Source organism: Eulemur rufifrons, chromosome 6 (genome assembly GCF_041146395.1).
Source record: "Eulemur rufifrons isolate Redbay chromosome 6, OSU_ERuf_1, whole genome shotgun sequence".
NCBI classification, from domain to species: Eukaryota; Metazoa; Chordata; class Mammalia; order Primates; family Lemuridae; genus Eulemur; species Eulemur rufifrons.
Genome location: NC_090988.1, coordinates 23,184,434 through 23,328,612, shown reverse-complemented (window position 1 = coordinate 23,328,612; position 144,179 = coordinate 23,184,434). Strand labels below are relative to the sequence as shown.

Sequence of the window (144,179 nt, the reverse complement as noted above, 5' to 3'; positions counted from 1 at the left end):
TGCACTTAGCATCTGAGCACGGCTATCCGTGATGCAGTGGACAGCCAGTTCCACGGCAGCGTAGCCACGGCTGTCCCTACTCTGCCCACACGGTACTGTCTTCTCATTTCATGTGCTGGCATCTTCACAAGGCAGAGCCTCTGGATGGTTCTCTTCTTACAAGACCTACTAAGAGCTATGTTAAGCTTCCTCTTGAAACTTAACAATGTATGTTAGTGGTAGTAAAAAATGCAAACCAACCGTTTCAATTTACCAAAATCATACATTAATTATTACAGTTCTCCAGAAATATCAATAGAAAGATATAAATACAGAATCAGAGTTACTTAGAGGCAAAGACTTTGTCAAATCATGATAAAGTATGTATTTAGAAAATATTTAGAGGCAAAATCTATTCATTCAATGTCTAGGCTGTAAATTTTGTTTAATCCCTTGATGAGACACATGCAATCTCCTGTGCGTCTCTGAATCACTGTGACAACCGTCTCTCCCCCACTGGACAATAAGCTCCCTGAGGACAGGGTCTCAGTCTTATTTACCTCTGGCTTGGGTAGAGATGTAGTCTCATAAGTCACACTCAAAAACTGTTACTGAATGAATGAGGACTGAATCCTCATCTCAAAAAGTCTATAAAATTGTACTAGGGCAGGAAGGTGACACATGGTATTAATATAATGTCTATAATACAAAGTAGAAAGTTATAAATTTTATTACTATAAAGGAAGTTTAAAACAAAGTCCAGTCAATTCTCACTATTAGCAGCAGCAGTTGTATTCTATAAAGTTGTGGCAAACACTGAATTAGTAAACACTAAACTGTTGCTCCCAGGGGAAATACAGGATTAGGTTCCTAGTAGCCTCTGGTCACACCATTTTTATCAACCAAACTGCCATTATATAGGTTTGTTTGCGTACTTCCTTGTCAAACAAGCCAGTCTCATCAGCATTGAAAACCTGCTCGCTCTTCCACATAACCCTCGTCCTGTATAATATTAGCAAGTATCTTTTAAGTTCTTCTGCAGCCTTCTGTTCTGCAGAATCTGCCTCACCTGAAAGTCTAACATCTTTCACACCTTATCATCTTTTGGAATGTGTGAACCAGCCAAGCCAATGCTAGCCAAGAAGAGTGTCTTGTTATCCTGACCCCGGGTAATGTGACCATAAATTTCTTCGGCTTTCAGGCTCACAACCATACTGTCCATTACAAGTTTTTTTTATCAGTTATCATCTCAGGAATCCACAAATTTAGCTGCTTTTCCATCTTTTCCATAGCTGCGTCATACACTACAGATGTCACTCTAGCACTTTCCAGAGTGGCCTCAGAAACAGATCAGTGAATTCCCCCTTCCTTTTTCTAGATGTACTGTCCTGTTGCTTCATTAACATTGAACCCATCACCAACAAGTACTGTACTTATGCCAGAGCAAAGTTCATCTAACACATGTATTTTCTCCTAAGGCACCTCAAAGCCTTCTTGCTCTTAGGAACACCAGGAAGCACTTCAACACTACACTTGGGGAATATTTTAAACAACAAAATTATATAACAAAAGGCACAAAGATGTGAAAAATGCAGCACAAATAGACTGCGCAAAGGTCACTTAATTAGCGTGACAGCTGAAACACGAAGGCAGAGAATCCCCTTGTTTGACTTCAGCTGGGAATATGCACATGCGGGCGACTTAAATATTTCACCACTCTTTGCGTGTTCGCAAGTGACCACAAAAGTGCCACGAGTATTGATTTTGGATTTATAAGTAAATTAGTGAGCAGGTGAAATAGCAAATACAGAACCCAAGAATAACGAGGAGCTACTGTGCTATGGAAATGAGGTTCAGAGGAGAGACAGTTCTCTCATGGGATTGTTTTGAGGTTCAAATGAGATCACACAAATAAAGGGGTCCACACCATGCCTAACATAGAGTTGGTAGTCAGTGGGTTCCCATTCTCTCCCTGATCAAATGAGACCACACTTTAGAGAAAAGTAACTTTGAGCTGGCCCCTGACAGATAGGTAAGACGTGGACTTACATGGATGAGAAGAAAAGTATTCCAGGTAGAAAGACAGTATAAACCAAGGAAAAGAGGCAGTATATTAAAGACTGTGTACAGGGGAAATCAAATGGCTACACCTGGCTGCATCCTACAGTGTATAAAGGAACTTGGTAAGAAAGAATTTGAAAAGGCAGGTTGGGGCAATTAAATCAAATTCCAGGCCAGGGAATCTGGACACAATTCAACAGGCAACAGAGAGCCTTGCTGTTTTTTGAAGAGGAAAATAGTGATCTAAGCTGAGTTTCTAGAAGAATGAGCCGGTGAAGTTGTGTGAAATGAATGGTGAGTGTGGGTCTGCAACTCAGGAAACTGCTAGGAAAGGCAATAGTCATGTGGTAATTGTGTGACTTTAGGATAATTTAATAAGGGTTAAAGGGAAGAAAGAGGAGGGGTTTCAATGAAATACATTCCCAAACCTTTTGATGAGGAGAATTACTTGAGTTCTCATTAGTAATGTGAACTCCTGGGCCCCAACCCACACCCGTGGGATCAGAATCCCCGGACAGTGGTCTGGGGAGCCAGCTGTTTACCAGACCCCTCAGCTTATTCTTTCCAGCAGGGAGGTTTGGGAGACACTGAATCTGAGCTGTAGGAACTGAGAAGGGCTGCTCTACTTTAGGTATTAGAGCTGTGGACAACAGCAGCACCTCCCCTGCAATCCTAGACCCCATGTCCACAGGCTCCAGGCTTCACCACTGTTGGCTTGTTTTGTAAGCAAGTCTCTACTCTCCTAAAGAAGCAACCATACTATAAATAACTATCATGGAACCCACCACCCTGAGTCTAGTAGTGAGGAAGTGCAATTGGCTTCATGAATAAATCAATCTTAGAGAGGAATTTTATTAAAAAGCAGAGACAACTGACTATATTAATGTGAAATAAATGTTGTACTTTCTAATTCATTCACTTGTGATTCTTTTTTAAGTCTGAATTGCATAATTGTGTGAACTGTAACTGCTAATATAGAGCAAGAATACATAGTATTTTCTATATTTACACTTAAGTAAACAGGTATGAAGCAAGTGAAAATCTGTTAAAAATTGATTTAGAGTCTACTAATGAACTGTGAAGATCTATTTTATTATCTGTGACATAATCAATTATATGGAACACTGAAAGAACAAGAAGGAAGAATTAAAATTTTCTGCAAGTAGATATTACAAATGGTTAAGAAGTCGCTAGTATCCAGAGTATTTTTACCAATGCTATTGATAGGTTGAGTAGGTTACGCTATATTGAAGAAGACTGTAGAAAATAAACAATGGGCATAAAGCTACATTGAGGATTGGATTTGAATTTTTTTAATTTCCCAGATGTAATTTATATAATATTTATTTCCAAACAAACATCAGAAGTCATATAATATTGGTACCTCAAAAATTTAAAGATGATTACATAGTTAATCACAGAGTCAAAACTTCTTAGCCTACTGCACCACCTTGCCTACAGCCAGAGGAAGGAAATCCCTGAAAATCACTTGATGTGGTCCCATTTGTGTTTTAAGATAGAATAAGGAGTTCAGGTAAATAGTATCATGTATTTATTAATAACATTCTTCATTGTGACAGAAAGCATGATAAACAACAATGAAAGTGTGTTTTAAAAAAATTAAATGCCATGGATACCTGATGAAAACCTTGTTTTGTAAGCAACATTACAATTCAATGCATTCTATTAGTATACAGTATGAGCCATGGAAAATTAGAATGCAATATTTACCAATGTTCTTATGAAATCTGTGGAAATTGGTATTTCTTGGTTTTCTGGGGAGGCTGCATGGTGTCATAGAGAGTACCTGATTACTTAGAGGCCACAGGCCTAGATGTGAATCCTGGTGCCTTGACTTAGCAGTTGTGTAGCCTTGTGCACCTTTCTTCAACCCCTCTCAGCTTCCATTTCTCATCTGGAACATGGGAGTTGTAACTACTATACAGAACGGTTTTGAAAATGAAATAAGAAAATATGTCAAGAGCCCAACTCAGGGCATTGGAATGTAGTAGATAGTCTGTGAGTGTTAGTTTCCTTATTCCCTCACCTTTCTGGTTTAGGTTATATCCATCATTTCCCAGATGCCAGAGTCAATCTGGGTGTCTGGCTCTCAAATTTTTGGTGATCTATAAGCTTTTACCTCTAATAAAGGTTATGAATCATTTCCCTTAATAAGTTCATGTACATATAGCATTTTGCAGACAATCTCTCATAGACCTCCTGGTACTCACTTATGGACCCCCTTGGGGTCCACAAATCCAGGTTAAGAATGCTGAACCTGAAGAATCTTGGAATACCTTAAACCACCAGTAAAAGACTTTTGGTGTGGGAAAGATCTGTGCAAAAACTGTAGAAAAGCTAGAGGTCCTATTCGTCTCCAAGACAATATCTGGGAAGTTATGCATATCTGGTGTCTCAATTGACATGTACAAGTCCATCTTGTGGAGTCAGTATACACACACACATACACACACACACACACACACACACTCCAAGTATCCATCTGCAATCACTAGTTTATAAGGAAACTAGGAGCATCATGGGGATAAAAGCTTGAACAATGTCCAATAATGGGATTTTGACATCTCTGCTATTCATGATGGAGTAGGAGTTGAAAATGCAATGGAAACCACTGAAGAAACAAACCAAAAAGAAAATTCACCAGGTGGAGCAGATCAGCAATAAGGCATGGCAGCTCACAAAGAGGGAGAGTATCAGATGGTGACCTATTCTTGAAGACTTCCAAATCCAGTTGTCTTGGCAGTATGTGTGACCCTGAGGAGAAAGGAGCCTATGTAAGAATGGAAAGAGTTGTTACACCAAACTCCGCAATGCATCAGAGCATTACACTGGAGCCCATCCTGCCCTAATTAAGTGTAACACAGGACAGAAAGCATTTCCCTGCCCTCACCATGAAGGGGCTAATGGCATTGGTAGCAGGATGAGCCAGCAGGGATCTAGGTCTAACTGGGGATAGAGATCCATGCAAATCAGGCAAAACCAGCCTAAGCCAGAGCAGCACTAATCGGTTTTTGCAGAGAACAAAATAAGAGTGACCTCAGAACTTGAAGCCTTTTGAAATAACCAAATATAATAAAAAAAAAAAAATAAGGGAAAAAGAATAAAAAGGAATAAAAAAGATTTCAAGATGTTTGGGACTACATAAAGCAACTGAATTTATGAATTATTTGTATTCTTGAAAGGGAAGAGAGATTAAAAGTTTAGAAAACCTACTTAAGAAAATAATTAGTGAAAAATTCCCAAGTCTAGCAAGAGAGTTAGATATCCAGATACAGGAGACCTATACATTGCAAATACATTGCAAAGAGGACTTTATCATATTATAATATTATAATCAGAATGTCTAAAGTCAAAGTGAAAGAAAGAATTTTAAAATCACCAAGATAAAAGTGTCTGGTCACATATAAAGGAAACCCCATTAGACTAACAGTGGACTTTTCAGCAAAAACCTTACAGGCCAGAAGAAAATGGAATAGCATTTTCAAAGTGCTGAAAGAAAAAAACTGTCGGTCAAGAGTTTTATATCCTGCCAGAATAAGCTTCATAAATAAATGAGAAATAAAGACTTTCCCAGACTAGCAAACACCACTAGACTTCATCACCACTAAATTAACCCTACATGAAATACTCAAAGGGATCTTAAACATGAAAATGAAATGTTGATATTCACCATCATGAAGACACATGAAAGTATAAAAGTCTCAGGTCTCATAAAACAATCACATAAGGGAAGAACAGCAAGGAATCAAATGGCAACATGACAGAATTTCATCAAACCACAAAGACAAAAAGACAGAGGAAAAAAAGAAAGAATTTATGAAACAACTAGGAAATAATTAACAATATAACATAAACAAAGCCTCACATATCAGTATTAACCTTGAACATAAATGGATTGAATGCCCTGCTTAATAGATAAAAATTGGTAGAATGGATTAAAAAACATGACCCACTCTATGCTGCTTACAAGAAACTGGCCTCATCTGTAAAGACACATATAGACTAAAAGTAAAGGGATGAAAAAGATATTCTATGCAAATGGAAACCAAAAGTGAGAAGGAGTAGCTATATTTATAACAGATAATACAGACTTTAAATCAAAAACAGTAAAAATAAAAAGAAGATCATTTTATAGTAATAAAGGGATCAATTCAGCAAGAGGATATAACAATCTTAAATATATATACACCCAACATTGGAGCACCCAGATTCATAAAACAAAGAAAGAAATACACAGCAATACAATAACATTGGGTAACCTCAACACCCCACTCACAACACTAGAATCATCGTCAAGACATAAAATCAACAAAGAAACATAGAACTTAAATTGTATTTTAGACCTAATGGACCTAAGAGACATTTACATAACATTGTGCCCAACAACTACAGAATACACATTCTTTTCATCAGCACATGGAACATTCTCCAAGATAGACCATATGTTAGGCCACAAAACAAGTCCTAACAAAGTTTTAAAAATCAAAATCAAATCAAGTATCTTCTGAGACCATGGTAGAATAAAGCTTTCCTTAATACAAAGAGGAATTTCAGAAACTACATAAATACATAGAAATTAAACAACATTAACAACTGGATCACCATATACAGAAATTAACTCAAAATGGATTAAAGACTTGAATGTAAGACCTGAAACTATAAAAATACTGAAAGAAAACCTAAGGAAAACTCTTCTGGACATTAGTCTAGGCAAAGTGTTCATGACTAAGACTTCAAAAGACCTCAAAAGCACAGGCAACAAAAACAAAAATAGACATATGGAACATAATTAAACTACAAAGCTTCTGCACAGCAAAAGAAGTAATCAACAGACAACCTGAAGAATGGGAGACAGTATTTGCAAGTTACATCTGACATCTTTATAAATAAATCCAGAAATTACAAAGAACTCAAACACCTCAACACACACGCACACACACACACACACGCCTATTAAAAAGTGGGCTAAAGACATGAGTAGACATTTTCCAAAAGAATACAAACAAATGGCCAAGCATATGAAAAAATATTCATCACTAGTCATCAGAGAAATGCAAATTAAAACCACAGTGATATATCTTCTTACACCAACTAGAATGGCTATTACTAAAATGAAAAAATAACAGATTTTGCAAGGATGCAGATAAAAGGGAACTTTTATACACTGTTGGTGGAAATGTAAATTAGTACAACTTCTATGGAAAACAATATACTCAAAGAACTAAAAATAGAGCTACAATAAGATCCAGCAATCCCACTACTAGGTATCTACCCAAAGGAGAAGAAATCATTATATCAAAAAAATGCCTGTACTCACATGTTTATTGCAGCCCTATTCACAATAACAAGGATGTGGAATCAACCTAAGTGTCCATCAATGGAGGACTGGATAAAGAAAATGTGGTACATAAACACAATGGATTATTATTTAGTCATAAAGAAGAATTAAGTCATGTCTTTTGCAGCAACATGGATGGAACTGGAGGCCATTATCTTAAGTGAAAAAAATCAGACACAGAAAGAGAAATACCACATATTCTCACTTATAAGTGGGAGCTAAATAATATGCACACATGGAAGTAGAATGTGGAATGATGGACAATGGAGACTCAGAAAGGTAGAGGGTGGAGAAGAGGGTGAATGATGAGAAATTACTTAATGGGTACAATGTATGTCATTCCAGTGATGGATACACTAAAAGCCCTGACTTTACCACAATGCAATATAATGCAACAAAATTACACTTGTACCCAATAAATTTACATAAATAAAAAAATTTTGAATTAAGAGAAAAAGAGTAACTTTCACCCATGGGCACTAGTAAGACACCCCTTAAGGATGCCCAGAATACTTGAGGAAAGGGTTTTAACACCACAAAGGCTCAGATTAAGTGTGTGTGTTTGTGTGTGTGCACATATACAAGAGCATGTACATATATGTGTAAGCATGTGTACATGTGTGCAGCAAGTTATAGGTGAGTGGCCAAGTCTTAGTCCATTTTGTGTTGCTATAACAGAATATCACAGATTCAGTAATTTATAAAGAACAGGGATTTATTTCTTATAGTTCTGTAGGCTGGAAGTCCAAGCTCAAGGGACCTGTACCTGGTGAGGGCCTTGCAGCTGCATCATTCCATGGCAGAAGGCAGCAAGATAAGAGAGTGCAAAAGAGCAATAGATGGTAAGAAAGGATCAAACTCACTTTTATAACAAATCTGCTCTTGCAACAAGCCCACTCCTGAGATAATGATATTAATCCATTTATAAGGGCAGAGCCCTCATGACCTAATCACCTCTTAAAGCTCCCACCTCCCGACACTGTCGCATTGGAGATTAGGTTTGCAGCACAAAAAACTTTGGGGGACACATTCAAACCAGAGCAGGTCACAAATCCTCCCTGCTTCATAGCCTTCTTCTCTGAACCAAACTCTTCTTCCTGGTTTTATTCTTGCCTATACCACTGGTCCAAGATGCTTAATAGGACAGGCTCTAGGGCCAGAGTGCTGGGTTCTAATCTTATCTCCACCACATAGCGCTGTGACTTTACGCAATTGTTTTAACTTTTCTGTCCTTCAATATTCATACCTGTATACTAATATACAGGTATTAATGTTTGTATGACCCCATTCACACCAACCTGCTCTTAAGATTTGGGGGCATTCAAGTGACATATGCAAGGAAAAGTGGTCACTGCTGTATTATAGGTGCCCAAATCATTTTCTTCACTAATTAATCACTCCCATCCCCTACTCTTTCCACGTACCCTTTCTCAGAGAGTCTGCTCCAAGAATCCCTACTGAGTGGGCAGTAAGCAGGGCAGTTGCACCCAGCTGCTTAGCCACAGCTAATTGAACCAAGAGTGGACACCTAACCCAAGCACCAGAAGTCTCTTCCACAATTCCGAATTGAGATTGAGAGAGTTGGGTTAGACTTTGACATGCACCTGAAGTGATAAAAAGCTATAGTCAGGTCAAGCATATGCAGGTCAGGTCAAGTATATTCAGGCCAGGTGCAGTGGCTCATGCCTGTAATCCGAGCACTCTGGGAGGCTGAGGCAGGAGGATGGCTTGAGCTCAGGAGTTCAAGACCAGCCTGAGCAAGAGTGAGACCCCTGTCCCTACAAAATATAGAAAAATTAGCTGAGCATAATGGCATGAGCCTATAGTTCCAGCCACTCAAGAGACTGAGTCAGGAAAATCGCTTGAGCCCAGGAGTGTGAGGTTGAAGAGAGCTACGATGATGCCACTGCACTCTAGCCAGGGCAACGGAGTGAGACTCTGTCTAAAAAGAAAAAGAAAAGGGAAAGTATGTGCAAAGAAGAAAGAGCCATTATGCAAAAAATAGACAAGGATGTAGTCAGAGACAAAAGCAAAGATGTGGGACCACACAGCCCATGAAGAGGGAGAGGGAAAGGAAGGCTAGCTGCATTTCTTACCCTTGGCTCAGTGAGGAACTTCTGTGTCCTTCCAATAGCGTCCCTCCCCTCAGGTGCTCATGTGTGGTGGAGTGGCTTTCTGACCCCTGGCGCCAAACAATCCTAACAGGACTGCTCCCCACAGGCATTTAGCTAGGTCAGGTGCCTCTCCAAGTGTCCTTCTTGCACAAGGTGTGGCCACAGACAAGACCGGAAGCCAAAACATCCCTATTTCTACACAACAGTTGCTACTGAAACAGCACAAGGTGTGGAGTTCCTCATTGCCTCAGAAGGCAGGAGGCAAAAATAACAGTTTTCTCCCATTCAGGCTGAAAATATTGAGTTTTCTTTGATGCGACTCTACATCATCAGCCCAAATTATCTAAATTACTAAATTCTCCTGTTAGATTAGTATTTTAAAGGTATCTTTTAATTATCTGTTTGAAAGTGCTTAAAAATAGCTATGAAAAAATTACCACATTTCAGAATTCTCATTCTTTACCTATATTTAGCTTTAAGCTAAAAAAAATTATCTATAAATGAGAAGAAATATAAAAGCAGTTGGAATGACACATTGTTCTTATTTTGGCTTGTTCAGGTAACATTCAGAACTGTCATTAGAGATGACGAGAGGATTTCTTCAAAGGCCAAGCCCAGGTGTTCTGTTTGTCATCTCTACATGTGTGGGGGGAGAGAGGTACATGTGTGCATGTATGTACTGTGTGTGTGGGTGTATACATGAGTGTGCATGTGTCTGAGTGTATATATGTATGAGTATTACATGTGTGTGAATGTGTGTACATGTGTGCAAGTTCAGTGAGCAATCACCTCCTCCTTGCTTCATAGATTCTTTCTCTGGCCCAAACTCTCCTCTCAGCTTCATTCCTGCCTGTATCCTAGTGCAAGACATTTAAGAGAACAGGCCCTGGAGCCAGAATGCTGGATTCTAATACTGGCTCTACCACACAGCACTATGACCTTAGGGAATTGTTTTAACCTTTCCATGCCTCAATTTCCTTATCTGTAAAAAGGAGGTAATAACAGTACCTATATCATAATTTTGTAAACATTAAATAAGTAGATATAAAACTATTAGAACTATGCTTAATATTGAATAAATACTTAAAAATGCTAAGTGTTATTAGGCTTAGTCTCATCCCTTAGAAAAATAATTTCTTCTTTGACTGAATTCCAGATCCACTCAATTTCAGGTTGAAACTGGCAAAGCCCTGAAACTTGGCAAAGCCCTGACTCAGTAACCCTAGAGTGGAACCTAGGATTTTCTAGTACTAAGCTCTGCTGTAAAGATCTGTTTGCCCCTAGGGAGGCATCACTTCAGGGCTATCTCATTTTTAAGATTTATAACCTGACCCCCACCTCCCATAGGCCCCAGAATTGCAGATTACATCCCATTTCCTCAAGAGTTCCATCTTCTCTACTCCTAACTCCCACACAAACACAAGCTTCTTCGCATCTGCACCATTCTAGAGACCCTCTCTTCATCTGGAGAAGACTCTGCCTGCTTCTACCAGGAGTAAGTAAGCACTTTAAAATCCTTGTCCAAATTACACAACCCTCTCAAGTACATCCTCCCTCTTCCTAATCCTGGTAGACACAGAAGGTCCTATTTCTACTGGAAACCTACTCTCTTGTGTTATACTTCAATCCACGCAGTTTTTAAGGAAATCTGAAGAAGCAGCATTATGCACAAGAAGGGATTGTTCAGGAAGCAGTAACAATTCCAGTGTGACCAGGACCAGCGTGTGTGGGAGGGATGACAGAGGAAAGCTGAAGATGCTGAAAGGTCTTGGTGGTGAGGTCAAGGAGTTTAACCTCTATCTCCTTGTCAGTAAGGAAACACTGGACAATTTTAGCAGGATAGAGTTATCATCAAACCAGCATCTGAGAAATAGCACTCTGATTGTAGCAGAAGTAAGGATTGGGGGGAAAGAGAGTGCGTATATGGAGGAGAGGTTAAAGACAATTTTTAAAACTACCATTGACAATAAGAAGTGGCTTCTAAGACGGAAAACAGGGGCCAGTTTGAGAATTCAGATACATTCAACGAGACCTGAATTTTGAGATTTTGAAGGTGGTGAGAGGGAGGCATGAATTTAAGATGACTCTGAAGCTTCTGGCTGGAACAACCAGAATAAATATGTCATTTCTTTAACTAAAGTAGGCAATACAGGAGAAAGACAAATGATGCAGAAACAAGTTCAGTTTGGGACACTTAACCCCAGTGAGAATGGCCTTTATCAAAAAAACCCAAAGAAACACATGTTGGCGTGGGTGTGGAGAGACAGGAACACTCATACACTGCTGGTGGGACTGCAAACTAGTGCAACCCCTGTGGAAAGCATTATGGAGGTATCTTAAACAGATTCAAGTAGACCTGCCATTCGATCCAGCAATCCCATTATTGGGCATATACCCAAAGGAAAAAAAGTCATTCTGTAACAAAGACACATGTACCTGAATGTTTATAGCAGCACAATTCACAATAGCAAAGATGTGGAAACAACCCAAATGCCCATCAATACATGATTGGATTAGTAAGCTGTGGTATATGTATACCATGGAATATTACTCAGCTATAAGAAATAATGAAGATATGACATCTCTATGGTTCTGCTGGAGAGAGTTGGAACCCATTATATTAAGTGAAGTATCCCCAGAATGGAAAAACAAGCATCACATGTACTCACCAGAAAATTGGTTTCCCTGATCATCACCTAAATACACATCTGGGTAGGACACCAATTGGATATCAGACTGAGGTGGGGGGTGGGGGAGGGGATGGGTGTATGCCTACCAATGAGTGCATTGCGCACCCTTTGGGGAATGGTAACGCTTGAAGGTGCTGACTCGGGAAGGGGGGGTGGGGAAGGGAGGGATATATACCTACATGATGGGTGCAACACGCACTATCTGGGGAACAAACACGCCTGGAGCTCTGACTTGGGGGGAAAGACGGTACATGGGCAACGTATGTAACCTGCAATTCTGTATCCCCCATAACAATAAGATGAAATAAAAAAAAAATGTTCATTTTAGGTGCTTGAAGGCTTCTAAGTAAACATGTCTACTAGGCACTTTGAAGTTCACATCTGGCACTCGAGAAAGATCTGGAAATAAAGATTGGTGTAATATACCAATATAGATATTGGTATAAAGATGGAAATTTGAAACCTAGTGATGACGAAGTCAACCAAATAAATGAAGCAAGTAGAGTAAATGGGACAAAAAAAGAGAGAGAGCCCAAGATGGAACCCTAAGAAACACCAGCATTTAAGGAATGGGCAAAGGAAGACGGATAGTGAAAGGGAATAACAGAATGGCTGGAAAACAACCAGGAGAGAGTAATGTTTCAGATACCAAGAGAGGACTGAGTTCAGGAAGGAAGTGGTTGGAAGTGTGAAATGCCACCTGTAGGTCAAGTTAAATAAGGACTGAAAAAAAAAAATGCCCCCTGGATTTGGAAATTTGGTGAGGAAATTAAAAACTTTCACTTAATAATTCTCAACAAAGTGATCTTTCTCTCACATGGGGTGGAGGGCAGCGTGGAGTGTGTGTTACTGAAGATTAAGAACAACCACCTTAGCAAAGCAGGTTCCATGGAGCACTAAGAGTAGAAGCCAGATTGCAGGACACTGATGAAGGAATTTTGGAAGAGAGGAAGAAGTAAAAGAAAAAAGAAAAGCAGACGGCTGTGCATTCTGCTCAGTAGTTGACTAGGAGCTTTGCTTTTATGAATAGGAGTCTGGGGAAAGAAGTTGGAGGAAAGGTGATACGAAAGGCACAAGGCAAAAAAAGGGATAACTGAGTACCCTGTGAATTAGGAGTTGGAGGAAAATGGGATTAAGAGAAGAAACTGAGCAGGAAAAATAAGGTGAAATTTCAAACATGAAGAGAGCATTCTTTGCACATTTCTACTTTATTTTTTCATAGTAGCAGTAACTTTGTGACCTTTTTTAAAACTATAAGTTCTTCAGAAAAAAATAAAAAACATAGGAAGTGGTAGAGCCCAGAGGATAAAAAAGAGATTTCATACCTGTTGAGACACTGAACCCACACTAGGCTAGGCATTTTCATACATTATCTAATTTAACCCACCTAGCAACCCTAAGAATTATTATTATGCCAATTTGACATAGGTGGAAACTGGGGTGTAGAGAGAAAAAACGAAATGAAACACACACACAAAAATGATGGAACCAGAATCCATCACTAGCAAGAGACAGAAGAAGAGATGGAAGGAGAGAGAGAAAGACAGAGAGAGAGAGAAAGAGAGAGAGAGATGGATCTTAATCTACATTAAAAAGCTGGGGGAACTGATTCAACTCCTTCAATTTGTAGTTATTGAGTACCTACACATAGGCATGTGATAATTACTGGTGTGGGAGGAAGATTCAAGGGAGTGTAGTTTCATGGTTACAACCCTAGAAGAACTTATCAAATGCAATTGATTATGAGAAGTAAGACACACACACAACAGCAACAATTGATGTCACTAGTGACAAAACACAATAAGTCAAGAGATGGAAGAAGGCAGTATATGATGAGGAACTAAAAGAGTGGTAGAGATAGTAATTGCTGGAGGAGTGGAAACAAAAGCCAAAAGCCATTATAAGAAAATTTTAATGGGCAAGATGACCCTCGAACAGGACCTAAAAGAATGGGTTAAATTTGTATATAACAATGGGGTTTAGAAGAGGGCATGCTAAGAGAAAGGGAAGGTGAGATTAAACAGGCAGACGTGCTCAATGAAGCATGATAAAGAAAGAGAAAGAGAGTCAGTCAGTCATAATAGAGTGACAGTGATATGCCACTAATGTGAAAGACCTCTAATGGTCTCATAAGCTTATCTGATTCCCCTCGAGGACTGTGAAGTGAAAATCACCTGTATAAATATATACATATTTATATATATTCATCCATTCAGCAGAATTGAGCCTTAGGAGGAGCCAAATACTGCAGGGAAGACTTGAGTTCTGTGAGGGCACAAAGCACATCTGTGCATCCCAAGGACAATGCCCTACCTTAATCCCATACACAGTTTCCTATACGTAATCCTTGACTTCAAGAAGCTAAAGATTTGACCAAAAGGAAAGGATGTGTGAATATAAAGAGAGAGGTAGAAGGAAGTCTAATTGTTGGCTCAAATTTCAATTTGACAGATAAAGAATTGGACAATACATTAAAAGAGAGAACATCAATTAAAACACCTTGTGCTGTACCTTGAACATACTAAACACTCAATAAACAATTGCTATTCCTGGTATCATAGTATGTAGTGTGTTCAGTTTAGGTACTCCTCCAAAAATAGGGACCTTGGCAGATCCTAAAGCTTTCAGATAGATTTGTAACCAGGCACAAATCTGGCTTCCAGTATAGTTTCAACCTTCCTAATAAAGCATAATGTTTTTAATTTTTCATCTAACCACAATCCTGACATTTAGGGTAATAAAGCATAATTTACTCTCTTCATACAAGCAGAGTGTTTTTAAGACAGATGGTTTAGATTGGTTGTTTTATTATTCAAAAGTCTTCCCCTCAACAGGAATTCACAGCAGTTTAGCCTGAAGATGAGTAGTCATTTTCAGTCAGAGTCATCCCATATTGAAAAATTCCTCTTCCCCTCTGTTTTGGTTACACTTGCCTTTGATGGACAAACAGCTCCAGCTGTTTCAACCCTTGAAGTACCTCCAGGCTTCCTGGGCAGGCTTCATAGCCCACTCTTCCTACAAAGTCAAGGACATCTGCATTCAGCTCCTGAGGAGTAGAGTAGGGAGCACCCATGTCTTCCTTCTGATCTTAGGCTAATTGTTTTTAATAAATATAAATACAGCCCCTTAGACATCTCTGTGGATCTCATCTACCCAGCAAAAGGAAATGCCCAGTATTTGGGTACTAGGTACAATTTTAAAAAGAAAAAAACATAGAAAATGATCACACTAGTAACTGGATATAAAAATGTTGTTGGATAAACAGAAGAAAGTCTATCGATTGAACTGGGACTCTTTTCAAATTCATACTGACAAACCTTCTGTGGTATTACCAAAACATTATTACCAATTTTATTTGATTTGCTTTTATATACAGAGGAGTTTTTTTAAGGTCTAGTTTCACTTATTTTTCTTAACCTTCTGGCCTTGGTTTATTCAAGATCACAGCCAGTTAGTTAGTTTATAAACCAACCAGGTGATAATTGACTCTCTCCTCAGTCAAAGACAGCGTGTTAATAAAGACCGATCTGATGTCACAAATATCAAGGCAAAATTTCCTTAAAATGAAAGGCCAATTGCTGCATTTCTCCTTCTATCAAATGTGATAGCTTACATTCTGTCGTTAGATCATTATATTTTATTGACCCATTTTATATCGAAAATTGAAAGATTTAAGATTGAAAAATCTACTGTCAACTAGACTTGAACCTGATGGATAGACCTCAGTTCATTTTATTCAAGTGGGACCTTATGTGCAGCCTCAGAAGACATCCAACAGCAGTATTAAGCATGTCAGTGACATCCCTAGAGAAAAGATCATTTTTCTTGCCAACAGTAATTCTACTGGGAGTGGTTTTCTAGCTTAGGTAAAAAGAGCTATTTTCATCAGTCATCATACTTCTTATTCAGCTTTTATATATGCACCATTTCTACAAAGGGAAAGAATTTGGGGAGAGCTTTAAATGTTATCAAATGCATAGGCTGCATCTATATTGAAGTATTGTTTACAATAGAAATTATAAAGATGCAAAAATGAGTTAAAACTCTTCCCACATCAGAAAGACTGATTGATAATTACATATGCTTCCTCTCATTGATAAGGCAGCCCTTAGTAGAAGAAAACAACTCTCACAGGCACAACAAAATATATGAATCCAAGCTTATCACCACATTGTGATCTAGATCGTAAGCACAGAGGTATTACTTTTAGGGGAAGTAGATCTATTGAAACAAAGTACTTTGAGTTATGATAGCCAAAGAGAGTAAAAATAAAAGTGAAAAGTCTAAGACATGGTCGCTCAAGGATTACACCCATCAACACAGAAAGAGGATGTTTCTCTTTCATACATTCTATAAATTAAATGTCTTTTTTTTTTTCCTTTTCCAAGCAATGCTTTCATCAGGGGCTTATTCTACAAACCTCAAGAGATATAAGAATGTATATCATTTAGAAAGCAGATATACCTTATAATCTTTCCTGCCTCCCAAATCTTAACTTTTTAAAAATATCCTAGGGATTTTCTACATACTATAATAATGGTGACTCACACATTTCTAAGCACTGAATTCCTTTACTACTTAGTTCATCTGTCAGTCTCTAGGAGAGAAAAAAATTAGGCAGAACCAAATGATCAAACTAGTTGTGTATTTAACAGAAATCTCTTATTCTACCCTCAATTCATTGTAGGCCTGACATTAAAATCATGGAATTTCAGAGCTGGAAAGGACCTCAGAACAATGAGGTCCTAAAGGTTTAAGAACCCTTAAGTTCTGAGAAGCACTGTGTGATTCCCACATGCAGCCACGTGCTTCTCAAATGTTGATGAGCAAACAAGTCACTTGAGAATCTTGTTCAAGTGCAGATTCTGATTCAGTAGATGGGCTGGGCCTGAGATTCTGCATTTCTATTAAGCTCCCGGGTGAGGCTGATATGGCTGTGTGCTGCTGACCCTCTGGGTAGCAAGGTCTCAGAGATCAGCTAGCCCAGGTGTCAACCAACCGCGTTCTCAGAACTCCCGGATTCAGGGGGGAGTGCTGGACAGCTGCTCTGTCAATCCTAGATTTAAATTTGCTGGCAATGAGGCTTCTCTGAGCCTCGCCTGTCATGCTCCACCACCACCTCTCCAGATCTCAATTTGTCTATTGATTGAAACAGAATTCCTTCTCCTCGGTGACTGACTTTACGATACGTAAATGTTGTAAATGTGAACTGAAAACTACTAGAACTGTTTTACATATAAGATTTGTTTGACATGAGTACACATTGCTACAAAAAACACTTCTCTCTTTCCTTCCATTTTATGGATGGGGAAATGGAGGCCCAGAGAAGATAATTGACTTTCTGGAAGTCATATCACACTTAGTTATGGGCTGGTACAATTCCCGTTCACAATGTCCAGTTTTCTTTTCTCACTCAAAAGGAACCAACCCAACTGAGGTCAAAGTCATGGCAATGTAATCAATTTGAGGTGCCAATCTGCTCGTTTATATGCCACCATTTGAACTAGGGACGCAAGGAGACTTACAAATGCCGCAAAACTCTTGGGCATGCTGGGTACCGCCACGCTGGTTTGGAGGTTGGTCCTGACCAGGAAGAACTATGTGGAAAATGAAAGGAACACCATTTTTAAAAGCTGCAAGAAAAAAAGAAGAAAAGAAATTATGATTTGAAGAGAAAATCTTGAGCTCTGGAGGAATAGAAGTCAGAAAACCCAAAATTAAAATAGAAGAAAGTAGTGAGACAGAAAGAGAGGACCGTATAGGAAGAAACAAGAAAGCTCTTGGAGTTGTGTGGGCACCAAGGTAATAGCTACTAATTCAACAGGAACCCTGTGGCCAGGAAGGAATTCCTGGAAGCAGCAGTCTGAATGCTCAAAGAGCTGTGGAAACCACAGCTCTGATTTGGGACCAGAGGTAGACTTGGAGCAAGGCTTTGATTCCCTGGGGATGAAAACAGAGAGGAACACAGCTCTGATTTTCAGCTGGTGAACATAATAAATGTGGACCAGATAGGAAACCACAGACGCGGATAATGATCTCATTGCTGTACTCACTGTGTCGGTTTTCCCATAAGCACACTGTACCTTCATATTCTTTTATCCTGGGATTTTCTTACAGTTCATTTTTGCATTCTAAGTGGCTCAGTGCGAGGAACCTATAGCAAGAATACCCCTGTGGAAAGCACACAGCCAGGGACGTGAAAAGCAAAGGCACAGACCAAGAAAGAGAATTCTAGATTTTTCCATGTTATTTTGGGTGATGGCAAAAAGAATAAGGTGGGAAACCTTCTATTTTGGAGCCCCTCAGAGATTTGGGGTGTTGTTACAATGTTAATCATTAAACCTAATAAGACACTTTAAGGTCAAAGAATATACACACACATACCTATTTGTGTATATATGTATATATAGTAAATACATATTATATATTGTATATACGAGGGCTATCCAGAAAATATCTAGCCATATAACCATTCTTGTTATATTAACAATGGCTGGATACTTTCCAGACAGCCCTCGTATGCCTATAGGTCTGCCTACATATGTAGGCACACCTGCATATATTATATACTCATTTTATTGTGCTTCACTTTATTGCACTTACAGATATTGCAAAGAATGTGCTTAAGATGGAATCTGCTCCTGGTGAAGATGCTGTGAACATTGTTGAAATGACAACAGAGGATTTAGACTATTCCATAAACTTAGTTGATAAAGCAGCAGCAGAATCTGAGAGGACTGACTCCAGTTTTGAAAGAAGTTCCACTGTGGGTTAAATGCTATCAAACAGCATCACATGCTACCGAGATATCTTTAGTGAAAGGAAGAGTCATTGATGCAGCAAACCTCATTGTTGTCCTATTTTAAGAAATTGCTACAGTCACCCCAACCTTCAGCAACCAGCCTCCTGATCAGTCAGCAGCCATCAACATTGAGACAAGATCCCCACTAGCGAAAAGATTATGACTCACTGAAGGCCCAGATGATTGTTACCATTTTATAACAACAAAGTATTTTTAATTAAGGTATGTATACTACATGGAGGCTTTTTAGACATAATGTTCTTGCATGCTTAACAGACTACAGTATAATGTAAACATAACTTTGATATGCACTGGGTGACCAAAAAATTTGTGTGACTTCATTTATTATAATATTCGCATTACTGTGGTTGGAATAACACCCTCATCAGGTTCCTCCGACCTCTTTCTGGTGCCTCTATTGGCTGAACCTAAGTAGATACCAAAGGTCAAGGGAGCCTGGTTGATTCAGTCCAGAGAGGTCAACATCCTGGGATGCAGAGCAGCAGGGCACAGTGAATCCGGACGGGGGGAAGAGCAGACTGCACTGGGGGACCTTCCTGTGACCTCCTGATGTCCTGCAATCAAGGAGGGCTCTTCACTCTTCCTGCATACACCGCCTCCCGGCTTGTCTCCATGCTGTGTCCCCTTCCTGTAGTACTCCCGGCTGAGGCCACCTCTTGTGCTTGCCTACATCCTACGCAACCTTGAAGGCTCTCGCTACACAAGTGGTTGGCACAAGAAACCTCCCATCTCGGGTACAACCATTTTGTCCTCTCAAATGGACAGTTAAGTTCTTTAAAGTCAGGAGCCACGATTGTCTCTAGCAAAGAGAAGACAATCTGTTTCCAGCAGCCTGCTCAGCAGAAGCCATTGGGTGGTTCTCACAGCCCAGGCCTTAGCCTCTGCAGCCTAACAGTTTTCCATATAACCTAGGAGAGCAGCGGTGCATGCCAACAGGAACCCTGAGCTGGCTGGTACATTGTTGTCCTGCATGCCTGTCGCCTATACTCTGCCCCCCCTAGCCACATGACCCCTGACCATCCATGGTACAAATCCAGCCTGTGTTGGGGTTTACAGTCTATATAGTTCATCAACACTTGTAAATTAGCTGTCATCATTCAAAATTCCAGAGATGCCACATAATCTGAGTGTACTGTTTATTTTTGGAAACTGTGGCAACCCTGAGTCCATTCTCTTGTGACAACAACCAGCTGGAGCTGAGCAGTGGCTGCTTTCAGGTTGAGCACATGCTGCTTTGCTCATGGACATTAACCGGCTTTTGCCCGTGACGTTCAACTTGAGATCCCTGCGTTGTGGGAGTCAATGCTGCAACTCTTCCTTCCCAGCTTCTGCCTTCCATCCGGTCATCTCCCACTGACCTCCTGTCTAATCCTTGCTGTTGAATTCTATGGAGTCCTCACTCCATTACAAGCAAACTCATCGCTTCCCTCAGGCTCATTACACAATGTCTCTCTTCTATTCCTTTCAGTTGTGGGTTGAATTTCGTCCCCCCAAAAGATATGCTGACATCCTAACCCCCAGTATATGTGAATGTGACTGTATTTTGGAAATAGGTCCTTTATAGATGTACTCAAGTTAAGATGAGGTCATGCTAGATGGGAGTGGCCCTAAATCCAATGGCTGGTGTCCTTACAAGGGGAGAGATTTGAAGGCACGGATGAAGCACAGGGAAGAGAATGGAAGCAGAGATTGGAGGGATGCATCTGCAAGCCAAGGAATGCCAAGGATTGCCAACAAGCACCAGAAGCTAGGAAGAGGCAAGGAAGGATTCTCCCACAGAGCCTTCAGGGGGAGCACGGCCCTGCTCACACCTTGAGTTCAGACTTCCAGCCTCCAGAACTGGGAGAGAATAAATTTCTCTTGTTTTAAGCCACTGAGTTTGTGGTCATTTGTTATAGCAGCCCTAACAAACTAATGCACTTTCCTTTAAATGAAACTGGGATTGTAAGAGAAGGATGCTCAAGGATTTACCTTTTCTTGGGGCAGGCACCTCATATCCATCCAGCAGTTTGGATGGGCTCAAAAGCCCTGTTCTTCTTTGAGTCTTGTGACATTCAGTGTTTCCTACCCTTGCTCCATCATTACCTCTTGGTCGTCATAGAGGATTTAGGTCTCGTTTTTCCATTCAAATTCTTGCCATTACTTTAGGTACTTTCAACATGTGAGTAATTGGGTCAGCTGACTCTGACTCCCTGGATCCTGGGCACTTGGATTTCTCCCCTCCATGACCTTCCATCCTCTTCACTTCACCACCTGCTCCCACAACCATACCCAGAGATAGCTGCTCTGTCTACAAAATGTATAGCCCATTCCTTAATTATAAGCCCCTATTTCCCCCATAATCTTCCTCCAACTAAGCCTGCCCGTCACCTCCATTGAGGCCTCACAGTCAGAGGGACTTCTAACCCTGAGTCCTCGATCCCCGACCTGGATGTCAGGGGGTCTGTGGATATCCTAAAAGCATATGCAGATTATTTTCCCAAGCTGCAGTTCACTGCGAGATGAAAACCATACAGCCATGCAAATCAGAGCCACCACAACCGTGTGGGGACCGCAGTGCTGGCCAGCAGTCCTCTGGTTTCTTCTGAGCCAGTTCTCTCTTGCGCCTCTCTGAGCCCGTGCACAAGCCTGACCTCCCTGCTGAAGCCCACCAGGTCACCACTCTCCTCTCTCGCCCCAACAACCTGGTCTCCTGCATCACTACACCTCCTGAAATGTACGCATTACTGTGCCCACCTGTCCCTCCTCAGCTTGTATTCAAAGGAAAAAATGTGCCTGCTGGTTGCAGGAAGAGAATAAAAGAGCCCTGGTGGTGGTGGTCATATCCTAGACGTCCTGCTCACAGACCCACTGTTGTGATTGCCCGACAGAGGAGTATAAACTGCCCCCACTCACACAAAATTTGATTCAAATGTTGAAGCTGAAGTTACCGTCCATGCACCAGGAGTGTATGGAAAGGTTTATCACTCACATAACAAGGCTTTCTGGGCAGAGCGAGACAAGCTTCCAAGAAAGTCCAAAACTGGCTTGACAGAGTATGGAATGGAGACTGACCTGGCTGTTACTGTGATTAGGGCTTGGGGTGAGGCTCTCCTGCATTGGCTGGGGCCTGTGTGGCTTGAACATCCCACAAGCACCAAAGAAGGGAGCACCAGGACTTTCCTATGAGTTTGCCCTGATGGGGGGAAGAGGGGAGGGAGGGGTGGTGGGGCTTCAAAGCTGTCAGCAGACATCCCACATAGAGTCACACTCTTTATTACACTCTCCAAGAAGAGCTGGGTTTGAATCCTAGGTCTGTTACTGAGTGATCCTGAAAAACCATTTAACCATTCTGAGCCTAACTTGTATACCAATTACATGAAGCTAATAGTATCTCTGCACTGCGTCACTGTGAGAATTAAATGAGACAATGTGCACTCAGTGCCTTGCAGATGTTAGATACTCAGTTAATATCTCTCTTGCCTACTCTGAACGTCTACTTGAGCACCTAATGTTATGGATTCCAGCTCAGAAATGTCTTCCAACTCTTATCTCTCTAAATCCATTACCATTGCCTTGTCCAATTGCTCATTATCTCTCAGATTCCTTATTGGGCACTGTCACAAGTTTCTCAAGACTTCAGTTTAGCTTCCTCAACTACTCTGTTTAAAAAGCTCTGCTGCTTTTTTAATTATATAAAAAACTGCTTGCACTATACCAAAAAGTGAAAAAAGTACAAAAGGCTTATAAAACAGGAGAAAACTGGAAGAAAATAAACTAAAATGTTAACATTGATCCTCTCTGCATGGTAAGATTATGGGTATTTTTTTTCTTTGCACTTTTGTGTACTTTCCAAATTTTCTACAATGCGCATATATTACTTTCATAAATGTTATTTCAAATAACAAACTCCACTGGCGACCTCATGATTGTTTTTTAAAATCCAAACTCCTGAGCTTTAACACACAGGCACTTCACAACATGCTCCTGTGGTAGCCAGTATCCATGATGACCCCCAGAGGATTCTTGCCTTCTGGGATTCCTATGTGAAACAGGGCTGACCTGGGTAACCAACAGAGTATTGTAGCCATGGACGTGTGTGGCTTCCAAGGCCAAGTCATAAAGACTTACACTGTCTTGGATCACTTGCTCTGGGAGAAGCCAGCTGCCGTGTCATGAAGACACCCAAGCAGCCCTCTGGTATGGTACATGAGATGAGAAACTGAAGTCATCTGTAAAAAAAAAAAAAAAAAAAAACTACAACAACCAAAAAAAAAAAAAAACGAGCACTAAATAAACTTGCCAAGCATGTGAGCAAACCATCTTAGAAACAAGTCATCCATCCCCGTGACACCTTCAGATGACTGCAAGGTCATAAGAGACCCCAAGCCAGAAACATCCCGCTAAGCTGGTCCCAAATTCCTGACCCACAAGACCTGTGAAATAATTTATTGTTTTTAAGCCACTAAGTATTGAGATCATTCGTTACACAGCAATGGACTAATACAGTCCTCAAAATATCTTCCTAATTTCAGCTCCCAAAACTCCCCCTCGTACATTAGACTCCTACCATGCTGAATTTATAACCACTTCCTAGATAACTTTAAGAAATTCATTTCTTTGTCTTTGTTAATTCCACTGCTTAATCCTCCTTCTTCATCGTCCTTCAAAACATAGCTCACAACTCACCTCCCGGATGAAGCAGAATTAATTCCTCCCTCCTCTGCATAGACCTGACCCTTTCTTTTTCACTCTACAATAGTGTTTACCCTACTCTGCTGTAATAAATCTATAAGCATATTCACATCTCCCGCTAGACTGTTAGGTACTCAAGACCAAGGCTGAAACTTTATTAATCTTTGTGTCTCCTGCAGCTAACAGTGCCTGATACACAGAAGAAAAAAAATAAATAGTGTATGCATGAATAGATACCTAAATGACTGACTGACTGAAAAATTATAATACCAAGACTGTCCTGGCCAGAGTAGGACCCTCATGCAAAATCTCTCCGTGTTAGCTCATACAAGATGTTCAAAAATATCTATCAAAGTTATGACCCATAAACCAGGTTAACAATCCACAAACCACTAATTAATCAGATCGATATTACTTGAGCTGTGGAGTTAGCTAGTAAGAAAATGTCAAAGCATGAAATAGAGCAATTAGGAAAAATCTAAATTCTAAAGAAAACAGTAATTTTTTGTATATTTGTTATACCACAATAAACTTTTTTTAGCAAAAAAGAAAATAAGAGAACGTTGAACACAGGATTCAGAATAATGACTACTTTGAGATGAAGGAGTCAGGAGGTAATGGATAGGGGAAACACACCATTAGATTTAGCTATTTTACCAAAGTCCTAACTTTTGTTCGGCATAGTGGTTTCATGATTCTTATTACATTATTAAAATTAAATACACAACCAGACTATGCATACACTAATGATGTCTCTAGTTCTGTGAACTTAGAGTCCAAAGGATTGGTGGGGAGTCCTACTTGACTGGTGCAATGGTGATGCAGCATTGGTAACTTCCAGTTGTGGGAGACAGCTGAATGCTCCTTTTCTTTCCTTCCTGAAATGCTCTCTGGATTCCCCAAAGATTCCTCTTCTGAGAACCTATATCTGCATTTTCCTAGTGTGAGCAACCCTTCTCAAGGGGCCATTCAGGAGCCAAATCCTTGGCTTCTGTGTCCTATATAGAAAATCTTCCTGCTATAGTCACCCCATTTCTCCAGGCAAAACCCTTTCCCAGATTCTTTCCAGCACAGGATCCACATCTGGCCCACAAGAACATTCACATTTACCCCCACTCAGTGGAAATATAGCTTCCCCTACTAAAGCCATCAATCCTCACTCTGCCTTAGGGCATCGAGCCAGTGTCCTGCCATTGTATGTTTCCAAGCATAAGTCAGATACCAATTCCTCCATCTTCTAAATCACAAAAGATCTGGAAAAACTAGCTGAGTGGTTATATATTTAATCCCCCCAAGCCTAGCTCCTCTACAACCCTCTCAATCTAGAACTCCTCCCTATCCATGTTCAAGCCTCCCCTTCCATACTCTGAAGGCAAGCCAAAACTCACCTTCACAAGTTCCACTTGTTCTTCATAAGTACTCTGACACATGATGTTCTCAGCCTTTGGGGCTCCTGTCAAAATTCCAAGACAAACTTCTGTTCATGTCTTTTGCCCACTTTGATTGTTTTTTTCTTGCTGACTTGTTTGAGTTCTTTGCAGATTCTGGATATTAGCCCTTTCTTGAATGTATATTATAGTTTGTGAATATTTTCTCCTATTTACTCTATTGATTATTTCCTTTGCTGTGCAGAAGCTTTTTAATTTAGTCAAAGCCTATTTTTTATTTATTTTTGTTGTTGCTGTAATTGCATTTGTGGTCTTAGTCATAAATTCTTTGCCTAGGCTGATGTCTGGAAGAGCTTTTCCTACATTTTCTTCTAGAATTTTTATGGTTTCATGCCTTTATATTTAAATCTTTTACCCATCTTGAATTTAAGATAGACAAATGGCCAAAAAACTTATGTAAGAAATACTCAACATCACTAATCATCAGGGAAATGCAAATTAAAACCACAATGAGATATCCCCTTACCTCTGTCAGAAAAGGCCATTATTAAAAGGTCAAAAAACAATAGATGCTGGCATGGATGCAGAGAGAAAGGGATGCTTATATACTGTTGTTCTACCAACAGTATATAAGCATCCCTTTCTCTCTGCATCCATGCCAGCATCTACTGTAAATTAGTACAAACCATGTGTAAAACAGTATGGAGATTCCTCAAAGAAATAAATGTAGACCTATCATTCAACCAACAATCCCACTACTGGGTATCTACCCAAAGGAAAATAAGTCATTTTATCAAAAGGCACCGCCACGCAAGTGTTTATTACAACGCAATTCACAATTGCAAAGAGGTAGAATCAACCTAAATACCCATTAATTCATGAGTGGATTAAGAATATGTGGTGTGTATGTATATACATACATATATATGTGTGTGTATATATGTATATATACACACATATATAAACATACATATATATACACACACAGAACATAGATACACACACACTATATACTATACACACACACACACACACACGGATATATAAATACACACACACACACACCATGGAATATTACTCAGCCATAAAAAGAATGAAGTAATGTCTTTTGCACAACTTGGATGGAACTAGAGACCATTATCCTAAGTGAAGTAGACCATTATCCTAAGTGAAGTATCTCAGGAATGGAAAATCAAACACCACATGTACTCTCTAATAACTGTTTGCTAATCGATGAGCACACACAGGCACAGAGAGATATAAAGGACATTGGAAATCAAGAAGTGGGGAGGGGGCAGAACTGAATATAAACTGTAGTGAGACCTGTTCTTGAATGATGGTTCTCTAATTTCTACTTATAATAGTTTTTTTGAATAAGCCAAAATTTGAATTTTTAAATACCCCTTTAAGTGTTTCAATAGATGCAGTTACCGGAAGTGTATTATCTCAGTCTGGGCAAAGGCAGCAAGCACTCAATGAAGACAAGAGGCCACGTGGTCACAGGCAAAGCCCAGGAGCAGGGTATATCTTTGCATTATCTGATGAGACTTGGGCCACTGGGCCAAATAAGTTTCAGCCTTAATTCCTTTGTCTTAACTCTTTGGTAAATCCGTGAAATCTTCACTTATTTCTAAAAAATCATGAATACTATAATGATTTAGATAAATTATGATTTTAGTATTTTTTAAAGTTGCAGTTGCTTTGCCATTACATATTTGATGCTACACAACAGAAGAAAACTTGTTTTTTCATAAGCACCAAATTTTAGTAAAATGTTATAAACATCAAACTCTTCGTAACAAATATTTCCAAAATATATCAGTTTAATTGTAGATAAATCTGCATAAAGTAGACACACTTTATGCAGCACATGAAGGTGAACAATCCACAGCTCACTCAGAACTGATATTTGCGTAGAATATAATCCCAGTGGAAAACCATGTTTAAATAAAAATATTTTCCCATGAAGTTTTTGATAATGCCTAAGCCAAAAAGAATATAACTTATAGTTATGCAGCTAAAACTGAGATCTTTTAAAAATACTTTTTAGAGTGACTCCTTGGTGAATTTTAGCCCTAAATTCTGAATTTCTTTTGTAAACCCTACTCTGAAAACAGGGATTATCGAGTTGAGTGCTCCTGGCTCTAGCTTCTGGTGTTGCAGACAGCTGGGCCTCCTAGAGGACTGGAAACAGAGAAAACTGTTAACTCAGATGAAGGTATCATATTAGGTTCTGGGCACCCCAAATTGAGTAAGAGCAACAAGCCTAATCCCTTTCCCTGGGAGCCATCATACCTCAAGGGAGGATCATCCCCCTACAGCAGTTTTCCAGCCCGCTCTGAAAGATGTCAGGGCCCATCCCATCAGGACTCACATCCCTTTTCCTTCAAACTCTCAGGTCCACACTGCTCCCTTTATGCCTAATTATGACCTATTCCCCTCCCCCACAAATCCTTCAAACGTCCCAATCTGCAACTTACAAACTCTTCTGTGTCTTCAACTTGTTCTCGTGCTTAAATTAAAACCCGGCTCTCTCCTGTGGACACACTCTGGCCCTCTGCCCTCTCAGCCTTCTGGAAGCAGCGCCACCTACTCCTGGTAGGGGCCTTCTGGGTCCCAGTGGCACTTCAAAACCATCCTTCACGTGTTCTTGATCCTGAGAGGTTCTTGTCACCTTCTCCCTCTGCTCATTGCTGACAGTTTTTCAACCTGAAATCATGTCCCTCATTTTTTTGAAGAACTGGACCCTGACCACGGAAACCTTTGGCGCTTCAACTCATTTTCATGCTCTGTGACTTCAACAACCACGTGAAGGAAGCAAAACTATATGGCAAGAAGTTCAATGTGACTATAATCAAATAAATGCAAATTAAAACAAAACCCCATCTGTTTCGGTGCTCATCAGATTGGCAAACTTGTTAAAATTATAAGCCTGACAATATCAAGTTTATTATAGATGTGGAGACAGAATAATTCTCACACACTAATGGAACGGTACCTTGGTACAGCCACAGTGGAGAGCAATTTTGCAGTAATAGCCAGGTTAAAGATAAACCCCATGTGCAAGGAAACAAACATCGCACAGTTGATTTCAGAATTGTATATTCATGCAAAACAACCCAAATGTTCATCAACAGATGAATGGAGAATTAATTGTGGCTTATTCATACACTAAAATAGTACATACAATTAAAATATATATAAAAGCAAATAAAAATATGAGGTTGGATAATGGTTATCTCTAGAGTAAGAAAGTGGGTAGTGGAGCTGAGATGGGTACAAATGGGGCTTCATCTGTATCTATCACATTTTATTTATTATATTAAAAGGAGAGAGAGAAATCTGAAACAAATAAGGTAAAAGAGTTGAACCTGAGTAACAGGTAAATTTTTTTTAAAAGAAAAAAATGTTCAGCCAATTCTTCTTGGCAACAAGATTGGAAATCCGGGATAACTTAAGAATGTCAAATATCTCCTAGCAATATAAAAGTTGTCTACCTAGGAGAAAGGAAGGATGTTTGGCAATTATTCAGTTAATTTCATTGGTATTAGACATCTAAGATTAAAATCTGCATGAAATTAATTCATGGGAAGAATAAATTATTCTTGAGTATTTAATATTGACCACAATTACCAAATAATAGTTGAATCCCCACTACACTTTGTACTGTATGGAAACAATCTTAATACAAGTAGAAATCTCTAAAACTTTCTGCAAAAAAAAAAAAAAAGTAATTTGTTTCTACACCTGGCCTTACTTAAGGAAAGTAATGTTTTATTTATTCAACATCATTGTGAAATGAAGTGTTTCAAATAATTTTACGCCTTTAAGTGCCAAGACTTCTTTTTTTCTTATAATTATAGCCACTTGGATTGGAATCATTTTGGAAAGCTATTACACGTTTGGATGTTTTTCTCTTTCTTAAGGCAGCAGACAGAATATGATTAAAGTTTTTGTGTTGACCTGGGGTCAAGACCAATTAGGCTCCCAATCACATTTTGTCTTAAAATTCCAAAGGCCCCTTGACCACCTTGGTCTCCAGGAAATATGTGTAGTATTCATTCCCTTCATACTTTGGGGCTGCTAAACACTTGCTGGGTGTTTCTCTAGAAAATTGCTCTCTTTAATATCTAAGCCATTACTTCAGTCAATTTCACTGAGCTTGAGTAACATCTATTCCCAGACACATATACACCAATATCCCTTTATTTCCATGATGATTCTGATTGATCTAGTCCATACTTCACAATTATCTTCACCAAAATCAATAGCAGTAATCTGTACATAAGGTCTGTTTATCCCAGCAGTAAATAACCACAGCGTTGGGGGTTTTGAATTGTTGTGTCTGTTTTAAGTCCACGTCCTCCTTCACTCTCAGGCTGTCAGTTTCCAGCAGAAGTTTTCCTATTCTTCCTTTCTTATTTGCTGTTTCAGAACCATCCTGGGCTAGAATATTTTGTAATTTATTCTGAATTAAAAATAAATACACTGTGACTGAATGGCTAGAGTCTTTCCTACGAGGGAAGTGGGTAAGCCTTGGGTGCAGGAACCATTTTTAAACTCTGCATGTGTATCTATTTCTTGCTACTCTGCAATGCCACAGAATAATCCAGTTGTTTGAGGCTCCCCGTGGGATAGGGAGCCATGGCTAAGCTTGGAGCCACTGTCTGCAAGTCAGATGTAAATCAATTCTAGTGGCTCATTTGTGCCATTATAGAAGCTTCCCTTCTTGTGATTTCTCTTCTGGATATATAAGATGGCATTTGACACCAGTGCTTTCTTATTCTTAAACATTTTTAGATCAAATTGTGGTACTTGAGAAATTGTATTAAAGGACCCCTGACAGGGAGACTGATATCAAAATATCCATTGTAAATACTACTCCATGCTTGATTTTATAAGTGTTCTACTAATATTTATTTCATTCCACTTATTGCCAAACTAAGAAAAAGTTCAAAGGAGACATTCTAATTCCTAAGCCAGTCATCAGCAAACTACAGCCTGCAGGTCAAATGCTGGCAGTTTTTGCAAATATAGTTTTTTCATAACTCAACTCAATAGTTTATACAGCATCTAGGGTTGCTTTCACGCTACAATGGCAGAGTTGAGTGATTGTGACAGAGATTGTATGGCCTGCAAAGCCTAAAATGTTTATAGAAAAAGTTAGCTGCCCCCTGATCTACGCTAACTAGTCACTTCACCTATATAGGTTTACTTCCACAATGAGGCAAATTCCAACAATATCTTTTTTTTCCTAAATGGTAACATGGAAAACATACAAAATAATCAGCCAGACTACTGGGCAAATGCTAAATACTGAGCTACTTTAATGTGACTAGTAAGTTCTTAATGGCTGATATTTTTCCTATTTGACAAGGGAAGTTATAGGCAACTGGAGTTTACATAAGTACCTCACAAGAGTGCAAATAATGGAACCTTCTAGCTACAACAAAAGTGCATAGGAAAGTGCATATTATAATTTTGTCTGAGGTATAAAATTATATAAGAGAGTGAAAACTCCTTAAATAATAATTGTGCTATAAAACACAAAGCATAATTGATGTAGTATTAGATCCGCAGTTTGGAAAAATTACAGACACTGAGAAATAAGTGGTAATTGATAGACTGTAATATTATTAAGGCAATCTAAAGTTTATACTTTTTAAGAAAATAAAACCAAAACATTATTTGGAACTACTTACATTTCCTCTGGGTTATCGCTACAATATTAAAAAAGGAAATATAATATTCCTTTCTAAATTTGGTTACCAGAAAACAGAACCAACCTCTATAATTTAACTGTTATATTTTATAGTACATACCAAAGCTTGCTTGTTGGATATAGTTATAATGTTTGAGGGGACATGATTGGACCCATGTTAACCCAATTATATGAAATAGCTGTTTAAATCTTTATATGAGTTCCAACATATTTATGTATGTAACACATGCTTAACAAGCCCATTGGGTAGGATTTCATTAAAATTCAACTTTGTTTTTGTCTTTTAATGCCCTTTGAAACTCTTCAATGAATAAAGCTTTACCCCTGCACTAGACGAAAACTCAGTAGGTCTCATGAGTTTTATATTCATTTTAAAGTAATAGACACTTCCACAGTCACTTAACAGAATGCAGTCTCATTTCAAAAATTAAAAGCCCAGCCCAAGACATTAACAAACACCACTTAAATCTCCACTCAACTAATAATACCTTACACTCAGGTAGTCTTTACAAGGTACTGTTTTGTGTATCTTCCCTGAAAAACAAAATAAAAAGCTATAATAGCCAAGGGCAGTAATGCACACCTGTAGTCCCAGCTACTCAGGAGGCTGAGGCAGGAAGATCACTTGAGCTCAGGAGTTGGAGACCAGCCTGGGCAACATAGTGAGACAAAGCAAGTGTTACAAAAATAATATTTTTTTAAAAAGTGACAATAATCAAAACAGCATGATACTGGTGAAAGAATAGAAACAGGAATCAGAACAGATCAGAACAGAATAGAGAGCCCAGAAACAGACTCACACAAATGTAGTCAACTGATCTTTGATATAGAAGCAAAGGCAATGCCATGAAGAAAAGACAGTCTTTTCAACAAATGGTGCTGTAACAATTAGGTGTCCAATTCCCCCCTCCCACAAAAAATCAACCTAGGTAACAGATCTTACACCTTTTATAAAAATTAACTCTAAAGGGATCACATACCAAAATGTAAAATGCAAAATTATAGAACTTCTAGAATAAAACACAGAAGAAAGTTTAGGTGACCTTAGGTCTGACAATGAGCTTTTTAGATTCATCAAAAGAAAAATCCATAAAGAAAAAATAGATAAGTTGGACTTTAATAAAATTAAAAATTTCTGCTCTGCAAAAGACATTGTTAGAGAATGAAAACACAGCCATAGACTTGGTGAAAATCTTTACAAAATACATGTCTAATAAAGAACTTGCTGCCAGGCATGGTGGCTCACACCTGTAATCCCAGCAACTTGGGAGGCTGAGGCAGGAGGATCACTTGAAGCCAGGAGTTTGAGGCTAGCCTAGACAACACAACAAGACTCAGTCTCTAAAAAAGAAAAATTTTTTAAATTAGCTAGGTGTGGTGACATGTGCCTATAGTGCCAGCTACTCAGGAGGCTGAAACAAGAGGATTGCTTGAGCTCAGGTGTTCAAGGCTGCAGTGTGCTATGGTTGTGCCACTGCACTCTAGCCTGGGTGACAGAGCAAAATCCCATCTCAAAAAGAAACAAACAAAAAACAAAAAACTTGTATCCAAAAAGCTCTTAAAATTCAGCAATAAGAAAACAACCTAATTTACAAATAGGAAAATGATCTAAAATACCTCACCAAAGAAGATATACTACGGATGGCAAATAAGCATATAAAAAGATGTTCTACATCATTTGTCATTAGGGAACTGCAAATACATTACACACCTATTACAATGGCTAAAGTCCAAAAAACTCACAATATCAATTGCTGGTGAGAACATGGAACAATAAAAACTCTCATTCATTGTTGATGGAAATGCAAAATGATACAGCCACGATGGAAGACAGTTTGGCAGTTTCCTACAAAGCCAAATATAATCATGTATGGTCCTAAGTACTTACCTGAGCTGAAAACATGTTCACACAAAAACCTAAACACAAATGTTTATAGGAGCTCTATTTATAATTGTCAAAAACTGGAAGCGGCCAAGATGTCCTTGAACAGGAGAATGAATAAACAAAGTATGAAACATCCATACAGTGGAATAGTATTCAATAATAAAAAGAATGGAGGTATCAAGACAAAAAATAGGACATGGGTGAATTTTAAACGCACATTGCTAAGCGAGAGAATCCAGTATGAAAAGGCTACCTACTATGATTCCAATTATATGACATAAGGCAAAAATAATATAGCAATGATAAAAATATCAGTAGTTGCAAAGGGTTTAGGGAATGTTTGCAGGGTTAAATAGTTGAAGCACAGGAAAATCTTTTAGGGCAGTGAAAGTATTCTGTTGAATGCTGTAATTGCAGATACATGTTATGTGTTTATCAAAATCCATAGAACTTTACAGCACAAAGAATAAACCTTAATGTGTGCAAATGTAAAAAAAATTAGAAACTCAAAGGAATCCCAAAATTAAATGCAAAATATAACATAACAATCCAACAATATGTATGAAACAGCCTTATTGAAAAAGGTAAAGAAAAACAGTACTGGCCAACTTTGGAAATGACTGGTGTCTGTAGGACAAAGGCAAAGGGATCTGTGCTCTAGTTGATAAAGTTGTTTCCCAGAGGTTAACAATGCAGAAACCACTATATATGTATACTGGATGTGAACAATTCTGTAAGTGGATGGCAAGAGCCACTGTTGGCATGGAAGTTTATAGATAATCAAGGGGAAGAGGCTAGAGTGATCCATCCATGTGGTAATGTATTAGAATTGGAGACATCAGTATAACCTCATGTTTAGTTTAATATAGATACAAATGGCTATGTATATCATACATATATATACACACACAAACACACACACAGGATACACAAAATATTTGCTTGCTCTGTCAGCCAAAAGAGCCTAGAAGCAATGATATCCCAGTAGCAACAAGCACACCTACCACTAAAATCTTGGGTTCTAACATTATCCTTCAGTAAATGGAACATTTCCATGAAAGGATCCCTGGATAAATGGCTGATTCTAAGACTGGGACAGGAAATTATATAAGATGAGCCTGGAACATTTTGTAGTGACTGAAAGCAAGGAAGTGCTCAAGGAACATGCACACACACACACACACACACACGCTAATGGGGGTAGGTTAAAAAGACAAACAATTCAACTGAAAAATCCCCCAGTGACCAAAGCTAGGAAAATTTGAGTAACAAATTAAAGTAATATTGAATTATAATCCAAAATATTAAATATCCATTAGTCCATAATGATAGAAATAAATGATTAAATAAATAAATGGCAGCAAAGAGACAAATCTCCAGTGCAGAAGAATTCCAAATAATTTATGTGGATACTCTATTCAAAAAAGTGGAGCATAATGCCCCCTTCTTTAAGGGTGGACTGCACATAGTGACTTCCTTCCAAAGACTATAGCGTGGAAAGAGAGGGAAAAGGTAGCTTCACAGTGGAGAAATCTCAAAAGCAATACCTTATCTAGGTGATCAAGATTAACAGCAGTGATAAGCCACATTGATCTTGATATGATGTGATGAAAATGGCACTTTACCTCTCTGATTTTTCTCCCCAAAAAACTATAACCCCAGTCCCAAGATGAGAAACAATCAGATAAATCCCACTTGAGAGATATTCTACAAGATACCTGACTAGTAGTCCTCAAGACTATCAAGGTCATCAAAAACAAGAAAAGTCTAACAAACCACCACAGCAAAAAGAGCCTAAGAAGTGTGGTATTTCGGATAAGATCCTGGAACAGAAAATGAATGTTAGGCAAATATGAAGGAAATCTGAATTAAGTATGGATTTTGATTAATAATAATGAATATTAATATAATCAATATTAGTTCATTAATTGTAACAAATGTACCATATTAATATCAGATGTTAAAATAAAGAAATTTGCATGGGCTATGTGGGAATTCTCTGTACTATTCACAATTTTTCTGTTAATTCTAATACTTATAAAAAATTTTACTAAAAAAAAAAAAAACCTGATGGTGTGCATACTATTACCACTTTCACTTTAAAAGAGAGGGAACTGAATCATGGATAAAATAAGAACTTCCCTACAGCTGCAAGAGCTGGGATTTGAACAAGACAAGTCTGATTGCTCAATCTGTGTTCTGACCCATTGTACTCCACCGCCTCACAAAGGAACTTGTTCCTTTCCCCATTCTTATAGATGGCTGTAATGACTTCAGGGTAAGAGATATAGTGAGTGCTGTCTCTTTCTCTGCCGACCTCCTCCCCACCCACTGTCCATTTTGGACCAGGAGAGTTGAAGCAGGAAGAAAGGGGAGCCAGAAGTTTACAGAACCGGAAGTCCTTGGCTGGTAACGGAACTGCTGCAAGCTGGAATCAAGCTCTTTGGGTCTGACATATTTAAAGCTCAGGAGTGTTTACATGAGCTCTCTGGAGGCCACCTGTGGGGCACCTCCGACCCAAGGTCCCAAAACATGGGCATTTCTCTCCATATCCTTTCTGCCCTGGCTCTTAGCAGTCCTGTAGGCATCCTCTCACCCACCAGGGTGTGCCCTTAGGCAGCGCCTAAAGGACTTTATGTTAGCAGCCAACAGCTGAAAGGTCCACAGAAACACAGTCCTTGACTCTCCCCTGTCACAGCTACCTGGGTTTCTGAGGTGTTCCCTACCCTCAAGGAACTCACAGAAGGCAATTTGAAGAATCAATGGAAGCCACTGTCTTCCCCCCAAACACTCCTCTCCAATTAGGATACAAGTGAAGAAGCAGGTGCATGTGTGCACGTGCAGGCATACACACACACACACACACACACACACACTTACCCTGGGGTCAAAGTGTGAAAGTCTCATGCTTTCACCCCACTTGATCTCACTAGGTGATCCAAGAATCATGGAACCATTCCCAACCATTGCTTTTTTTAAATCTTATATATTTTTTCTCATCTCTCATTTTGGTAAACAATATCTATTGCCTCTGCCTCTGTTGAAACTTCACTATTAATGCCCCCTTATATATGAATATAAGCACATATTCAGGGACCAACAAATATTTGTGAGCTAGCTTAGCCATTAGACAATGCTTAACATAAAACTACTAACTTTATATATTACCTCCCTAACTAGATTATAAACTACTCAAGTGTTATAATCACATCTTCTACATCTTTGTAATGTATACACACATACAAACACAGAAACATAAGTTCCTTTCTTTTTTTAAGACAGGGTCTTGCTCTGTCCCCCAGGCTGAAGTACAGTGTCATCCTCATAGCTCACTGGAACCTCAAACTTCTAGGCTCAAGCAATCCTACTGCCTCCCAAGTAGTTGGGACTACAGGCATGCGCCATCATGCCCAGCTAATTTTTCTATTTTCTTTAGTGATGGGGTCTTGCTTAGGCTCAGGTTGGTCTCAAACTCCTGGCCTCAAGCAATCCTCCTGCCTTGGCCTCCCGAAGTGCTAGGATTACAGGTGTGAGTCACTGCACCCAGCCAAGAAACATAATTTCTACTCTAAAATCGAATCAAGAAATGCTAGTAGCCAACTTGATAATGTATTTGGGTATACAAAAAGCAATAAAGCATGAATCTGAGGCTAGAAACATATACTTTGGAACCAGAACTTAGACTGCTTGGTTTCTAGCTAAGTCACTAGTAGCCACCTGCAAAGCTGGCATTGGTTAGTACAACTCTCACCAGCCACAGAAAGATTCAGATCCGTCAACCCTGAAGGTCAATGGAATGATAAATGTTGCATCTGGGGCAAACCGAACACCCAAATATTCTATCATAATATATTATTCAGGTAAAATACTATTTTGTACCTTGTAATTCATTTGAATTTCTAAAAATAACATTATCAATTGGAAGATTGATCTCTCTAGAATTGGCAGACACAGAACTTAAAATTTAGGCGAAATGTGCCTTTCTCACCCACAAGGTAGCAAACCAGCTCTGTTCAAGTATGTAACAGTGGAGGTATGCCCAAGACTTCCCTGGTCCAAAGAGAAATCTTTTGTTTCTGAACAGTTCTGAACAGTTCTTCCTTGGCTAGGGATGCAGTTTTCCTTTTATAGCCCCTTTCTCACACAAGGTGTCCCAGGTTCCTCACCCTCTGTTCAGGGACTTACAGGAGCCAGGACTGTCGGACAACAGGCTGTACAAGGACGATAGATGGATTGTTGTGTGCTGAGGACCAACCACTCGCTCCATCACCATCCTCACTAAGTCTGGGTTCCTTCCCCTCCCTGCTTCAAACACTCCAGTCTGAGTTGTCCTCCACCTCCCCTTCCCTTGCCCCTTCCTCACCTTTGGGGATGGAAAACTCTAGCTAAATACAAACATCAGAGCCTTCCCTTCTCCGGTGAGGCCAGCGGCCCCTGAGTAGGTTTCTGCTTCTCTGCAGGCTGGGGAGGAAAAGATAGCTCCCAGGGTACCTGTGGGAGAGCAAACGGAGAAAGATACACCGAACAGACAAAACACAGAGATTAATACTTCCAGGGATAGCCGCACCATAAATACTTTCCAACCAGTGTCCTCTCCCCTGTGCAAAAACTGCTGCCCTTTTTACACTGCCCATGTCATGTTCTTTAAAAGCAAAATGGCATTAAAACAAAAAGCGACACAATTTGAAAATGTTTAACCAAAGATAGACAGCAGGGACTAATAGGCAGAGCAGAGATCATGGTCAAACGAGAGAATTTAATAAGTTAGGCCAAGTTAGAGTCATGGTCCCTTCAAGAGAAGGGAATCTTAGACAGAGTTAAGGTCCCAGTTGGTGGCCAGTGACCAGGCAAGGAAAGTAATCATCAGGCCAGGAGAAACCACGCATAGTGTCCAGACGAGAGTGGAAACCCACACCAGGGACTTACATTTCTCCTCATTGAGGGAGGGAAGGTACCAAAGCTCTGCCGGGATCCCTAAGTCCTAAAAAAGTGAATTGGAGCTCTTGGAGGTTGAGTATTTGAATTGAATCAGTCAAGGTGGGTGAGGATTCTAGAATATCTCCAAAGGTGTTCGGATACCTTCGTACACTCTGACAAATTTTCAGTTGACATGATTTTTGGAATTCTCAGTGGATTTTGAGTCTACTCTAAGAAGGCAAGCAAGGCCAATAATCCCACATCTTCATCCACAACTCTCACCTCAACATGCTTGAAAATCTAGCAAGACCCAACACCAAGTGACTCTTTATGATTTGCTTTTGGTTAAGATATGGGTGCTATTAGGAAAAATCTGTGTTTTCATCCATAAACTTTTATAACTTCTTGCTGATAAAAGTATCTTCAATTTATACTATAAGCTTTTCTTTTAAAAATGCCAGTGTCCCTTTTGGAACAAATCACGTTCAGAAGGCTTGTAACCAGGATATCGCTCTGTCCCAACTCAGCGATGTGTGAACACGAAGCAGTTTTATTTTTCTCCAACTTAATCACTGCCTTTCCCGCAGCTCAGTCAAATTTGCCCTTTGCATCCCTTAATGACATCCTAGGCAGATTTTTTTTTCAAAACTTTGCCCTTTATTTTCCGTTATTAAAATCAGTCCAATTGAAACTTTAATCTCAAACTTGATTTACACACCCCAGCCCCTCCTCCTATTAGCATGGCATTTTAAGCCAAGACCCTGGCGGCTGAGAAAGGATGGGAGGCTCTGAGCTGCTTCCCTAGCCCCTCTTCAAGGCCTGGTTTCCTCAGAATGCTGGCAGGGAGGAGGCAGAGGGCTGGGGAGAGATGTCTCCTGCTCAACTGATCGCTGTGGTGCCTCTCGCTGCTGGGTGCTCTGCTCCTCAGGGTAGCATCGACTGGCTATAGACGCCTCCGTGCAGTTGGTGTCCCAATCCCTGCTCTTTCAAGGAGCCGATGTGAGGCCTCCTTCTCTGCAGCCAATCATGGGGAGAATATTCAGGTTGATGTCTAGGATTTTCAGAAAGAAAAGAGTACATCCCTTCCAGGTTGCTCCAAAATTCCTGCTTTAACCCCACTGTCAGAGCAATCCTTTTTTGGTGAGCTACGGATAGGGTTGAGGCACCACCTAGTGGCTTAAACTGAAAATACTACCAAAGGAACGTCTCCGGTGAACAGAGGCAAGGAGAGAAATAGTGATCTGTCAATGCAAGAAAAGGGAACCGAAACCAAAAACTACCCGTGATCAAAGCCCTCTTCCTGTAGTCCCCTGTAGCCTACAGCTGTGCATCATTAAAAGATGTCTTTTTATGCCAGCCTGTTCAAGGACTCTAAATTTCCCAGTGTATCAAGAACAAAGCAGGAGCTAGGACCCAGGAGACCTAACCCCAGCCCCAATCATTGACTAACCAACAGACTAAAAAATTATATTCCTAAAATCTCCCCTCAGGACTTAGAACCATTCTGGATATCTGTGGCCCTACTCAAAATCTGGGGGAGACTCCATGTAGAGGTTGGTGGCAAAGGAGCCAGGAAAGAAAGGGAAAAAATGGAAAAGAGAAGGTTCTTTCTTCTTAAAGAACAGATTCTGCTGGCCTTATGCAAAAAACTCGGAGTAACAGAAGGAAGGGCTGCAAAATGGCACTATCGCTGTGCCCCTCCTTCCTTGCTGTTTAAGGAGTTGTTAGTGGGTGTCCAGCTCTTGTCTCCCACTTGGAACGTTTAAGCATCGGCCCAAGGGGACCAGACCAAGCAAGAGCGAGGTAGTTACCTGAGACTGGTGTCAAGCACTGTTATGACAGAGAGGTTGGCAGGTCAGGCAATGGATCCCAAGGCCCCCAGGAGAAATGTAGTGTAGATCTACACGTGAAGAAGGAAGTTATAGGAAATGAGGACTGGACCGCCAGAAGGTGCAGTCTGAGGGGACAGGATTAAATACAGCTTCTAGAACTCTCAGCAATGTCCGTGCTTTGGTGTCAGGTGCAGATGAGGCTGTTAAGTGGTGAAGTCAATTCAAGGTCGTTGGTGAGAAGAATTTGTACCAGGGCCCAGCCCTGGAGCTGATTGGGCCCCCCCACTCCACCTGTAGAAACCTGGGGAGATGGAGAAATTCCAAGCATTCAAAGCATCAGACAGGAGAGGTCTAAACAGATAAAATTCAGTTCAGGAAGTGGACAAATCTAGTGTCAAATAGTGCCAGGTTGAACGTCGGTCGATCTGTACAGACTTGGTCTCCCGAGTCAGTTCAGGTTTAGCAGCGTGCAAGGTCTGGTAGAACCCCACCCTGCAGGAACTGGTATTCTGGTATGTTTTCAAGTAATGAGCCTTCTGTGTTCCTTCCTAGCCCTAAGTTTTATTACATCTACTCTGCAGGCACCTCAGCCCCTGCAAGCCCCCAGTATTCAGACCAAGGCAGAGAATGGCATTTCTCTTATTTGGCCTTCAGGAATTCTTGCCCTCCAGGCATATCTGGACCAACAATGCAGTTCACTCCTTCCCCTTCCTATTAACCTCTATACTCGTGTCCCTTAAGCTCCAGGCTCCCCTGCCCCTCTTTCGTCTGTTTTGGTTCACCTTTATTTTTACTTTTCAAGGTCAGTTCTACCCTTGGCTTCTTCACCTGTTGTTCTAAGCTGAGCTCAGTGCTCAGTCTCAACAGTGGTCATATGGACTTACTGGTCAGAGTCACATCAGAAGACTCTCTGCTTTATGTCAGATCCCTGCCACAGCTGCAGACTGTTGTCACTCCCTATTGCAAAGGCTCAGGCCATTGAAGAGCTCCCTAAACTTATTTAGGCTAAAGGTCTTCATTTATTTATCACACGGAGCTGATTAGCATCCCCAGAGATCAATGCATGAGTGAGCCTTCCTCCGTCTATGTTAATGGTATATTTATGTCATAACATGCTTAACATATTTATTTATGTCCCCTATTATATTTACTTAAAAGGCTAAACTGCTGTAACAAAGAGGCCCTGAATTACCATGTCTTGAAAGTAAAGCTTATTACTCTCTCATGTTACAATTCAGAAAAGTAGCAAGCTGTTTTGCTGGGTACAGTCATTTAGGGACTCTTACATTTTATTCCTTCACCGCCTTTTAGAGAATTCTCCACTATTCAATAAATATTTGAGCACTTGCTAATTAAAAGATTCTGGGTCACATTGCATAGGAGATAGGTAGTCTCAGCCTTCTGAGAATTAATGATCTGCAAGTAAATGAATAAGTATGGTTCAGAGAAGAAAAGTGAGTACACTAGGGAGATCTAGTGGAATCAAATGAGAAAAAAGATGTTGAGCATTTTTTTCATATATTTGTTGGCCATTAGTCTATCTTGTTTTGAGAAGTTTCTGTTCATGTCTTTTGCCCACTTTTTAATGGGATTGTTTGATTTTTTTCTTGCTAATTTGCTTGAGTTCTTTATAGATTCTTGTTATCAGCCCTTTATCAGATGTATAGCATGCAAATATCTTCTCCCATTCTGTAGGTTGTCTATTCACCCTAATAATTGTTTCCTTGGCTGTGCAGAAGCTTCTTAATTTGATCAGGTCAGATTTACTTATTTTTGTTGTTGTTGTGTTTGCTTTTGGAGTCTTCTTCATAAGTTCTTTGCATAGGCCAATGAACTAAAAGTAGAACTACCACTTGATCCAGCAATCCCACTACTGGAAAGAGTAGGAAAGGAAAGAAAGGAAAAAAAGACATTCTATAAAAAAGATGCCTATACTCGAATGTTTGTAGCAGCACAATTCACAATTGCAAAGATGTGGAAACAACCAAGTGCCTATCAGTACATCAGTGGATTAATAAAATGTGGTATATGTATACCATGGAGTACTACTCAGCCATAAAAAAAATGGTGAACTACCTATTGTATTATCCTGGATGGAGCTGGAGCCCATTCTTCTAAGTGAAGTATCACAAGAATGAAAAAATAAACACCACATGTACCCACCATTAAATTGGAACTAATTGATCAACACTTATGTGCACATATGGAAATAACATTCACCGGAAATCAAGCAAGTGGGAGGCGGGAGGAAAGGATGGGTAAAATCACACCTAACAGGTACAATGCACACTATCTGGGTGATGGGCAGAGTGCAAAAGCAATTTCTATAACTAAATAGTTTGCACCCTGGTAATATTCTGAAATAAAAAAATTTTTAAATAAAAATTTTTTTTTAAATGAGGAAAGAATCACCTTCAATTCAGGAGCAACAGGAAAGTCTTCACAGAGGAAGTTATATATGGAATAGGATTTGAAGGATAAATAAAATTTCAGTAGGTAAAGAAGAGAAGAAAATGTTACCAGTGGAGGAAACAATATAAATCAAAGCTTGAAGATTAAATATATATATACATATATATATATGCAATCTAGAAAGCACATGAAGATAATAGTGTAGGGTATTAGCAGAATCCAGCTCCAAGGGAGGACAGAGCCTCGTTATAGAGGACTTGGATGACAGGTGAGGAATCTGTCTTTAATTTGTGGGCTGTGGGAAGTCATTTGGCATTTCCAGTTGGGGAGGGAATTGTAAGAGCTCTGAGGTTGACTGGACTCAAATGGAAACTTTGAGGATAAGGAAACTAGTAGAAAACCACCACAACTCAGGGAGGAGGCAGCGCAGGCTGGAATCAGGGCAGAGGTACAGAGAAGGAGCCTGAAGGGAAGCCCACGATGAAAACAAGACTGATGAGACTTTACAGCTGTGGAATGTTGGAAGTGTTAAGCTTAACTCAGAGTGTTCAAGATTTAGCCACTCACAAAATGGTGATGCCACTCACTGAGATATGGAAGTCAGAGTGTGAGCTAAGGTTGGGTGTGAGTGGGAGGGTGAAGAGTTACAGTTCAAATACTAAGGTTAAATTCCTGGCAGACCTAGATAGAGCTTTCTAGAAGCAGTTAAAAATGTAAATCTGAAGCTGAGAAGGTAAAGTTGCTTCTAGTATGAAATATGGATTTAAAAGTAGTCTGTAGGGAAAGATACCTGGAGGGGTGAGGGAACATAGGATTGCCAAGGACGAGGACGACATAAAGCAAGCAGCTGGCAGAACTTCAGAAAACCCATACTCAACTGTGGAAGGAAGAACCTTGAGGAAAAGAATAAAAAAGGAGGCTTACCTGAAAAGATGAAAACAGAAGTGTGCAGTGTTGTGGGAGAAAAAAGAAAGAATTCTCAACAAGGGTCAACCATGTCAAAAACTGAACTCTGGGATGGTGCAGATGGAGAAAAAGACATTGACTTTGATAATGAGTTTGTAAGTCATAACTTTCAGGATAGCAGTTTGAGTAAAATGGGTAAAGATAAAGACAAATGTGTTAAGCAGTGAGTTGGGTAAGTTAGAAAAAGAACATAGAAAGTTAGGAAAGGAACAACAAAAGAAGCCAAAAGAAAGAAGCTTCCTAATGAATTAATAAATCATAAATTAATTATTAGAATATAGAGCTAATAAATAAATATAAAAACTGTGTCTTTAAAAAAATAAACTGCTGATCATCACCTAAATACACATCTGGGAACGACACCAATCGGATATCACACTGAGGTGGGGGGTGGGGGAGGGGATGGGTGTATGCCTACACAATGAGTGCATTGCGCACCTTTTGGGGAATGCTTGAAGGTGCTGACTCGGGAAGGGGGGGGGTGGGGAAGGGAGGGATATATACCTACATGATGGGTGCAACTCGCACTACCTGGGGAACAGACACGCCTGGAGCTCTGACTTGGGGGGAAAGGCGGTACATGGGCAACGTATGTAACCTGCAATTCTGTATCCCCCATAACAATAAGATGAAATAAAAAAAAAAAAAAAGAAAAAAAAATAAACTGCTAGGAAACCAAGTTTAAAAAAATAAAACACCAATATACATCAAAAGAAACGTGAGAAGCCATCACACATAGAGAAGAAATTAAAAGAATCATAATAGTCTACTCTGTTCAACTCTACATAAACAAATCTGAAATCAAGATTAAAAGGATAATTTCCTAAGGATATGTAATTTACCTAAAATATCCTCAGATGATACAATTGTATATTTTAAAAAATGCAATATAAATTATGGTAAAATTACTACAAACAATAAAATAATCAGTAACATAAAGGAATGCCAAATTAATATATAGAAATTGATAGCTTTCATATACACAATGAGTTAGAGTACAATGGAAGAAAAGACTCCATTTTCAATATCAACATAATAGATAAAATAACCAGAATAAACTTAATAGGAAATGGGTAAAACATATAAATAAAATTTAAAAACAATAGAAAGATGCAAAATAAGACTTGAACAAATTTTAAAAATCACTAATTTGTAAATGTAACATGAACTCAATAAACATAACAAAAGGATTTCTCTCCTTTTTCTTTTTCCTTTTTCTCTTTTTTTTTTTTTCCTTTTTGACTAGACAGTCTAATTGTAAAGTTTATATAAATGATAAATTAGAATAGCTAGAAAAACTCTGGGAAAGAAGAGCAAAGAGGAGTGACTCGCCTTACCAGATATTAAAATGTGAAGTCTCAGTAATTCAAATGGTGTTGCTTTGGTACATAAATAGACTAATGGAACAGTATAGAAAAATCAAAAAATATACTGAACTATGTATGTGAATTTAGATTATGTTAAAAGTGTCCTCTCAAATCAGTTCAGGAAAGATAAACTATTCAAAAAATAGTTTTGTCATCTGGACTCAAATTGGATATAAGAGTTAAATATTTTGCCGGGCGCGGTGGCTCACGCCTGTAATCCTAGCACTCTGGGAGGCCGAGGTGGGCGGATCGTTTGAGCTCAGGAGTTCGAGACCAGCCTGAGCAAGAGCGAGACCCCATCTCTACTAAAAAATAGAAAGAAATTATATGGACAGCTAAAAATATATATAGAAAAAATTAGCCGGGCATGGTGGCGCATGCCTGTAGTCCCAGCTACTCGGGAGGCTGAGGCAGGAGGATCCCTTGAGCTCAGGAGTCTGAGGTTGCTGTGAGCTAGGCTGACGCCACGGCACTCACTCTAGCCTGGGCAACAGAGTGAGACTCTGTCTCAAAAAAAAAAAAAAAAAAAGGAGTTAAATATTTTAAAAAAGAAATAATAAAAGTACTGAAAGAAAACATGGGAGAATTCCTTTATAATCTTTCATGAAATAGGCCTTTCTCACTCTAACTCAAAAACTAAAAGCCATCAAGAAAAGATTAATAAATTCAGCTAAATAAAATTAAAAATTTCTGTACCAAAAAACCCCAATAAATATTAAAGTGATAAATGACAAACTGGGGGGAATTATTTGCAATTCATATTACAGAAAGAGCTGATCTCCTTAATTTATAAAGTACTCCTAGAATTTGATAAGACAAAAAACAATCAATTCAGTATATTTAGGTCATTAAATACGAAATATCCAATTTTGAATCAAAAGTTTAGGTTATTATATCTCAAACAAGAAGCAATACAATTAACCAAAGTATGTACCTACACTTTTTACACAGTTTTGCCATCTTAACAGTAGCTTGTTTATGCCAGCAGTGAATAAGCCTGGAGAGCAAGTGGCGATGAAATCATGAAGGCATTTTCCACAGCTTATTGAGAATTGAATATTTGTCCTTGCAAGAAGTGGCCCAAAGACTGGAAGAAGTGGTAGTCAGTTGAGGCAAGGTCTGATGAATACAGTGGATGACAGACAATTTCGAAGTCCAGCCCCTGTACTTTGAGCAGTGTTGCTTGTGTGATATGTGGTCAAGCATTGTCTTGCAAGAGGAATGGTCTGTCTCTGTTGGCCAGTTTCGGCTGCTTAATCTCAAGCATCTTCATCATTTCATCCAAATGGTTGAAGTAGACATCTGCTGTAATCGATTGACCAGGTTTCATGAAGCCGTAGTGGATAATACCAGCGCTGGACCACCAAACAGACACCATTAGTTTTTTTGACAAATATTCAGTTTTGGACTGTGTTTCAGCACTTCATCTTTATCCAACCATTGTGCAGGATGCTTGTGATTGTCAAAAAGAATCCAGTTTTTTTTTATTTCAGAATATTACAGGGGCACAGCCCTGCTCACACCTCGATTTTTGCCCAGTGAGACTCATGTTGGGCTCCAACCTACAAAACTGTAAGGTAATATTTGTGTTGTTTAAGTCTTTAAGTTTATGTTCATTTGCTGCAACAGCAATAGAAAACTAATATTTATATTAGTAAAGGCTCCAGGACAGAATCTGTGTCCTTTCTTCCATAGTCACATCTTCCTCTGATTGACTCTTTTGCCTCCTTCCACTTTTAAGGACCCTGTGATTACATTGGGCTCACTTGGAAAATCCAGAAAAATGTCCCTATCTTAAGGTCAGCTGATACCAACTTCCTCTTTGCCTTGATACCTAACATAGCCACAGGTTCCAGGGATTAGGGCTTGTATGTCTTTGAGAGGCCATTACTCTCCCTACCACACACACCATCAGTGAGGGTGTGGAAAACAGGTTCTCTCATCATTACTAGTAGGATGGAAAATTGGCATGAGGACTGTGTAGGGTACTTTGGCAATATCTATCAAGATTTAAAATGCACATAACCTCTGATCCAACATTCTACTTTGAGAATCTCTTCTACAGATATACTTGCACATACTGGATGAAATGAGGAATGTCCAAGATTATTTACTGTAGTAATGTTTGTAATAGCAGAAGATCAGAAATAACTTGAATATTTATTAGTAGAAAACTGATTGAACTAATGATAGTACATCCATACAAAAGAATACTACACAGAATTTAGCAGAGTACTCCCCAAGGTAATAAGTTGGGAAGAATAAAAGGAAGAATAGTGTGTAGTGTGCTAACTTTTTTGAGGAAGCTGGGAACCAGATAAGAATTTATATTTGTATTTACTAGTAAATGCATAAAGAAACCATGGAAAAATACACACAAAACAAATAATAATGATTACCTATAGAGTATGAGGAGATGGGTAGGTAGGAGACTTTTAATTAAATTCCAAAACACATGGGCATGCACAGGCATACACACACACACACACACACACATGCGCACACACACGCACATATTGCAAGACTCAGCTCAAATGCCAACTCCTCTAAGGGCCTTTCCTGCCTTCTGAACCCATTTTCTAGGCCATTCATAGCTCCTTAGACATTCATACCTTATTAGAGTTCCTGTGCTCTTTGAATTACCTTAATTCGGCAGAACTCTTTTTTCCACTAAACCAGTGATTTGCAGAAGAAGAACAAAGAGGAAGAGGAGGAAGATAAGGAGAAGAAAAAATAAGACGGCACTTTCCAAATCTTTAGGAGTAGGGGATTTTAAATGGTTGTCAAAAGAGAAACATGAATTTTAAAATGGCTAAGAAACACTGCACTGAACTATAAACACTTGGGAGGCAGGGACAATAATCTCCAAATGGCACTTCTCACGCTGCGTTCTAATCATTCATTTGTTTCTGTCTTCCCCACTAAAGCACCAGCCCCTTAAGGGAATGGATTCTGCAGTTTCCTCACACACAGTAGGTGATCCGTTTGAAGGACTGAACGAGAACTAACTTCTATTCCTTACTAGAGGCAAGGGTTGGCAGCTTGAGAAAAGGAACACTCAGACACATAAATCTTATAAAAGTTGTTCCTTATAATATGGATGCTAAGATACTTGTGCTTTTACGTCTCAGCATCTCTGAAATGGAGTCATGCTCACAATCACTGTCGTCCAAGCAATGATTATGGCATAGTTGTCACTGCCTGCGTCACTGCAACTTAGTCGTAGCTGTTCATGCTGTCACCTCCATTGAGATATGTGGAGGATGACTACATAATTTTATACTCCAGACACTTTAGAGAATGAAAGGGGACACAAACCAGATGGGTGCGATGACAAGAGTAAACCCGAACTGCTGCAGGCAAACATGGACAGAGGATCACCCTTGTCCTTGTGTGCCTTGTTAGTGCCACGTATGTTGGATTTAAATGTCATTCAAAATGTATTCAAAAACAGTACACTATAATAAGCACTGAAATTTAAAATTACCATGTCCACAAAAAACACAGAAGTAACTGTGGATATAAATTTAGTATTAGAAAGACAAATATCCATTTTGGCAAGAATAGCCACAATTCCATGTTTTCTTACAAACCAAAAACCTAATGTTCATGGGACCTAAGAAAAGTAGATACCTACAAGTATATGAAGATGTGTTACATAATTTTGGTGGGAAATATGCAAAAGGATTGCCTTTTAAATGCCAAACAGTGCAACTGAAGGCAGGAAAAATTGTCAAATCCCTCAAAATTGATTTTACAAAGAAACCACCTCTGAAGTAAGGAGAGGTTCTGTGACCAGTTCATGCATCAGGACTATTGATAGGCATTTTGTGATAGCCTCAGGCAGCTTCTCCTTTCCTTCTCATTGACACATGAAGTCATGGTGTGTCTAACCATCGATGATGGTACCATAGCTTCAATAAAGTACGGTACTTTGCCTGGGTCAGTGAGAAGGGGACCTTGTCATCAATGCACACCCAGCTGTATGAAAGAGGCTATTTGTGAAGGCAGTTTATCAAGTCCCTTTAGTTCTTCCTGGAGGTGTGCTCAGGCCACGCTTCAAGCCGAGCACCTGCCAGAAAGCAATAATCCCTGAGCGGGCTTACCTGCTTCTTTTACCCAGATATGTCTGCTAAAACTCAAGCAGAACTATAAGATTGTAAAAACTGTCTTTAGAAATCCATAACATCTGAATCTAACATCTTGGCCTGGGTACTATTTCATATTATACCACCAGTGCCATTGCCCACAGTTGCATAATAATGACACTACAAAGCCCAGTTACTTTGCAATTGTGCAGTGCTGACCAGTCTGTGGACATAAGCAGTCAGCTATTTACAATGTCACAATGCCAGAAAGCCGGTGAGCATATGTCTGGCCAGGGCCTCCTACACTACGCCCAGCTTGTTATCTTACACCTAATAAATGTGAAATAAATTCCCTATTTAAATAAAACTATTTGAGTCTACTTCTTGACTTACATAGTCAAAATCTCCACTTCACTCTCACATTCAGGATGCTTATATGTATATATATATGAGAACCTTGTAATTCCAAAATCCAGGCATTTTTGGTAACCCCGCACTATCTCATAGTTGGGAAGAGGGATTTATTTTCATTCCTGCCATCTCTGCTTCTTCCCCTCACTACACCACAGTTAAAGGACCCAGAGGCCAGCTTTTCACCAGAGGAAAAAGTATTAGAGTCGGGGGTGGGATGACCAGGCAGGCATTCCTTTTCCTTCGGTGCCACCATTCCAGCTCGCTCAGCTTTTTCACCAATCCCTAAAACCCCTTCTCTCCTGGATTCTGGAAATGGGCTCTGGGAATTGACTGGTTTCTTGGAGTGTGAGGCTCAGGGTCTAAGACCTTCTTCAGGCTCAGCAAACAAACCCATCCATCTCCCCTGCCCCAGAGAGATACTTTCAGCACTCTTGTTGCTTCCTAGAGGGGACAGTGGTGTCACAAGATGGCGTAGCCTGAGAAATAAAATACCTACATCCCCAATGGCTCCTCTAGCCCCTCTGCTCTGTCCTCTCCCAGGGCTACAGGTCAACCTCCCCTGAAGCATGTCCTAACACCAAAGCCATACCCCTCAAGTGGTACAACCCCATATGTCTGTATTTCTAATGTTACAAAAAAAAAAAAATGCCAGGATCAATTTTAACATTTTTCCAATGGTGTGATTTACTCTGGTCCAGCAGATGTCGGACTGGGTTTTCTCCCATGCCAACCAAGGAATATAGGCTCTCCAATCTCCAATGTCCTTTCCGGTGGAAACAGGCTTCCATCCACATGTTTATTCTCCAGCTGAGCTTCCCTATGTCCAAATGTCACAGTATTTGCAAACCAGCTGTTTTCAGATTCAAGGGAAAGCTTGTGGCCATGAAACTGGCCACACGTAGAAAGATCAGATGATAAGTGCCCACGTCTTCCCACGCCAAATTCCCAGCTAAGGTCCCTCTAAGTAACAGTTCAGCTGGCTTGGAGTAGCCACTCTGGCATCTTCTCTGCCCTTTGCTGTGCTCGGGCTCAGCCACTAGCTCTGTCCTCAAGCCATCTTCACCCTTACATGCAAACTATGGTGGCCCCTTCTCTCTGCTCATGTTTCATCAGAGGTCACTGCATACCCTTCAAAGAAGTATGAAGCCAACAGAGCAGACCTAGAAAGTTGGGTCTGTGCCACAGGAGCAGACATAGCTACTCCCTCAGTGGCGCCCAAGTCAAACAGCTCTGCACACCTGCCCCAGCATAGGGAGGAAAGAAACCTGCACCAGTATGCGGGAGTGCCATCGGGCCCACTGGGCTTGTGCCCATTCCATTCTCCATTTGGGGGTATCTCCTGTGTCACTAGCACATCTCTCCTCTGCCTCCACATGGATCCTGTTCCTTATGCTTCTGCACACTGTAGTGTTTCCTGCCCTGCGCAAATGGAACATAACATCACCCAAACCCCTGAGCGGCCCTACCTCTCCCTTCCACTGCCCTCATACATAGGCCTGGTGAGAGGAAAGCCCTAGAACAAAGGCAGGATGTGGGAAACAGAAGGTGCCTTGGTTCCCACCCTGGCGCACCTGCTCCAGGGTCCCTTATACCTGCCCTCCACACCTTTACCCCCACCGTGTCTGCCCCACAGCAAACCCGTCAATGAAGCCCCTGCCAAGTCGTCAGGAGCTGCCCAACCCCAGAGCAGGTGCCCAGCTCTGGAATGAATAAGGAGGCTGTTACAGAAACATTGTGGCTGGGAGTATCTGAGGGGTGTTCCCAATACAAGATAAAGTAGACTAACACTAATCGTGCTCTGTGGATTGGTGTTTATTCTACCCAAACTTACCCTTGTTTTCCTTCCTTCTCAACAGGGTTCCCCAGGCCGTCATGAGACCTTACTGTGGCCCAGCAACCTGCCCGATAGAGCACGTACCAGGGTTCTGAACCCCCCAGCAACTGAACCAAACACAGCCAAGCCACCTCTGTCCAGCAATAACCACCACCCCAATTCTATAGAAGACCTGTTGCCTTGGTATAAGAAAACAATCTTTTCTGGGATTTTTTTAAAAATATATTTAATTCTGTGTGAGCGATTCTAGAGTTCCAAACAAATGCAGTACACGTACTAGAGGGTATTTTAAAGAACAAGCAAGTATGTATTGCAAATCAGTTTCTCAGTTTCAATGCATTTCAGCTCTTCTGATGATGTCTAATGGCTGAAATGCTTCTGCAGTGTATGGACATTGCTGTATTACACTTCCTCTAGGAAATCTTTATGTCTCTGAGTTTCAGACACAGGACCATCCTACAGGGAGATAGCTACAAACTCTTCAGTGTTGTGTTTGGTTTGTGGAAAGAGAAAAATTATACAGTAGTCCCGCCTTACCCCCAGTTTCATTTAGCCACAGTCAACGGTGGTCCAAAAATAGTAAGATATTTTAAAAGATAGAGACAGACCACATGCACATAATTTTTGTTATAATATATTGTTATATTTGTTCTAATTTATTGTTATTGCTGTTAATCTCTTAAATGCACCTAATTTATAAATTAAGCTTCATCATAGGTATATATGTATAGGAAAAAACATAGTATATATAGGGTTTGGTACTATCTGTGGTTTTAGACATCCACTGGGGGTCTTGGAATGTATCCCCCAGGATAAGGGGGCAACACTGTACTCATAGTCATGTTTCTTTACCATGAAAAATAATGGGCTCTCCTTTGCTATGCTTTATCTTTTACATATTGCTGCTTGTACCTAGAAACCATCATCTCTGATGCATTCCAGCATGGCGGCACTCACTGGGGATGTACTGTGTGTACAGCAAAGTGCTATGAAACTACAGAGAAGGAGGAAGAGAGGCAATCCGGATGGAGTTGGGGGGTGGGTGTGCAAACCACTGGCAAGAGTGAAAAGCAGCAGGAAATCAGTGCTGTTACAGAGGTTCCAGCAAGGAGCACCCTGAAATGGGCCATTAAATCAATCTTTTTGAATATATAAGCAAACTACAAACCATGTGGAGAAGGTAGCATTTGTGCTGAATTTCAAAAGATTTGTGGTTCTTTTATCAATGCAAAGCGAGGCAGGGGTGCTTTCGTTGGAGAGAATACTATAAACAAAGTCAGAGAGGTGTGAAAGCCCATGACTTATTTATAAAACACTGAGTAATCAATTGTAGCTATAGTAGGGTTCCTTAACCTTTAGTATTTATTAAGAATCTCATAGGGGCAGGGGGTGGCTTGCTTAAAATACAGATTATCTGGCATGATCATCAGATATTCTGATTCCACCAGTCTGGGATAGAATGAATTTTATAAGCATCACAGATGATTCTGAGGCAAGTGGTCCAAGACCACACTAAGAGAAACCCTGCGCTGGGGCACAGGCCACCTGGAAGGAAACAGTGACAGACAAGGCATAAAGATAGGATGGGGCTGGGTTATGCAGAGCCTTGGATGCCATGCTAGGGGGGTTGGTCTTTATTCTATCAGCACTAGGTAGTCATACCTGTGTTTTTAAATGGTTTCATTCTTCTTGAAAGATTTAAAATGTTCCAGCCTCTTTTAAAAGTACACTGTTTAGAAGAATCTATATGCTTGGGGATTTACTACAGAAATAGTAACTAGAAATTATTGACCAATAGTAACTTAATAATTTTATATTTTATTTGAATATAGAGCTATTGATTGGAAGAGTAAACAAGAATGAATTGGGATGGCTCCAGGGCACCCCTGCTTGGAAAAGGATACAAATCACAGTGGCTATAGGGTCAATGTGGCCATACTCGTTTCCCTTTCTTCTCAGTTGCTTAAAGGAGTAAAGGAAACAGGTGCAGAAACTGGGAAATTGAGACAAAGTTTGTCCTTTTGGTTTTTTTTTTAGAACTGCAGAAACCATAAGAGGTATATTCTATTATTAAGAGAGGTACAGACACAAAGTTCTCAAATTTCTGCATTAGAACATCCTAGAAGTTCATTTAAACTATAGATGTTTTTTCTAGAGGAGTAGTTCTCAAACTTTCTGGTTTCAGGACCCCTTTACTCTCCTAGAAATTATTGAGAACTCCAAGGGCTTTTTAAAATATAAGTTATATCCACATTATTTATTGTATTAAAATTAAATCTAAGAATTTTAAAACTATTTATTTGTTCATTTAAAAATAATAATAAACCATTACATATTAACATAAATAAACTTTTAGAAATAAAAAACCGTGTATTTTCCAAACCAAAAAAAATTTAATAAGGAGAGAAGAACTGTTTTACATTTCTGTAAATTTTCTTAATGTCTAGCTTCATAGAAGAAAACAGCTGGATTCTTCTATCTGCTTCTCCATTCAATCTGTTATCATATCATTTGTGATGTAGCCTCTAGAAAACTCCTCTGTACATTCATGAGAAAATAAGAGACGAAAAGACAAATAACTTATTTGTTTTATTGTGAAGATAGTTTGGACTTTGCAGAACCCCTGATGCAGTCTCCAAGACCCCTGGGGATCTCTAGAACACATTTTGATTCCAGATTCCATTGGTCTGAAACGGGATATGGGCGCCTGAGGCACAGCCAGGCTTGAGAACCAGTAGATGATACCCATTTGAAGTCCTGAAATGCCAAGTGTTGTACAAATCTAGAATGACCAGGAACTCTAACTCTGTTTAGGACCAAAAGACAGAACCCAAATTCAGTTAAGCAGCAATTATGAGTAGTTAAGGATGAATGAGAGAAATGCCAGGAAAGTACCTAAAAATTACTTTCTCTAAATTTTTCTCTAGAGGAGTTCATAACACTGGATTTGCATCAAAAAGACCTTTTTTAAAAAAGATGAGAAACTTTGTTTTAAATTAGAACTATTCAGACCCTACTTCAAAAGGTTCTGAGTTCCACTGGGCAGGGGGTTGCTGAACAAAAGTATTTTTAAACAGCTTCACAAATGATTCTGCTGTACTATCAGGATTAGGAACATCTGCTGTAGACCACATATTTATGTTTTATATATAATAAAAAGGTATCCAATTGTATTAAAGTGACATTAAATTTTATTTGTGCACAGTAGTGAAATGAATGAAAACTTCTTCTTAGAATTTTGATCTATGCTGAAAGATGTCCAGCTTTTAAAAATCATGTGCCCATAATGTAAGTATTACAGGCAAAGTACCTACTGGGAAATAAGGGCTTTTTCATACACACATACTATTTTTTAAAGTCTAACTATAAATTAAAGGCATGGAAAATGCTACTGCTATTCATAAAACAAATAATGGATTCCCTGTTTCCATAATAAACATTTAAGAGAGTTTGTTCCTAATGGAAACTCATTGTTGCTGTAAAGATCTTGGGGAAGAAAAAAGTACCTTCATATATAATCTACATTGGGGATGCAAATTGTAGAGAAACACACACCAAAGGATTTGCATTTAATCAAATCCAGAGCAGGTCATTTCAGAAGCATCACTACCGTGTACAGAACGCTTTCCCACAGGATCAGGCTGAGCTTTCTAGGAGACCAGGGTCCCTGACCAGGGAGTGAACGCCATTCGCCAGAAATCCCACACTGCAGTTAAGAAGGAAATCCAACAGAACCATCCAGAATGGAAAGTGGTAAGTCAATGCTGATTGTCACAATAAAAAAAAAACTGTAATAATCCTAATTTTTATTTTTGACATTACAAAGTCATAACATAAAACAAAGTTAAAAAAAAAAAAGAAATATCACTAACTCTGGCTAGAACATACAAAAATATAAAAAACACACACCAGAGAACAACTATTTAAAACTCTTGGTAACATTCTCATAATTCTAGTTACATTTAATTACTAATTGTTAGATTTTGTTTTGCTTCATAGAGTAGACATTTATTCTGAAAGACCGACTCAAGTACACATTATTTTCATAAAATGAGAACTCAAATATCAGAGCATTCTTTTCCAGTATAGTGAAATTTTATGTTAAATGTAACAACTTTCTGTAAGCCCTCAATTATAAAGTGCAGAAAAAGAATCCAATTTGTATAGAACTTGAAATATCTTTTATACATGCACTTTACTTTAGGATCGTAAGGGTAAGGATGAAGAGATTCTAATTGTATATGAAGTAAGAACCTGAGCTGTTATTTCATGAACTCAAACTATGTAGAGATTTTTCCCAGTTTGTTCATCCTGAGGATACAAATGTCATGTTAGTGTCAATGTAGAATAAAACCAACCGGTTCAAGAACAAATTTAAGATTGAAAAAGTTAGCATTTTAAATGTTAATAAATGATGACAGAAGGAATATTTCAAAAATGGCTTGTAAATTACCATGAAAGAACACTTTAATTTTTTAAAATGCCACAGCTCTTCAAAGTCTAATCCTAAATCTAACAAGACGGTGAGAGCCAGAAGAGCATCTATCTTCTGCAATATGCAATTGGTTATTGGCAGCAGTGCCATTTTGGGTTTTTTAAGCTACATTTAATTGTGTATATTTCAGGTTTACAACATGATGTTATGGAATACATATACTATACACTGTAGTAAAATGGTTACTATAGTGAAGTAGATTAACATATTTATCATCTCATGTAGTTACTTTTTTGTGATAAGAGCAGCTAAAATCTACTTAACAAAAATCCCTAATACAATATGATTTTATTAACTGTAGTCCTCACATTTACATTATTTCTCTAAACTTGTGTATCCTACATATCTGCTACTTTGGACCTAACTCTCATTTCCTCCTCCACCCCATCCCCACCTATGGTAACCACATTTTTTTTTTTTTTTTTTTTTTTTTTTGAGACAGAGTCTGGCTCTGTTGCCCGGGCTAGAGTGCCATGGTGTCAGCCTAGCTCATAGCAACCTCAAACTCCTGGGCTCAAGCAATCCTTCTGCCTCAGCCTCCCGAGTAGCTGGGACTACAGGCATGCACCACCATGTCCAGCTAATTTTTTCTATATATTTTTAGTTGTCCGGCTAATTTCTTTCCATTTTTCAGTAAAGACAGGGTCCTGCTCTTGCTCAGGCTGGTCTCGAACTCCTGACCTCGAGCAAACCTCCCACCTCGGCTTCCCAGAGTGCTAGGATTACAGGCGTGCCACCGTGCCCGGCCCTGGTAACATTTTTATTCTTTATCTCTATATATTTGACCTTTTTAAAAAAGGATTCCACATATCAGTTAGATCATGCAATATTTTTCTTTCTGTATCTGGCTTATTTCACTTAGCATAATGTCCTCCAGGTCCATCCAAGTTATGGAAGTAATGGCAGGGTCTCCTTCTTTTGAAGACTGAATTATATCCATACACACACATACACCCACACACACACAAACAAGGGTTGTCTGGAAAGTATCTAGCCATTGTGGATATAATGAGAATGGTTACATGGCTGGGTACTTTCTGGACAAACCTGTATATACGTATACAGACACATACATACCACATTTCCTTTATCCACTCATCCGTTGACAGCTGGTTGCTTAGGTTGTTTCCATATCTTGATTATTATGAATAATGTTGCAATGAACATGGGAGTGCAGATATCTTTACAAGGTCCTAATTACATCTTTGGATATTGAGTCCAGCTATGAGGCTTAAAGGTGGGAAGAAATGGTAGATTGGGAGGGGGTTGTGGATATCTATGGTGTGGACAAACCAAACTTCAACAAAATCCTAATATGTTAACTGATTTGATCTTGCACCTTTAAAAGTTTTAATCTTTGTTTCAAATATAAGATTTTATAAATAGTATTATTATTTTCTGCTCCATAACTAATATTTTGAACATTTCAAGATTAGTTGATGAACTTGGAGACTGTATGTTGTCTTTTGTTGTATTCTCCTGGAGAATTCTCACCATAAAACTAACAAGAGATCATCTCCCCAGATCAGAAGTAGAACCATTAGCGCTGAGCTTCTAGTGGGTGTAGGGCTAATGCTATTTGTTCCTGGGTGGTCATCTGCCTTCTTCTCTGTGAGGGGACTGTGATCCTCAGGGAGACAGGCTGGACTGGGACAGTGGGGCGAGGAGGGAGGACCCACAGCACCAGGGCTAGCACTGGCGCCAGACGGCGGCCCAACACACTGTGTGCCACTAGACTGTCTGGGGCCTGACTCTTGGCACTTTCCTGACAGGCAGAGAATGGAACAAACATGGATGCCGTCCACCAATGACTCATCATTCGGAATTTTTATTCTGCTCTCTAGCATGACAGTGTGCCTACACGCCAGTGTTATGAGGGACTATGATTCAGAGAGACATCACCTACTATCTAAATTGTGCCGTTGTCTAGTCACATAACTCAGAATATAATTTTGTCTTTTCTAAAGTTACGGGATAGTTTTGGGTTTTACTTTTCTTGTTTTCTTTTCTTTTTTGTTTTGTTTTGAACTCTCTCCTTATTCCCTAAAGTCACAAGCACCTGCTTAGAAACTCTAAAGAATTTAAAAGCAAGAAAAGGTATTTCAGAGGATATCATCAAAAATAGTAAAATAAGAAGGTGCTTCAAGTGCCATAAGTGTATTTGATATTTAATTTGATATTTAAAAACAGTGTAGTCACTTATGTGCACATAAGGAAGTAAAACTCAAGGGAAATCAAGGAGGTGGGAGGGGGGAGGAGGGGATGGGTAAATTCATACCTAAGGGGTACAGTGCACACCAACTGGGTGAAGGGCACACTTATAACTTTGACTCCAACTATACAAAAGCAAATTATGTAACCAAAATGTGCGTACCCCCCCGTAAAATTCTCAAATTAAAAAAAAAAGAAAATCGGATTGTAATTGATGAGATACCATTGAAATGCTATACCATTGGGGGAATATCTTCTGTCTCCCAGCTGGTGATCAGCGCATGCCCTGAAGCACAAAGATTGAGAGCCCCGTAATTTTGTCACTCCTAGGGTGACTGCAGATGTTCTCATTTGTGTAAAGTGCTTGATTATCCACTGAAATTTACTATTCACCCAAATGATGCTCATTAGCAATGAGTTGAGCAAATTTAAAATGCAATAGCAGCTTTTCTATTTTTTAAAAAAACATAAAATATTTCTCACTGAAAAAATATAATAAAAAATAAAAACAGTTTAGGAATCACCCGTGTTCTAAATATAAAATCAATTTCGAATATATGAGTTTGATTTGATGGAGAAAATGTTTAATTTTGAAAAACAATTTTAAAGCAACAGCACCATTAAATCTACCATGGACCAAATTCTTCATCAAAGTGAAGGGGAATAAGGAGGTGACGTGACTGAGATAATTTGTTGCTTATAGATAATCACAATCCTAGGGTGCAAAAAAAAGATTTCCGAATAGTAAAGGATAAATGGAAGCCTATGATAAACCTGTGTGTGCTTTCTCTGCGGAAGCACATGTCTTTGTTTTCTCAACAACTGATCTGAATGCAAGTTTGTATCTAGAGTATTTGAATAAAAGCTCTTAAGCTCTCCTGGGTTTTGCAGGTGTGGATTCTTCAACTAGACACAAATAGACACAATGCACAGGGAAAAAAATATTTTAGGGTAGGAATACTGGTAACATTATTAAACCCTAAATATCACTCCTCTCCCCAAAAAAGGAGGGTGCAGAAAATTAAGAAGCATTCAGAATTCCCAAAATATGAAGAAATACTAGGCAAAATTTCAAGTTATTTGTAGCAGGTTTCATTACTTCGTTAAAATTTATTTTAATTCCCCTTTTATGCTGTTGCAAAATGTCAGTATTCATTTTGTCTGTACCCTGCTTGAGAGCGTGGCTAGTAACATTACACTGGTTTCTTACCACCCAGGCTCCCCCCAGGAAGCCCTAGAGAAAGCCTTTCGCCCTCACCTCTTAGGAAACTGCTTTTTCCCATTTTCTAAAGATCTTCACCTTCCCAAACCTTGTGGTCTTTCTCACCTTCACTTTCCTCAACTTCTCTAAGGCATTTTATTTACTCCACAAGTATTTATTGAGCCCCTACTAGATGCCAGAAACTTGACACCACTGATTATTCCTTTTTCTTTACACTCTCTCTTTCTTTCATTCTCTGATGCTACTATTATGGTACATTCCTACATTTCTGGCCTCACTTCCCTTCACCCCTCCCACATGAGGTCCTTCCCCAGCCCCTTCCTTCCCCTGGGCATCAGAACTATAGCACTTCCCAAGGCTCAATGCTTGAATTTTATTCTTCTCTTGCTACAAAGTCTTCCTTGGAGAACAGTATTTCCATAGCTTTAATTACCATAATTTTAAAGATGTTTCCTGGATATACAGTTCTTACCCAGGTCCAGGTTGTTATCCTATCTATAGGATATTTTTATTTTTATTTTTATTTTATTATGGCACCACCTCTAAGTCACATATTCAAAACCAACTCTTCTTTCCCCATCAAAACCAATTCTTTTCCATGCCTTCTTGATTTCTCTTATTAAGTAAGGTATTTTTTTAGTGTATGTATGTGTATGTGCATGTATGTGTGTGTTTTCCCTTGAAAGATCTCTTAAATCTGTCCTTTTCTTGTCATTTTCACTATTTCTAGATAGCCTCTGTTTACCATTTCCCACCCTCTCTGCTTCTTCATCCACAAACCCATTCTGGAATCTACCTTCAGATTAATTTTCCCAAAAAATATGATAAAAATGGTAATACTCTTCTGTTCAAAAAATTTAGTGGTTTCCATCATCTACAATGTAAAGTATAAATTTTTACAGCCAGGTTTTTAAGACCTTCAAGACTTCCATTATTCGCAACCAAAAAAAAAAAAATAAATGCTTTCAACAAATATTTACTGGGAGCCTACTATGTGCCAGGCATTGGCACTTGGGAAGTAGCAGTGAATAAAAACATGTAAAGACCTCAGCACTTACGGAGTGTACATTCTAGCAAGGAGCAGACAGATAGACAATAAACAATAAACCTACTCAATTGGAAAATTATACAGGACTTTATAAAATAACAATTGCTACATAGAAAAAGTAGAACAGAGTAAGGGGATCAGGAATGTTTTATAGGAAGGATGCAACTTCAAATTATGTTCTCATTGAGGAGATGACATTTGAACCAAGACTTGAAGGAGACAAAACCATTTAGCTGTGTGGATAATTGAGGTGATACAGAAAGGTGACTCACAATGCTGGGAGCCACTTGAAATTCAAGTGGGTCCTTGGCCTTGTGCAAGAAAGAATTCAGGAGCAAGCCAGCAGTTTAAAGGGAAAGCCAGTGTTACTCAGAAAGTACACAAAATCTATTCCACAAGAGTAGAGGCTAGTTCTCCCTGCAGAGGAGAACTGGTCCCGTGGTTCCTTTAGCCCCTTTATTTAAGCAACAGCTTAACTATAGGCTAAACAAGGGGAGGAATATTCATGTTATTTCTTGGAAAGGGGTGATGTTTTCCTAGAACTAGGGTAATGCCCTCCTTTTGACTAAATATGGTCAAACAGGAAGTGTCATGGCATCAGGTTCATGAGGGGAGTGGGAGATTTCCTTAGAGACTTTTATGGTATTGAAGTGTATAAAGAAGCTGTAAGGTCAAGAGGTGGTCAATTTCTCCAAGATGTTGGTTCTAACAGGCTGGAATTTGTCCTGCCTCCATCTTGTTTTGATCAGGGTAGTTTAAAACTTTGTTTTGAGACTTCCTGACTCAGCTAAACAATGTTTGCAAAATTAAGCAATGCCCAAAGCAGTGCCTGTCTCAGAGGGAAGAATATTCCAGATAATAAAGATAGCCAATGCAAAAATTCTAAGGCAGAAGTGCACCTCAGAAACTGGAGTGCAGTGAGCAAGAAGGTGAGTCTCAGGAAATGAGAACAGAGCTATCAGGGAACAGGTCATGGAGAGCCATCGTAAAGACTGGCTCTTACTCTGAGTGAAATGGGGAACCATTATAGGGTTTAGAGCACAGCAATGGCACAATTGAACTTTATTTTTAAAGGATTACTCTGGCTGCTGTGAGATTAAACTGGGGTAGAGGTGAAGAGCAGAAGCCATTAGACCAGTTAGAAGGCTTCCTTCTAATAGACATGAGAGAGGACAATGGATTGAACCTGGATATTAGCAGTGGAGGTGAAGAAAAAACAGCAGACTCTGGATATATTTTGTAGGCCGCACCATCAGGAATGCTTATAGGATGGGTTGTGAGGGGTGAGAGAGAGAGGAGTCCATAGCTTTGGAACTCAGTTGCTATCAACTGAGATAAGGAAGGTTTCAGGTAAAGCAAATACGGAAAGGAAGAATGGAATTCAGATTTGGCCACGTGAAGTTGAGATGTCTACTGCACATCCAAGTGTAGACGGACATCCAAGTCTGAAGTCCAGGTCTTCACTAGGGGATATCCATTTGAAATTTATCCACAGAGAGATGGCATTTAAATCTAGTCACTCCAATTACACAGGTTCCTTACCCCTTGCACACGCGCATTGCTCCTTCCTGCCTCTTGGATTTTGCTCATGCCTGATGTCTGCAAGGGCGTTCTCCCTCCTCCTAACCTACCCACATGCTGCTAAGTCCAGCCTAAGTCCCCACCCTACCCATAAAACTTTCATCAACAACCCAAAGTGTACTCTTTCCCCTCCCCTACTCTTTCACACGAGAATGTCTTATTTGTCTCACTAAAATAGGATCTCTTTGAGGACATCTGCTGAATGTTCTAAACTTATTTTGCATCCCCTGTAGCATATAGCCCCATGCTTTGCACTAAGTCAGTGCCAACTAGTACATAAGCCTGCTTGTTTTATGACAAAACTTCAGAAGTTTTGATCCGGGTATTTGCTATCTCATGAACTTTATTCTGTATTAATCACCATGTGGTTATTTGTTAAACTTATTTAGAATAGGTATATTTCCCCTAGGCTTCTTGGCAGACACATAAAGCATAAATTGCTAATTCAGATTACAATCACCAATTAAAAAGCCCTTCAAAAAGAAGTGAAGCCAAGACTGTCTGCAAACACACAAAGGATCCATCCTGGACCTCTTCAACTCCCACCGCCTCTGCCTTCACAGAGCTGTCCCAGTCCACACCCACCATCAATCAGTCAGATGCTCCCCTCTTGCCCAGCCAGGACTGCATAGATGACAGCTGTCAGCCCCCCTCCATAGGCACCTTATACAGGCCTTCCTCATACTCAAACTTCAGAGAACATCAGCATCACTTGGAGGGCCAGCCCCCCCGCCCAGGGTTTCTGATTCCGTACCTTTGGAGCACAGCCTGAGAATCTGCATTCCTAACAAGTTCCTAGACTATCTGGCTTTGACCCCTGCCTGGTCCTGACGTTAGTGTCTGAGTTACTCTCCCACTCCAGGCTGCTCGATGTGTGCTAGAGCTACCTACGTTACTGGCCATACCACCTCACCCCACACCCACCCCCACCTTTCTTTGTTCCAGTCTCAGAGTCTGAGGGTCAATTTGTACCTTTGACCCCAATTTCTTTCTTCCTCTTCAAGACCTCCTTCCATCATTCTCTCCCTCTTTCTACACCTTTAGTCCTTCACTGTGTCCTGTTCAAACATCCTCAACTCCTTCCCACTCATAAATACATAGATAGATATAAAAACATAAGCAAACCTCTCCTTGACACTATAATTCTCTCCAATTATCATCTAATCTCTTGCTTCCCTTTCTAATTCAAAATTCAAGAAGAAATAGTCTTACTTCCCTGTCTCCACCTCCTCCCTTGACATTATTATCTGGCTTCTAGCCACACACCACCACCCCCACTTCCAAATTGCTCTTGCTAGAGTCAACACCAACCACTGAATTGAAAGGAATGAATGTTTTTCTGTCCTTATCTTCCTGGACTATTCAGCTGCATCTGACATTTTTTCTTGCTTTCTTGAAATCTCTTTTCCTAAATTTTACGATGCCTTATTCCCCTGGTTTTTCCTGGTTCCTCTCCAACCAATCTTCCCATGTCTTCTTCGTAGGGTTCTCCCCTCCTCATCTGACAACCCTTCACGTGTAAATGTTCCCCAGGCTTCTGTCTTTAATCACGTGGTCCCGAGCTTCCCGATCAGTGTGTCAGCACTCGCTGTGACAGGCATTCCAAAGATGTTGACCCTCTCAGGCCTCGGCGACTGCCTGGCCTGTGTATCCCAGTGTGCCAGACACATTTAATGTTTTCTGTGCACCGTCATGTGACTCTGTTCTCCAAAGCACTCCCAAGGGAGCTCATCCTCTGTCCTGCTTTCATTGTCATCAATGTCATGATGGCGCTGAAACTTACGAGCCCAGAGCAATCCATTGTGGAAACTTGGGAATTACCCTCAAGTCTTCCCTCTCCTTTACTTCCCACATCTAAGTCATTTCCAAATCTGTCTGATCCTTGCCTGCCCTCCTACCACTATGCAGACCCCACTACTTCGTGCCTGATGCAGCTTTGTGATTCTCAAATCCACCCTCCACACAGCTGCCAGAAAAGTTTGTCTCAAATGCAAATCTAACCACACCACTCCCCTGCTTAAAAGGCTCTAATGCCTCATTGCGGACAGGATGAAATCCAAACTCCTTTCTATACCAGAAGCATCAGGACTGACCCCTACTCATTTCCCAGCCTCACATTCTACCCCTTCCTCCTTCTGTTCTTGCCAACAGGCCTTTGCCCATGCTGTCTGTCCTCCACACCTGGAATGTTCCAGCCCATTTTGCCATCGTCACACACCCACTACCTCCTCTTTTAAGCCCCAGCTCAGGTATTGCCTGATTCCTTCCCCTGCCCCTCAAGGAAGTGGTCCATTCTGGGTTTCTCTGAATATCCTAGGAATATTTCTGTTATTGTACTTAGCACATTTGCATTATAATTATTTTACAGGATTTCTCTCCCCACTAGATAGCATGTTCTTTTATATCCCCAGCTCTGACACATAGAAAATACTCAATAAATAATGGATGAATAAATGTAGCCTTAGGCTTTTCCAAAAAAATAGTGCATCACACACAGTTCTAGAAGCAACATTTAGATTCCTTTGGAATAAACATAAGGTCAGTAAGCTTTAAATTTGAGGCTGATTTGAGAAAAGCACTTCAAACTTCTTTAATTAAAAGATAGACAAAACTCTGTCAAAATTAGACTCAAAGGAACATTCAAATAACTTTCTTTTGCTAAAATCAGGTCGAATGTGGCTTTACTTGAATTAAATAATACATTGTCTTGGAACCTAGACTTTTTTCCTTCTTTATGTTGTACAGGTGTTTTGTATGAAACTTGCTAGTTTTCAAAGCTTTGTCATGCACATATCTTATTTTTTCCCTATAAACCTCTGAAGACAGCTAAGAAAAAATGATTGTGCCATTTTATACATGAAGAAAATGGAGCTGAGAGATTGTGACTTTCCCAAGTCAGTGACTAATGCATGGCTCTATAGGCACTGACGCTTAGGCTAGCAAACTATTTTATTGAATGCATCTGCCTCTGGCTGTAGATTTAGTGTCTTTCTTTCTTCCTCCCTTTCATCCTTTTTGCAATGGAATTGGATTCATAAATCACATGTATCCTAGACTATCAAAAAAATTCAGCCAGATTAGAGAATATTTTTGGTTACATGCCTCATACATATATATGTTAGTGTATTCTGCCATACACAGTGATGCCAAATTTTGTACCAGCTGAATTTTCTGGTAAGCCAGCAATGCCTCAATTAAAATGGATTGAAGCCATCCAATCTACTACCGAACAACAAACTCAGAGTTAGGAAACATCTTAAAATCTCTCCAGTTGAACCACTAACTCAGTGCTTAAATACTTTCTAGAATAGTCCAAACAAAAGCTTCTCCTGTCATTGCTTCACCATCAGCACAAGGAGTTCACTGTTCTAGAAGCAATGTTGCCAATTTTAGAACCTTGGAGGAATGTTTTTCTCTATAGTCTGTTATCTCTCTGTAATTTCCTCCTGGTGAAACCAGCAAATTTTTCTGTTTGTTAGTGTTACAAACTGACCTAAGTCTGGATCCCAGCTCTCTTGGTTATTAGCAGATATGAGACCTTGGCAAATAACAGCCGTGGACCTCAGTGTCCTCATTGGTAAAATGGATCAAATGAAACAATGCATGTAAATTGCCAAGGACGACAATATCTTCAGTAAGTCATTGTAGTAAGTGTTCAATAAATATTTGTTAAATAAATGAATGACCCTTCCTATATCCTTGACCTTGTCTCAAAGCAGCAACTCCTCATGTTGAATTTCTGTTTTTGCAGGAAAAAAAAAACACACTTATCTGGTGCAATAAACAGATAACAAATGACTTTCTTGTTAGGAACATAATCCTCTTAAAACAGTCCCATTAGCCTGTAAATGGTACAAATGTCACGGGGTGGGAATAGTGTCACTCCATAACTTGAATCATGCAAATCTAACTTTGCCCTCATGGAGTAAGAAGCACTATTTCAAGTTACATCCAATTCTTTATCTTGTGATTAAAGCATAAATCGTAAATCTTGCTGGAGTAAATCTTGACAAGTGAGAGTACAAAAACTAGGGCACTTTGAAGAGCTGTTGTGTAGAAGATGGAGCGTTTCCTTCACTTACGCAGAGCTTGGATGAGTCTCTATCGAGGACCAGGACAGACAAGGCTCTATTGAAGCCACTCATTAAAGCCACTTCAAATTCAAGAGTTCTACCATTCTAACAAGGAGAAAACAGCATCACCATTATTGGCCCTTGAGTATGCCCTTCAAGAAGTTAACCTAATGACTCTATCCACAACATCTGTTGTGACTATTCCATTTGCTTAAGTCCCAGGAGACTACAGCAAACGTGTGTACCAAGGCGTGAGAGTGAAGCACACAGTCAAAGATCTACTGGCAGAAAAACGATCCAGGCAGACAAGTAACTCAAGATTTAATGTAAGTCCCAATTTAATACCTTTCTGAAGTACTCGGGGGTTCAAGCTCTCTGTTCAGGTTAGTTCTCTCTCCCTTTATCCCCACAAGAATCCCGCACTCCTGGGTCTCATATTCTCGAGAGCAAAGCCCTCCTTTAACTGGCACGTGCTTTAGAATTACTTTCATTTTTCATTTTTCCCCATGATGGACCATCTTCCTCTGCAGAGCACACCCACTTGATATCTCCTGTCTCTCACTCAGTGGTGCCAACATTCACACTATAACCTAAACTTCCCTTTTGTTCTCCTCATCCTAGTCTATTTTACACCGGTTTTCATGTCCTTTTTGAAAGAGTTTTTAGATCCTTATTCATCTGCTATTGATTTTGTGCCCTTGGAAACAGGATTCGCATTCCCTCATCACTGTATGTCACTTAAATCACAATCAATAAATGCTGGCTCTCTTCCTGACTGAGGATCCTGGTGGAGCAGAGGAATATGGGTGGAGAGGAAGCCCTGGCCCTGCCAGGAACCAGCCGTGTGGCCCTGGGAAAGTCACTGTACTTCTCTGGGCTCAACATGATATGAGTCATTCAAAATGACCTCCAGGGTCCCTTCCAGATGTAAAAATCTCAGACTATTATTAACCTCATGGTATGTTTGATAGCTGCCAGCAAGTGTTCCAAGAGCTCTGTGATCATATTGTCTGGCTACTACAGCTAGTGTCAATAAAAAGATGACATATCTTTTCATTTCCCCCAGCCATGAATTAACAAGGGCTCAGCTGGCGGGAATAATGCTGACCTTCATCTACATGTTACTCTAAACCCAACAGATAGAGCTTAGGGAAAAAATCCTCTCTGTAAGATGCAAAATCAAAATTTAAATATCCTAGTAGGAGATATTTTGAGTCTAAAACCTTTATCTGCCATCCGTGTCTTCACAAATAGCTCCACTCTGTGCCTAAGATGTTTAAGTGGTTGCACACAGATCTCCAAAAATAATTCTAGAATGGCAATAGCATTTGGCTATCAAGATCAGTATATAACCACCTATTCTATTAGGTAAAATATACTGACATGAATGTCAGGCATCTGTTGGCATCTTCCAGGTGCAGGGCATAAGAGCAGATGACCAGGGATAAATGAGGCAGTCACATGCAGTACTAGTGCAGGGGCTGACACACAACAGTTACTGATTCTACTCCAGCTTATCTGCTGAGCACGTTGGCACCACATTCAACGCTGCTCCAAAATCAAACTCCTGGGACATGTTCCAAGTGAACCAACTCCAGATTCAATTTCCTCCCATCCAAGAACACCTTTGGTTGCACATTTTATACTACCCTTTCTTTGAAACCACCTCCTCTCTTCTGGTTCAACAAATGGAGCTAAGCTAATTCAGAGAGATCTGAATAATTGGCTCCTTATCTGCTCCTAAGTCAGTGTTTCTCACAGTGCCTGCTCTGAATCATCTGGGGTGTGTGTTAAAAATATCAACACAAACCTAGTCTCTTGAGAGAGAGAGAGAGAGAGGAGAGAGAGAGAAAGCAGAGTCTACTTGCAATGAGCCACAGCTTCAAGTGGAAATAATGCGGATTGCTTGGCCACAGCCACAGCTACAACTACAGATGAGAGAGCAACTGAATTTTGAAACTTGATGAAAGTTCCGGGCAAACTGTCAACTGGAAAGACAAGAGTCACACATAAGGATAATTTATACCCATAGTAAACGAGCAGACATTGTATCTGCCTAGTGTGAAAGGGCTATAATTCACACCTTGGTATCATCATCAGTGCCTATATTCAAATAAGTCACTATCCCAGAGTTATATAAAAGGACAAGTTACATAAAAGGCATATATCCCACGGGTGGACGTATGTTTTTCTTTAAAATTTACCTAATAGTGACTTCTTGCTCAAGATCTGTGCCTATCAAGCCACAGATTCTGTTTTTTCTCCTTATGTTTTGATGTTTTTACTTTTTAAAAGACAAAACAATGTAAATATAATTAATAATATTCCATCTGATTTGATTTCATTTTAAAATGCAGATCCCTGGGCCTTTCCCAAGTCCGACATAAAGTTATTGGGCTGGAGGGAGGAAATGGTCATTTTGTTATTTTTTTAAAAGCTCCTTTAGTGATTCCTTTGCACGTTACTGTTGGAGAACTTTGCCAGGGAGCAAAGAGCAAGTGTCCAAGCCTCACACTCCGCAGCCAAGGTTCTTATCTCTCCCAGATAAGAACTTGCTGAGTTATTACTATTGGCGCAGTGACACTGTGTTATAGAGAAAGTGGATACAAGAAACATGTAATGCCTAGTGTGAGCCGTTAAACACCAAATAACCCGGTAGAAAGGAAAAATTCTTACACATTTAAAAAATACAAGAGCATATAACCAAGCACTGGACTAAGTGCTAAGAACAAAAGACCAGGTAGCATAGCCATGTGATAGGAACACTAATAATATTTATGTAAGGACAATTTAAAGTGCACTCCCTTGTGTATTATATCATTGGATAGATACGCTAATCCTGTAAGATCAATTTCACAGTTTCCTACTTTAGAGAGGAATAAGTTGAGAACAATAAAAGGGAAGTAATTGTTTCTAAGTTGCACAGTTAGCAAGTAGCAGGACTCCCAACTCCTAATTCCATATTCCATATTTAAAGGGGAAAGTCATTGTGGACTAAAAGTAGAATAATCTCTGAGACATGCAAACAGAGGAAATGTTTTAAAAGAAAATGCAACATGTAGAAAGAATTTCTAGGACAAGAAAGGGACAAACCAGTTCTAACCATGGTATTTATTCTTAGGCATCCGTGCATGGGTGATACAAACTCACCCTTAACTGTGCGTTCCCATCACATTACCCGACATCTCAACGCTAGTATCTTACTTGAATACTCGGTTCAATGACCTTTTAAATTCAGGTAATTAAATGCATAAAGTCCCAAAATGTGGTTATTTGGGCTTTAGGCATTTCCAGGAGTTCATTTTACTGTCCACAGGCTCATGTTTCATCCTCTCAGATACTCTAAAATATCTTTAATCACAAGAAGGATATTGTATTCATTAATCATCCACTCTCGAGGGCCTGTTTCTGTCCCTGTTGCGAATACAACCCAATGAGCAGGAATAACGGAGCATCGTGCTACTGGCAGACCCTGTGGGGCTCTAATTCTTTGGCTAGTAGGGAGACTACCTCCTCTTTTTCACACCAGTGCACTATGAGACAATGAATCTAGTATCTCAGGTAAGTTCGGATAGGGAAGCCATCCATTAGACATGTTCAAAATGTGCAGCTGACAGCATGAGCAATGACCAGTCAGGGACTCCACCACGTGGTTTTACCATAAGCATATTGTACTAGACCAAAAAAAATGGACCCCCGCCCCAAAGATTCCACTTCAAGTCCCTGGCACCTGTGAATGCTGCCTTATGTAGCAAATATGCAATTGAATTAAGGATCTTGAGAGGAGGCGCTTACCCTGCGTTACCTGGGTGGGCACTCAGTGCACCGTAGGCTTGTAAGAGAGAGAAACACACACACACAGGGGTGGACACACTCAGAGGAGGGAGCCGTGCCACCACTTACACAGAGGTTGCAGTGACGAGGCCACGAGTCAAAGAACACCAGCAGCCACCAAAAGCTGCAAGAGGCAAAATAGATTCTTCCCTCTCATCCCATGGAGGGCACGACCTTGCTGGCACCTTGATTTTGGACTTCGGGCCTGCAGAACTATAAGAAAATAAACCTGGATGGTTTTAGATCACCCTGTTTGTGATCATTTGTTACAGCAGTCCTAGAAAATTAATACACATATATTATGAAAACGCCGTCCCCCTGGGTAAGCATACTGTGAGAAGTATCTAGCTGATACTCAAATCTCTGCCCTTTCATTTGTGACAAGACTCTGACAAATTTACACAAGACTATGTTGATCCATCTTTACCACAATTTCCCTCGCAAACATCCGTTTTTGATACCATGAAATGTCTTTCACATCTTTGCAGTAGGAATAAAAAGAAAATTCCTTGCACCGAAAGAGACTTTCACCAAAGACTGGAAATTAAAACCACTTCTATACATTTTTGCCATCATTCTGTGGCTTCACAACTATTATTATGTATCTCTATTTTTTAAAAATGGCTTTTCTTTTTTTCTTCTCAAATTTTTCTGTGGCATTCTTCACTATTAGATCTTCTACCATAAAATATAAATATGAGTCATGGACCAACATCTAGTACCAAAAAATATGTAATTAAACTTCTGATTACTGCATTTTTTTCAAGTACACTCTTTCAGTTGAGTTCCATGAAAGCAAATCACTGAATTTTTTTTAAATAACATCACAAAATTCAATAAACTGTCCATTATCTATTTAAAAAAAAAAGCCATAAATCTAATAGCCACAATGTTTCAGTTTTGTTTTAAAATTCAGTGAATAATTTGCAGACTATTGAGATTTTTTATCAAGTTTTTCTTAAGCTGTCATATATATTCATTTAAAATCGTTGAATATACAACAGCTGACATGGAAGGGAATTGTAAAGTTTGCTGAGTAGGAAATGGAAATCAGTTTGGAATGGAAACTGTGGGAGAACGGGGGAGTGCTGTGCTGAACAGAGAAGAATCACGATGGGCCTAGATATCAGGGCCTGATGTTCAATTTCTTTTTTTGATTTGTGGACAGAGTAACAGCCCTCTCGCTCTGCTCATTCATCAAAGTGCTGTATCAGGAACAATAAGGAAATCGATATGAAAGTTCCTTTAGGTTAATCCTGCATAAACGTGAGGAAAAATAAGTGAAGATGTCTGGTTCTGCTTTCGGAAGGTCTGCACTGAGGAACATGTTGAGGAGAAATATCCCAAATGGGAGATATATTTGGATTACATCAGCCTTGATTTACACATACAGTACAGATACAGACCGAAATTTCACTCTTGCCACGTGGCCTGGTTCGCTTTTCAAATCATAATTGCTTACAGTTATTTTCTTTTTTTACATTTTCCTAAATTTGTACATTTAAATTAGCTGCTACATATCTTTACATCAAGGACACGCAGGCTGAGGCCATATTGTCAGCTGGATTTCTTGGTTAATAATCTTTCCTAATTATTTTTGGAAGGAAAATATAAGCAAGGGAAAGAAGTATGACGATAGCAGATATTTCATGGGAAAATGCAGAGGAACAGAAGGGGAATAGGTGCCGTTTGGTATCTTTATGGCATGGAGTAATTGAAATGTTTGTTGAGAGGTTGGCAAAGTCTAACCGTAGAACAGATGTACATCGTCTGCCTCGGGTCCTAAAACCTGTCTGTCCGTCCTCCGGGACTGCTAGTTGGACGTTTGTTTAGTTACCCATCCAGCTGCCGCTTTGCTGCACTAGTCACGTGCACAGCTCAGTTACCACTGAGCGTGAATGTCGTGATGTCCAGATCTGCAATTTGCATTTGGATTTCTTGGGAAGTACTGGGGGGAAAGTACACAATTGGAAGCTGTAAATTATATCACCTCAAAGTTTCTTCAATTTCCCTGGAACTTTGGAAAACACATCTGAGACATCTCTCCTACAGCAAGACAAGCTGCTCCTTCCTTAATATGTTTGAACCCCTCCTTCTGGCTACGAGTGGTCTCGGACATTCCCTTCTGCTCTCTGGGCCTCAGTGTCCTTGCTGATAGAAGCAGAGAGCTGGGCCAAGTCTCTAAGATTCCTCTCATTTCAGGATTCATTTTTTTAAATAAATTTTATTGTGCAGTATATACCTGAGGTTTACAACATGATGTTATGGGATACACATATGTATGTGTGTATGTGTGTATATATCTATAGATAGTAAAACAGTTACTATAACATAGCAAATTAACATGACCATCATCTCACATAGTTACTTTTTTGTGGCGAGAGCAGCTAAAATCTACTTATTTAACAAAAATCCCTAACACAATTCAATTCGATTAACTTTAGTCCTCATGTTGTACATAGCTCTCTAGACTAGTTCATCCTACATATCTGCTACTTTATATCCTTTGATCTACATCTCAGTATTCATTTTTAAGACTCAAACTTTATAAAGTTTATCCCATTCCTTTATCATCTTCATTTTTTTATTCATATTTCAAATGTTCCCATCTCACTGTTTAGGATTTAAAGTAGAACAGAATCTCTGAGGATGAGCTCAAACCCAATTTGAAGCATTTGGAGGCTAATGTTTTAGATCATTCTGTCATCTGGGAACCTATAGCACTTAAGTTTCCTGATGTTAATCTTCTAAGACACAGGAAGCTTAGCATGGTGAGGAGTTTGGGCTCTGGATCCAGATGACCCGAATTCAAATCCCAGCTCTGTTATTTGCCCACTGTGTGATGATGGTAAAGTTACCGAACCTTTCTGTTTAAAGGAGGATAATATCTGCCTTGCGAGGTTATCATAAGGGTTATATTTCATATTTGCCAAGGGCTTGGCACATGGTAGGTGCTCAATCAATGCTATTGCTATTAAATACCTACTACATGCAAGAAACAATGGAGGTTAGAATTCAAAGCAATGCAAGAAAGCCGTTGCCCTGAAGAAATGTATAGTTCAGTTGTGGGGGAAGGATTTATATGCTATTAAAAATTTAAAAATGGCTTTGCTCCAAGTGCCGAAAGAGTGATTGTGACCATCTGTGCACATTACAGAGGTTCAGAGGAGGGTGAACACAGCATGGGGAGGGTGGGTGGAAGAAGACTTCTCGGACGAAGGTGCACCTTGAGCCAGCTTTGAAGGAAGAAGATGACTCAGTTGCCCAGGAAGCAGGTGTAGAGTACAAGCAGAACACACGGAGGGGCACCGACCTGGGGGAAGGAGGCATTTTGTCTGCAGGGTTGAGAAATGAAAGAGAAGTTTGGGAGGCCAGCCTGGTACATAAACCTTGAAAATTCAGTTCTAGTCTTGCCTGTTAAGACCTCGCAGACACTCCCCTCTCCTCCCAGAGCTTCTAGCGTATTTTTCTGCTAAATTACGTATCATATTGCACTATACCTGCTTGTTTTCTTAAATCTCTCCCCCCATTGGCTATGGTCTTGCTATTTCTGTTTGTTTCTTCTGGACCCTCCAGCCCAGGAAGAATGGCAGTGTGGTAGAATGGTCAAGGGCCTGCATCTCAGAGGCAGACAGACCAAGGCTCTGACTCTGGCGTGTGAAAGTGTTCTCCTTTCTCTGGGTCTTAGTTTCCTCCTATGTAATGGGAATAGTGATACCCACCATACAAGGTGTTAGGAGGGTGAAAATAATGCCCTTAAAGCACATGGCATGTTGCAAGTGCTCAGCTAATGGTAGATTTTATGGTTTTTATAGTATCTGGCACATGGTGGCACTTGACAAATGTCACTGCAAACGTGCATTGCACTGAGGTAGATAGGCACTAGATTAAGGGGCACTCTGGATAGCAGCCTTGAGTTAGATACTCTGAATTATTACAAAGTCTAATATAATACAAATAAGTCAAACCATTAGAAAAGCCACTGGGTAATGTTTGTGGGTTTGAAAACTTCATTCACTATGAATAAATGAAACAACAAAACAGTAGGAACAACACTTAGCTGCCCTAATTTTACTCAGCAATGCCATTCCCTGCATTCTGCAGGTCAGGGTGGCTAGAGTTGAATCTCCAACCTGGTGGAGTTTATTAAGATCATTTCAATCACTCCCATTCTGCAGTCCTGAATGTCCAAAAACTTAACCAGTCTTGGATAACAAACCAAGAATTACATTTATTCATCATGGACTACTATTTCCTGAAACACCCCACTTCCAATGACAGGACAAAGAAATAAAAGTCCTAATATTTGGATCAGGCTTTGCTACCAATGCACTGACCTACAAGTGACATGACTTTCTTAAGCCTACATTTCCTCAATTTCAAACGATCTTCTGTGTGGTGCAGAAGGGAGGGGGTCAGTCTTCAGTGTTCTCAGTGTGTTCCCCCCGCTGAGTGCAGCTGTTTCTCTTCTTGACTCAGTAGATTTTCCCAGACCTCAGAACATATCCCACCCACCGGCTCCCCTCCCCCCAAACTCCCAGGCCAAGATGAGCCCCCTCTTTATTCTGAGAAAGATAAATCCTCTTTTCTCTAGTTCTACTAGAATTTTGCAAATTGAGTTTGCCATGAAAACAGGGAACAGAAAAAGCACATAAAACATAGGGACAATTATGTGGCCTACAAATGTTCTGACACCAGGGTTAATATTATATCTAGATGGACACAGTGGCACAGCAGAGGTGACCTAAAAGTCTACCACTTCAGCTCTCTCTTGGATATACAAGAATTAATAATAATAATAGCTATCATTTACTGCTGGGCTCTGAAATAAGGACTTTACAAATATTTTCATTTGTCTACTTTAAAATATGTTTCATTTATCAACACAAGCACAACAGCTTTAAGAGGGTGGCACTCATATCTGTTTTTTTCAGATGGGGAAAATAAGAATCAGGTAGGAAGCAGTAGAGCTTAGATCTGGACCCAGGTTTGTGGGACTCCAAAGTTTCTGTTTAACCTGGAATTCTGCCTTCCTAAGTTTATGTTTCCAGCCCAAGGAAGGCTGAGCTTTGGAGTAGCCACTTTGCTTCAGGTCCTGCTGCCCAGTCCTCACATCACCCTGCAGATTTCATACATGATGTTGGGCCCCAGTTAAGACTTTTATTCCCTCTGGGCCATGTAAGTTTGTCTCCCCACCCATCCCTGCAGTGTAGACTGTTCAAGGGATGCCACCCCCAGCCAAACCAAACCCAGGACCTTCCTTTTCTATGGTACTCAGACATCTTAGAAGAAACTAGACCCAAGAAGCTTTTCATTTCCTTCTAGAACGTATCTTAGTTTTGTCCCAGAACCTGCTTCTAGAATATAGTCCCACCTTGGCATTCCTCACTACCCTCTGGTCTCCTGGAACTCTCCAGGGCAGCTGGGCCTCTCTGTATAAAAGGAAAACACTTCCTGAACCAGAGTCAAAGCATGCCACACTGACCTTGCAGAAGCCTCTTTTCTGCTCTCCTAGAGATCTCTCAGGCCTACCTCACACAACCCATTTCTCTCCAACCTTCAGCTGACTCCCCTGCTATGCCTTCTGCTGCAGTGGGATTTATTTTCTGAATATTGCCAAGCTGATCTGAGAGGCTGGCATCCCATAGCTCACTCCTGGGAATGGACGCAGAATGCCACTCCTCCCACTTGAGAAGGAAGAGACCATATCAATTCCCTTCTGAGGGCTGGAAGAGATTCCTGAGCCTGATGAAACATCGAGTTTACAGCTCAGTTAATCTGCTGCCTCTGGTGACCCACTCCTTCCGTGCTCTCTTAACCCCCATGGGGTCTGGGATTCTCTCACCGTTGTACACACTAAAGTACCTTACACATATTCTTAATAAACATACTGGCCACTAAGGAAGGGATGGGGATTTCCTTATGCCCTTACTTTCTTATGAAAGTGTGGGAAAAGATGGGCAAAGGGAGACCACCAATGCTCTCATTTCCTAGGTTTTAGTCCTCTGTGCTAAGGCCAGATGGCACTCTTTACTCATGTAGGAATCCAATTTTAATCAAGACGTGCACCCCAAAACTTGCTGAAACTACGACAATTTGTATATTGTGCTACTTCTCTTTGGCATTCTGTTGGAGGTGCTAATCAACAATGAGAAGGCCGAGAGAAGACGCAGCAGACTGTAAATAAGTCCACAAACCAATAGCCATACCCTAAAATTAGGGCACTGGCTGTACGTAAATTCAAGGAACAAATCGCAAGTGCTGCAGCCATCAGCACATTGTCACATCTAAGAACCTGGCACATGTATGGTGTATTGAATCCACGGTTGGAAGAAGAGTAAGCTTTGGACAGAGGTATCCCAACCTCCGCAGACATACGAGTGCAAAAAAGTTGTCACCATTGCTAGTACAGGAAATACTCATGCCCTTCTCTGATTTCTTTATTTTTCATCTCTTCAATGCTCATAAACTGAACCTCTCCTACAGTGTTTTCTGGCTTTGTAAGATTGACATACTTGCCTGGGTACAACAGCACATGGGCATCAGATGGCCTAATACGTGTCTTCCTGCTTTGCTATTGCTTTATTTTTCTTATCTTTTCTTATTGTTTTAAAAATACCTGTTGTTCTCTTTGTTTTTGGCCACTAAAGCTCTTGATAAAACTGCAACTTTTCTTAATAAATACATCTCATTTGTCCTTGCTATACTTTTATGAATTGCCAGCACATGTAACTTCTGCAAGTTTTGATAAAGGGAATCAGTGTCCATCCCGGGACCATCTCCCCCTCACCTTTTGCTTAGTCTCAGTGCTTTGCATGTTGCTTGTTTAACGTCGCCAGCTAACCCCCTTCATGGCCTAGGAAGAATTAAAACAGAAAAAAATATTTTCTGAGCAGGCAGTGCCTTGTAAAATCAAAATGCCAATGTTTGAATACAGAAGTACATACTATATTCTGGGCATTCATTTGAATGCATGTTTTATTTTCTAAGGCTTCTAAATGGCCCATTGTCTGACTTTAATTAGCCCACTGTTCTGCCCTATTTAGAGAACTGAACCACATTTCTAGGGCTTTCCATGTTCCCCACCCAACCACCTGCTCCTTCACAATCGCAGAAATTTTAAAAATAATAATAAAAGCAAAACTTTTTCAAGCAACTTATTTTTTCAGCTGTTCTATTGGTTCTGAAGTTGTTTTTTTTTTTAAGTCATGAAATTTAAAATAATTCCTGGTGGTGAATTCTTTCACACAGCTTGCAAAAATAATCAAGTTTTGCAGTGAAACAGCCATCGTAAGTCCATCTGGCAGGACTGGAATTCTGCAGATTCTGTTCTGGCCAAAGTGCATCCCAGCCACTGCTTTTGTTCTAACTTAGCTACGTAAATACAAATAGCTTTCCAAAGGCCCGCCAAGATCCAGGAGGAGAAAATGTGTTTCATTTTGCAACTTAGGCAACAGAAATCACTTTCTCACTGAGACAGCCTGGACATAATTTTGTGCCAAGCAGGAGAGTTTTAACAGTAAAAATTTAAGAAACCGTCAAAAAGTTGGAATTCTGTAACCAAGTGAGCTTTCCTAAGGTCATAAAATAGTTTATATCCCAGAAATTTAAGACACTTGGAATCACAGTTCTCAAAAGATTTAAAGATTTACAATAAAGATATGAGACCTAAAGTCTATTAATCTTAACTAGTTGCTTTAATTACAAAAGCAATATATTCATAAAATTTCAAACAAACAAAAGAATATGAAGTGAAAAGCAGAAATCTACCAAAGTCCTCCCTGCTCACACTCACCTTGTTCTACAACCCAGAGCCACCCCATTGAGTTTTATGTAAATTCTCTCAGAAAATTTGCTGTGACATTTTATTAGAGAGAAATTAAGTTGTCACACCAACAAGTTAATGAATATTGAAATCTGTTAGATAATCACACACATTATTACAAAAATGCATAAATTAATATTTTCATGGTAAATTCTCTTCCCTGAGAGACAATTTAAACATGGCTTTTAGTCTTCATTTTCCCTCTATTCACTTGAAGGCCTTAGGCAGATCACATAATCCTTTTATGTCAGTGACAGAGCCCCTCCTGTCACCCAAAGCTGGTGATGATGGAGATAAGGTGCACAAAACCAGGTGAGCTCCTTCTTTGTAAGATAAGTCCCTTATAACCTAGGTTTTGTAGACACCAAGGTAAATGTTTTTGAGGATATATGTTTCAATATTCCCTCCTCAATTAAAAATTCTTATTGGCCCTAGGATTGGGCCTACACAATGTACTATTAAATTCAATCACTTAAGAATGTAGGGTTTTTCTTTATAAATAGGGCAGTGGGAGGGAGACGTGCCACCCTCTCACACAGGCATCAGCAGGAAGGTTGGTGACAATGAAGAAAAGAGGGAAAGAGCCCCGAGAATGGTGCAGCTCCCAGGATGGGTTGCCACGGTCCGCACACTTATGGGAGCGTCGCAGCCCTTGTTGAAGCATCTCTAAAAGGATGTCCAATAGAAGTGGACAAAAATGTCACCCGCTGGCCTCCTGAAATCCTGGCCCTACTGAGGGCCCATCAGACCCTCATCGCTGGGTCTCTACTCAACCACAACACCCGTACACTCCCTCCATCAACCCTTTCAGAAGCAACATTTTAGCACCAGATTCGACTTCCTAGAACACCACTTTTACCTTGCCCACGCTGCAAAGAAACTGCTGAAGGGGCATTGCCCGCTACCAGACCTAGTCTAAGTTCCTTAGCATGGCTCAGAGAGCCCTTTCTAACCTGGTTCCGGCTTTTCTTCTTCTTTCCTGTCCTCGTATTTCCTGCTTGCATTTCCATGTCTGTGACATGCTGTTCCACAAATTCAAGCCTTTGCTTTTCTCCCTGAAGACAATGTCCCCTGAGCTATCTGCTTACTGACTTCCTTTTATCCTTCAAAACCAAACTCAGATATTACCTATGTTATGATGTGTCCAATCACATTTCCCCAAGACAGTAAGTCACCCCCACACCCACCCTGGTCCTTGCCCCATCCTTCTGCCTGCACTGAATTGGGTCTAGAATCCAGCCTACATGACTTAAGAGCTTTGTGATCTTGAGCAAGTCCTTCAGAGTATCCGTTTTCCAATCTATAAACCATGGAGAATAACTTATAACAATCAATCCCATTGATTAATGACAGAATAATGAAAAATGCACGTAAATCATTTAACACACTACAGAGTACATAAAGCACACAAATATTAGTTGTCACTAAAAATGATCACACACACAATAACATATGTGAAGTGCCTGGCACAGAGTCTGGCAGGAAGTGGGTACTGGGCAACGTTCATCCTCTCAACCTCAATCCTTATTTTTATTATTGCACTAATTACATATATATTTATGCACCTGCTTTCCCTATGGAACTGTGTGCTAAGAATAGAATCCATGTCTTATTCCTCTTTGTATTTCTGGAAAGTACCATAGTCCTCTTGCCTAGTAGGCATACAATGCATTTTAATATAATCAATGAAGTGAAAATTCTGCTCCCAACAAACCAACTTGCTTATTATTCCTTGAAGAAGAGCTGTGCATTCCCACCCCTGTTTTTGGTTCCAAAAATTCCTCACCCCTAAGAGCTTCCTTTCTCTTCTCTGCATCCTCTTCGCCCTCCATTCAAATCCTCCGAGCATTGATTTCCCCCTTTTCTGACTTCCAGAGTTAGAGCATAGACCATGTATCTGGAAACCAGGTACAGACTGCTCAATATCATGAGCTACTCTTTCCTGGGTATGTCTGTATCAGTTACTCATTGCTGTATCAAAAACTACTCAAACCTGAGTAGTTTCAATTACATTGATGTATTATTTCTTGCAGTTTTGTATGTTGGCTGGCAGTTCCTCTGCCGGTTTCCCCAAGGTTCACTCATGCACTTGCATTTAGCTGGAGTCTCAGCCAAGCTGGAAGGTGCAGAATGACCTCCCTCATGTGTCTGGGAGTTGGTGCTTCTGCCTGTCAGCAGGGCACTTGCGTTCCCTTCCACACAGTCACTCATCCTCCAGGACTAGCTTCCTCATGGGGAGGTCGAAGGGCAGCATTTCAAGCAGGTGAAGGTGAAAGCCGCAAATTCCCTTGAGGCCTAGACACCTCCACCACATTCTATTGGTCAAAGTGAGTCCCAAGTTCATCCTAAATTCAGGAAGTGGAAAGACAGACTCCACTTCGTGATGGGAGGAGCTACAAAGAAATTGTGGCTGTATTTAATCTACCACAAATGTCTTGTCTCCCTAAGTAGATCCCGATCTAAGCCCTTTGATTTCATTTTTTCTAGCACCTGCAAAATCCAGCACTGTGCCTTGCACATCAGAGGTGCTCAATAAATCTCCGTAGTTTGATTGAGAGACTAGTGCACAGAACTTGCTTATTATGTCCTTGAAACATCAAGGGAGCATGAATGTAAATTTGAGAGTCAGACAGTCTTGGGTTTACATCCTAGTTCTGTAATTTACTAAATGGGAGATTTGGGGCACTTTACTTAACTTCTCAGTGTCCTGTTTTGTAAAACTGAGATGATGATATCTACCTTATACTAAGATAACATTATATAAAGTACCTGGCGCATAGTGATGCTTATAACTGTAGTTCCTAATCATTATGGGGTATTTTTCTTATTTGGGATTAAATATATAACTCAGATAAGTGGCCCATAAATCAAAACATCTTTCAAGCTTTGCAAAAGTAATAAGATTTATGAGAACATGTTTGGCATAGTTTAGTCAGTGCATAAGATTTCATGCCAATCAAATTGCCCCTGCTATATGCTATATGCTTTTCACATTAACTAAGCCATGTAATTCCCTATGCCCATGTTTTCCTGGGGGAAGAAGGTGTTCCAGCCTAACACAGGTACTCATTTAAAGGCTGTGTTAACATCTGGTATTAACTTCACATTCATTCCAAAGTTTGACAAAAATTATATGGCCTGTGGTGGATCTAAATTCATATATTAAAATGTGGTGTTAGAATGTTCAATATAATATCATCAGTTCCACCTGCCTCACAACCATAGATATGATAAAAATGAAAACTTAAATGTATAAAATACCATGAATTCCTTGAACAGAGATACCACCTATTCACAAGTGGCTATGATTATTAGATTATTATTACTTAAGTATTAGTAATAATATGTTCAAGCTTAAAAAGATATTTTCTAAACTGTATTATTTAAATTAAAAAATAAAATTATACAGCAGTGTGAAAAAGGTCATGTTAGTCAGAGATCTCTTCCTTAGTACATTTCAGTATATTTCTCCAAATGGGTTGGCACCTAGAAATATTATTATGGGGTCATAAAATGACAATAAATGTACTCAAGGGAAACTCCTAATCTTATCACTTTACTACCTTGGTGACCTATTAGTTCAAATTAACTCATTTTCATGGAGGGGGTTTGGGGGCAGCTGTGGGGCTGCTGTGTTAGCTGCAGGAAGTTGCAGACTGGCAAATTTCATTCAAATATAAACCTCTAAATTTGGCTACCTGGCATTGCAGGATCCTGTTGTTTGCAGTATGCAAAATAAAAATTATATACCATCTCGCTTGGTCAAAAGTTAAGAGCTCTTCAATATTAATTTCAATGGATTTGTAGGATGAGAGACAACTGTGTGACTATAATATATTGAACAAGGAAGAATGAAATGTGAGTTTTCCCTTAACATGGGAAATGACAGCAAGTATGCAAGCTGAAGGCTCCTGGGTTAGGCTGCTGTCTCCCAACCTATGAAATCCGGGAATGAGACAAGGAAGCAAGTGGCAGCTCTGAAATCTGTCCAGTGAAATCCTTCCCAGTCCCATGGAGGCCCCTTGGAATGCCTTTATGCTCTGGAAGATGAACTGAAGAAGTGTATTATCATTGATTTTTGTATTTATCCCTCAAAATATTTCCCAGGCCACCACACAGCAGGGCAGCATTAATTATAGCTACAAACCAGTTAATTTGATGGAAACATTTTATATTATGATTGTTATATTATGATTCTGATTGTGAGTCACAAGTGTTTGTCAAAATGTGTCAAAATTCATCAAATTGTACCCTTAAAATTTGTGAGTTTGATTATATGTAAATTATATATCAATAAGGCTGACCTCCAAAATAGAATATCACTTGAAGGATTAAGGAGATGTATAGATCTATCAGACAGGGAAGTATCCAATCCCACCTAATCCTTTTTGTGAGCATTTATATAATTATACGATCCCTCTGGATATCCCTAAGTCTCCTTTACATTACATTTTTTTAAAAACTATGATACTTTTCTATTTTTGATTTTTGAGTTATTAGAATGCTTGAAAGGCAGTCTGGTGAGATGATTAAGAAACAGTCTCTGAAATCAGAAAGTTCCTTGTTTGATCCCATCCACTGCCACCACCACCACCACAACCAACCCCATCCTAGAAAGGAGCTTAGGTTATTCTCTCGATGCTTTGGTTTCCTCGTCAGTAAAATGAGAATAATATTACTCATTTTCTGGGGTGGTTGTGAGACTTCGGTGAGATGATACATATAACATATTTGGCCATAGCAATGCCCAACACTGTGCTTATGAACTTATTACAGGTAAGTGCTTATGAATTACCTCTATTATAATTTAAATCTCTACTGGAAAACATTGGAAATCATGGAAAAAGCTTTTGTGCTGTGTTAAAAACCAGGAAGGTATCTAAGTCTCGGTTTAATATTTAGAGATTCAATCCTGTTTCAGGCAGACTAGATTGGGGGTAAGGAGATCTCTCCCACAACAGAACTGGATTCTGCCTAAGACAAACTTTAATGCATTGTTGAGCTAGCATGAAATAAGGGAAATCTCCAAAGCTGAGGGTAGGAGGCAGGGGTTGGCATGGGAAGTTAAGGAAAATTAAGACATTGCATGATAAGATGATCATGACCAAAAAACAGGTTCCCTGAGGACAAGTGCCCTGATTGGCTTCACATGTGAAGACTGGTCCTTGACTTGTTGCCAAGGTTGGGAAACTGATATTGGGACTCCAGGCTTTATCTGGGGATCCTGGAAGGCAGCTTATTCCCAAGAAATATAAACATAAATCCCCTGAAGGAAAGTAACCTCAATTTAGTACCACAGATTTTCACAGATTAAGGTCAAAAAGATATGAGTTTCAATCAAAGCTCACCAAAGCATAGGAAAACAAACCACTGTGCCTGAGTCAGCATAAACAATAAATAACAAATTTAAATTCCCAGGACTTTCATATATTAAAATTACCTTAGGAAAACTATATCATAACTTAATAAATAATGAGTACTCAACAAGAGACTCTCAAAAATTACCAACTATGTTTTAAAAATCAGATGGAATTTACAGAAATAAAAATTATAACATCATGATATAAAAAACTCAGTGTGTGAGAAAATGAACTATAGTTGAAGAAAGAATTAGTGAACTGGATACAGATCTGAAGTAATTTATGCCCATCTATAGAAAAATATATTTAGTAAAATAATTGACATAGAGAAAATAAGGATAGCTTAAGAGATATGGAGGATAAAGTAAAAGGCCTAACATATATCCAAACAGAGTCCCAGAAAGAGAGAATGAATAATAAAGACAATATTAGAAGAGATAATGGTTGAATTTTTTTCAGAATTTAAGAAAGACATGAATCCCCAGACACATGAAGCACATCCTACACCAAGTAGGATAAATACAAAGAAATCTACCTCTAGATAAAATGAGGTAAACTTGAAGAATCTTAAAGACGAAAGGATTATATTAAAAGCAGTCAGAAAGAAATAAAAGATTGTCACAAAGAATAACTGTAAGATTAATTTAATAGCAGACTTCTCAACAGCAATCATGGAAGCCAAAAGACAATGGAATGATATCTTTAAAGTGCTGAGAAAATAATAATTATAAAGTTAAAATGTAAAATCAGCAATATTATCTTTCAAGTACAAAGTCAAAAGAAATAATATTTTCAGATAAAAAAAAACCTGAAACAGTTCACCACCTACACTTAAGAAATGTTCTAAAAAATTATTTTAGAAAAAGGAAATGAATCTAGAAAGAAAGTTTAGAAAAAGCACAAGCAAAGAAAATGGTGGACATGTAAGTAAATCTAACGCAGATTTACTTAATAAAATGTTGACGATGATGTCTAATTTGTGGTGGTTTAATAACTAGAAATAAGCTAAAATAAAAGAAAATAACATATGCATGTAAATTAGGAAAGGGATGGTAAGAGTTAATGTTCTTGTCTGTCAGTTGAAGGCTTAAGATATTGTTCGTAGGTTTTGTTAAATATGCATGGTAAAATTTTAAGGGTAACCATAAAGAATGGAAACAGATGTATAATTTTCACAGCAGGTAGAGGGCAAAATCATACAAGAGATAAGAACACAAGAGACTTCTTTTCATCAAATAATAAATAAAATCAACTAGACTTGTAATTGTGAAATCTCTGTAGAGTCTTCCAGTATTAAAATTGGGTTGGAGAGGAGAGAATGCTGGCAGGAAGGAGGGGAAGGAGTCTAAGATGCTGGGGATTTTTGATGGTGGAAGAAAAAGAAAGGAAAACTTTTATAGCAGAGATATCAAAAGGTGAAGGAGCTGTGTCAGCCACAGGTATGTGGACTTTCTCCATGCATAGGGCAGAGGCAGGAAGCAGAGCCATTCCAGCTGATGAATAAGTGGCTGACTGAGGCTGAGGGGCCAATAGGGTGCTGTTACTGATGGTCATCAAATTGGATGTGTATTCTGTGTCTCCCAGAAGCCTTTATCCTGGCCCCAGCCCTGGCCAGAGCAGCTAAAGGGAAGCAGGCAGGGAGAGAAGGTGAGAGAAGAACAATGGGACGTCTCCCCAGGCAGCACCTGGGACAGCTACCACACTCTGCCACACCCCACTTAGACTTGAAAGGAGGCTGAGGCAGAAGACAGAAGGCATGCATGTTGGCACAGGCCTTCAGGGAAAGACTCAGACAGACAGAGCTGGAAATTAGAGAGTGACACTAGATAACGTGGGCCCCAGAAACATGGGAAAATATGCCCAAACACAAGTGCATCTATGGTTTAACCACTGCCTCCTTTCCTACCCATACAAATGTTAGGGAACCCACTTCTAGGCACTGCATACTCAAGAGTTCCCTTCAGCCACTTAAAAGTGTTAACTTATTAAACAGGAAAACACATAAATCAGGACATGTTTAGAGGGCTATACCATAGATTTGAAGGGACCTAAAAATGTATAATAGAAATAATAGCTAACATATATATACTGCTTACTCTATGGCAGGCGCTATTCTAAGTGCTTGATATATATGATCTCATTTAATCTTCCTGTGGCCAAGATCCCACAGCCAATGATAGGCAAAGCTGGGATTCAAACAAAGACACTCTGGTACCAGAGTCTTCACTGTTTAATGCTATGCTGCTTCTGAATGGTTGGAGGATAATTTGCCTGGAGAAGATTGTATTTGAGGTTGGTGCTATGGACTAAATACTTGTGTTTCCCTAAAGTTCAAATGTTAAATTCCTAATCCCCAATGTGATGGTATTTGGAAGGAAGGCCTTTGGTAGATAATTAGGTCAGAGGATGGCACTCTTATGAATGGGATTAGTGTCCTTATAAGAAGGGACACAAAAGAGATGATTTCTCTCCACTATGTGAAGACAGACTTCTGCAAACCAAAAAGAGGGCCTGCACCAAAAAACAAACCATGATCTCAGACTTCCAGTCTCCTGAACTTCAAGGAATAAATTTTTGTTGTTTAAGCACCCGAGCTATGGTATTATTATAGCAGCCTGAGCTAAGACAGTTGGGAAATGATCAGTTGTCTTCAAATATTTGAAGAGCTTTATATGGAAGAAAGGTAAAACTTACTCTTTAAGAACCAAAGAGATTAGAACTAGGAAAGTTATTTTTTCAGCCTACTTTGTAATAGAGTTCCCCAAAGAAGAAAGAGGCTTCCGCAGAGGGTGCTAAGTTCTCTGTCACTGGAGATAAGATGCACCTGGTGTTAGCAATATGCAGAGAATTTAAGCATTGAGTGCATGGTTGAGCCTACAGGCATACCACCCTTAATGTGCCCAATCTCATCTGATCTCGAAAGCTAAGCAAGGGTCGGGCCTGGTTAGTACTTGGATGGGAGTGTGTGGTTGAATGAGACTCTCTAGAAAAATCTCTTCTAACTCTTAGGTTTATAGGACCACAAGGGTCAGGGCTAAAACTCAGATCAAAAGAACCGGATGTTGAGGATTCTTAACTTCCATAATAGCTACACTCTTCACTTATTTCGCTCCAGCCAGAATTTGCATTTGTATATTTTAAGACTCTACACACCTGGACACCCTTCCTTCAGAGGTCAGCTTAGGCATCACTTCCTCCAGGATGCGTTCCCCACCTCATGCCTAATCCCCGGCTTAGATGCCCTCGTCAGCCCATCTTTCCCCGACCACTCTACTTCTACTAGAGTGAACTGTCTGTTTGGGGCTGCAGCAACAAGTTACCACAAATAGGATGGCTTAAAGGAACAGAAATATATTGCCTCGTGGTTCTCATGGCTAGAAGTCTGAAATCAAGGTGTCAGCAGGGTCCTCCTCCCTCTGAGGCACCAGGGAGGAAATCCTTCCTTACCCCTCACAGCTCCCAGTGGTGGCTGGCAAGCTTTGGCGTTCCTTGGCTTGAGGCTGTATCACTCAGTTTTCTGCCTTTGTCTTCACATGACCTTCTCCCCTCTGTGTCTGTGACTTTGTGTGTCCCTCTCCCCTTCTTATAAGGATGTCAGTCATATGGGATTTAGGACCTACCCTAATTTGGTATGACCTCATCTTAATGTAAGTAATGACATCTTCAGAAATCCTATTTCCAAATAAGGTTACATTCAAAGGTACCAGGGATTAAGACTTCAGTATATCTTTTGGGGAGACATAAATTAACCTACCACATCTCCCAACCTCCCATGCTGTGGGTTCTTTGAAGACTCTGTCTTCATCCCACATATTTTTGTTGTGTCTATTACGAACTACGCTCTGTTCTGGGCACTGAACAGTCTAGGTCCCTACACTTGGTGGAGCTTCTATTCTGCCTGGGGGCAGACAGTAAAAAGTGGCCATTCAGTGCTGAAGCCAAATGCTAAGTGTATATATATGTATACACATACACATACACAATTGTTCCCCTTGTCCATGGTTTCGCTTTCCCAGGTTTCAGTTAGTCATGGTTAACCAAGGTCAGAACATATTACATGGAAAATTCCAGAATTAAACAATTACTAAGATTTAGATGGCACTTTGTTCTGAGTAGCGTGATGAAATCTTACACCATCCCACTCCGTGCCACTGAGAATATAAATCCTCCCTTTGCCTGGGAGATCCACACTGTCTACACCACCCACTCACATAGTAGCTGTCCTGGTTATCAGATCAGCTGTCCCAGTATCCCAGTGCTTCTGTTCAAGTCACGCTTACTTTATTTCATAATGGCCCTAAAGTGCAAGAGTATGATGCTGGCAATTAGGATCTGCCAAAGAGAAACTGTAAGATGTTACCTTTAAGTGAAAAGGTAAAAGTTCTTGACTTAATAAAGAAAGAAAAAAAATCATACACTGAAGTTGCTAATATCTACAGTAAGAACAAATCTTATATCCATTAAACTGTGAAGAAGGAAAAAGAAATCTGTGCTGGTTTTGCTGTCACACCTCAAATTACAAAAGTTACAACCACGGTGCATGATAAGTACTTAGTTAAGATGGAAAAGGCATTAAATTTGTGGGTGGAAGACACGGACAGAAACGTGTTCCTATTGATAGCAATTGAGTCTGGTACTATACGTGGTTTCACGCATCCACTGGAGACCTGGGAATGTATCCCACATGAATAAAGGGGAACAACTGTATATGCATATATAGTGTCACTTAATACATATTTGATGAAGGAGTATTAACTGTAACAGTAAAAACCAGAGGAAAAATGATTCCATTTCATCTAGCCAGTGATTTCTGTCATGTTTACCAGAATCTCCAAATTTGGATTCTCTGGGTCCCTTGTAAAACTTTGTTCTCTGGTACTTGAGTTCTTACTCTAAGTTGACCTCCCCCTGCAACCCAAATCCCCAAATAATATTTCTGAGTATCATAAAATAAAGCTTACAAAATGTATTCCTAACTTTTTTATTAAATTCAAACTTGCAACTAAAGAAAAACACATTTGCATTCTGTTTGCCTTTCAGGGCAGCGTCAGCTCCTCTCAGTCTGCATTTGTCCAGCTGCCAGGTGAGCACTTCAATTCTATGAGCAATTATTCCCTTTCGAGTTTAAATCAAACATTTGGGCTTCCATTCTTTTATAACTGCCTCACAGCACTTTCAAAACTTTGCTCCTTTAAAATAGTTATTTTTACAATACAAGATCAGTGAAGACAGACCTCAATCAGGCATTCCTGAATTTAGAATTTATTCTGTCTTGATGGCAGCCTTTTGATCCCTTGCCTAGCAGAAGCTTTTTAGGCAGAAGTAATAGCAATTAGGCCTTTGATACAGTTTTTAAATGTCTAAAGTTCTGACACCATGATCTGATAGAGGATGCACCTGCTTCAAAACGGGAAGAGAAAGTGACCTGAGGGTGGATGGGGAAAACTACCATTTACTGGGGGCTCTTCATGCAGCAGGTACAGAGTTCAGCATTTTGGATTCATTTCAATACACATGGCTCAAATGGAAAGGGGACATTCTTAATAATAGTATTGGACACACACACACACACACACCCTTCCAGATCTCAAATCAGAAGTGGTACAGTCCTTCTCAATAGTTTTCAATAGTTTTATTGCCTTCAGAGCTGGATAAGAGAAGGGAATAAGAGCAGTAGAGGATCCCAAATACATGAACGTCTCCACGTTGTGTTTGCCAACCATATTTATGCTCATTGCCATTTGGTTTCATCTTCTGCTCTCTTCTACAGAAGAAAATCTCCAGAGCTTCTCTTTTCATCTAGAATTCTCCTTCTTCTTTTTAAGGAGGAAAAAAAAAGTGTATGCTTATGAGAGCAGAGGTTTTTATCTTCATGGTTGTCTTTGTTTGGAAATTGAAAATACAGACATGAGAGGCTGGAAGCCTTATTTACCTATTCTCAGTCTTAACTATTCCTGCAAATATAAATATAACTGAAACAGAACCTTATTTATTGATATTCATTTTCACTTGTGCAGATTTTTTTCCAGGGAAGTATACTTGTATTGAAAACCCTAACTGCAGCCTTCAAATGCATGAGCACATGAGGTTTTGGGTTATAGAATTTAAGATGAAAGTGGAGTGAGAAGAATCATGCTATAAGTTTTGATGGGGAATTTTGATTTCTTCTCCTGAAGGAATAAATTTACATGTCGTTGTTAAACACAGTATTACACTGCTGGGTTTACAGAAAATATATAAGACATGAGCTCTGCCACCATGGAGCTTGCAGGTCTACTGAAGACAGTTGTGATCAGGTGAAAGAGCAATGAGTGTGATATAAAGTCCTACATCCTGCAGGATGGACCAGAGTTCTGTGTATACAGAGGCAGAAAATCGTTAAGTGGTCCACTGTGGTTGGGGGAAGGGAAGAAAGACAAGCACTTGCATCTTCTCCCCAGCTCAGCCCTTTTGTGATCTCAAGGTGTTGGTCTTAGCTAATTAGACCACACCCACCACCAGCTGGAATAATTAAACCCTCAGTTATACAGACCTTGAGTCTCTGCCCCAAAATACATTCTGTGTATTTCCTGCTACAACTGAGCTATGGGGTCAGAAAGTGTTTAACAAACACATCTCTTCTCTTCTAGAACCATTTCACTGGCCTTACCTTTAATAGGAGTCTTGTCAGTTTCAGCTTTCCCCGCAACCCCAGTTCCCCCAGTCACACTCTTCCTAAACTGGCAAGTACCCTGGTGAGCAGAGGGAAGGATTCCGTTAGGCCACAAGAGGGCAGCAAATAACAGGAAACGCATCAGCGCCGGCCATTGCGGTCCTCTGAAATTGGCCTCTGTGCCGCCTATCAGCCCAAAGCAAGTCATTCATTTGCGCCTGCTAGGCGCGAGACACCGTGTTAAAAGTCGGTATACACAGAATTAGGAGACAGGGTACAACCTGTCTCTGATTGGAAGTAGGTGTCTATGTATCACCTTATCTAGAGACGCTGTATCTCAGATAACAAGCCCAGAAGCAGCCTCTTGTTAGCAGTCCCGTGTATAGTGAGATGGAGCTCAGAAACTGAGGAAAAGATGCTTCATTCATTAAAATGTGAATACCAAGGGATTCTTTTATTTATCTCTTTAAGCCCAGTCCCTTCCTAGCACAGTGGAAGATACAGAACAAATGGGAGTGAATGACTGAACAGTAGTACTGCCTAAAATGAACTCATCCCCAAAGGCAGAGTGAACTTTAGACACATCAGTTATTTGGGCTGGAACAGTTAAAAGAGCTAATGCAGGAATATTTCATGCTTCTCAAGACATTTATCTCCAGACCATGTTAGCGTTGGCGGCGGGCACGCGTTAGCAACCGCGTTTCCCAGGCAGAGAGATTCAGCTGCAACAGCTGCCTCGACCTCCCCGGGAGGACTGTGTTGCCCACGTGCTTTTCATTTGGCGACAGGTTCCCCGGTCACGTCCGGTTACTACGGTGTCAGAAGATCTTTCCTATCAGACTCAGACTTCCACAGCAGTAAACAGTTTCCCAACGACGTCTACTCCCCCAGCGTGGCGAAGCCCTTTCCCTGCGAGCCCCCGGCGGGGCAGGGCCACGCGGGCCTCCTGGAGCCCTACTTCCCCGAGCCCTACGGAGACTACCGCGCCCCGGCGCTGCCGCCCAGCGCGGGCTCGCTGTTCAGCGCCTCGGCCCTGCCGCCGCTGCTGCCGCCGCCCTTCCCCGGCGACCCCGCGCACTTCGTGTTTGTGAGTACGCAGACCGCTCGGGCTGGGGGTCTGGCCCAGCCCCTGGGCCTGACAACCAGGTTGAAGCCAGGTCTGGCTCACCCTGGAGCCCCCTGAGGCTGCTTTGCAGCTGCCTGAAGTTGCCGGGACCACCGGCTCTGCCAGGGTTCCCTCCGAGGGAGCCTTGCTCAGGCATCCCTGTTCACCATCCCAGGGAGAGCGTCTATCCACGACTTGCAGCTGGGAGGACGATGAGACAGGATTTATGTCCATTTTGTTAATGCTCTACTGGTTGTGCCCGATGTTCTCCCACCCGATTAGTGCAAAGCATCATCATCCTTGCAGCCCACGGGGAGAGAGCGCTGGAGTCTCATCTTAGACATGGTTGGGTGGTCGTCTCCCAATGCAGGTGCCTGGGGCCTCCCTTTCTTTCCAAGTCCCCTGCCTCCCCTTCCCACAATATTTCTACCCTATAGAACCTTGTTCTCGCTCAATCCTTCCAAAGAGATGAGTTCATAAAGATCTGAAGAATGCTAATTCTCTTCTTATAGAAAACTGTAAAAGCCTTCCACCACAAAGGAATGAGTCTCTAAAGACAGGATTTTAGGAAAAAGGGAGGGCGTAGGAATTAACATTTTTAATCACCTACTCTATGCCAGGAATTTTTATGTGTCTTTGTTCATTTAATACTTGCAAAAACTCAGGATATATTTGTGAAAGCCCCATTTTACAGATGACCAAAGTGAAGAGCTCAGAGTCAGAAAGGTAGTAAGTGTCACAGACGTGAATGAACCCAGATCTTTCTAGCTCCAAGCCTGTGAGATTCCTACCTCTTTGCTCACTGAGGGCAGGGTGGGCTTCCTAGCCCACTCAAAAACCCACCGTGGAGCTGGAGGCTTACTTGCTCCAGGAGCGGGCTAGGCACTGACCTTCCCCACTGTATAAAGGGTATCCTAGGACTGGAGTAACGGGAGGCTCAAAAAGAATGCAAGACATAGTGCATTGTGAACAGTAAAATGCTGTATAGATGTGCATTTTACTATTCTCACATTTCACTCATTTAATGTTGTTTTCTGGGAAAAGAAATCTCTATATATAATCTAATTGTAGGGTAGGAAGGAACTAAAACCTTTCACTGCTGTTGCCTGATAGCTAGAGTTCAGACACTAGAGGGAGGGCACAAAGGCTGCTCTGGAAGCCACAGTCCAGCACAACCGCATGTATCATCAGGGTGTCACTTAATGAATAACCCCAGCGACCTTTCCGTTCTCCTCAGAGGGACTCGTGGGAGCAGACGGTGCCTGACAGTCTCGGCCAGCCGGACCCCATGCCTGCCGACACCCTGCAGACCTTGCCACCCAGCACGAGTTGCCTCTCCCAGCTTGAGTCTGGGAGCCCCGCCCAACACAGGGGCTCAAGCTGGGGGCCCCCCCTTGCGGGGGCTCAGTCCTACTCGCTGCATGCGCTGGAGGATCTGCACCACAGTCCGGGGTACCCCACCCCACCTCCTTACCCCTTCGCCCCTTTCATGACGGTGTCAAACGACCTACCCCCCAAGGCGGTGCCGCTCTCCCCAGATGAGGAGGCAGACACCTCTGCCCTTCATGACCCTTCACCTTGGACGAAAGAAGATGGGAGCCTTGCCTGGGGGTCATATGATTGCCGCAGAGCTTACTGATGGGGTGGACGAAAGGACTTCTGGGTTTTTCTTTAAGTTGGGTTCTGTACTCCACAGATTGTGTTAGGTGTGTCAGCTCATTCAGAACTGGATTTTCAGGATAAGCCATAATGCCACCTTTTGTTAATGGACGATGGCATTTATTTGTAATCCTCCCCACCATAACCCCACTGAAATAAAACACAATGTTAATTAAATATATCATGGACCTATTCTAATGAGGCAACCTTACAGTGTGGTCTTTTTGGAACTTTAGTAACCCATTACATTTTGAATCTTCTGTTATCTTTGAAATACCATTTTTGGCAGTGATTTTTTTCCTTAAATTACATTAAAAAGTTATGCAGATGATAACCATACTGATTTTTCTGTCCAATTTTTCTTAGTTATGAACCATGTGTATTCTTTAGTAAAAGAGAATGGATAGGCTATAATACAGGTGTGGGCACATAAAACAAAACATTTTATACCACGTGACTTTAAAGAGTGAAGTGTTATTATATACATTTCTCTCATTACAATGACTTGTAAAAGCCCAGTAAAAAAAAATGGCACCATCTATAAATAATTTATTTTCCATAAAATAGGATGAGATCAGAAGACTATGACTTCATAAATACATAGCTTTGACTCTGCCCTGAAGCCCAGGATGTCCCCAAATTAGTCCACTACAACAGAGGCCAAAAATTGATCTATGACAGTCTTAATTAAACAACACATTATCTCTCTGATGGACTAAACCTATGGTTATTAAAGTGAATGAGTAAAATGGGCGTTCTGTAATCAAATAAGAATTCATGCATTTTAAAGAAAACACAGAAAGTAGAACTAGGCTGTTGGGAAGAAATAACAAACCACAGAACATCAAGAAACAAAAGGGCTTTGGAGAGGGGCATATTGCCAGGTGTGAGCCAGTGGCATCACACACAGCATCTCCTGACTATTTGAAGAAAGACCTTGTTGGTGGCTTATTGGTCAGATATGTACAGCTCTTACTATGTGTAAGAAACTGATGTCTGAAGCATTAATCTGTCTGATGTAGGTTTGATTGATGTGGGTTCCCTTGCCAGTGAGTATAATCCCCACCAATCTGTGTGCCTATCTGTAGGCCAAGCCCATCATGAATGCCTCGCACACACTTAGACTTTACACTTGCTTGCGTGAAGGCCCACAGCTTATACTTCCACCCTCACTCCTAGCTTCCTACCACCTTCCCTTTACTCCCTTCTCACATGTTTCTGGCCCCTCCTAACCCAATGCCTTTTCCCTCCATCTGCTGGAGGCCAAGGCTCTCACTGGCCACCAGGTTGCCCAAAGCCTCTCAGTACAGTCTCCATCACGTCAACTGTCACACCTCCTATACTCACCTCAGCTGGGTAGAAGTCCAGAAATTCAAATGAGGGTACTCACTCACACTTAGAAGTGAATAACTGATATTCCTTCTTCTCTAGTCCTTCAAGGGTATCTTTGGTTAAGCAAGCACGCTCCTAATTAGTGGAGTGCCAGCAAGAATGCTTGGTAGTGAGCCCTCCTTTACCTCACCCCTCAGCCCCCTCCTGGGGGAGCAGATCAAGAGTGAGCGTGTGTGGCCCTCAGCAGCTGGGCAGCACTGCCCGGGCACCCTGCCCTACTCCCTCCTCTCACCTGCTTTTCTGGGCAGCCTGATCTTTACTTTGCTTAGTATTCACTCTTCAGTGAAAAGTGGCAATGTCAACTGCATAAGGGCGGAGATGTTCTTTCTGAAATCCAGTGTAACTTGGGACCTCAGTTCTGGGTCCCAGTATCATTGGCAGAGCCATCTGTCTTATGCATACCTGGACAGCAGGCCCCTGCATCAGAAAGAAGACATTTGGTCCCCTTGGTAGATTTAGAGGTCTTCACAAGGGTCTCAGAGTCATTTTGCTATAAAATGATATAAACTTGGTAATGAGTGGTAATGATTATAGTCCTCTACAAATGCTAACCATTTGTTACTAAGTAGCAACAGCGCAATAATGGTTGTGTAAATCATAACTATGTAGCCACAAAACTCTAGCTTTTGTTTGATTGTAACACTGAATATTAGGCATGCTTATATCTCTTCTGTGGCTACTATATTACCTACTCACATATTATGCTCATTTATCTCCTAACAACCTGAAGATGTCTTGGCCCTCAGATAAGGAGAACTCAGCAACCAGACCATGGAATAGAGGGAAATATAGTGAGTGCAATGGTGTCTACGTTCTTCTTAAAGCATCCAATCCCTTTCGTAGTGTTTGACTAAATTGATTTATTAAAAAAAGAGGCATCCACAGGCCCATACTGCACATAGTATCTATTTCTATTATCTAGTCTAGAGGAGGTTGGGGGAGTAGGAGTGGTGCTAACACTTTCAAGTGGTAAATGATTTTTAAGAATTCTATTTAGCTTGACAATGCGTTTTTATATCACATATATTTTAATTTGATTTTGTTTTATTGTCTGGGAATACTTTGTTAAAAAGTTAAATCAAGCTACAAAATTATGGCAGGGAAATTAAGTCTATTTCCCTATCCTATTTCTCCTTCAAGTACTCCCTATTTTCTACCGCTTGTAGGGACTAACCACACCTTATCACAAGAATGCACTACACTGACACACAGAAAGAATGTACATTCTTCTCTCCCTCCCCTTCCTTAAACTTACTATTACCCTGACTCACAGCTTTTCTGAGAAAGCCAGAGAAAATTAAAGAGTTTGGGTTCAAAACTCCAGCTCTTTCAGGTCCTGCCAGGACGCAGGATAAGATTTAAAGTAAGCAGAGACGGTGATGTCAAAGTTCAAACTACTAAAAAAAGCTGACTAGATGATAATGTCAAAAAAAGTTCAAAGCAAAATTTGCCCATGCAAAAGCTGTGCTATAGACAATTGTCCCGTGAATCACTGTAAACAGACATAGAACATACTTGAAAAGTATTTGTTTCTCTTACAATGTTATACAAACCCCAAAGAATGAGGGAAGAAAATCATATCTTTACCTCATTTATTTAATAAATGCTTTTAAATGATCATTACCACTTGCTATAGCTCAGTTAATAATATAATATCATGGTACTATTGTGGTAGGAAAAAAAGACTGAAGTACTCTAAAGAAATTCCACAAAGGGAAAAGGATTACTAACCCCAATAGCAAAATATATATTTATATACATATGTGTACACGTACATATACATATATAAGTGTTATAGTATCTTTGTGATCCATTTTTCAAAATGTAAATCTAAATAATACAGTCATAAGAAACAAAACATCAGTTAAAATACCAAAACAACAATTGATGTCGTAGATTTAAGTTAGATTACATTATAGTTATTCTACCAACCACACACCAAAATTATACTCTTCACTTTAGGTTCTATCATTGGGTTCTGTCTAAAGTCCCTTCTCTATTCAAAACAGTATCACACTGTTCATCTTACACACCACATTCAATAAGCACTGACTCTAGAGAGGTTAAGTACAAAATCATACACTCTAGACAAAGAGTGATGCTCTAACTACAGAGACTCAGGGGGAGGGTTCATGACTGTCTCGCCTCTCTGTCCCCAGCACCTGGCTCAGGGCCCAGCATGTTGTAAGTGCTCAGTAAATCTTTGTTAGACTGAACTCAAACTATACCATAAAGATGAATAACTACTTAGCCCCTTATTCTGTGGATTACAGCTCTCTGAAACCAGTGTTTGAGAAAATTCTCACCATGTTTAGTATTTAACATTAGCCATAATGTCTGCACATTCAGACAGGTGGATATTGGGCTTTAGTGGTAATATATTTGAGATGATTTGGTATTCTTCAATGTCTTTAAAAAGTAAAATTACTGACCCATAGAAAAATGTTGATGTCTTCATTTAGTATCTACATGGACTATAATATATTGCTAAGAAGTCTTATAAATAAAAATTATTCAATGTTTGATATTATCTCCAGTGTGATTAAAACCAGTATGATAAATAAGGAACTAGAGTCTTTAAAGGTCAAGCCAAATAAATAATAAAGTCTTCTATAGTTATTTGCAAATGATGATACCCTGTTACATTTGATCTTTGATACAGAAGTATCCTCTAATCAGAACCTCTGACAAATTAGACATGTGGGTTTGCAATATACAATGTCATTGTCAGTACATTATAAGAAAAAAAGAACAATAAAAAATGTTACAAGTTCCAAGAGGAAAACAATGTGGACCAAATAAATAATATCTAGGAATTACCTATTTTGCATTAGGAAAATTGATAGATGTCCCTTGTAAACCTCTCCCTAAACAAATATCTTGAGTGGAAAAATCCAAATGTTTTAATGCTTAATAAATTAAGTTAGTCATAAATGCAATATCACTCAACTGTATTATTTCTTAACCTTGGTGATATATTCATAGGTTTTCATCCCAGTTTTCTTCATATGTTTTTATATGTCTTAAATATTACATAATAAAAATGTTTTAAATAATAAAAGATGAAAACTTTTCAAGCAGTGTATGATGGTGTTTTTCTTATTTAAATAATGAATTATCAAATGCTTGCTTCCCATGGAAACCTCTTATGGAAATGTTAAAACTTTGAACATGTCTTATGGAAAGAGACTGACTTAGCACAATTCATTAGGGAACCTTTATATAATAGTCTTCCTGATCATTTCATACGGACCAAATGTTCATTCTAGGCCCAAAAAGTACTTGTTTCCTCCATGTATTCAAGTTTTTGGAACTTGATAGTTCCCACAAGGTTTGGTAACAGTGTCCCAAAGTCAAGGTGACAAAAGAACTTTGCATTAATAAAGAGAATTTAGAGCTGTAGTCAAATTTGGAGGGAATAAACTACCCTTCTTCCTTATACTGAAAGTCTTTTAATGTGCATGTGTCTAAGTTTAATAAAATCTCCTGCTTAGGGGGGAAAATATAATGTTCCGCAGTGCCATTTGCATATAAAATACTGCCAAAAGTTTTCAGTTAAAATATTCAGTTTAAAACTTTAGAAAGAAATCTACTCTATTCCTATCATTCTGGGTACCCCCTAACTTTAAGAAGGCCAATGACAAACTAAAAGGTTTCTGAGCTCAGTGGCAGGGAAAACCAGAGATCTGAAAAACTGTGCTATGTGAAGAAACTAGAGAAACTGTGGATGGTGAGGCTCACAGAGAGAAGGCTTGGGGTGAGGGTGGGGTGGGCATGATAACTCCTCTAGGCTTAGCACTGGACCTGGTCAGAGTAGATAACCAGTACATGATTTATTGAATAAACCAATGAATGAACTAAAAAAAAACCCATAATAGAAAAACAGCAAGTATGGAAGTAGGAGAACAGAGCAGTTCATAGGAGAAACCAAGGTTTATTTATCTTTGTATTCCTGGTGCTTGATACCTAGCCTGGTACACAGTTGGTGTCCAATTAATGCCTAATTGGACTATGGCTTAATCACTGACCATTGTATTTAAAGCTGTCCAAGAGTGGAACGGGCTGCCTTACAAATAGTGAGCTCCATTTCCACTACGCAGATTCTACTATGAGCCAGGCAGGATCTCAGCCAAGCAATGGAGCCAGAGCAGGGACAACCCCCAGCAGAGATGTTGGAAAAAGACCCTAAGTCCCTCTCAGCATTTCAAAGACACCTTCCCACACCCAAACATCAAGATCCTATGTTATATTTTCAAGCAAGTGAGCCTGTTAAGGCTGTTGAAACCCCACAACATTTGTTTCAGTCTTTTATTAAAATCCCAGAGAGATTATCAGGACTTCGGGGCAGACAGTGGAGAGGTGGCAATGCCCCCAGGAAGAGGGAAGAGTTCCCAGTCTGAGAAGCATGAACTAAAATCAGCATAATTAACAGCTCACCCTCACTTCTAGCCAGCCTCTTTCTTCTTCAGGGCTCTAGTGATTCCAGTCCTTACAGGATACTCTTAGTCTCTTCACACGTACTATTGGTAAAACATCACCCCAAAATCCTTCCGCACGCATGTGCAATGTGTTTGCATATCTTACAGACAGTATTTTTCCAATACTACTCACAAGGTCATTAAATTAACTTAGTGGCTCCCAACCAACATATATTTTTCATAAATAGAATGAAATTGCAAAAATGGAATAGAATAGAAAATATCAGAGTGCTTCATATACACAGGTATACATTGTTGCATAATGTTGGTTTTATAAATATATTGTTACATATATACAAGAACATGTAAAATGAATTTCTTATTATAGGTTGAAGTCCAAAAAGTTTGAAAGCTTCCATTATAAAAGATCAGGAAGGCAATATCAATACTTAAGAGCAAGGGCTTTGGAGTTAGACTTCAAAGTTTGAATCCCAATTCTACCATTTACGTGCTCAGTAATTCTGGCACACTGCTTATCCTCTGAGCCTGTTTCCTCATCTGTGAAATGGGGATGTTATACAATACAGCACCTGACATCCAATAAATAATAAAGGACAATTTAAATAGTCTTTTAGTATTTTGGAATACCCAATTTTATGGGTACCTGGGGTCTCAGGGTAGACATGGTTGCTCCCGGCCTCACTGTACATGCAAAATCTGTAAGAAAGAGTCTCAGGACCCGTTTAGAAAGGATTCCCCCTTACTCCATAAGCATGGCACTTGGCTCTTAAATACCTGTGCTGGAGTTTTGTGATTATAAAAACAACAGGAGACAAAACTCCTTAATGTGGGGCTAAAAACCAGGGCTTCTCTCTCAAAACAGGGCTCAGGCCTGGGGAAATTTAGTATTCTGAAGTTGCTAGCCAGCACCGGCACTGGGGTGTCCATCCCAGTAACAGGGGCCAACACAGAAGTCCCCAAGACTGCTGCCATGATTCAGGCACAGGCTGCTGGAGAAAGGGACAAAGAGATTGGTGCTGTCCCTACAGATCTCATGACTTCCAAGGAGGAGCTCCCCTCTCACCCAGCCTTGCCTGCCTTCTCCACAGGGTAGCCAACCACCAGCATCAACTCCAGCGATGTTGCCAAGGAAAGTGAACGGCCTCCTGCCATACCTGTCCATCCCCATGTGAAAGGAGCGATTAGGAAGGGGAAGAAAGAATGAGACAGCAACTCAGAACAGCAGAAAACAGAGACACGCAAGGAGCCAGGGAGAAAAACAGCAATGCAGACAAGAAAGGGATGAAAGCAGTGACAGGAAGAGAGACAGAGAAAATGAAACATGAAAGAAAAATACACAAAAAGGCCCAAAAGACAAAAAGGAAGGTTTTAAAAAGCAAACCAAAAAATAAGAATAAAACAAAAGGGAGGAGGGCAGAAGAGAAAAGCAGTGGAAGCAGCTATGGGGACAAGAGACCATTCCTGACTGCAAGCTGCTTTGTTCACTGTTCCTGCACAAGTGGCTGTGCCCAGGTACAGCAGAGAAGGGGACACGAGGTGGGAAGGAGGGGCTTTCTCAACTCCCACTGTCCTTCCCCTCCTCAGGGCTGATCCTCAGACCTGCCTTCCATCAGGGAAACCCCAGGACACAGGCTCACAGGCCTTTGGAGAAAGAGGCTCCAGCAGCTGATAGATTCCAGCAGGGCTAGGGACAAACACACCCCATCCTTCCCTCCACTGCCAGGTCACCTCAGGATGTCCCCAGCCCTGATCCTCTCCTGCAGAGATGTGGCTTTGGCTGCCAAGCGATTCCTACTCATCGGTCTTGTCATTCTCAGAGATGCCCTTTCCGTGTGCTCTGTATGTCCCACCCTGCATCGGACACATTCGAGGGCATTCAGATTTTTTTCTGGAAGCCTCTGAGGCCAAACTGCACTTTTTGCATTTCAGAAAACTCAGGGAACAAAGAGCAGAGAGCCATAACCATCACCTTGTCTGGTGTCCTGGGAATATCTTAGTTATTTGCAAAGGGAGCCCCACTCTGCCTCTCCATCTTCTCGTGCAGGGGCTACGAGAGGATTTGGCCTGGCACTGTCTCCCTTTCTGGACCACTCCTGTCTCCTCCATCCTCCAAATCACACGAAGGGGCAGAGCAAGTGCTTGGAGAAGATGACCCAGCACAGTCCCAAGGCATTGGTGAGGGGCTCAGGCCTGGACCAACCGGGCAGCCTGACCTCAAATCCCTTCTACCTCTCACCCCAGAGTGAGAAGGTTTGAACCCACATCCACATCCTTTCACCTAAAATGAGCAGGAGCCACCTTGTCACTGTTTCCTAACATGTGCTCCTACAGCAAAAAGGCAGGGTAGCTCTAGAAGGAGAAAAGGGAAGAAAAGGGAACTTCACAGTGCAGTGATGAAACACAGGGTCAGAAAATCTCCAGAGGGCAAGATCCATGGGTATCCCAGCTCTGTGGGGAGGAGCAAGGGTCTTGGCGGGCAGGCATTCTGTGCGAAACCGCTGTGTGGGGGGCCCAGGAAGAGAGTGGGATGAAAAGCGGAGGGAAAACCACACTGGGCCAGGCAGGGCCAGAATGAGACAGGCACAGAGCTAAGGCCTCCATGGGCCTCTGGCCTGCAGCCTGGGACCAGAGTGACTGCTTGTTATGCCACACCCACTGGCTGCCATATTCACTCCCCAAAACCTGAGATTTCCCCTTAAAATGGAGATTGGGAATGTGGGGATCAGTTTGGCCAGCTAGCCTGGCTCAGGGGGTCCTGGGGGGGCAGCCTACATCCCTCATGGTTCCCGAGCTGCCCTTGAGGCTGAAACACAGAGCATCTTTGAGGACACCTGCTCTGTTTGTGGGAAGGAGGACAAAATGCTCAAAATACAGTAAAAGCAAGGGCCAGGACCCACAGGGGTCTCACTCCCTGTTTCTCTGGACTTTCTGCGGGGTGCTTGTGTGCAGGATTTCTGCAGAAGATAGTCCATTTTGTTAAGCCTTTGAATATTCAAATTGAAAGTATCGCGCAATCATTGATTGTCAAATCATGGGTTTCTAGAGGTTTTAAATACTTGGCATGAGGGGGAAAAAACTCAAACCTATACCCGAAGGTATAAAACATTAATTCTGTTTGTCTCCTGCTCCAGGGACCTGGGTGCAGCCGGATGCTTTGTGAAACTTTAAAAATGTTGCATCTCTGCTTTTCTCCTGGCACAGGAGCCCTCCCAGGCGCTGAGTCCCTGCAGCTGCAGCATCCAGCCACCGACCCGGCTCCTGCTGACCACGATGTCGGGTAACTCAGCTGCTTCTCCAGGGGTCGGGTCACGGGAGCCAGGGGCATTGCAATCCGGGTGTATTTCCACAGCTTTTCCTGCATAGAACAGAGAGGCACAAAGTCAGGGCATGCGAGTAAGGGCCGGGGATCCGGAGAGGGCGCAGGCCACGCTGTGGCCGCTCCCACTCGGCACCTGCTCCCGAGGGCAGAGGCCCAGTGGCCGGGTTGGCCGCTCCGGACGTCCGCGTACCCCAGGCCCCTGCCCGCCCTCCCACTTTTCCCTTTGTGTCCTGGCACTTCGCGGCGCGGACCCTGCGCGACCAGAAACGGCGGCGGGGGGAGCTAGAGGCTCACCGTGAGCCCGGGACGCGAGCAGAGAGCGCCGGTCCCACAAAGCTGAGCAGTGGCGGTCCCCGTGTGGACCCCCGAGGCGCGCCCGCTGACCGCGGAGCCCCAAAGTGGGGGCTTGGGGGACGACTGGAGCGCGGAGAGGGCGCGGCGCCTGCGCCTGCGGGCGGGACACAGGATTCCCCCGGTCTAGGCGAGAAATAGCGCAAACCCCTTTCCAGGGGAGACCCTAGCTCCCGGGAACTAGTTAGCCTGGGGGCGGGGGGGGGGTCCCTGCTGTCCAGCTGCGGTCCCCGCAGTGACCAGGCGAGGCGCTGGCACTGTCACAGGCGCCCGAGCTGAACGCGCGGCCGCCCCCAGCCCCGCGCCCGGCTCCTCCCCGCGCGATTCCCGGGCGCTCTCTCCAGGGTCGAGGTCAGGGCCGGAGCCGTACTGGGCTCTTGCGGCCACCCCCACCTCGAAAGCTCACTGGGCCCGGCTCGGCCTAACAGCCGGTCCCTCCTACTCACTGCGGCTCTTCGGGGCCCGGGGCCGAGGCTACCCCCGCTCCCGGCACGCAGGGGTCCCTCCCGCGGACGCCTCCGGCGCGCGCCGGCGGCCCCCACGAGCCGGGACAGTGCGGCCCGGCCCCGCCAGCCCGGGACGTCCCCTTCCCAAGGGCCGCGTCCCAGCGGAGCGCGCGGCAGTCGGGAGCCGGGACGGCTTTCCCCGGAGCTCGCGCTGCGCTGCCGAGACGCCTGCACCAGAAAGGAAGGGGGTGGGGAGAGAGGGGAAGGGGAGAGCAGGAGCCGGGGCAAAGGAGGGAGGAGGGAAAGATGGAGCGCGGGAAAGGCGGAGAAAAAGGGCGAGGGAGAGATGGCAGAAGGGAAGACAGAGGGAGGGAGTTCCTCGGGCCTGGCCCCTTTGCTAGGGTCAGTCTGACAGGTCCCTCACCGGCCCAGGACAGAGCTGGCCAAACCCCGCCGCTTGCCCCAGGCTGGCTTCCAGACCAAGGACACGCAGAGGTCGGAGCCTCCACAGAAGCCACGCCTGGCGTGGTGGACAAGGAAGGGACTCGGACTTCCACACCATTGGGAACATCACGGTGGGGTGGGCTAGTCATCTGCTCTAGATTGGAGAGAGCTCCCCAGCTCCAGCCCCTGGTTGCTCCCCAGGTCCACAATACCCTCTCCCAGGCCAGCAGGCTGGGCCCAGAACCCCAGGGTCCCCCAACTTGGTTAGCCAAGGTGGTGAGCTCCCCTGCACTGGTCTCCACGTTCCTGAGCAGAAACACCTGTGTGCTATCGGTGTGGGACTGGGGCCCAGCCAGGGGTGGATGGTGCCACATATTTCCATAGATTCTGTTCCCACTGGGGCCCTGAAACCTGCTCAGCCTCTCTTCATCCTTTCACGTTTGAGAAATTGAGGTTTTTACTGTGTTTTAGAATTCTATTTGTGTTCTCCAAACCTAGAAACTTGGCTTCAGGTGACATAGCCTATAAAGGCGCCAGTGAGTCCATAGCCTGACACCCAAACCTTGGACTTGACCACTGACTCAGTTGCCTTTCCCCAGAAAAACCGAAGGTGTATCAAGGTGTCCGCGTGAAGATCACAGTGAAGGAGCTGTTGCAGCAAAGAAGGGCGCACCAGGCAGCCTCGGGGGAAACTGTAAGCATAAACCCTTCAGTCACTCCCCAGCCCGGTCAGGCGTCATCAGTCCTGTGTCTGAGAAAGCGTGGAGGCCACCGGAGGGCCCACCCACTCCCCATCCCCAAACCTGGCCTTCCTCGGCTGTTCTTATAACTTCTGTGCCCAGCTTCATCTCAGTTCACCAGGGGAAGCCACAGAGGACAGCTGAGGCATGTTGTGAGGCTCAGGATTTGGGAAGCCCATCCCCCACGATCAAAGTTTAAGTATAAAAGGTTTGTTGGTCCCCTGCAGGGAAAGGAGTAGCCAGCAGGTAAGTGGGTGGTTATTGTGTTAGGAAGACAGTGTATGTACAATCCTCACACAACCATAGAAAATCTCCCCCAGAAATTCTCCTCCTCATTCTTCTGGAACTCAGCCTCTAAGATCACTTATCTGTAAATCGCCAGTCTTTGAAATTCCTTAGCAGAAAAAGGCCGTGTCTCTGCAGAGGAGACAGCTTGGAATACAGAACCACTTTCTTAAGATGTAACAAAGCTTTAAGTAGTTCCAGGTTATTACAGAATTGAACTGAGCAGGCATAAGGGTTCCCTGATATTTTATACACCTTCCTAAAGCAGATGAGACCGCCAAGGGCACTCAGGAGGTGGCAGTAGCAGAAAACCAAATAAACCAGGTGGGATTGTCCCCCATGAGAGGGCAGCTCATCCCTGAAAGCCCTTGATGGTACAGTTGCTTGGGGGTTGGTTTGGATATGAATGTAGGATCTGACAGCTAGGGCTTGTATTGCCTATGTCAGGATAGGTCCTTTTCCCCGTATCTGCCCCACAACAGTTTCTGTGCCTGGTGCTCTTTGTGGGCCCTGTACAACTTCATGAAATGGGAGGAGGCAAAAGATGTAGGGGTGGTGAACACAAGTTCCAGAACCAGATGCACTGGGTTCACATCTCAGCTCCTCCATGGTGTGTATCCTGAAGCAAATTATTCAATCTCTCTTGCCCAATTCCTCATCTTTAAATTGGGGACAATAGGATTTTGGGAGGGTTAATTGGGGTATTGCATATAAAGCTCTTAGAATAATGCTTTCCACATAGTGCATGCTCAGTAAATGTCAGCTATCATTGTTTATTATTTGGGAAAAGTGATTAAAATAAAATTCCAACCAAGGACTGAGAGCAGCTATTTAGTAATATTCATTCATACCCTCACCCTTTGCTCAGAGTTTAGAGTTAGGTGTGAGTTTGCTGTGATTTGGCATATACAGCTGGAGAAGTTAATAATTCCATGTGCAGAATTGCAGGTAACACAGTAAAACTTCCTTACATTTGTAGAAGGCTTTACAGTGGTTCTTCTTTTAAAGCACTTTCGCACACTTGTTATTTCACTTAGTTCCTATTACCAGCAAAGGTAAGTAGATCAGGAATCTGTATACCTCTATTACAGCTAAAATCAAAGTCTTGTATTTGCTAAGGGTAAAGCTAAAAGTAGGACCAGGGTTTCTTGTTCTTACTATAAAAGCCCTTGCCCCCTATTGGCTCCCTAAATTCATCTTTGTACCGATCCAACTATAGGAAACAGGAATCTGGTGGCTTCAACCCCGTCAGCTGGGAGATGGTTGTATAATTAATAAAACCAGGTACAAGGGAACTAGAAAATGCTTCTGGAGGAAAAAAAAAATCTTTTAAGGCATTCATATCAAATCCTAATCTTTCATTAAGGAGCTTTGGTCCTTGGTAGACTCCTGCTTCAGCTACACCTGGAGAAATTGCATTTGGGCATGGCAATTCTGTTGCTGTTGGGCCCTTACAGATTGGTTTGGCCACTGTTCCCTTGTTAGCTAACAGCAGGAGCTAAAGCAAGGGTAAAGGATTTCACCTGTGTATCTAACTAGGTTCTGGTCCCTAGAGCAGTTTGACTTATCTAAATCTTTCTGAATTCCCTCCTGAGAAATAAAGCAGTACTTCTGAACCAATGCCCTGTAGGTACAGGCAGAGTGGAGCCTGCTCTGTTGTGCTTCCTGGAAGATTTTATCGGCCTATGCCCTTCCAGGCACATAGGAGCAACACCCATAAAATTTAATTCCAGGAGCAAGATGTAAAGTCCCTCACTAGGAGCCGTCAGAAGCATGTGGGATTCTAGGAATGCTGTGACAGTATACTCAGTAGGCAAGAGTGGCAGATACCAGGGGATAATTTATGCCTGCTCCTTAGTATAGATCTTTCTCATTTAAAAGAGATGATCTGCAGTTTGTTCAGTGGTTGAAAGATGCCTCTGGGAAACTTTAAGCCAAAGATATCAAATATTACAAAGCAGGAAGAAATTCTTAATTTGTCATAAAGTCAGAGTAGTATCCACAATTTGAAATTTGTAGAAGTCAATCATGAGTGGAAGTTATAGACTGAGACAAATATCCAGGTTTCAAGCAGTGCCAGAAGACACTGTGTGCATGCCAGATTGGAAAATTTGATTTAAAAAAACTTATTTCAGCCAGATCAATTTGCAAGCACACAGAGATGCACACAGAGACACACACTCACACACACATATTTCTTTTGCCTTTAGGGCAAAGGGAAACTTGAGTTAGTACTTATTAAAAGATATAATTTACCTTTTTTTAAACCATGAATTTTTTTTTTAAATAGCCTTGATGTGTTTTTATAAATTGTAGATTGTGGATTTTTGTGCTGTTTGAAATCTAAGAGAGCGGTGCCGTTCTTTGTATTCTTGGAGCAAAGTAGAAAGTGAACTCATGACTAGAAAGATAATATCAAGTAGGATATTGTAAACATACCTCAGGGAGATAACATGGGAGGCAGAAAAACAGGCCAGTCGGGGGAGGAATGGGGTTAATGAGAACTCGACAATGAAGCAGATTTTTTAAAACCCACTCCTTCCAAGTCCTTGAGCACAAACTGCAGCCAAATATTTGCATAAAGAGCTGGTAAAGGATTCCAGCTTCCTGGTTCATGACATTACAGCATGGATCATTTTCAAAATTTACACCGCCTCCTGTTTCAGCAGTGGCTGGTTGTACAGCTCTCCCAGTGGCTCAGTGTGCGGGAGTGAGTATCTCCTGCAACCCAAGAGAGGTGTGGTGAGCTCGGCTTCCCAGCACAGAATCACAAAGCAACGCTGGTCCCTTTAAACTTTAAAGCCACCACCTGAAATTAAAGTTTAAGAAAAAAATTCTAAATTATTCAGTTAGTATAATTATCAGTTCTACTGGAAAATGCGGGTTGCTTTACTTTAAACAGTTAAAAGGAGCAGTCTTGTAAACTGTAAGTATTTAAAGACAGTAGTGAAAAAAGCAACTTTTATAGAAAATGGTAAAAAACATACAAAGAATTGAAATATCTTCTGACCATTAATTAGAATGTAGGGAGGCTGCAACTCACCAACTACAGCTTTAAGAAAATATTTTCTCTTTTATTATTTCATATATAGTAAGAAGATGTGAACATTTTTAGCTACTCAGGATTAACAAAGTTAGAAATTGTGTTTTGGGGGGAAATAAATTTCTAAGGCTTAGTAGCCAGATGGTATATGAAAATTTTGAGAAAATAATTGACTAAGTGAGAGGTGGGATTAAATAAATGTTAGTCCTTAATAATTTTAAATTAAATAGTTTAATAGAAAGGCTCCTTGGTGAGTTTTCTCAAAGTCTTACATATCTGCAACATAAAAATTATTTACATTAATTTTTATCAAAATTAATAACCTTTAAAATTTAAGTGGGAGAATCTGATATGAGGGGGAAAAAATTCCCAAGCAAGCAAACATAAAAATTGAATCTAAGTAAAATGTAACATTGGTTGTATTTAATGAAGGCAATTTTTTGAGAAGAAGGAATCTGGCTTACCTTATAGCAGAAAGAAACACAGTTCCCCACAGAATGTCTTAGCTTTCCCTTTATAGATCTTTCATTTCACTTTGCTTCATGGTGATATTCTTGATTTGACAGCTGTCCGGAGGCAGCAGTATCCACCTTTCAGACCCCGTTGCACCATCTTCTGCAGGTGAGTACAGCCAGCATTACAATTCCCTCAAAAACTCTTTCAAAAGTCCATCTCGAAAGACTTCCAGTGCTTGATTCAGGGGTTAAGATAGGCACCACCATTTAATTGGAATCCAACCAATCAGAAGGTGAAAAAGGCATAGTCACTCCAGATGCAAGCCCAGCAAGGAAACAAGTGCAAATTTTTGTCCTCATTTCTGAACTCTCTATTCTCTGTTGTTTATTTTGTCCCAAGAGTTTGTTCTTCAGATTTATTCCAGTTCCCCATCTCCAAGTAACTAAACTTAACTAAAAAATCAGAATTGTTCACAGAACCTTATCTTTTTTTAGTGCACTATTAGATGGAATACAAGAACATCCTGAGGCACTAGAATAATGCCTTTGCTCTGTTCCTTTAGCTTCCAGCCAACAGGGGCTTCCCTCCCCTTCCCTCTCTCTTCCCAGAGAGCAGTTCAAACAAGTGTAAGTTTTCTCAGCCCGATACGAATAACTCTATTACATAAACACTCCTACCTATGCTACTCAACAGCTAAGAGTTTAAGGAGGCTGTACATAAGGAAACCTCTGCTTATGATAGCTCTCCACCGAATGCGTCATTTTAGCTTAACCTTAAAGGAATTTGAGATTTCAAAAAAAAAATCCAGTATCCTGTAGTATTTTTGGCCACACTGTAAACCTCCCTTCTTTGAGCATTTAAGAATAATTATCACAAATTGGGCCTATTAATACTAAAATGGAAAAGGAGTAATGTTTCCCAAACTATTCTTATTTGGTATATTTAGCAACTTATTTTAATTACATTATTACATTTACGTGTTCACTAAGAAAACATTTTTGCCTATTGCAATTTAGAACAAGTAGTGCTGATTCCAGTGTTTCCAGTGTTTCCCTATGTTTCCAGTTTCCATGTTTATCATTTGCATTGCCATTTAGATCACTTTTCAAAACTCTCTCTTTCTCAAAATTTAAGTTACTGAGTAAGTGTGAAAAGTTTAGGAGAGCAATCACCCTAAATCAAAAGAATCATTTCCTATAGCATCAAAAGTTTTCTTAGAGCCTCAAACAACTTTATCATTTACTTCTGGGAGGTTTCCTTGAACTGCTGGTAGGAGCTAGATGTTGATGTGTTTATAGTCCAGGAAAGTGGAGGCTTGAACCATTATTTAACTGTGACATTTGGACACAGGTTGGGTCACCGTTCTTTTATTTTTGCCCTAGCCACATTTATAGCCAATATCCATATTATTAACCAGATGCGTTCCCCTGGGACTTGAATTAGCTAAGACAACTAAAAAATCCAAATTGCCTTCCTGTTTACTTTTCTGGAACATCTCAAGCCCCCTTTTTCCCTAGGTATAGTAATTATTCAGAAGATAGAACTCCAAATCCCTAAGTGCAATTTCTAAGCAAAAATATGTCTTTTTCCTTTCTTCTCTAGGACTGTATTTTGAGCCTGAACCGATTTCTTCCACGCCCAATTATTTTCATCCCCGAGAATTTTCCAGTTGTGTTTCTTGTGAAGAAAACCCAAGCTGCCTTGACCAGATCTTTGATTCTTACCTTCAGTCAGAGACGCACCCGGAGCTCAATTCCACACAAAGTGCCCCACACTATTTCCCAGATGGCTCCCAGGCTGCCCCTTTCTGCTTTAACGAGAGCCTGGTAATTTATCTCAGTTCTTTATATAACCCGATTGTCGCAAAATAGGGGATAGTAACGGTTTGTCGGTGAGTTTGCATCATCTCGTGAGAATTCATACAAACACTGTTAATGAGGAAATCATCTGAGAAAACAAGTAGAGAACCATTCAAAAGTCAACATGTGGAGGTAGCCACACATTGCAGGGCATAAACCTTTGAATACACACATAATTTTTATTTCCCAAGTAGGCCCCTCCCAAGTAAGTTGGTGTATGGCAATAAAAAGAGGTTCCAGGCAATATTCATTTAATGTTTTTTAAACTGTGACGTTAAGACACCTGCTGGTTTAAACAGCGGCCCTCGGATTTTTGATGGATTTTTGAGTTCTTGAAAATGGAATTAAGGCTGTGTGTACACAATACCAAACTTCATTCTGATAGAGGGGTTTTTGTTCTGTTTTGTTACTGAACTGGCTCTATTAACTGGTTGTTTTGATCTGGTGTAGGCACAAGAACTCAGCTGGGTCTGAGATGGTCAGTAAAAATGAAGCCCTAATCTTTGAAAGAATTTGGATTGTCTGGTCTTGATGGATCCCAAATGTCCAAAAATGTATTATCCTTTAAACTGAAGTACTAGGATCCTTTAGTAGATCCTAGTTATTTTACATGTCTTTTAGAGACTTATGTTTTTTTTAAACCTTAAGATGTAAAATTGGTTTAAGAACTTTTTTGGGATTGTCAAAAGTCTGGGTAGGCTTCAGACTAAATTTTAGAGGGGACAGAGAATTAACTCTGCAGAATATGCATGTTGTCACGGGGAAAATACTGGGCCACAAAGACCCAGTTCCCTTCCAGCCTCCAAGTGAGGCTTTCTCAGTAACGATTGTAGGCTTGCTTAAGAGAAAGCAGATGGTACCTTCCCCCCAGAGAACTTTAGCGGTGGGAAGTATAGTTACCCATCTTGGAGTAGCCAGATACTGGGTTCTTAAGGATCCAAGATCTACCTTTGCATGTTCACCTGGTTCTCCGTGGTGAGTGTGTGGAGAAATAGACAAGGTGCCACCTGCAGCTTATATTGTGGCACACAGCAGGATTTGCTGTGCAGGTGACTTGAAACACAATGGGATTTTGTGGTTTAAGAACAAAGCATCCTCTAAAGTATGGTTATAACAAAGGAAGCCAGTGAAGCAAGGCAATTTATTGTTGGGAAAGAAATCGGTAAATATAGAATATGGTGCCATGAAATCATATAGTCAGCAAATAAAATTACTTCTGCAGACTTGGGTTGGGTGTTGTTTTGTTTTTACTCCTGATTTTCTTAGTCTGTGCTAATGAATCCACACCATTCACTTCTTTTGATCCTGTCTAAGTTACCAAGCTCTTTGTTCCTTGGCTTTTGTTTCTCTAGACCCCAGGATCACCTTCGGATTCCTCCACTCTCTCTGGCTCCTTAGACTACAGTTACTCACCAGCTCAGCTGCCTTCATATGCTCCGGAGAATTACACTTCCCCCTCTTTTCTGGACGCCAGAAACTGTGGCTACCCTTCGGAAGACTACTTCTCCCCTCACTTGCCCTCGCACACCCAGTACAACTGCTTCTCCTCGGCCACTGCCTCCGTCTGCTACTGCACCTCCTGCGAGGCAGAGCACTTAGATGCTCTCCGGGCATCAGAGTACTTTTCCTATCCCGGCACAGACTGTGTGGAACTTGCCCCCTCAGCAGCCAATGCCAGTGACTTCTATAAGAGGGAAACAAACTGTGACATCTGCTATAGTTAATAGAAATTACAGTCGTTTGGAACGTGGCATGGGTATATCTGTTTTTCTGCCACATCTAGATGACACTTCAAACTATGTAACCCATTCACAAATATCACAAGCACCGTTTACATGTCACCATTTTCAATTTTCTGATGCTAACTTAGTCCTCAAACCTGGTCATAGTGTCACTCCTACTTTGTATGCTCACAGTTAAAATTTTTATAGGGAACTTTTAATTGTTTTACTTTTCTGTGTAATGAACAAATTCTTTCTCTCTTTTTTTTTTTTACCAATAAATAATTTTGTATTACAAAATGTTGGGTTATTTTCTTTTAATTTCCAATAGTAGTTTCTAATGGATTTGAATATTATCAATTAATTCTGGAAATCACTAATTCATCTTCAGTGGTCTAATCTGATTGATTCATGAATTTAAAATCATTTTGATTTACAATGTGGTGAGCTGCCTTAGGGCCCATGGGGTGGAGGGTAGACACAGTTGTGATGGTGAAAAGGAAAAATCTGCCTCAGCTCTAAATGAGGAGGGTGTACGTCTTGCAGCAACATGAGAAGACATTCATGAGTCATTAGTTTCTCATATATAACACTAGTCAATTAAATGTTAATATGATCAAAAGCACGTCTTACCCACAGCAACATTAACTTATAAACAATTCTTTTTATTGTCTAATGGATTGCCTTGCAAACTTTCTAAGCAAATACTTGATCTTCTCTCCCTTGAGAGCTGCCATACCATTGAGGCAGGCCAATTTAGAAGTCATTGTTACCATAGATTTCTGAATTTCTGTTGTAGGTGCTTAAATATGCATCACTTGTGTTCACTAATTGATTTATACAACCAACCATGTTGTTCACAACTGAACTTCAGAGTTTACTTCCTCTGATTAATCTATTTGAAGAAGCCCAGCTGTCTTTCAATGTAAAGAGTTACTTAATCTACCTATGCTAGACTATACTGTCAAATCCTGTTTGCTGAGGACATTAGGACACAGGACTGAATCCCTGAAGTGAAGTCTGGGGGAGGAGGGTGGATTTTCCATATCCCAAGTTTGAGCACAATGGCAGCCATATTGATACCATACCACTGGCCGCAGCTGCCATTTTCTGAGCCTATCCTGTGTGCCTGAATTGTCTAAGGGTTTCTTCCCACATTATCTCATTTAATATTCACAACAACATTGATAACAAAATGAGGAGTAAAGTCACCTGTCCGATACTGCCCAGCCAGTAAGCACCCAAGCTTTGGTCTGAAGAATACCAAATCCCTACTCCTTACTCCCCAGTGGTGAAAAGTTTGAGCCACCATTTGTGAAAGACTATTCAGGAACCTATGGAATCATTAAGCCCCAGCTTCTTAATACTCACAAAGGTGTGCTCCCATCACAACTAAGTCAGACCTCCCCAAAACGGAGGGACTGTCCACAGGATACAGAGATGCTGAGCACAAAGGCTGCCAGACTATAGGTTCTACACTCTGGGGACCCAAGGGAAGAAGCTAACGACCACCGAAGTGAGCTTCTTCCTATCAGGAGATGGATATGCTCTCAAAATTACACTGTCTGACTGTCCCCTCCCTGGGGACTCAAGTAAGGCTTGGGCAAATAGGGCGAGTTGCAGCCTGCCCCATGGGATAATTATGCCAGGGAAATAGAACAATTGCTGCTTTTCAGAGAAGCCAATAAAACTAATTTGTAATGGCTTGAAACTGAATTGAAACTGGCCTGTTGCCAACAAGTATCTATTCACACAGACCAGATCCCCTTCACACTCGCCACCCCACCCCAGCAGCTGTTCCCAAGGGACGAAGAGCAAAGAATCCGAAGATGTCCAGTGGTCGGCACCGACATATCCCCTTTCTGGATGCCATTCTTTTTTTTTTTTTTTTAATTCCCCATTCTGATCCTCTGCCTCCTGAATCAATTCTCTTGCAGCTCTAATAGCATTTTCCTACCTCTTTATCTCTTACTCTTTCTTCACATTTCCCTAGTTTTTGCCTAAATCTGGTATAGAAAAGGACTCATAAAGGAATGTCAGACAAGGGCAAATATAGCTACTGTGCATCACAATGTGTGACTCCAACTCAAAATGGTCTTTAAGAGCTTTCCAGCAATTTGGGCCAACAGGTCACCTGATGCATTTCTAAGTGGATGGATGCTCCCCACCCAGTCTTAGCTGCTGCAGCTCACACAAGACAGCTCAGGGACCTGTAGCGGCAGGTAAAACATCACCAGCAGCACTGGGACGATCTAAAATGTCTCTCATCAACATATAACTAGGATGTTGGGTAGAACGCAGATGCCTTAGTATAAGAAAGCATGATTCGGTAGTCTGGGGTGGAGCCCAGGCACCTGTATGTTTTAAATGTACCTCAGTTGATTCTGATAAAGACGGTTCTCTAAGTACACTTGAAGAACACTGACATGTTAATGTCTGAATTGTTCACTTGAAGGACCTAAAAGCACAATAATAATAGTTTGCGTGGACTAAGCTCTCTCTGTGGGCCAGTTCTGTGGGCATCATCACATTTAATGCTCAAGAAACCACACAAGGTATATATTATCATCCTCATTTTTGTAGATGATGAAACTGAAGCTTGGAGAGCTATAATAACTTCCCTGAGGTTATACAATCAGGGTAAAAGTTCTCCAACTCATGTTATCTGATGCTTTGGTCTGAATTCCCAATACCTGGAAGAATAATCTTTTTTGGAATTTGATCTTTTGCCCTAACAGTCACGTGTATATCTGCAGCCAGTTCCTCATACCACAAAGGCATTGAATAAAATTATAAATGGAAGTTTTAAAAAAGGAATAATTTTGTTATTCAGAACCATTAGAGAGATTAATAAAACAAAATGTTAATTAAGTGCTCACCACATGCAAGACCGACTACCTGCCTTCAAAATGCAAAATCAATAGTTAAAAGGGGGATGCAATTTTAAAAATTTAAAACTCTGAGAATTTCAGGTAAGATGGGCACGGACTGATTTTCAAATTATTGGGAAACTTAAATGAGGGGTCAACTCTTGAAGGGCTGCCAGAGATAAGATGAGACAAAGCTGAAGGCAGTAAACATTTAGAAACCATCACCTCAAGCAATGTCCAGAGCCCGACATCTTGGCAGCTGGCCTAAGCCTGCAGGTGAACATGTGGAAGAAAGGTATGGATAGATAAGGACAACTGAGGAGAGGGGGGAGGGGGAGGCTACCTACTGATAGAAAATGTTTTTAAAAATTATTATTCAGTCTAGAAAGATAAAGGCTAAAAAGAGTTAGAGTTAATGTCAATGAAATTATGAATAAGTAGATTAAAATAAACATGGATTACATCATTTCCCAATCCTCAAAGCCTGTATAACTAACCTCCAGGGCAGCCCACTGGTGAGTCTGCTCAGGCTCTCTTCGTCTTACAAATGAGGCGTGGAGATGCCCTGCCTAAAACTGGCATTTGGTCAGTGGGGTATCTCAGAGCCTTGGGGGCTCGATTTTAGTATGGCCAGAGGTGGCCATTCAGGACCGGGTGTCTCTGTACTTTGAAGGCAGCGTAACTGGCCTCATTCCTTATACTCCTATAGGCCTCTGGGGAAGAGGTAGGGGCTGGAAGATGAACAAATCTTAGACCATGCAGTTTTGCATGCTAGTAAACTACCAAAGCTATTAAGGACATAAATCTGTGTCCATTAGGTCATACTTTAGAAAACAGTTTCCCTTGCTTAATATGGATAGAGAACATACCATCGTTATTTGGGAAATGTGAAAGTGGTGTGTGCGTGTGTGCACTCCATGAGCTGCCACCTGGATAAAGAGGAGGAAAGAGGAGACCTCTGCCCCTTAACCTGTCAGGACTGGACCTGGAATGCCAAAGCACACCTGGGACTGTCCCACTGAAGCCACCCCCTCCCTCGCCGGTTGTGTAATTCTTGGTCGATTAACTCAGATTTTGAGGGGAGTTCTGCTGTGGGTTACTGAAGTCCTAGGATGCCCCGATGAGGAAAGGGGTGAATCCAAGGGAGGGATCAGTTTGTGGGTAGGCATCACTTTCTCTAAAGTGGGGTGGGGTAAAGAATCGCATCGCGGTTGTGCAAAGAAGGAAGTGTTCTCTTGGCAGGGCGGGGAGCTAGACTAGGAACTGGGATGCATCCTCAAGTGGGCTCCCTGGGAGTCTGGGACACCACTGAGCTGTGGGTGGGAGTGCAGGGAATGAAGTGAAGACGCTTTAAAGAGAAACGTGGCCTGCTCGGTTCACCCCTCTCTCCTGAGACCCGGACGGAACGGGTGACATCTTATTGCTGGGACTTGTGGTCACGGGCTCTTAGGAAGGGATCTGCAGGCAGCGAGGGGGGCAGTGGGGAAGGCCAGAGTCCTGAGGAAGGGAGGTTGAGTGGAGAAGTAGCTGCTCCAAGATGCAGCTAGAGCAGCAGTCCCCAACCTTTTGGGCACCAGGGACGGGTTTCATGGAAGACAATTTTTCCACGGACTGGGGGTAGGGGGTAGTGGTGGAGGGGATGGTTTCAGGATGATTCAGGCACACTACATTTATTGTGCAGTCAAACCTCTCTGCTAATGATAATCTGTATTAGCAGCCGCTCCCCAGCGCTAACATCACCACCTCAGCTCCACCTCAGATCATCGGGCATTAGAGTCCCATGAGGAGCACACAACCTAGATCCCTCGCATGCGCAGTTACAGTAGGGTTGGCGCTCCTACGAGAATCTAACACTGCGGCTGATCTGACAGGAGCGGAGCCCAGGCAGTGATGTGAGCCATGGGGAGTGGCTGTAAATACAGATGAAGCGTCCCTGCTGCTGCTCCCCTCCTGCCCGGTTCCTAACAGGCCACCAGTCTGTGGCCTGGGGGTTGGGGACCACAGAGCTAGAAGATGACAATGCTTGAAAGTGAAACAGACTCAAGCCTGGGTCACTTAAAGAAAGGGTAACTTCAGGACAAACTCAAGAAAGTTTTCACACAGCAGGTAATAAACTTAAAAATGTCTTACTCCTACACGTTGAACATGTAAATAGTTCCAAGAAGGGTTTAGATAAATTTGACTGATAATATTCTAGGGTTGGAAAGGGACCTAGAGATCACCTAGTTCAGTGGTTCTCAACCACGGCTGCACATTATAATCCCCTGAGGAGGTTTTACAAAGCACTGATATCCAAGCCCCAGACCAACGGGGTGGAATTCAGGCATTAGGATTTTTTTTTTTATTTAGAGACAGGATCTTGCTCCGCCACCCACGCTGGGATGTAGTGGTGTGATCATAGTTCACTGTAACCCTGAACTCCTGGGCTCACGCCATCCTCCCTCCTCAGCCTCCCAAGTCTCTGGGATTACAGGTGTGAGCCACTGCACCTGGTTTAGAATTGTTTTAACTCTTTATTTGAAATTACAGGAAGTTGTAAAATAGTACAGACAGTTTTATGTGACTTTCACCCAACTTCCCCCAGTGGTGATTATCACCTTAAATAACTATAAGACAATATCAAAATCAGGAAGTTGACACCGGTACAGTGCTATTAAATAGACTATAGATCTTATTCAGTTTTCACCATTTTTTACATGTATGCGTTTATGGGTTGTAGGGGTGGGTGTTTCTATGCAATAAGAATTAGCACTTTGTTTAAAACTCCCCAGAAAAATCCTAATTTACAGTCAGAGTTGAGAACTAGTGGTCTAGTCCAGCCAATCCTCATTTCACAGACAAGGAAATTGAGTCCAGAGTGGCAAAGTGACTTACCCAAGGGCACACCCATTTTTTTGGCAGGGAAGGCAGTGGACTGTCTTAGACCAGTGTGTTCTTTGCCGTACATAAGTTACGTATGTTCCTTTGTGGGTTGCAGGCCAAGAATGTGCTACTGATTTCTGGAGGCAGGGGCAGGAGGTAGAAGGGATATGTGCCTAATTTTTGAGATTCCCTTAAGGGACAAACACAAAACAACTTTTGGCTGCCCTTCCAACCTCATAAGGTTATTGAAAGACATTTTTTTTTAAAAAAATTCATAAAAAGCACAGGCCCTGGCCAACAGAGTGAACACCCCTTCTCCCTACCAAGTTCATTATTGTTATCAGAAAATTCAGGCCTGGAGGGATCGTGGGTCTGGCATCTTGTAGAAATTCTTTTATTCTTTGACTCTCTCTCCCTGTGGCTCCTTTTATTTGCTCCATGTTGCAAAGGGACTTCAGTGGCTAAGAAGAAGAGGTCAGGCTTGTTAGTATGACTTCCCGCCATGCTCTCCTGGGAACATTCCTCCCGTCTCCATGGCAGCATTCAGCCAGGCAGGTGGGAGAGCTCACTTACTCTCTGTGGGGCTCAGCGTCTTCATTACATGTTCTTTCCTAAGTAAGCCACAGAAAGGTTTCTTCCTCCTGCAGTAGCCTGCTCCGCACACCATGAGCCGTGCACTGCTCCCTCTGTTGAACAAGGCACATTCGGGAAGCGCAGGGAAGATGGCCTGTGTGGGGGTGGGATGGTTCCAGCCCAAACCCTTCTGAGTCTGAGCATCTCACCTGTCTTAGCAAATCGTTTTGCACGCCACCCTTTGCATGAAACTGAAAAATGCAGCAGTCTGGGCCCAGGAAAGCTGCAGTGGATTGAGGGTGTCCAGAATGGGCGTGGCAGGTTAGAACTCCGGAGCTCCTAACCCCAGCTGGCTCTCCTCTGACTTGGCTCCTGGGACCTACTCTCAGCTCACAAGGCAGCTTCCCTCTGTCAGTCCACCCGCTCACTACAGCCAGTCTGAGTTGCATTTGAGGAGCAGGACTATTCATGAGCAGCTTGTCCTCGCTGCCACTGGCTTATTAAGCAGAACTAGACATAGACACCCAGATAGTCTCTGGGTGGTTGGCTTTAAATTTCTCTTCCGAGAATTTTAAGCATTCCCTGGCAGCCAAGGTTAAAAAGGCTGAAGTGTCCTCTCTGTCCCCCACACTTTCCAAGGGGGAGAAGGAAGGATCAAAGGTACAATGGGCTTGGCTGCCTTTCCCTAAGGCTTTGCCTCCTCTCCTGCTGGAATGGTGGAAGAGGACCCCTGCTGGGTGAGCAGTCATTTTTGCCACCCCTGGTGCTGGCACGCAGCCTCTCCCTGGCTGGGGAGCAGGAGCTCAATGCTTACCTGGAGGAGGCCACCTGTGGAGGATGTACGGAGCCTCCTGATCTGGTCGGTCATGCGGACCTGAGCCTTGGCATTCCCTCCCACTCCCACTGCAGGAGAAGGGTGGGTTCATTCTGCAATTCTCCTTCCTGCAGCAGGAAGAGAGAGTGGGAATCCAACTTCCCGGACACTGACTCCATTTTCACACAAAGCAGTACAGCAAAAACTTAAGAGCTCCGGAGTCAGACAGACCTGGGTTTGCTTCTTGGTTCCTCCACTTTTTTGCTGTGTGACATTGGGCATGTGCCTTAACCTCTCTGGGCCTCAATTTAGTATAGGAAGCATGCAAATCAATGGACTAAAACCTCCTCATTCAGAAAAGCTCTTCAAAGCTGTTTTCATACCAGGAACAACTTGTGGAATATTATTTTTATTGCATTGATCAAAACAAGGTCATAATTGGTGTCATCCCAGAGAGTTGAGTCACATTGCACAGTCCAGGCCATCTGAGAAGAAATGGGGACTGTGAGAACACCATTGATGACACAGAAGTCTGAGAAGAGTCCTCTTCATTCCTTTGGAACAGACTTCCCTGCCTATCTGGTTTTTAATGCTATCCCACATTTTGGGAGAAAATAAGTTTTCGCTGACTTTGTGTGATCACCTCTGCAGATGGGGCCACCCAGTTATTTTGTGTCTGCTGTGTACCAGATCCTCTACTACTGCAGTCCCCAACCCCTGGGCAGACTAGTACCAGTCCATGGCATGTTAGGAACCAGGCTGCAGAGCTCCACCACTGAATTGGAAAGCTCCGGAGAAGAGAAAAAGAGCTAAGACGCTTTGAGCAGATGTATCCTGGCCTCTACAAGGAAACTGCTCCAGTGTAGCTCTGTTTCAAATGATGCCTTTGAGCTATTATTTTAATGCCCTAAAGAAAACTGGAAAGGCTTCTTTAAAGAACATTCTTGGAGAGAGCTTGGACTTGCTAGACTGTTCCACATTTAATAAACATTTATTGTGCCACTACTGTATATAAAACACTGCGTCAAGCACTCTGCTGGTGGAAAGGTGATTAAGTCACGGTCCCTATTGACAAAAACCTCAATTCTCTTTTATAAAGTAAATCAGAAGAGATGCAAGAATTGAAGTACGAAAAAATACAAATACAAGTAAAGTGCTACTGACTAAGTAGAAGCACTAAAAAGTGGTTGCTATTTTTGTTCTTCTCGCTAGTAAGTGTGCACAGGTGGCTACATGCTTTTGTTGAGCTACGTTAAGGACCTCATCCTGTGGAGTGACTCAGAAAGTCTCTAAGTGTTAGATTGAAAACAAATGATGTTCAGTGGATAAGGTACTTTTGAAGTGTGCCCAGGTATTTGGTTTCAGGTAAATGTTACTGTTTAAAAAAAAATTGTTTTTACTTGCTGTGTTGAACTTGGAAATTTTACTTAAATCTCTCCATGCCTTGCTTCCTTTTCTGTAAAATGAGGGTAAGAAGAGTACTTACCCCACCTCACTGGCTTCTTGTGAACATTAAATGAGATAATATGTGGGGGGTGAAAGAAGTATTTTTAAATGATCAGTTCTGATGAATTGGTCATTGTCACGTGTTACATTATGAGTGGTTAAATGTTTTTTAAATAATAAAAAGTTATTTCCTACAGAAAAAAAGGAGGGACTGAATTGTGAATCATTATCTCTGCTTTCAGTTACTTCTACTCCTGAGAAAAACCCAACTACTCACAGCCACACCCCAAGACTGTGAACACTTCTCACGTTCTCACATGCACACAGATCACCTAGGGATCTTGTTCAAGCAGAGATTCTGATTCAGTGGGTCTGGGGTGGGGCCTGAGACCTTGCATTTCTAACAGGCTCCCAGTTGGTACCGATGTCCCTGGTTCTCAACTAAGATGCTTGTTCACCTGGCGACAGCAGCACAGATGGTAGTAATGGTGTCCAGAAGTATACAGTATACTTTTGTAGGGCTCGTCTAATGCTGAGGTCCCCAGCCCCCGGGTAGGGGGCTGTGCTCTGCACCCCCATCCCCTACTCCCCCATCCCCTACCGCCACCCCACATTCATGGAAAAATTGTCTTTTGTGAAACCAGTCCCTGGTGCCAAAAAGGTTGGGGACCACTGGTCTAATGGACCCAAACATGTCAAATGAAGGCAAACGTTATAATCTTGTGATGATTTATTAATCTGCAAGCTCATTTTAGGTTGGAGTGTCTCACTCCGGGAATCCAGGACCTGATTCCTGAAAGCTTTCTAAAACTGCAAAACTATGGTTTTCCTCTTGGAGGTAGCATGATGTAAGGGCTAAGAAGAGCATGAGAACCAGTGTGCCTCCCAGGTTTGAATCCCCAGGTATGTAAGCCTGGGTAAACTACTTAGCCTTTCCTAAGCCTCAGTTTTCTCATATAGAAAATGGGCATATAAATAACATCAGCTTGCCTCCTTCAGTTGTTGGAGGACTCAACAAGAATGTACATGAAGCAATGAGCCCCTGCCCGGCATGTAGCAAGGACACCAAGGACATCAGCTATTTAACACTGAAGTTTCAATTCAGCCCTTCCATGGAGACTTCTCTCCCCTACTCTCATGCATCTCGCATGGTGGTCACAACCCATAGTATCAAAAAGCCCTGATTTCACACCTAAAGCCTGGGTAATTTTATTTGTCTGCAATAATATCCTATGAGTAGAGCTAGAGAATTCGTTTTTGGTTTTGTTTGTTTTTGTTCTTTTTTCAGACAGGCTGAATCAGAAACTTAAGGCTCAGAGACATATTTGGTTTTTCCAGCCACTAAGAATTCTTGCTGCCAACAGGGGAATAAAGACATGCAAAGAAGGGGGAGCCCTAGACTTGCCTACTTGCTATCCAAAACCACTTCTTCCCTTTGAAAAAGAGTCTGTACAGCCAAAACAAGCAGTTGTGGATGATAACACTAGGCTGAGAACCAGCCATCCAGGAAAGAGACAAAGCAACCATCACCCACCAAAGCTACCCAGAGAGCAGACAGCTCAAAGAACCAAAGAACGCACCCCAGGAGGGCTTGGGAGGAAAGGCGGTGCTCTTGTCTTGGTCCCTTGGTGTCCATGGCACAGTCACTGGCCGGGAAGGTCAAAACCTCACCAAGAACCATGTGGACAAATGTTCAGGACACGGTCCCTGGCCTCGGGGATCCCACAGTTTTGTTAAGGAGCAAGACTGTGAAGGGTAAGAACCAAAATGGATGTATAAAAAGAAAGAAGAAAAGTTGGGAGGAAGAGGGGAAAGAAGAGAGAAATCAAGGAGGCTAAAGGAAGGAAGGGAGGGAGACAAAATAATGAGAACAAGGGAAGGAGAGAGGAAAAGAAAAAAAGTAAGAACTCTATTCCACGAATATATCACGAATGCTGATTAAGAGAGAGAGAGAGAGAGAGAGAGATCCGTGAGGATGCTAAAGCAGGCACTGGGGAGGCCCCTGACTCCCCAGGAGAGGGAAACGACTCACCCCCAAAGCCAGGAGGAGATACGCAGAGAAAGCTGATGGCCTGGGCAGAACTGGTTATGCTGCAGTTTGAATGTGTCCCCTCCACATTCAGGTGCTGCCAATGTGATAGCATTAAAAGGTGGGGCTTTTAAGAGGTGATTAGGGCGTGAGGGCTCCTCCCTTGTGCAGGGGGATTAGGGGCCCTTATAAAGGGGTTTGCCCAGGGCCGTTGACCCTCCCTTGCCCTTCTGCTCTCCACCGTGTGAGGACACAGGGTTGCTCCCCTCGGGAGGCTGTGGCATCAAGGCCCCATCTTGGAAGCAGAGAGCAGCCCTCCCCGGGCAACCTAACCTGCTGGCGCCGTGATCTCGGACTTCCCAGCCTCCAAAACTGTGAGAAACTTCCATTCTTTGTGAATTACCCAGTCTTGGGTGTTCTGTTATAGCAGAACAAAAGGACTCAAACAAGTGACATTTTATTAAAGGAAACCTTTGATAAATATTTGTCCTCTATTCCTTTTACCTGTAGGCTATGAAGCTGGCGGCCTGGAGGAGGGGGAAGGGCTGAAACTAAGAGGTCAGCCAGCTCCTGCTAAGCCCCAGTCAGAAGTCTCCAAAGCTGCCAGTCAAATCTCCAGCTCTGGACCTGACTCATGCATCCATTACCTGCCTCTCTTTCTCCAACTTCCTCTCCCCAAACGGAGATTGTGACTATCTGTGTTTATAGCTGGACAAGTTAAAATTAAGCTGAGGTCTCCGACTCACATGCAAACTGACAGGCAGAAGTCTGCTCCTCCTGGCCTAGAGTGGTTCACCATGCAGCCCCTCTTCCTCTTCCTCCCTGGTACCTCATGTCAGTCAGCGTCCATGTGTTCCTGCCAACACGTGCAAAGCCACGTGAAGAAAAGGCTAAGGATACATCCACAGAAGCTACAGCATCTCCTCCAGCCACCGTGAGTTTCACCCTCATTTTTGGAGGAAAACAAAATTCCTGTTTGATCCACAGGTCTGCCACCTTTAAGGGTCATGCCACTTTCTGAAACCCAAAGGAGAGCTCTGAATTAAGTGTGCTCCACCCTCACACCCAACCCTGCATTGTGGCTGCTGTCGGTGAGCAAACAAATGTAGATCTCTCCAGTGAGTTGCCCACGACCACTTGTCCAAGAGACCCAGGGTAAGAACAACGTGTTACACCAGGAACTAGCCCTGCCTGCTCATCCGACGGGGCCCCAGAGCTGCAGGCTGAGTGACTCTGTTTTTGAGAATAAAGTTGATTTCAGGCTGAAACGATCAAAATCAAAACTTTGGGCCCATTCTCTAGCGACTCTTCATAAAGCCAGACCTGCCCTCCAAAACGAGGTCTCCAGAGAAACACCTTGCAGTTCATTTTAGAGCTTTTTAGCAACAGCTGTCCAGAGAACTTTTACAACCCCCTGGAACGGTCAAGCTGCCCCATCTGCTCCACGGCAACAGACCAGTGGTGCCACATAGGATTAGCCCACTTCTCATAAAACGTCAGAATCTTGGCCTGAGATTGTTCTCCAAGATACACTATGCAAATATCCAGTTGGTATCACCAGAGACTAGGAATTTAGTTTGGAAAAACACAGTGACCGAACGTCAGAAAGGGCTTAAGCCCTCAAACTGGACAGCTGGCTTAGAACGCCCCTGTGAGGGTCCCAAGGGGACTGGGCTGAAGTTTTCAGCAGGCAGGGCTTGATCCTGGTGCAACACTTTATTCGCACCCTGGGTCTCTTGGACCAGTGACCTTGGGCAAGTCACTTAAGAGATCTGCATTTGTTTGCTCACCATGATGATAATCACAATAACGGCAGCCTCCCAGGGCTGTCATGTAGCACATGCCAGAGAAAGAAAAGGTAAAGGGATGCAACCCCCTGACATGAGAAAGGGGGCAGAGAGAAGTTAAGGGACTTGCGGAAGTTCATTCAGGTGGCAAGCTGCGGTTTAAATCCCAGTGTGTCTGACACACACTGTGTTCTCTTTCCACTAAGCCCTGGATGTAGCATATGAGAAATGTACACACATTTGCACATTGTAATTGCTACGGCCTCACATCTGGGACACAGCTCCCAACTAGGCAGTACGTTTGAGGTAAACTCTCCTCAAGCCCCATTTCAGCCCAGCAGAGACATTTTGGGGCAAAGTTTTGTCACAGTCACACAGCCCTTTCTGAGCAATCAGGTGAAGCACAGTTGCCACCAGCTCAAACTCAGCTGAAATTCCGTCTCTCGGCTCAGGATGGGAGAGCAGCAAGCAGCCTGGGCAGCACAGCCTCATGCCAGCCCCCTGCAGCCAGGCCAGACTTTCAAAAATGCAAAACTCAGCAGACAGGCAGCAATGCAAATGCACACGCAGCCTGAAGTAGATCTGCCCTGACAGAGGTAACTCAGGTGGTCACTTGACCAAGGAATGTGCCCAGCTCGATAAGAAGGCAAATGCCCGGCACCCTGTGGGGCCAGTGTGGGTATCAGGTTTCATTGCTGGGCTGTGGCAAGGCAAAAGCCATATGTGGTCTTCACCTGCCAGAACTGGCTGGCACTGAGGCCCACAGCCTGTCGGGTGTGACAAGCCCAGCAGTCTGCCCCAAGGGAGACTTCTCTTGCCCCAGGCAGAAATCCTAATATCTTCCCAGTGGGGCACGGTTCCACAGCCCCATAAAGCAAACAAGCCAAGGAACAGGGCTCCCATTTTACCTCTTCTCCTTGCAACCCTACCCTTCTTTCAAGGTCAGCTCAAGACTGCCCTCCATTGCACAGGTTCAAATGCAAACTCTGGCCAATTCTAGCTGTATGGATAGCCTTGGATGACTTATTTCATGTCTCTGAGCCTTAGTGCCCTTTTGTGAATAAAACACGGGTAAATATGTCCACCTCCCAGAGCTATGGTACACTTTGAAGGGCCCAGCCTGTTAAGCTTGGCCCCCTCACTTCTCATAGTGACCTCTCTTCCTTGCATTTCAGTGCCTCTTATCACCTGCGTCATTCAACTTAGCATTTTATTGAACACTGACTTGGATCTGTTTAGCTCATTTTCTATTCATGTGTAAATCTCCTCTTTCCCAGAGCTTCTTAGGTTGAATATCCCTAATCCAAAAATCTGAAACTTTCTGAGCACCAACACAATGCTCAAAGGAAATGCTCATTCAGCATTTTGGATTTCAGATTTTCCGATTAGGGATGCTCAAAAGGTAAGTATAATATAATGCGAACATTCCAAAATCTGAAAAAATCTGAAATCTGGAACACTTCTTGCCCCAAGCATTTGAATAAGGGACACTCAGCCTGTACCCCTAAACATTCTATAAGAGAGTTTTTAAGTGTTATGTGCTGTTCTGTGCAATTTACATAATTATGTTTTTTATCCCAACAAAATGAAGCTGGTGCTGTTTTTATAGACATATTATAGGTAACCAAGTCTTAGGGTGGTTAAAGGAAGTGTCTATAGTCACAGGGCAGGAAGTGGAAAAAGTCAAAATTTAAATCCACATTGGTCTGACACTGAAGTTCAACCACTATCTTACTCCCAGTTATTTAGTCAGGCTCCATTCCCCTGTTGGAACAGAGTGTCCCACAAAAAAGCTCATGAGGAGGAGTTAGAGAAAAAGGGAAAAATAGACAAATAAGCACCAAAACAAGCCCTGGGGGGAGGCCCAGAGTTGGGGGGCATCTTCCTCTCTGATCTAAGACTGACCCAGCTGCCATCCAAGCCACAGCCCCCAATTCATTCCTGCTAAACACACACACAAAACAATATGTCGGATTCAAAAGCAGGAAAGTTAAGTTTCTTCTTAGAATAGTCTCCTTAAATGTTTCCCTCTTCAACACCACAGCCTAAAAGGACCACCAGATGGAAGAGACCCAGATGATTTCTGTAGAAAAAATAATCTTGCTTTTGAGTTACCTGCTTCATGGCAGGAACTACCAACAAAGTACTGGCTTCAGAATATTAATTCCACCTGTCTGTTACACCTCAAATTAAAACCATTTGCATATTTGCTAGAGGGCTTTGAAATTCAGAAATCCATGTGCTGCAACTTGAAAGCCAAAGAAATCAATCAAAGCAAGCTAGGACTCGTCCTGGGAGATATAACAGAAATTTACAAGAATCCACCCCAGTGGTTCTGGGTACTTTCCCTGCACGACTGTCGACTGTCGTTGCCTGCTGGGTCTCAGTGTCTGGCCTTTCCTCTCGAGGCTGCTGGAAGAGGACCTGGCCCGGCTTGGTGGGGCACTCTGGCTCCAAACATGCAGCCTGCCCAGGGTGCTTTGAGTTCCCCTTGATGCTTCTAGACTTGAGGAAGACATAGCAGTCAGAGAAAGCAGCCTCAGGACCAACGTCTTAATCAGACAAGGAGGGATTCCAAGGAGAGAAACTAAAAGGAGCTCCTGTGCTATGCCAAGCCTGTTGACATATGTGAGCACTTTTACTGAACCACCCACAAGCTCAGAGATAAGTATTATTAATTCCATTTTATAGATGAAGAAACTGAGGCTTACAGAGGTAAAGTGACTTGACCAGTGTCACAAAGTTGGTAAATGGAGCCAGAATTTGACCCCAGGCCCGCTGGCCCCAGGCTTCACTTCTCTACGCTTGGCTGCTTGCCCTTGAAAGCCATCAGAGGCCGGCACACACCACATTCAGGCGTGAGCAGGAGCACGGCCTGCACATGCCACAGCCTGGTAGGGAGCTCAATAGCTTCTTCCTGGATCTGAGGTCAGATGGGACGATAACGGGGGCCGAGGGTCAGTTAAGATGGCCTCAGGGATCGCTGTCTGACTGGTTCCATGTCCTCCAGACGGTTCTCGCTATCTGGCAGCAGAGACGGGCTGGGAGCATGCCAGCGCCACAGTCCAGGGCAAAGGACACTCTCATAAAGGCCCCTGAAGCCACCTGCTCCTGGCTCCCTGATGGCTGCAGGGACCTGAGCTTTACGGGCCAGCCCGCTGCTGTTATCTCTATCCTGGCTCTGAGGCCTGTTTAGGGCTGGGCCCCTGACTGGCCTGGAGACAACTCAGAGGAATGCAGGTGGCCAGCCCTGGCCTCTCTGCCACTACCATCCCCCATCACAAACGCAAGCAGCACCTGCGCCCTTTGCTAAACTCTATTCCTCGGCAGTGCTGAGGGATCCTGGTCTAATAGTAATAGTAACCAGCACTCTCTGCAGCTACGTGCATAATAACAGAAGAGAGGAGGGAGAAGAGAACCAGCGCATATTGAGTGTCTACCCTTTCCCAGTCACCATGCACATAACAAATCTTTTTCTCCTTCCCAAGAACTCAGCAAGCTGGTGGGACTGCAAACTAGTACAACCTCTGTGGAAAGTAATATGGAGATACCTCAAAGAGCTAAAAGTAGACCTACCGTTTGATCCAGCAATCCCATTACTGGGCATCTACCCAAAGAAACAAAAGACATGCTATAAAAAAGACATCTGTACTAGAATGTTTATTGCAGCGCAATTCACAATTGTAAAGATGTGGAAACAACCCAAGTGCCCATCAATACATGAGTGGATTAATAAAATGTGGTATATGTATACCATGAAGTTCTACTCAGCCACAAAAAAGCAGTGGTGATCTAGCACCTCTAGTATTATCCTGGGTGGAACTACAGTCCATTCTTCTAAGTGAAGTGTCACAAGAATGGAAAAACAAGCACCACATGTGCTCGCCATCAAATTGGTATTAATTGGTCAACACTTACATGCACATATAGTAGTAACATTCATCGGGTGTCGGGCAGATGGGAGGGGGAGGAGGGGATGGGCATATACATACCTAATGGGTGTGGTATACAACGTCTAGGGGATGGGCACACCTGAAGCTCTGACTCGGGTGGGGCAAAGGCAATATATGTAACCTAAACATTTGTATCCCCGTAATATGCTGAAACAAAATAATTGTGTGTGTGTGTGTGTGCGCAGTGTGAGTTTAATCACTGGTTCTTTTATAGTAAATAATAAAATAAGATTCTTTGCTAAAAGAGAAAGGGAAAAGCAAATTAATTGGGGTGGAGGTTTGAAGGTGGCAATAAAGGTTTGACAAGATATGGAATCAACCTAAGTGTCCATAAAAAATGAATTGATAAAGAAAATGTGGTCTATTGATGCAACGGAATACTATTCAGCTAAAAAGAAAGAATGAAATCCTGTCATTTGCAGCTACATGGATGAGCCTGGACATTCTATTAAGTGAAAAAAGCCAGGCACAGAAAGACAACTACCACATAATCCCACTCCTGTGTGGGAGCTAGAAAAGTTGATCTATAGAAGTAGAGAGTAGAATAGTGGGTACTGGAGGCTGGGAAGTGGAGAGGGGAGGAGGACACGGAGAGGTTGGTCAACAGGTACAAAGACACAGTTAGGTACGAGAAATGATTTAGTGTTACGTAGCACAGTAGGGTGACCGTAGTTAACAATTATATATTACACCTTTCAAAATAGCTGAAAGAGTGGCTTTTGAATGTTCTCACCATGAAGAAATGATCAATGTTTGAGGTGATGGTTATGCTAATTACCCTAATTTGATCACTGCACGTTATATACATGTATTAAAACATCATATTGCATTGTACCCCATAAATATGTACAATTATTATGGGTCAATTAAAAATAAAATGAAACTTTTAAAATAAAAGAAAGAACTCAGCAAGATGATAGGTATAGTGATAATATCCCCTTTTTATAAAGGCCATTTCCTATAATAGTTAGGGGCATGGGCTCGTAAGAAAAGACTGCCTGGGTTCTTACTGCTATGTGACCTCGAGCAAATTACTTCACCATGTTGTGCCTCAGTTTCCACACTCATCAGCTCTTCTCTTCCTCATCCTCTCTTTCTCTGGCACCATGCTTAGGCCTGCCCTCCTGGGGCAAGTCTCCAAAGCTCTCTACCATCCAGACTTGGTAACCTGTTCCCTCACTGACATTCTCAGAATTCCTATCTTGTCAGAAAACCAGATCTGATGAGCTCCAAGATGCCGAGAGGCTAATGTACTATCCCTTCTGGGTAACTTCTGCCCTGGGTTTCGGCAGGGTTTAGAAGCTGGAGGAAGAGGAACCAAGCCTCGGGCAATCCTTTGGCACAGTGGAGCTGGGCATAGGGAAGGATGGAGGGGAGTGATTGTGGGTTTAAGAAGCCCGTAAGCATTCAAGAGCCCTGGGTGTCAGTTCCCCTCTGCCATCTAGTGTAACATGTCATGGACAAGCATTACCATGAAGGTTTCCAAGAAGCAGGTCTGGAAGGCATGAGCCCCACTGCTTGCTCTTAAGCCAAGGATTGCCAGGAATGGCCTCATCTAGGAGGCCCAGGAGAGGGCTACTCCGTGGGAGAGCTGGGCCCAGCCCTGGCACTTGGCGGCTTCAGTTAATGTTCTCAGGACTGCCTTTGCCTAGGTTTTCACAAGGGCCTTTGCCCTCCTGGTTTCCCACACAACCTCAGTCCCACAACCAGAGTGGGCCTTAGTGAGGGGCATTCTGCACATGCCTGTCCAGCTCCTGTGGTCTCCTGTCATGGTCAGGAAGGAGTCCCCTATGTGGAGAGTCCACAGGCTGTCCTGGAGCCTTGTATATCAGCCCATTAACCTTCTCAATAAAATGTCCCGAGCCACAGGGACACCAGGTCACTTGCCCAGGGCCATGCTGCTAATAGATTTGAACACAGATTTGCCTCCAGGGACTACTATCTACTTCTATTTATTGTGAGCATTAAATTAGATAATAACAAAATGATGCATGTAAAATGATTAGCACAATGTCTGGTACGTGTTAAGTGTTCCATAAGCATTAGCTTTTCTCATAGAGATTATTATCACACAATTTTTACAAAGGACTGAGACTTAGAGAGATTCCACAGTTTACTCAGGATTACTCACACCAAGTAAAAGGCAAAGCCGAGATTACTATGCCATGCTGATAGCAGGAAAATAAACTGCACCAAATGAAACATAACTGCTTTACTGGCATTGCCTTATAAGGCCTAAAATGCTGCATACTGGCCACACAGAGTGTTAAAGGAGTTAGGGTTTAAAAGTTAGAATATTTCAAAAACAAAAACATAAAAGGCATTTTTTTGTGAATTTGTAATTTTCATAAAAAGGTAATGAATGTCCATGTAGTGTGGACTGTCTCTTCTAGGCTGGGCTGGAGAGAACTCAAGGTCAAGGTCATGGCATATGGCTCATAGCTCTGCTCTGAAATCAGCTGGAGGTCAATGCTGTGTCATCCAGCCTTCCCTCCAAGGGGACAGCACCTGTGTTCAGCCCAAGTGTGGGCTTGTTGGCCCTGAAGATCTTCCAGGAAACACACCTGAGCCTTCCCTGTCCTCATTTCCTTCCCACAGCTAATGCTAACTGTTAGCAAGTAGTTCCTACGCACGTGGCCACACGCTGTGAGCTGTTCATGGATCATCTCAGTTAATCCTCAGCAGCCCTCTGAGTTACTGAGATTGTGGTCTCCATTTTGCAGGTGTGAGCACTGAGACTAGGAGACTTTGTCACCTGTCCAACTGGAAGGCTGCAGCTCACATCACTTGCTGCCTACTGCCTCCACGAACATCCTCCTGAGCTTTCAGCCCACTTTCCCTTGCGATGTCCCCCCTGGAGAGATGGTGCTTTTCCCCAACACCTGTCTAACAATCCTTAAAAAGTTATTGATTGGTGCAGCTACTTTGGAGGGTCACTTGTCAGCATCTATTAAAATTTAAAATTTGCATACTCTATCACACAGCAATTCCACTTCTTCCTTCCTAGAAAAATACTTACAAAAAAATACAAGGAGCTATGTTCAAGGATCTTCACTAAAGCATTGTGATAGTGGACATTTGATAACAACTTAAGTGTTCACCGATTGCAGACTGACCAGAAACAGAAAACAGAGAACTATGGTGTATACGCATAACATGAAATTCTGGGCAGTGGTAAAAAGGAATGAATGAATCAGCTTAAACTCACATGAAAAGAGACATACTGTGAAGTGAAAGAAGTTTCAAATGGTGTTTACAAGTATGATTCCATGTATTAAAGAACAGCAAGAGATGCTGATGTTTTCTATGCATACATATATGTGTATGTATGCCCATGTAGTGTGGACTGTCTCTTCTAGGCTGGGCTGGAGAGAACTCAAGGTCAAGGTCATGGCATATGGCTCATAGCTCTGCTCTGAAATCAGCTGGAGGTCAATGCTGTGTCCAAATATATAGGAAATGGGCCGGGCGCGGTGGCTCACGCCTGTAATCCTAGCACTCTGGGAGGCCGAGGTGGGCGGATCGTTTGAGCTCAGGAGTTCGAGACCAGCCTGAGCAAGAGCGAGACCCCATCTCTACTACAAATAGAAAGAATTTATATGGACAGCTAAAAATATATAGAAAAAATTAGCCGGGCATGGTGGCACATGCCTGTAGTCCCAGCTACTCGGGAGGCTGAGACAGGAGGATTGCTTGAGCCCAGGAGTTTGAGGTTGCTGTGAGCTAGGCTGACGCCACGGCACTCACTCTAGCCTGGGCAACAGAGCGAGACTCTGTCTCAAAAAAAAAAAAAAAAAAAAAAAAAAACAATTGATCTCATGCAGACAGAAGAGTAGGATGATGGTTATCAGAGGCTGGGAAGAGTAAGGAGAGGACAGGGGACGCTAAAGTGAGGATGGTTAATGGGTACAAAAATATAGGTAGACAGTTACATAGAATGAGCAATATTGGATAGCACAACAAAGTGACTACAATTCAGAATAAGTTAGGGTATACTTTAAAAGAACTAAAAGAGTGGAATTGGAATGTTCCTAACACAAACAAACGTTAAATGCCTGAGGTGATGGATACCCCAATTACCCTGATTTGATTAATTCACATTGTATGCCCGTATCAAAACATCATATGTACTCTATAAAAATATACAACTGTTATATACCCGTAATAATTAAAAATATTTTTTTAATAAAATAAATTTGTCTTAATTCTTTACATTAGAGAAACGGTAGCATGTGGTGGTGAAGGATGCAGTGTGGACTCAGACAGATCTTGGCTTCCATCCTAGCTTGACCACTCAATAGCTGTGTGGCCTTATATAAGTTATCCAACCTCTCTGGGTCTCCTTATCCTCGTCCATAAAATGAAGTTCATAATAATACTTCAGAAGATGTAATGAGGAATTAGATGAGGTAATGGATAAAGCACTTAACCCTGTGGCTAAAGTATAAGTGATTAATAATTACTGAAGGTTTTTTTTGCTCCCAAAGCTCTGTGAGGAGCTATGATTTGGGCCACGGTGCTGGCAGAGATCTGTGAGAAATATTAAATATCCCATCTCAACGTCAGGATTTCGGTCAGGGGGTATGGAGAGCTCGCACCCGCCCATCACCCTAGGTGGGCACACATACCCCATGGGAGAAGAAACGGAAGGGCGAGTGACATCCAGGAGGGAAACTGGGTGGGAAGCAAGGGTGATAGTGCTCGTGTGCTGAGATTAGAGGACACGATGGGGCAGGTCTGGGAAGCCAGGACTCAGCCTCAGAGCGTCCACCGTCCTATCCCCAGTGTGACACAGCTCTGAAAGCAGGAGATCACCCCCAGGGAGACCAAATCCCTAGAAAGAGTCATTTGGAAGTAGAGAGGGGCAGATACAAGAACTTGAAGAGCCCATTTCTTTTTTCCTGTAAGGCCCCCGCTTGGCGGATCCTGCCCAGGGCTCGCTGAGCAGAGAAGGTGGACAGAGCAGGGCCTGGGAAGGTCTGGCTGGGAAGGCAGGAGGCCCCTCCCCGGAGAAGGGGCTGGGGCTCCGCGCTCCGTCTCTCCCAGCCCAGCACAGACGTGCAGCCCCAGCGCTGCTGTTAAAGATGTCGGGGTCTGCGGGGTGCTATCCAGCACGGCACATTCATCCGCGTGCCTGACTTTTGGACAAGTAACTATGTAATCTTGCTCTTCAGGTACGGGCCAGGGGACTAATACTTTCCTCGGCACTCCTCCAGAGTGCGCAAACACAGGCCCGAGTCCCGTGGATCCTGATTCAATATTGACAATAGCTCTGCCTGCCTTATCTTGATTCCGTGAGAAGCCGGTCCCTGAGGAGCTGCGCAGGGCAGACTCCACCTCCCACACCACAGCTGTAGACGCTCTCGTGAACCAGCTCAGCAAAGACACTGCTCTAAGACACAGAAAGTCCTTGGCAGAAACAAGTTTTACGAACAGTTAGGCTCTAAGATAAAAGTCTCCTTGGGTCATCTGGGTTTTGTGGGGGTGACTAGCAGGAATGTCACCTGTGGGACTTAATAAATCACTAATTAACTTTCCACCAGCAGGTTAACTTGCAGGTGGGGGGAGTGGGGATTGGGAGGGGCAGAGGCCTGGATCCCCAGAGGCTTCCTGGTGCCTTCCAGCCCAGAGGTCAGGGGGGCCTGCCAGGTCTCAGTGAGGTTATGAAGGGCCAAAGGTCGTCCTCAGCTCCTAGCTCACCCCTTCAAACCCTTTTGTGCCATCCAGGACCCTCACTTCTTCCCTGTATGTTCTTTGGGAACATCCTAAGCCCTGATCAAGACCCCTGTCCTCCCTTCCACTAAAGGGGCAGGACTGGAATATGATTTTCTCCCTGGCGAGGAGTGGGTGAGCCCATGTCCTGGGTTGCCTTGTTAACAGAGGGCGGCGGGGGTCTTCCGCACAAAGAGGGCTTCTAAGGGCAGGGATCCCTACAGAAAAGGAGGGGTGGCTATTCAGAAGGGTGGTGAGCGTTGGCCCTTTTAACTCCCTCGGGAGGGGCCCCTGCTCTGCAGGTGTGAGCCGAGGTTTCGCTCCACCTGGCAGAGAAGTGAACTGGATCCGAAGCACAAATGCACAGGACTGCGTGTTGTTTGCACAGTGTCCTAAGACTCTTTGGTGGGATCTCTGGTTCAATGCCATCCCTTGCTCCCTTCGACCCCTCACCAGGCAGCAGATCTCCTGCGGGCAAGGGGATCCTCATGCACGTGGGCCCCTGGGTCACCCCCGGAGGGAGTTCCAGAGTTCAGAGAGAGGGGCCTCGTCTCTCTAGAACACTGCGGACAGTCTTCTGTTCAGGGGAGAACATATTGGCCTCAAATCCCACAGGCTCCAGAGAGAAACCCCCAAGAGAGCAGGTTTTCTTCCTCACCATCGTCACAGCCACCAGTCACACAAGACGTCGGGTCCCAGGCTGAGTGCTTTGCATGCACTATCTCACCTAATCTTCATGGCACTCTTTTAAGGACCAATTTTCTAGATGGAGAAACTGGAGTGGAGGAGCACCAAGCAACTTGCCCTTGGTCACAAGCCTACTAAGTGGTAGAACCAGAATCTGAAACTAGGTCTGTCTGGCCTCATAGGCCATGCTGATAGCCAGTCACTGGCTCCCTAGCGGGACCACCGGGGTTCCTACAGGAGGAAATGCGTTCACATCTGTTATGTACTGACAACAGTGCCTAGCACATAGTAGGCACTACATGAGTGTTTATTAAATAATAAAAAGCTTTGTGGGAAACAGAAGATGACCTTGCACATCTGTGTGGCTGGAATGAACCTACAAAAAGGAGTAGAATAGGACAAGACTGAAGGGCCACTCAGCCCTCTGTGCCCTTACCCCTAACCCTCTCTGGTGAGAAGGAGGTGACAGTCACCTCGAGCATAATTCTCATCCCAGACACAGGAAGTTTTGTCTGGCCCTTTGCTTCCTGGAGACGGGAAGGGTTATCTCCCGGGAGGGCTCTCAGGAATGGCACACCCAGCCCTCTCAGCTTCAGAGGTTAATACAGCTGGAGTTCGTTTGCATCGGGATTGCAGGGCACTGCAGCATCCAGGAGATAAGTCTGCATTATGCAAATCACTTGCGCCAGGATTCTCCAGAAATTACCAAGCCACGGGGGAATTGCCTACCTGCTTAACCTTTTCTATTCCACTATAGAGCAAATGTAGGTAGCACTGGTCAATGCAGAGTTTTCCCAGGACATCGCAACCTGATGAGTGACAGCTTGGGGCTGGTGTGATAGGCACACATCTCATCCAGATCCGGCAGGTTCGTCCTTGCCCCACAGCCCAGTCCTTGCCTATGCATACCTTCTGAAGGGGAGAGAGTTACTTTCTAGGGATCCTTAATGCTCATTGGGGGTGGAGAGGAGAGGGTTTCTTCAATGGGCCTTGGGAGCTCAGAGTCATTTACTCTGACCAGATGGGGGTGAGGGGTTTCCAGAGAAGGTGGTGATTAAACCGGGCATTGGATGTGAGTCAAAAAGGAGAGACAGGGCATGTCAAAAACATAGACACGGGAAGGCCCACAGCTTATTTTAGGAAGAGCAAGTGGCTGAAGTGAAAGTTATATGGTTGGACTGGGCAGCACATGAAGGCAAGGAGCATTTTTGGTTAGAAAAATCACTGCAACAAAACTGGGACTATCTAAATAAAATCACAAGTTCATGTCTATGAGTTATAAAACTCACCACTTGAACAAAAAACAAACACACACAAAAAAAATTACTGTTCAAACTCCCTAGAAAGAATCCCTTCTGGTGGGCATCGGAGATTTAAAAACAAGAAGTGAGACTGGCACAAACACTAACTTGTAATTGGTACTTGCATAGTGGACTTCCTGGTCCAACGGGAGCTGCCAGGCCCCAGGGGGACCAACAGCTCAAAATACTTGGAAATTGAACAGAATATATCTCAATAACTCATGAGCCCAAGAAGAAAACAAAAAGAAAATTAGAAAATGTTTCTAATTTAATGATAATGAAAATACAATATATCAAAACTGTGAAATGCAGAAAAGGTAGTGTTAAAGGAAATTTATAAATTTAGATATGTGTATTAGAAAAGAAAAAAGGTAATAAAAGAAAAATCAATGACTTTAGGGTATATCTTTAAAACATATATCAATTATTCTCAGTCAGGAGTTATTTTTTCCCCCAGGAACATTTGACAATGTCTAGAGACATTTTTGTTGTCACAACTGGGTGGAGAAGAGCTTTGGCATCTAAAGGGTAGAGGCCAGAGTTGGTGCTAAACACTCTACAATACACCAGATAGCTCCTCACAAAAATGTCAATAGTGCCAAGGCTGAGAAACCTTGATCTAGTGAAAGAAGAGCGAAGTAAAACCAAATGAAGTAGAAGAAAGCAAATAATAAAGATAAGAGTAGAAATCAATGAAATACGAAATTGAAAAACAATAGAAAACATTTACAAAGACAATATTTACAAAGCCCAACCTAGTTTTTTGGAAAGATTAAGAAAGATCAAGAAAATTAATAAACCCTAGCTAGATAAGTTGAGGGAAAAAGAAAGAGAGTTCAAGTTACCACTATCAGGAATGAAGAGGAGATACCACTGCAGAATCTACAGTTGTTAAAAGAATAACAAGAGCATATTATGAACAACTTTATGCCAATAGATTTGATGACCTAGATGAAATGAACAAAGTCCTTGAAAAAGAAAACTTACTAAAAATGATACAAGATTAAATAAAAAAAATCTGACTAGTCATTTATCTATTAAAAAATTTGAATTTGTCATCAAAAACATCCCCACAAAGAAAACTTCGGGCCCAGATAATTTCACTGGTGAACTATATCAAACATTTCAGGAGAAAAGTAACACCAATATTATACAAACCATTAATAGAAAATGGAGAAAGAACACCTCCTAATTCATTTTATGAGGCTACTATAACCTGATACCAAAATCTGATAAAGACATTATAAGAAAAGAAAATTACAGACCAATAGTCCTCATAAACATAGGTGAAAATTTTTTACTGGAAAAATAATACATTGTGGCCAAATGAGATTTATCCCAGGAAGACAAGGTTAATTTAACTTTCAAAAAAAAATCTATGGATGTAATGCACCATATTAACAGAATGAAAGAGAAAAACTACATGATTATCTCAATGGATCAAAAAAGTCATATGACAAATTCAACACCATTTATAATTTTTTTCAGCAAATTAGAAGTAAAAGGGTACTTCCTCAAGCTGATGAGGAACACCTAAAAAAAAACTGACAACTATTGGCACACATAATAGTGAAATACTGAATGCTTTCTCTCTAAGGCTGGGAACAAGGCAAGGATGTTCCCTCTCACCACTTCTATTCAGCCTTGTACTGGAGGTCCTAGACAATGCAATAAAATGAAAAAAAAGAAAGAAAGAAAGAAAGAAAGAGAGAGAGAAAGAAAGAATACAAATTGGAAAGAAAGAAGGAAGTAAAACCTCTGCTCAGATATGACATATTTACATATAAAATCCTATGGAATCTACAAAAAAAAAGCTACTGGAACCAAGAAGCAAGTTTGGCAAGATTGCAGGATACAAGATCAAGCCACAAAAATTAATTGTATTTGTATACTCTAGCAGCAATTAGAAAATGAAATTTCAAAAAAATTCTTTTACAATAACATCAAAACCATTAAATACTTAGGAATAAATTTTAAAATCAAGTGCATGACTTGAAAAACTATAAAACCTTGTTTAGAAAAACTTTAAAAGATCTAAATATATGAAAAGACATACCATGGTTTCATGAGTTGGAAGATATGGTGTTTTAAGATGCCAATTATCTACAAATTGATCTATAGATTTATTGCAATCCCAATCATAATCTCACCAGCCGTTTTTTTGTGTGTGTGTGTGTAAATTGATAATCTAATTCTAAAATTTATATGGAAATGCAAAGGACCTAAAATATTCAAAGCAATCAAAGTTGAAGTACTTACATATTTAATTTCAAAACTTACTATAAAGCTATATTCATTAAAACAGTATGGTACTGACATAGGATGGACAGATAGATCAATAAATCAGAAAAGAGAGTCCAGAAATAGAATCAGACTTATATAATTTAATTTTCAACAAAAGCATCAGAGAAATCCAATGGAGAAAGGAAAGGCTTTCAACAAAAATGCACTAAAAAACAGAATATCCATGCAGGGACAAAAAAGAAAATCTTGACTCCTACCTCATACCACACACACAAAAAAATGGATTATAGATTTAAATGTAAAGCATAAAACTATCAATCTTCTAGAAGAAAATAGGATATCTTCACAACTTGGGGAGGCAAGCAAAGATTTCTTAGGAAACATAAATACCCATTAAAAATGACAAATTGTACTGCATCAAATTTTACAACTTCACAAAAGACACCATTAGAAAACTAAATGGAAAAGCTGTAGGTTGAGGAAAAATATTCACAGAACACATATCTGACAAAGGAATTGTATTTAGAATATATAAAGAACACCTCCAACTCAATAATGAGAAAATAAATTGCCCCGTTTAAAAATGGTCAAAAGATTCAAACAGACATTTCACAAATGAAGACAATAAACAACAAATATATATTTGACAAAATGTTGAACATCATCAGTCATCAAAGAAATGCAAATTAAACCAAGTGGAGATACACCAAATATTGTCAAGGATGTGGAATGACTGGAACTCTCATTTGTTGCTGGTAGAATGTAAAATGACACAACCACTGTGGAATACGTTCTGGAAGTTATTTTATAACGCTAGACATATACCTACTATATGATCCAGTAATTTCATTCTTAAATATTTATCCAAGAGAAATAAAAACATATGTCCACGCACCAAAAATAAAAAACCCCTACTTTTATAGGAATGCTCTTAGCAGCTGTATCCATAATAGTCAAAAACTGGAAATAGCCCAGATGTTAAATAAATAAGCAACGTATGGTAGATTCATGCAATGGAATACAACTCAGCAACAAAAAAGAACACACTACCTATACCTACAACAATATGGATGACTATAAAAAACATGGTGAGTGAAATAGGAGTTACACAAAAGAGTACATACTGTATGATTCCATTTGTGCTAATTCCACAGCAGGCAATGCTAATCTATGGTGGAAAAAAATTGATGGTTGCCTCTAAGGAGGTGGAGGCAGAGACTGACTGATAAGGAGCATGAGTGAATATTGGGGTTAATAGTATTGTTTTATATGTTAATAGAGATTTGGGTTACACACAGGTGTACACATTTCCAAGACTCATTGGATAATACCCTTAAGATGTGTGTGTTTTGCTCTATGTAAATTTGACCTCACAACAAAAAAAGAAAGAATCCTACCCTAATATCAGTTTAATATATACATCCTAAGGTATTTAGGGGTGAATGCGCTGATGTCTCAACCTACTTTGAAATATGTCTAAATGTAAGATGGATTAACAACAAAATAGATGGATAGATAGATTTGTGATAAACTAGAGCCAAGTGTTACTTGTAGAATCTAGGTGGTGAATACACAGGCGTTCACCGTACAATTCTTTAAATTTTTCATAATAAAATGATGGGTAAAAAATAGTAACACTTATGTGAAATATCAGAACTCTCTATGGTAACCTCAGGGCATAACCCTAAGGAATTCAGCTCCCAGTATGTGTGCCTCTCCCCCTGCTTCCCAGCCCACCTGTGCCTTGAATGAGTTATCCAACACCCAGGCTTCCGATAAACCCACGTTATTGCCTTGAATTTTCTCAGCAGAAGAATACACAGGGTTTTCAGTAAGTCTGTATGTACATTCTAATTTTAATAACTGCAGTTACTAGTATGATAAGGTTTATGACAATCACACAATTTAAGTAATTAATACATAATCGAAACTTTTAGTTCAAGCCTAAAACTGGTGGAAAATGACTGCTATAAATAACAAGGTAAATTATTTTCCAGCCAGGAGATTTTATTTCAATATCAGCTACGAGAAAACTAATTTGCCTTTAAATTTTATTTATAAAGTGTTCCTATCATACCTGTGAGCCATTTTTAAATTTCAAAAATTTAAGATGCAGGAAGACCTAACCTTCTATTAATACTTAGGAGGAACTAGCATTTATGGAGCGCTTGTGATATGTCACCAGACGTTACAGTGGACATTTATGCATGTGTTTTCCCCATCCCAGCCTACTGTCATCTGCTCCAAACTGCTCTTTCCACCATGCTCCACTGCCTTAGGTGAGGTAATAATGGCTTTTGATGTGGGAAAGAGTCTGCTATTCAATTTCAAAGTGCATCTAATCAAGGCTTAGACATGGAACAGCAGAATGCATAGCAGTCTGGTCTGAACTCACCCCATGTCTTGCTGCTGAGTCTGCAAGGAGCTGGCAGATCTCAAAAGCCCCTTCAGCACCACTAGGCTCTCTCGTCTGCCTCCTAGTCTTCAAGTACGTAGACCAGACGGTCGTTGTTTCTGGGAAGTGAACAGGGCCAGATAATGCAACTCTAAACGAAAGTTCTGCCATTTAGGTATTATTAATGCATCTTTTCCCCAATGCCCTGAAACTCTTCATCGGTGTATACACAAAGAATTATGCTATTTCTCTTTAGTAAGACGGCTTTCAGATTTCAATATTGAAGGGGGGAACATTAATGTGTAAGTCTGAGTCATTTGGAAAAATAAAAGACAATCCCTTTTAGAATAAAGAGATATACCTATTTAAAATCATCTCTGTAAAAATATATTGATCCCATGTTACTTTCCTCTAAAAGTCTTTTTTAACTAAATCTATGGATTAGGAGACTCTGATGAATAATTTATCAGAACTATATTTTATGTTGAAATTGACCAAAATATTTAATATGTTTAATTTTAGTCTTCATTCTGTATTGTGTTCAATATGTCAGGAAACAAAGAAGGAAGGCAATAAATTCTTGATTTGTAAAGTGTCCCACCATCTGGCCAGACAGAGTAGTTGCTCACTAAGCATTTGTTGAATGGGTGAATAATATGTGAAAAAAAGGGGGGCCAAAAAGAAGCATAATCAAAATAAAGCTACTATAATCACACCCCTCAAGCACCCATCTTGCATCTAGTGCTTTTGCAGATACAATCTACTAATCCTCAAAATGCCTCACTCTAGGAAATGGGCAAACAATACTTCCTTTGACTGGTGGAGAAAAATAATCTGGACCCATAGGTGGCTTAGCAAACTCAGAATCTCAATGGCAACTTTTTAGGATCAGAGCACCTGGAAAACATCCTCTGCACACAGTCATGCTATTGCCTCTGCCAACCCATACATTGGCTTTCAGTCTATACCAGGAAAGTTCAGAAAGGTCAGAGGACCGGCTGTAATCTGTGTACATCCATTAAATATCTCTATTTATGCAGGTCTATATTCATTCGTCTATCTATCTATCTATTGTGTGTATAGTGCACGTCCAAAGTGATATTACTTCATTTGGTAGCAACAACTATAGAATTTGGAAATTAATATTATACATAATCAGCACCATAAGGTGAAAGTTTAGAATACCATTAGGCTGCTAGAGAGCATATATGACTTTGAAGAGAAGCACTACTAACCATCTAGATTCTAGATCACAGGGTCGTAGAGCAGCCAGCATGCTGGCCTAAAATGTCACCCTTCTCTCTGCACATCCACTCTGGATGCAGAGCTGGCTGGATGTCCCAGAGCACAAGCATAAAACTTTTATGTCCACGTCTCCCTCTCTGCTCCCTTTGGTATGGATTCCCTCAATATATAGACCCCTGAGCTACCACGATCTGAAACGCTCCAGGTAGGGACATTCCAACCATCCAGTTCTCTTCATCCGTAGTGTCTGCCACAAGATACACTCAATAAACACTTGCTTTCTGAATTGATGCGAGCTAGAGTGAAGCCTTGATAAAAATAGTAATCATCCAGATGTTCACCAATAACATTGGTAGCTGTATGGCTACCGGATTAAAAGAATGAACACTGCACATGCTGGATTTGAAAACCAGCACTGCCATTTACTGACTATGTGAACTTGGACAGTTACTTAACCTCTTTTTTTTTTTTAGGTGAAAAATTTTTTATTGCAAAATTAACATATTTTTGTAGAAATTTTTGGAAAATATACATACGTGAAAGGAAAAAGATAAAAATCATCTGTAATCCCACATGGAGAGAAAAATCACTGGTAACATTTTGGTACATATACTTCTAGCATTTTTTCATGCAAATATACATAAAATAGAATCATATGTGGTCTACTTTAAAACTTATTCAGACCTATTTAAAACCTGGAGATTGTTTCATGTCACATCATTATATTTTCTTCTGCATTATAAGTTAATGACTGGCTGAGAATGGTGGCTTACCCCTGTAATCCCAGCACTTTGGGTGGCTGCGGCAGGGGGATCACTTAAGGCCAAGAGTTCAAGACCAGCCTGGGCAATGTAGCCAGACCCCATAAGACTTAACCTCTTTGAGACTGTTTCTTCCTCCTATTATTGGGAATTTAAATGGTACATTCCCTATTTGCTTTCTGTAAGGATTAAATGAGGTAGTGGTAACATCTTCATTAGCAAATGTGAGATATCTATAGCCTCTGTGTTTGTATCTACTCTACTTGTTTTACTATATTGCAACCTTCTACTTGCCCCACTAACACTGAGATTCTTGTGGTCAGAAGGTGGTGACAAAGTTCCTCAGGCTTCTAGCCCCCACATCCTCCAAGCTCTCTCAGGCCCTCCTGAGCCACTGCAGGCACCAAAATCTTTCTCCACTGAAACATGCAGAATCTAAGATAGCAAATAGGAACATTGGTCATGACTTAGTTATACCCTATAAATAGGAAAAACAGATTTCTCAGTCATGTATGGTTCATTCTTTAAATGTTTAAAGAATTCTTTAAATTCAAGGCAAAGTTTAATTTGCCTTGAATGTCATAAAGCCCTCTCTGCCCTGGGAGGCCCTGAGTTGAGCACAAGCAAAGGCTCCGATGTGAGATTCTTCCACAGCTGCTGTCTCCATTACCTTTTCAGCTGGCCCAACTTGCTCCATATTTGAATTGATCCATCCATTACTGAGGTTTAAAAGTATACAAGTGAGACAGGGGGAGATGGCTCTAACATCCTGACATTTCCTTTATGTTTCATTCTTGTATTTGGGTCTACACATATTAAAAGGAAAGCCTGAAACTTTCAGATAGAAGATATTTAAAATGACTATAGCTGGTATCTCTCTCCTGAGTCAGTCTACTCTAGAGGCCTCCTACAGTGACCACTGAGACAACTGGGCTTTCCCTCTCTAATGGAGAGATTGTGAAATACTATAACCCTGCCTGGTTCGGTATGAAAACAACCCTAATTAAACAGGACAGCATCAGTGCTTCATGCCACACACAGTTGCATCTGAGATCTCTTTTTCAGCATTCAAACTCGACAACAATCCCAACCCCACTGAAGGGGGGAAGGTGGGTGAGTGGTGGTTCTCAGCTTTCGCTGCCCATTGGAATCATCCGGAGAGCTTTAACAGCTGATGCCTGCATCCCACCCGCAACAAGTCCGTTTTGATCGGTCTAAGGCACTCCCAAGTGATTCTAGTGTGCAGTCAAGGTTGAGAGCTGTAATAGTTTTCTACCTAATTGGCTTGGATGGGGAGAAGATGGTGCCTTGACCGTATGAAAAAATGTGTTTGCTTCCTCCTAAGATTTTCCCAGATGAGTTGACATTATCATATTAATATGGTGTCACTTTAGGACCAGGTTAAATAAAGAAAAGCTTATGTGAGAACCAGACTTAAGTTTTAGGAGCACTTATAATAACTGTGTATGCCATACAACTGCCAGTCCCTGACAAACACCCTGGCAGAACCACTGATGTTCCTGGACCTTGTACTGTCTTAGAACACGTCATGGCAGGGTTCTTCAGGCCGGAGCCAGCCTCATTCACATGGTCCCCCGAGGTGATTTTAGTGAGCAATCCAGCAAGCAAGGACCACTATTATAAGCTCCAAAGTGCCCAAAGTGAGGCACATGTGTCTTAGGAGCACATGAGACAATCCACTGGGGTGCAGAAAGAAACCAGTTTATTAAAAAAAAAAAAAAAAAAAAAGAATAAAAAGAAAGAAAATAAAGTAAAAGAAAAAATGTCAAATGAAAAAGAAATTAAGAATTACTTGTATTTAATATGTGGACTGGGGTGACCAAGTGTCCAGGTTTGCCCCAGACTGAAGGATTTCCTGGAATGCAGGGAAGTCTCCAAAGTCCCAGGCTAGCCAAGATGACTCAGTCACTCTAATGCTGGTGCTGTCCCCATTTGATCATATGTGACTCATGGTTCTGAGAGTGTCCCCAAAGACAAGAGGAAGTTGTGCCCAGGAATGGGGGAATGAGGGTGCCCTCAGTTAATTCACTTTCATCACATTGCAACATTAGGGTGGCTAATTTTATAGACACAGTATCTCTAAATGGTACAATCTTTATAATGGAGAGACTCTTTTATACCACAAAAAGAATGATTATCTCATGACCAAAGACCTCAAAGAACAAACTTAAAAATGAAATATATTTTCTAAAAAATACAAGCATACTAAGTTTCCTGATCTTTTGGGGTTGATAAGTTGACTGTCCAAAATATGCTACCTGCAGATATTTTTTAAATAATAAACATACTTTGCATTTAATCCAGCCCATCAAGATAAAGATGACATTTTATTTTGTTTGGGTTTCTTTTTTTTTGCGTTAATGTTTATATTTTTCAATTTCATTTATTCTTTGCACATGTCGCTTTACGTGTTTCCATATTTAAAAAGTAAAGTGAAAAGTCACCCTCCTACCACTGTCATGCAATGGGAAGAACACTTAGAAAGCAGAAGTTTAATAGATATTTAGGAAAGTTTCCATCATGTGATATTGTTGCCAACAATATAGGTGGTTGTCACCCATAAAAACTCTCATACCATCAGTCTTTAAAAAAAAAGTGGAAGCAGAATTCTTTAGATTGTTTAAAATGTTTCCAAATAAAGACTTTGGATGGTTTTAACTCAAGCTGCTAAAAATATAAAAAGGCAACACCTTCAATAAGTTTGTAAGACCAGTTGACATCAGCTAAGGTGGAAATTTACTAACCAAATTTTAAAATAACACCTTTATATAATTGATGGAAGGAATGTTTTAATGATTTTTGTAATTTATTTAGCACAGCCAATCATATACTATTTTTATTTGGATCCAAATATCTTTGTGTGGTATCTTTTTCAGATATGACATCCATTCAAAGTACTGAAATCAATTGAAGTTAAACCCAGATCTTCAAATCAGTATATCACAAAGATTCTCCTTCTAAATATTATTTATAGTTAATGAGGTCAAATGGATTTTTATACTGTTAATAAATGAAATAACTAGTTAAAATATTTATTTTATATTTACCTCATCTTTCAAAATTCCTATTATTGTGAATGTTTTCTAATGGATATTATATTCATAGAGTAGTTCAAGAATACAATTTACAAATACTAAATATACATATATAAAATGGATACTAATACTGAAAAGAGCTGGAAAACTATCTCAAAGCAGACATCAACAATAATCCATGATGCCTGCATAGCCCAGACTTAGCACTCAATAAAATACATGTTGATGGCCCACAGATATATGAAAAAATGCTCCATATCACTAATCATTAGGGTAATGCAAATAAAAACCACAATGAGATATCATCTCACACCTGTCAGAATGGCTATAATCAAAAAGACAAAAGATAACAAGTGTTA

The 144,179-nt window shown here is 41.3% G+C and overlaps 2 protein-coding genes across 2 annotated transcripts; both read left to right on the top strand.

The window, feature by feature from the left end:
- The first annotated feature begins 54,141 nt into the window (after window positions 1-54,141).
- Window positions 54,142-91,919, top strand: POU2AF2 (POU class 2 homeobox associating factor 2). The gene is made up of 5 exons (XM_069468960.1): window positions 54,142-54,278; window positions 65,372-65,481; window positions 87,215-87,257; window positions 89,615-89,913; window positions 91,169-91,919. Exons 1-5 carry the CDS (start codon window positions 54,269-54,271, stop codon window positions 91,568-91,570), a joined length of 864 nt encoding a protein of 287 aa, XP_069325061.1. The 5' UTR covers window positions 54,142-54,268; the 3' UTR covers window positions 91,571-91,919.
- A 6,608-nt stretch (window positions 91,920-98,527) lies between these two features.
- Window positions 98,528-110,384, top strand: POU2AF3 (POU class 2 homeobox associating factor 3). The gene is made up of 5 exons (XM_069470916.1): window positions 98,528-100,698; window positions 102,581-102,675; window positions 106,616-106,670; window positions 108,108-108,331; window positions 109,717-110,384. Exons 1-5 carry the CDS (start codon window positions 100,692-100,694, stop codon window positions 110,086-110,088), a joined length of 753 nt encoding a protein of 250 aa, XP_069327017.1. The 5' UTR covers window positions 98,528-100,691; the 3' UTR covers window positions 110,089-110,384.
- Window positions 110,385-144,179: the final 33,795 nt, after the last annotated feature.

Excerpts from the sequence above, each read along its gene's own strand:
- POU2AF2 (XM_069468960.1), top strand. Across the intron at positions 65,482-87,214 it reads CAAGTAACTCAAGATTTAAT|GGCAGCGTCAGCTCCTCTCA; the intron begins GTAAGTCCCAAT and ends TTTGCCTTTCAG. Across the intron at positions 87,258-89,614 it reads TGCATTTGTCCAGCTGCCAG|GTTCCCCGGTCACGTCCGGT; the intron begins GTGAGCACTTCA and ends ATTTGGCGACAG.
- POU2AF3 (XM_069470916.1), top strand. Across the intron at positions 102,676-106,615 it reads AGGCAGCCTCGGGGGAAACT|CTGTCCGGAGGCAGCAGTAT; the intron begins GTAAGCATAAAC and ends TTGATTTGACAG. Across the intron at positions 106,671-108,107 it reads CGTTGCACCATCTTCTGCAG|GACTGTATTTTGAGCCTGAA; the intron begins GTGAGTACAGCC and ends TTTCTTCTCTAG.